General features: G+C 37.2%; 16 protein-coding genes and 1 pseudogene across 21 annotated transcripts; 10 read left to right on the top strand and 7 right to left on the bottom strand.

The window, feature by feature from the left end:
- The first annotated feature begins 3,450 nt into the window (after positions 1 to 3,450).
- Positions 3,451 to 14,305, top strand: LOC103325189 (ABC transporter C family member 12). The gene is made up of 28 exons (XM_008227333.3): positions 3,451 to 3,749; positions 3,864 to 4,351; positions 4,592 to 4,764; positions 4,871 to 4,910; positions 5,340 to 5,496; positions 5,640 to 5,754; positions 5,844 to 5,924; positions 6,081 to 6,105; positions 6,289 to 6,345; positions 6,760 to 6,825; positions 7,059 to 7,133; positions 7,301 to 7,408; positions 7,578 to 7,712; positions 8,745 to 8,851; positions 8,946 to 9,039; positions 9,248 to 9,415; positions 9,588 to 9,728; positions 9,953 to 10,153; positions 10,268 to 10,366; positions 10,460 to 10,612; positions 10,784 to 11,169; positions 11,309 to 11,489; positions 11,572 to 11,895; positions 11,986 to 12,742; positions 12,828 to 12,949; positions 13,066 to 13,311; positions 13,469 to 13,898; positions 13,993 to 14,305. The coding sequence occupies exons 2-28, from the start codon at positions 4,022 to 4,024 to the stop codon at positions 14,076 to 14,078; spliced, it is 4,857 nt and encodes a 1,618-aa protein (XP_008225555.2). The 5' UTR covers positions 3,451 to 3,749; positions 3,864 to 4,021; the 3' UTR covers positions 14,079 to 14,305.
- Positions 14,306 to 15,895: 1,590 nt separating this feature from the next.
- Positions 15,896 to 20,487, bottom strand: LOC103325190 (benzoyl-CoA reductase subunit C, putative (DUF630 and DUF632)). Of its 2 annotated transcripts, XM_089049014.1 has the most exons (6): positions 19,958 to 20,437; positions 18,861 to 19,673; positions 18,260 to 18,444; positions 17,704 to 17,927; positions 16,824 to 17,151; positions 15,896 to 16,574 (listed from the first exon to the last, which is right to left on the bottom strand). In XM_089049014.1, exons 2-6 carry the CDS (start codon positions 19,642 to 19,644, stop codon positions 16,128 to 16,130), a joined length of 1,968 nt encoding a protein of 655 aa, XP_088905140.1. In that variant the 5' UTR covers positions 19,645 to 19,673; positions 19,958 to 20,437; the 3' UTR covers positions 15,896 to 16,127. The 2 variants fall into 2 exon arrangements, with proteins under 2 accessions (XP_088905140.1, XP_088905139.1); XM_089049013.1 differs by having other exon boundaries at positions 18,861 to 20,487.
- A 4,521-nt stretch (positions 20,488 to 25,008) lies between these two features.
- On the top strand, positions 25,009 to 29,216 carry LOC103325191 (Phototropic-responsive NPH3 family protein). Its single transcript, XM_008227337.2, has 4 exons — positions 25,009 to 25,939; positions 26,635 to 26,704; positions 26,827 to 28,062; positions 28,431 to 29,216. Exons 1-4 carry the CDS (start codon positions 25,881 to 25,883, stop codon positions 28,977 to 28,979), a joined length of 1,914 nt encoding a protein of 637 aa, XP_008225559.1. The 5' UTR covers positions 25,009 to 25,880; the 3' UTR covers positions 28,980 to 29,216.
- A 729-nt stretch (positions 29,217 to 29,945) lies between these two features.
- CCC1 (cation-chloride co-transporter 1) lies at positions 29,946 to 41,559 on the top strand. Its single transcript, XM_008227338.2, has 13 exons — positions 29,946 to 30,401; positions 31,945 to 32,094; positions 32,405 to 32,483; positions 32,829 to 32,920; positions 33,782 to 33,896; positions 34,303 to 34,403; positions 34,576 to 34,637; positions 35,842 to 36,060; positions 37,428 to 37,542; positions 38,463 to 38,657; positions 39,066 to 39,466; positions 40,008 to 40,169; positions 40,396 to 41,559. Exons 1-13 carry the CDS (start codon positions 30,229 to 30,231, stop codon positions 41,484 to 41,486), a joined length of 2,955 nt encoding a protein of 984 aa, XP_008225560.1. The 5' UTR covers positions 29,946 to 30,228; the 3' UTR covers positions 41,487 to 41,559.
- A 1,901-nt stretch (positions 41,560 to 43,460) lies between these two features.
- AAT1 (amino acid transporter 1) lies at positions 43,461 to 48,720 on the top strand. The gene is made up of 3 exons (XM_008227339.3): positions 43,461 to 43,712; positions 43,814 to 44,241; positions 46,930 to 48,720. Exons 2-3 carry the CDS (start codon positions 43,815 to 43,817, stop codon positions 48,366 to 48,368), a joined length of 1,866 nt encoding a protein of 621 aa, XP_008225561.1. The 5' UTR covers positions 43,461 to 43,712; position 43,814; the 3' UTR covers positions 48,369 to 48,720.
- Positions 48,721 to 48,836: 116 nt separating this feature from the next.
- LOC103325249 (cationic amino acid transporter 1 pseudogene) lies at positions 48,837 to 53,225 on the top strand (annotated as a pseudogene). Its single transcript, XR_016125474.1, has 2 exons — positions 48,837 to 49,060; positions 51,226 to 53,225. The product of XR_016125474.1 is annotated as a cationic amino acid transporter 1 pseudogene (transcript).
- Positions 53,226 to 53,836: 611 nt separating this feature from the next.
- Positions 53,837 to 72,012, bottom strand: AIR9 (Outer arm dynein light chain 1 protein). 4 transcript variants are annotated; one of them, XM_089049015.1, is made up of 39 exons: positions 71,649 to 71,730; positions 71,379 to 71,486; positions 70,345 to 71,207; positions 69,198 to 69,269; positions 68,976 to 69,041; positions 68,735 to 68,806; positions 68,576 to 68,641; positions 68,378 to 68,440; positions 68,230 to 68,295; positions 67,936 to 68,035; positions 67,600 to 67,701; positions 66,577 to 66,809; positions 66,363 to 66,477; positions 65,677 to 65,797; positions 65,073 to 65,248; positions 64,488 to 64,623; positions 64,152 to 64,252; positions 64,001 to 64,048; positions 63,576 to 63,760; positions 63,357 to 63,474; positions 62,813 to 62,940; positions 62,039 to 62,207; positions 61,681 to 61,799; positions 61,305 to 61,473; positions 60,989 to 61,073; positions 60,794 to 60,867; positions 60,594 to 60,713; positions 59,649 to 59,844; positions 59,433 to 59,554; positions 59,027 to 59,234; positions 58,001 to 58,074; positions 57,659 to 57,797; positions 56,961 to 57,142; positions 56,483 to 56,638; positions 56,022 to 56,153; positions 55,237 to 55,295; positions 55,121 to 55,153; positions 54,886 to 55,017; positions 53,837 to 54,277 (listed from the first exon to the last, which is right to left on the bottom strand). In XM_089049015.1, the coding sequence occupies exons 3-39, from the start codon at positions 71,185 to 71,187 to the stop codon at positions 54,101 to 54,103; spliced, it is 5,157 nt and encodes a 1,718-aa protein (XP_088905141.1). In that variant the 5' UTR covers positions 71,188 to 71,207; positions 71,379 to 71,486; positions 71,649 to 71,730; the 3' UTR covers positions 53,837 to 54,100. The 4 variants fall into 4 exon arrangements, with proteins under 4 accessions (XP_088905141.1, XP_008225584.2, XP_088905142.1 ...); XM_008227362.2 differs by lacking the exon at positions 71,379 to 71,486 and having other exon boundaries at positions 71,649 to 72,012; XM_089049016.1 differs by lacking the exon at positions 71,649 to 71,730 and having other exon boundaries at positions 71,349 to 71,486.
- Positions 72,013 to 73,698: 1,686 nt separating this feature from the next.
- Positions 73,699 to 76,162, top strand: ACD11 (Glycolipid transfer protein (GLTP) family protein). The gene is made up of 4 exons (XM_008227364.3): positions 73,699 to 74,025; positions 74,136 to 74,308; positions 75,077 to 75,222; positions 75,865 to 76,162. Exons 1-4 carry the CDS (start codon positions 73,843 to 73,845, stop codon positions 75,969 to 75,971), a joined length of 609 nt encoding a protein of 202 aa, XP_008225586.2. The 5' UTR covers positions 73,699 to 73,842; the 3' UTR covers positions 75,972 to 76,162.
- Positions 76,163 to 77,044: 882 nt separating this feature from the next.
- CPSF30 (cleavage and polyadenylation specificity factor 30) lies at positions 77,045 to 83,333 on the top strand. Its single transcript, XM_089049018.1, has 7 exons — positions 77,045 to 78,052; positions 78,421 to 78,804; positions 79,545 to 79,707; positions 79,835 to 79,945; positions 80,624 to 80,692; positions 81,886 to 81,972; positions 82,163 to 83,333. The coding sequence occupies exons 1-7, from the start codon at positions 77,667 to 77,669 to the stop codon at positions 83,048 to 83,050; spliced, it is 2,088 nt and encodes a 695-aa protein (XP_088905144.1). The 5' UTR covers positions 77,045 to 77,666; the 3' UTR covers positions 83,051 to 83,333.
- Positions 83,334 to 85,344: 2,011 nt separating this feature from the next.
- On the top strand, positions 85,345 to 89,641 carry LOC103325221 (U3 snoRNP-associated protein-like EMB2271). The gene is made up of 7 exons (XM_008227365.2): positions 85,345 to 85,880; positions 86,252 to 86,594; positions 87,452 to 87,676; positions 88,008 to 88,236; positions 88,492 to 88,670; positions 88,766 to 88,831; positions 89,211 to 89,641. The coding sequence occupies exons 1-7, from the start codon at positions 85,450 to 85,452 to the stop codon at positions 89,307 to 89,309; spliced, it is 1,572 nt and encodes a 523-aa protein (XP_008225587.2). The 5' UTR covers positions 85,345 to 85,449; the 3' UTR covers positions 89,310 to 89,641.
- A 398-nt stretch (positions 89,642 to 90,039) lies between these two features.
- LOC103325222 (SIT4 phosphatase-associated family protein) lies at positions 90,040 to 99,317 on the bottom strand. The gene is made up of 19 exons (XM_008227366.3): positions 98,778 to 99,317; positions 97,734 to 97,837; positions 96,948 to 97,034; positions 96,783 to 96,858; positions 96,606 to 96,680; positions 96,352 to 96,405; positions 95,586 to 95,645; positions 95,216 to 95,332; positions 94,749 to 94,843; positions 94,454 to 94,656; positions 94,170 to 94,267; positions 93,879 to 93,982; positions 93,635 to 93,800; positions 93,389 to 93,511; positions 92,827 to 92,909; positions 92,405 to 92,546; positions 92,269 to 92,298; positions 91,649 to 91,719; positions 90,040 to 91,121 (listed from the first exon to the last, which is right to left on the bottom strand). Exons 1-19 carry the CDS (start codon positions 98,814 to 98,816, stop codon positions 90,521 to 90,523), a joined length of 2,328 nt encoding a protein of 775 aa, XP_008225588.2. The 5' UTR covers positions 98,817 to 99,317; the 3' UTR covers positions 90,040 to 90,520.
- A 1,093-nt stretch (positions 99,318 to 100,410) lies between these two features.
- On the top strand, positions 100,411 to 104,519 carry DRT111 (D111/G-patch domain-containing protein). The gene is made up of 2 exons (XM_008227369.3): positions 100,411 to 101,574; positions 103,955 to 104,519. Exons 1-2 carry the CDS (start codon positions 100,717 to 100,719, stop codon positions 104,249 to 104,251), a joined length of 1,155 nt encoding a protein of 384 aa, XP_008225591.1. The 5' UTR covers positions 100,411 to 100,716; the 3' UTR covers positions 104,252 to 104,519.
- A 63-nt stretch (positions 104,520 to 104,582) lies between these two features.
- LOC148918506 (uncharacterized) lies at positions 104,583 to 105,849 on the bottom strand. The gene is made up of 2 exons (XM_089049019.1): positions 105,219 to 105,849; positions 104,583 to 105,107 (listed from the first exon to the last, which is right to left on the bottom strand). Exons 1-2 carry the CDS (start codon positions 105,441 to 105,443, stop codon positions 104,808 to 104,810), a joined length of 525 nt encoding a protein of 174 aa, XP_088905145.1. The 5' UTR covers positions 105,444 to 105,849; the 3' UTR covers positions 104,583 to 104,807.
- A 156-nt stretch (positions 105,850 to 106,005) lies between these two features.
- Positions 106,006 to 108,573, bottom strand: LOC103325224 (kxDL motif protein). Its single transcript, XM_008227368.2, is given in 4 exon segments — positions 106,006 to 106,293; positions 106,296 to 106,348; positions 107,185 to 107,337; positions 108,412 to 108,573. Coding segments are annotated over 4 exon segments (369 nt in total). The 5' UTR covers positions 108,528 to 108,573; the 3' UTR covers positions 106,006 to 106,246.
- A 4,312-nt stretch (positions 108,574 to 112,885) lies between these two features.
- LOC103325227 (homeobox-leucine zipper protein ATHB-14-like) lies at positions 112,886 to 119,690 on the bottom strand. Its single transcript, XM_089047985.1, is given in 20 exon segments — positions 112,886 to 113,198; positions 113,201 to 113,318; positions 113,468 to 113,617; positions 113,722 to 113,833; positions 114,054 to 114,379; positions 114,473 to 114,607; positions 114,725 to 114,805; positions 114,912 to 115,100; positions 115,262 to 115,451; positions 115,650 to 115,756; positions 115,843 to 115,917; positions 115,996 to 116,151; positions 116,550 to 116,637; positions 116,751 to 116,860; positions 116,978 to 117,073; positions 117,185 to 117,275; positions 117,364 to 117,479; positions 117,680 to 117,839; positions 119,332 to 119,458; positions 119,461 to 119,690. Coding segments are annotated over 20 exon segments (2,826 nt in total). The 5' UTR covers positions 119,552 to 119,690; the 3' UTR covers positions 112,886 to 112,890.
- Positions 119,691 to 126,058: 6,368 nt separating this feature from the next.
- Positions 126,059 to 131,676, bottom strand: NF-YA7 (nuclear factor Y, subunit A7). Its single transcript, XM_008227371.3, has 6 exons — positions 131,514 to 131,676; positions 130,113 to 130,178; positions 129,182 to 129,309; positions 127,144 to 127,245; positions 126,857 to 127,021; positions 126,059 to 126,761 (listed from the first exon to the last, which is right to left on the bottom strand). Exons 2-6 carry the CDS (start codon positions 130,138 to 130,140, stop codon positions 126,576 to 126,578), a joined length of 609 nt encoding a protein of 202 aa, XP_008225593.1. The 5' UTR covers positions 130,141 to 130,178; positions 131,514 to 131,676; the 3' UTR covers positions 126,059 to 126,575.
- Positions 131,677 to 133,413: 1,737 nt separating this feature from the next.
- Positions 133,414 to 136,956, top strand: RFNR2 (root FNR 2). The gene is made up of 5 exons (XM_008227373.3): positions 133,414 to 133,665; positions 133,828 to 133,884; positions 134,670 to 135,002; positions 135,268 to 135,487; positions 136,290 to 136,956. Exons 1-5 carry the CDS (start codon positions 133,642 to 133,644, stop codon positions 136,787 to 136,789), a joined length of 1,134 nt encoding a protein of 377 aa, XP_008225595.2. The 5' UTR covers positions 133,414 to 133,641; the 3' UTR covers positions 136,790 to 136,956.
- The last annotated feature ends 1,793 nt before the right edge of the window (positions 136,957 to 138,749 follow it).

A 138,749-nucleotide genomic window follows, 5' to 3' on the forward strand; every position in this document is an offset into this window, starting at 1 on the left:
GTTAACAATGTTGGAACAGAATGTATAATTGACTATAGTGATCAATTCATAATTTATTCGGTAATTATTTTGAGATATAACAAATATGCTCTGGTAGAATACATGTTGTGCTCATCTGAATTTGTGTCTGAAACATCTGAGAATCGCGCCCATAACCATGACAAACGTACATACTTATAATTGTATTAGTGCAATTGTTCAGTAGCCTCTTCATCAATCACTCCTAAGTAATTAACTAACAACTCGAAATTTGTGTTGCTATCATCTTTAAGCGGAGCAACTGCTGCACCAGACACAGGAATGCCTAAAATATATGACACATCATCCAATGTGATGGTCATCTCACCAAAAGGCATGTGAAAGGTGTTCGTTTCGGGATGCCATCTCTCAACGAAGATAGATACAACAATCTTATCTGCATTCCGATAAGAACACTTAATAAGTTGCTCTAATCCAGACATTTGAATGTACCTTTTGAATATACCATTATTTGCTCTAATCCAGACAGCTGCATTCCGATACCACCAATTCCACTCATGAAAGGTAAATGGCTTCGACATGCACTTAAAGGGCTCACGTTCCTAGTTAAATACCAAAAAAAATATTTAGGTTAATTACCATGAACCAAACTTATATTTTGCCTTCTATTGTTACAGCAAAACAACTTACTTGGTTATTCCAAATTGCAGATGCTATGTGAGTTTTAAAACTCGTAAGTAAAGATGGATAAATGAGACCTACTCGAGATGGCTTAGTAGGCTCGGCATCTACCTCAACATTACTATAATGAGTAGCAGCTACATCTTCAACATCTACGTCAACATTACTATCATGAGTAAAAACTACATCTTCAACCTCTGTAGTATCCTCAAAGTGGTTTGGGGGACCATGCTGGGGCTGGTTCTCTTGAAGGGCTAACCTCGCCGCTCTATGTCTCCTCGTTGAGGCTATGGGGCGTTGTCAATCAGGTCGAGATGATGAAGCCTCAATAGTACCTCTGCAAGTTCTCTTCATATCTAAAAAAAAATTATTAAGTACGAACTAAGTAACGAATTCGATAGATGATCATTGAAACAAGAAACAAATTCAATAGACTACCACTGAAAAACGGAAACAAATTCGGTAGACTACCACTAAAAAATGGAAACACATTTGGTGTACAACCACAAACAGAAACAAATTTGGTGGACTACCACTGAAATAAGGTAACGATTTCAGTGGTAACCCACCGAAAGTAACATCTATTTTCTTAAAAACCATGTTCAAATTCGGTGGACTACCACTGTAACAAAGCAACGATTTTGGTGGTAACTCACTGAAAGTAACATCTATTTTCGTAAAACCAGGTTTGAACAATACATCCACAAAGTTGAAATAAAAATTGAAATCAAACCTTGGCTTTTCAAAATTGGAATCAAACATTGGCTTAATCAACACTCATAAACATAAATATTGAAATCAAAATTGAAATCAACCCATGGCTTTTTGGAGGATTTTGAGGTTAGATGGGTTTGTGATGGGGCTGAGATACGGTTGTGATGGGGGCGAGATCGCCTAGCTACGATGGGGTGAGATGATTGGGATGGGGGTGTGCGATGGCTCTATTTCAAATGGGAGAAGGTGTGAGATTGGGGTTGGGGTTTGCGATGAAGTCTGTTGCAAATCAGATAGGGTGTGTGATGGGGTGCGTTTGAAACGCCAAAGGGTTTGCGAAGGGGTATGTCTGCAAGATGAAGGAGTTTTCGATGGGGTGGGGTTTGATATGATATGAGATTTACACAAGTAAGTAATCTAGTTTATGAGGGTAATTTAGGAAGAAAAATGGGGTGTAGTGAGAAATTTTAAATTTTACTAAAATTTTGTGAGGTGTAAAGAGAATATGGGGTGCAAAGGGCAAATTTTGGAGTGCAAATAAAATCACCCAATTTAAAATCCTTGAACGTAGTGAGCTGTCAATGCTAAGCATGCACGAGCTTAACTGCTAAGGAATTTTGTTGTATTATTATAAGGAAATTATGATGCCAAAAATTTTAGGAGGATTTTCGAGTGAGCTTTAACAATTTTTATTATTATATACAAACGATGGTCTAAATTAGACTAAATTAATCTAATCTACGGGGAGAGGGATTCGAACTTGGGTGCAAAAGAATGAATTTACTCTTCCAACCAGGGATGGATCCATAATAGGGTCAAACGACCCTATGGACTCCATGAAAACAAGCTAGAAGGTCCTTTTTACCTGAATATGTGACCCCATGAATGGACTGAAGGAAAGGGTTGTTGGTGTGAGGAAGAAGAAGCTGCCCAGCGTGGTTCTTTTAAAAAAAAAAACATGTGGCTAAAATGGTGTCGTTTTGGCCCATGTTATGTTTTTAAATGAGTAGGCCAAAACGACGTCGTTTGGCCCTAGGTCTTTGAAAAAAAAAAGTTTCAACACCCTCCACCCAACCAAAACCCCATTCTTTTCTCCTCAACCTCGATCCGCAATCTCTACTCCCAAACCTTTAACCTATAAACCCCACCCTAACACCACCCCCAAACAAAAAAACCTTCAAAAAAAATTTAAACTTTTACACTATGACCCTATGAGATACGATTTCTGGGTCCGTCAACCAACTAATCTAACCATGTATGCATAAGTGGTTTAACTGAACAAACCTTTGGGTTCGGCTAAAATCACCTTAATATTTATATGGATTTTAAATGATTTAGCTTTTAATTAAAAAAATAAGACTATTTTTCTGTTACATTAGATTAGAAGGAATTGCACCGTTGACCTGTTACTCTATCTTCCCTCACGAATTGGACAAATCCTAAAAATTCCATGTATTTAAGATGACTACGCAAAACGTAATATTATGAATTTAAAAAGACAGAGTACGACGAATCATATTTTGAAGTTGACATTTTTTTTCTTCAAAGTTGGGTTGGGCTTCCCGAAATTTTTAAAAAATTACTTATTACCCCAAATAAGTAATGCCAAATGGTTATTTAGAACCGATTGTTAATTAAAGAGCTTCTATTGATTGAGTTGAGTGCAAGATAACTTTTTGGGTCCACATGACAAAAGTCTTTCAGTTTACCCCCAATACCCAAGTGAGCCAAAAATAAAAAGTCTACTCATGCCCCGTGACTACAACACTTCGTCATCATATTCATATAAAAGTAAGCTCTGTGAATTATATCAAATAAATAATATGTGGTTCCAAATATCTTGTGTATATTATATGTTTACGGTCAGAGAGGCGATACCTTGTTATGTTTTTTATTTCATTTATAATGCTCCCCATTATTTAAAAAAATTCTCACATTGTCACTTTGTTCGGTTTGCTAATCTCTTTCATTCATCTCATTTTCATGTCGTTTTCCAAATGAATGGGATGGTCTTCGTAAGCCGTGACGTGTGCAATGCCCAATGAGTCTTCTCCCAGTAGAACTGGACTGCAATACTCTCGTTTGACAAGTGTCCCTCTCATATCACTCTCAGATTCTATTTGTGTTTTTTTTTGGTTCTTGTTTGCTGCTTTCACTGTTGCTCTTGCTACTGTTTGTGTATATCTGGATACCATGGACTATATGGAGTGTTGGGTTTGGACGTTTGCCCGTTTGAGCATTGAAAAGACCAAGTTTTAACTACCTTCTTGTGCATTTTTCTGGGTTCTCTTTAGATGGTTCATATATAGCAGACACATGCAAGTCAAACTGTCATAAACTTCTAAATTTCATTTTCTCTGCAACTGAACGAAAGGGTGATAGTTTTCTTCTTTTTCTTTTGTCACTTTCTCTTTGTTTATCCGTTCTGCATACAAAGTTTTGGCCTTTAATCTATTTATTCTTATAAGTTGGCCTTGTTCTTATTGCAGGAAGTGTTTTATGTGGGGAAGTTGAGACCTTGTTGTGTAACACCTAAGAAATTTTAGATTGAGTAAGAACAGAACTCAGTGATTGTATCAAGATGAGTTTTTGAGTTTATAATGTGCCTTCAGTAGAATATCTGTGGGAGTGAAATTGAATACCAGATATGGGTTTTAAGCCAATAGACTGGTATTGTCAACCAGAAGCTAATGGGGTGTGGGCCAAAGCAGTCAATGCTTTTGGCCCATATACACCTTGTGCAATTGACTCCCTAGTCATCTGCATTTCTCACTTAGTTCTTTTGTGCCTGTGCTGCTATCGAATATGGATGATAAAGATGAATTTCAAATCCCGGAGGTTTCGATTAAGGTCAAATTACTATAATTACATATTGGCTTTGCTGGCTGGATACTTCACTGCTGAGCCCATACTGAGGTTGCTGATGGAAATATCCATTTTTAACCTGAATAGAAAAACTTGCTTTGCTCCTTTTGAGGTGGACTCTCTCTCTCTCTCTCTCTCTCTCTCTCTCTCTCTCATTTTTTGTGTGGATGTTTTGTGCCACTTTTGATATGCCTTATTGATGAGAAATTTGTCTTTCAAAATGTAAGCATGAACGCACAAGATAGTCTGTAATTAAAAGCTTTCATTGTTGCTAATTATTATAACAACTCATTCTATTCTATTGTAAATTATTACATAACATAAAGCTTACCCATAAACTAACCTCTTGCAGATGACTTCTTCAGTCATTGAGGCTCTTGCTTGGTGCTCCATGCTAATTATGATTGGCTTGGAAACTAGGATATATATCCGGGAATTCCGGTGGTATGTAAGGTTTGGAGTCATTTATGTCTTGGTAGGAGATGCAGTGGTTCTGAATCTTGTTCTTTCAGTGACAGTCAGCAGGTTAGTTTTTCTCCCATTCACTTACTAGATACTTTATTTGCCACAAGTGTGATCTCATTACATAACAATTTTTGGTTTTGTTTTTGTTTTTATTTCACTCTTGCAGAGGTGCTCTGTACCTGTATGTAAGCACTCTCTGTTGCCAGGTTTGTCCCAAGTCCCAAACTAATTATAGTTTCTTCATTTTATTGCTCCAACAAAATTTGTTGGTTCTATAAACTCTGTATCCTTTTTCACGTCTTTGCCATCTCCCAATTATATAATTTTATGGTCTCCAAGTTAAGGCTGAGATAAGCCTTTCTGTCCAAATATTTGATGGCTGACAAGCCTCTAGACTAGCTAGGTCATTGCTAGACATTGTTGAGTAACCAGTTTCTCATTTATTTGTCCAAGACATTTTAATTTTAATTTTTCAGGTTATACTTATACCAAAGTTAGACGTCCAAGGCTATAGTTACAATATAATAATACATACATCAATCCTATGAGGAGATTTTATATCTTAGTTTGCTGTTTTCCAGTCATTCCGTATCATGTCGATTACATTTTGGTCTGTGGTTCTTGTTCTGATGTAGGTGTTGTTTGGAATTCTACTTCTTGTTTATATTCCTAATTTGGAACCTTATCCGGGTTACATTGCTCTGCAATCCGAGTCTCTTGATAACATTGAATATGAAGCACTGCCTGGAGAAGAGCAAATTTGCCCAGAAAGACATGTTAATATATTTTCCAGTAAGTAATTCTTGAACTTAGAATAATTCATGCATAGTTTTATAACTTTGGTTTGGGGTCTTCAAATTTTTTTTTAATTAATGGTACGGTGGATATTTTATGTTCTCTAAAACTACATACTAATTTCATGCGCATCTCTGTAGGAATATATTTTGGATGGATGACTCCACTCATGCAGCTAGGGTACAGAAAACCCATCACTGAAAAAGATGTTTGGAAGTTGGACACACGGGATCAGACTGAGACATTAATTAAAAAGTCCACTTCATGTTGCCTCCATTTCAGTTGCTTGTACATGATTTTGTGTGTCCACTGCACAACATGGATAACAGTTTTAAGTTTTTCAGGTTCCAGAAATGCTGGGTTATAGAATCTCAAAGGCCCAAACCATGGCTTCTAAGAGCATTGAATTGTAGCCTTGGAAGAAGGTAATAGTTGAACTACCATTTTCATAGTTTGGTGCTTAAATTTTTGAATAAGTTCTCAGCAGTGCATTAGTTAGGTAGATATAACATCCTATAATTCAAAAAATTCTAATTTTATTTTCATCATATATGAACTGATTTTGTTGAGATGTTATGTAGGTTCTGGTGGGGAGGCTTTTTCAAGGTAATGAACTTACCCAGTTTATAAAGTCCAAAGGCAAAATATTTGTTGAAAATAGTTTATCTGCCTGTAAAATTTTGTTTAATACATGTGCAAGTTTGCTTGTGGGTGCGAATTGTCAGACGCAATCTTGATTGTTTGATGACTCACAAGAAGTTTACTAAAATTACCTTGAACATCTTGTAGATTGGCAATGATCTTTCTCAGTTTGCAGGTCCAGTTTTATTGAATCATCTCTTGCAGGTCAGTTTCTTTCTTGCTAAAGCCTCATTAGTATTGGTAGAAGTTTCTACCAACTAAAGACTATTATATCAAAAGCTGTTCATGGAAATTGTCTTTGAGTCTATGAAGTTTCAACACTTCTCATGCTTTTTAATTCCTTCAAGAATTTGTAAAATCTTATAGCTAGAGAAGTTTATATCCACACTGTACGAACTCTGAGTTTAACAACCAACCATTGTCTATAACGTATGGTCCAAAGAATCAAGAAAATATAGAAGAAAGAACTGTATCCCACCTGATTTCTGAGATTTCAAGTCAGTATTCGTAATGGTAATCAAGTATGACTGACTTAAGCAATTGAATGAACGTACTTTGCAAAGCATATTATTTGTGTTTCAGCGTGAGAGTTTGTAATTGTCTTGTTATGGCATGCAGGCAATGCAACGAGGTGACCCAGCTTGGATTGGTTGCATATACGCCTTCTCAATTTTCACTGGTGTGGTATGGATTCTATCATGTGTTTTCTCCTGCAACGTGATTTGATCGTCGTTCCTGCATATGTTAAACATAATTACATCAAATATGTTTCTATGTGCATTATGAAAAGCTCAGCTAGAAGTTACACCAGGAACTTCTTGTGACTGGTTGAAATGAAATTTATGGAAAATAACAACTGATAATATTGCAAAGATAGATTGTGAATTATATTGACAAGTTTATTCATCTTTGTCCAGTCACTTGGTGTGCTCTCTGAAGCTCAGTATTTCCAGAATGTTATGCGGGTTGGTTTTAGGCTGAGATCAACTCTGGTAAAGCTCTTCATCTATGTTAACAACCTAATGCTGTGTTGTTTTTTTTTTATTTTCTATAAATCTCATTCAACCTCCAATTCATTTTGGTCAGTTTGAATTCCCAACTCAGTTTCCTGTTTTGTGATTCCTGAAAAGTTGGTTGCTTTTATTTTCCTCGTTTGTAGGTAGCTGCTATATTTCGTAAATCTATAAGACTAACTCATGAGGGTCGTAAGAAGTTCCCAACTGGCAAGATAACAAACATGATGTCAACAGATGCTAATGCCCTTCAGGTATGCTCTAGAGATCAAGTAGATTGGGTATCATCATACATTAAGAGATACTACTATGTACAGTTTTATTGTTGTCTTGTTTTCCATTAAATGAAAATGCCATCTCTAATTCTTTGAAGTGCTGTCATTTGATTGAATTATAAATAATATGGTCTTTCTCATGATTTAGCAAATATGTCAACAACTTCACGGACTGTGGTCAGCTCCTTTTCGTATCACTGTAGCCATGGTTCTTCTTTACCAGCAATTAGGTGTTGCATCACTTATTGGGTCAATGATGCTAATTCTCATGATCCCCATACAGGTCAGGACTTGGTTCTTTCTCTACTAAAAGTCTCTGTATATTGCCATTTTGCTTGGAAGGTTAAGCTTAGGCTATCATGTTCTTACTGAAAAGAAAAACCATTAACATTGCCCGCTTTCATGCATTTGCATTTATTTCCCTCTTAATCTTCTTTTTTTGGTCGAATTTTTCGTAGTTATCTTTATCCTGGATTTGTGGATACAGTGTTCTGAACTCAGAAAAGCTTAACAATCTGGGTATTTCAGCTGCTAGAATGCTTTCTTGGCAATTTAGTACATCCAATATCACATCAAATTCCTTGTCATTAAGGTGGAACTTGTGGATAAACATATGGGTAGAAAGTTGTGAAAGGATTTGGTTGCACGATATTTCAAAGCAACATCATACATTCAGATTAGTGAATTTCATTTCCATCATTAGACTGTTAGATTCCTAAATGCATGTTTAGATCTTACACACAATCTGTAATACGTATAAAGATGTGACGACATACCTGGAGCCATCTTCCTTGAATACACAGCTTCTGAATTCATCCTATCTGTAGCAACAGTAATCCCAGCAAGAACATGAACAGCTCAAGACTTCTGCTCTCTCTTAGAATCTGTTTCAGCTCTCTCTTTATAATGAGAATAGGTTTAGAGAACATGTCTGATCAGAGCAGGGCCTTTAGCTTATATAGGACTAGGTCAAGTCGTCTCTACTCATCACCGAGGGCCGACTTGACTTATCTTTCAAGCTCACTTAATCGGTTCACGCAAAAAGGAAACAAAATAGGACTCCTTAATTAGGCTCCTAAACTCTTCCTTATTTCACAAGGTTTTGGGCCTCAAGGCATATCTTAATTAAACTCTTATCAAACCTAATATGACTTAATATCTAGTGCACCGATCTAAATAGGAAAACATAACATAGACTCCTTACATAGATTTAAGGTGCCCTAATACCATATCTTCTTCTGCTGTTTGATTTATTGATAAGGATTTTGGTTGTTCTGTATAATGACTCATTTGTTATAAATTCTCTTGTGAAAAGACAATCGTGATCAGCAAAATGCGAAAACTGACAAAGGATGGACTACAGCAGACTGACAAGAGAGTTGGCCTCACGAATGAAATTTTGGCAGCCATGGACACTGTGAAGTATGATTTAATTCGATTACAGCTGCCAGTCATTTCTAGATAGAACACCACTGACAGTAATTGTTCTGACATTACTGAAAATAAAATGTTTCAGATGTTATGCCTGGGAGACAAGTTTCCAACAACGAGTTCAAATTATACGGAATGATGAACTATCAAGGTTCCGTAAAGCGTATTTACTATCTGCTGTAAGGCACAACACGTGATCCTGACAATTATTTTCTACCTATTTTTCAAGACCAGTTTGTTAAATTTATAATTTGTGTAGATTTTTTTGTTTGCATATGGATAAGAAACTGTTCATTCCTTGATAGATTTGATATAAATAATATATGATAGCACATTTTCTGTGGACTACCTTGGAGTTTCTCTGACCAGTTGCCTCTATTTTTGCAGTTTAACAGTTTTATACTGAACAGCATCCCAGTTGTTGTGACACTAACATCATTTGGGATGTTCACTTTTCTTGGCGGTGATTTGACACCTGCAAGGGCATTCACATCGCTTTCTCTCTTTGCAGTGCTACGGTTTCCTTTAAATATGCTGCCTAACTTATTAAGTCAGGTAGCATTAGTTTCTTATCAGTTCACTTATCTGTCATCTTGCATTTGGCTTAACACCTTTACCTGTGTTATCTCATCTACAACATGGAGATTATGTTTCATCCGTACTTAACGAAATTTTACCTAGTTACTCCTTGTCTTTGTTAGTTTCTAACTCTGCTCTAATTTAACAGGTTGTAAATGCAAATGTATCCTTACAGCGTTTGGAGGAACTATTTTTAACTGAGGAAAGAATTCTAGTGCCGAACCAGCCTCTTGAACCAGGGCTCCCAGCCATCTCAATTAAGGATGGTTACTTTTCATGGGATTCAAAGGTCAATGCTTGACAATAATGACTTTTTTATTTTAGAAATATATAGTTCATTCTTAGTTACATAGTCTTTTCATAGACCCGCACAATGACACTTAATTATGTGGAAATTTTGCAAGAAAGTAGTTACATAGAAATTCCAGGAACTTTTCTTATGTACTTGATGATGCTAGTTGCATGTTGAGTATCAAACATGCTGAACAACACCCCTCTCCTTTCTTTTTGCAGGCAGAGAAGCCCACCTTATCAAACATCAACTTAGATATACTGGTTGGAAGCTTAGTGGCAGTTGTTGGCGGCACTGGAGAAGGGAAGACGTCACTTGTATCAGCCATGCTTGGAGAGCTGCCTCCCAGAGCAAATTCTGGTGTTGTAATCAGGGGGACTGTTGCTTATGTTCCCCAAGTTTCATGGATTTTCAATGCTACTGTGAGTCGAAGCATCTCTTCTTTGAATCCCTGCAATGTTCAATCTTGGCTTTCTAGCCAATTCAAAGCCATCTCCCCTATGTGCACTTTCTGAGTTTTCAAAGTTTTCTTCTAGGTACGCGAAAATGTTTTATTTGGATCTAAATTCGAGCCTGCAAGATATTGGAAGGCTATTGATTTAACTGAGTTACAGCATGATCTAGACATACTTCCAGTAAGTGAATTTATGAAGTTTTAGCTTTGAAATTGGTGATCATTACACTTTGTAAAGATTTCAGTTAGTTAACCACTACACTAAATGTTGCAGGGTCGAGATCTAACAGAGATTGGCGAAAGAGGGGTCAATATTAGTGGTGGTCAAAAGCAAAGAGTCTCAATGGCTAGGGCTGTATATTCTAATTCAGATGTTTACATATTTGACGACCCATTAAGTGCTCTAGATGCTCATGTTGCTAAACAGGTATTATTCTTTTAAGCAGGCAAGCCAAAGGGACCCTGTGCTCTCTTTTTCTAATTTATGTTTGCCATGCAGCTTGGATGTTCTATTCTTTTAGTTTCCAATTCTTATTAGCTCGCCCTCTTCAATCTCCAAGTGTGATCTCTCTGAAGCCTAATATGTTACCACCTCCAGGTTTTCAACCGCTGTATCAAGGAAGAGTTGCAAGGGAAAACTAGGGTGCTGGTCACAAATCAGCTACATTTTCTTCCTCAAGTGGATCAAATTATTCTAGTCTGTGATGGTACGATTAAAGAGGTGGGAACCTTTAAGGAGCTGTCTAAAAGCAGTAAGCTGTTCCAGAAACTAATGGAAAATGCAGGGAAAATGGAAGAACATGTAGAAGAAAAAGAAGATAGCAAAAATGATTACCATGAAAGCTCAACACCTGCTTCCAATGGGGTGTTGAATGACTTGCCAAACGACGTAAGCTACGCAAAGAAAGGGAAAGGAGCAAAATCTGTACTCATTAAACAAGAGGAACGGGAAACAGGTGTTGTCAGTTGGAATATTTTACTGAGGTAATAAACTACGTTATCTTTAAAGATTCACACTTCAAATAAGTCTTGAATTCTTTTAATTCTCTTTTTGACAATACACATTTCCAGGTCCATAATGAATAGATGCATTTTTATTGGTTCTTTTTATTCCTTTTGGCAGGTACAAAAATGCATTAGGAGGCCTATGGGTGGTCATGGTTCTATTTGCTTGTTATATATTAACAGAAGTTCTTCGAGTTTCTAGTAGCACATGGCTAAGTGTTTGGACAGCTAAAAGCACCTCAAAGAGTTATAAACCTGGATTCTACATTCTTGTATATGGAATTCTGTCATTTGGCCAGGTGTGTCAAGAGTTGCCTCATAATTCTCCATTTCCACTTGTTCTTGATTTTGAAGACATTTATCCACATTTTCTTGATTCAGGTAATTGTGACACTGACCAACTCTTTTTGGTTAATCACTTCAAGCCTTCGGGCAGCCAGAAGATTGCATGATGCCCTGCTAAATGCTATACTAATAGCTCCAATGGTATTCTTCCACACTACTCCAACTGGACGGATAATCAATAGGTTTGCGAAAGATCTGGGCGATATAGATCGCATGGTAGCAAATGTTATGAACATGTTTCTGGGTCAAGTCTGGCAGCTCCTTTCAACTTTTGTGCTCATAGGCATTGTGAGCACAATATCCCTCTGGGCCATAATGCCACTTCTAATTTTATTTTATGCAGCCTACCTCTTTTATCAGGTACGTTTGGGTGCAGACAATTTTCCTGTTGTGTATTTTCCTGATATATTATTAGGCATAAAGATCTTATTTATCGTAAGCCTTTTACAGAGCACATCCCGTGAAGTGAAGCGCTTGGATTCGATTACCAGGTCTCCTGTTTATGCACAATTTGGAGAAGCATTAAATGGTTTATCATCCATTCGTGCATACAAAGCATATGATCGGATGGCCAGCATCAGTGGGAGGTCCATGGATAATAATATCAGATTCACCCTTGTGAATATCAGTTCAAATCGCTGGCTCACTATAAGGTTAGAAACACTGGGAGGCGTGATGATTTGGTTGATAGCAACCTTTGCTGTCATGCAGAATGCAAGAGCAGAAGACCGAGTAGCATTTGCATCCACAATGGGTCTACTTCTCACTTATACTTTAAATATCACAAATTTGTTGAGTGGTGTTCTTAGACAAGCAAGCAGGGCTGAAAACAGTTTGAATGCTGTTGAGCGTGTTGGTTCATATATAGAGCTGCCTTCTGAAGCTCCAGCTGTAATTGAAAGCAACCGTCCCCAACATGGGTGGCCATCAGCAGGATCGATCAAGTTTGAGGACGTTGTCCTGCGCTATAGGCCGGGACTTCCACCAGTACTGCATGGATTATCTTTTACAGTTTCTGCAAGTGAGAAGCTGGGAATCGTCGGAAGAACTGGTGCAGGGAAATCTAGCATGATTAATGCATTGTTTAGGATAGTAGAAATAGAAAAAGGAAGAATCTTGATAGACAGTTGTGATGTTTCTAAGTTTGGACTGACGGATTTGCGAAAAGTTCTTAGTATCATACCCCAGTCACCTGTTCTTTTTTCAGGTATGCACTTATTCAACCTATATGTATATTTTATGAATCTTTCTAACTATGGCATGCATCATTCTAATTATTCTGTCTTGTCTAGGAACGGTGCGGTTTAATCTTGATCCTTTCAATGAGCATAATGATGCTGACCTTTGGGAAGCTCTAGAGAGGGCACATCTGAAGGATGTCATTAGGAGGAATTCTTTGGGTCTGGATGCTGAGGTATAAGTATCTGTCAAGTTGGAGCTGCTTGAATTGAGAAATTGTAACAAACTGCTTTTAGCTCATTTCCTTGACAACTTTCTCATTAAGTTACGATTTGTCTTTATTGCATCAAGGTTTCTGAGGGAGGGGAGAACTTTAGTGTTGGACAGAGGCAACTAATAAGTCTTTCTAGAGCACTGCTGCGGAGATCAAAGATTCTTGTTCTTGATGAAGCAACTGCGGCTGTTGATGTTCGAACTGATGCTCTTATCCAGAAAACCATCCGTGAAGAATTCAAGTCATGCACCATGCTCATTATTGCTCACAGATTAAATACCATTATTGACTCTGATCAAATCCTTGTTCTCGATGCTGGTCAGGTATGCCCTCATTTTAATGCAAGGAGAAATTTTGTATGAGTGTCACGTACATTTTGGGAGAGGAAGGTTGTATATAACGGGATCATACAACAATTTTTACCTCTGATTTCAAGCCAAAAACTATCAACTCATAACTTTTAACCTCTCATTTTTTCAGGTCCTAGAACATGATTCCCCAGAAAAGCTACTATCGAATGAAGAGAGTGCCTTCTCCAAGATGGTCAAGAGTACAGGACCTGCTAATGCTCAGTATTTGTGTGGCCTGGTATTTGGAGGTAAACAGAATAAGGTCGTTAGGGACCAAACTGAGCCAGTGGTTGGCCAGACCCATAGGAGTTGGTTGACCTCTTCTCGCTGGGCTGCGGCTGCCCAATTTGCATTAGCTGCTAGTCTCACTGCTTCACAGAAGGATCTTCAAAGATCTGATATTGAAGACAAGAACAATATCCTCATGAAAACAAAGGATGCAGTTATAACACTGCAGGGAGTTTTGGAAGGGAAGCATGATAAAGAGATAGACAACACACTGAATCAACACCATATACCAAGACAAGGGTGGTGGTCAGCTTTCTTCAGAATAGTTGAAGGTAAACTAATTACAGGGAAAGAAAACAGAAAACTTCAAATTTCACTCATCCCTTTGTCTATTTTTCTTATCAAATATGGTTTTTTAAATTTCAGGTATGGCTGTGATGGGCAGGCTTGCTCACAACAGGCTTCACCCATTAGAAAATGATTTTGAAGACAAGGCCATAGATTGGAGTTGAATACGAAACCAGAGAACAAGAACTGTTTGATACTTGGAATTTCCTCTCACTGAAGGGGAGAGGAATTAACTGTGTAGGTGTTTGTCCAAATTGCAACACAATTATCGGCTCTGCTTATAGCTGCAATTCACACAAGTCATGATTATCAACGTTAATCTTATTTTTTATTTTAAAAAAAAAGAGTCATTTCTTTGGTGCCAAGCTATCGAATGAATCATTGTTGAGTTTCTCTTTTCTTCACTTGCAATGAGATTTCAGTCTACCCACTATTAAGAGGCGTAAGAAACAACTTAAATAATGATCAATATCACTCATCCTTCTTTAAAGCGTATAGCCGGACGATTATACTGTCTAAATATATCCGAATATTCAAATCGTATAGCCGGGCGGCTATATAAAGTGTAAATATTTTCGAATATTTAAATCGTAGAACCAAACGGCTATTAAATCGTATAACCCTGCGGATATATTGTGTAAATATTTTCGCACACTTAAATAGCATAGCAGGGCGGCTATGCTGTGTAAATAGTATCGCCGCACGGCTGTACTCTTAAAATATATTTTGGAATATTTAAATATTATAGCCGCGCGGCTATACTGCGTTAATATTTTGGAATATTTAAATCTTATATCCGTTCGGCTGTACTCTGTAACAGAGGATTGAGTAAAGACTCTTTCCGATGGTCATCGACAAGACTGTCAGTAAGTTGGATCCACCTGGAAAGTTTCTAACATACTCTTGTTGCGGTTTCTAGTTGAATTGCAGCTTGGCGGTGGTAGTTGGTACTCAAGTCCATCTTTATATCAGTAAGAATATTCAACTGCTGGGAAACAAAATGTTGAACTTGGCGACATTCATGCATCGTTGTCCACATGTGCAAAAGCCTGCAAGAGAGTCATGCAAAAGCCTGAGGATACAAATACAGGAGGACATGTTTCGGGACATTCCATTAAACGCTCTGGAAGGCCGGTTGAGAATTCTATGTTTAAGGTAAGGCAAGGCAACCTGTAAATGTCTTCGAATATTCAAATCGTATAGCCGCACGGCTGTACTGTATAAATATATTCCAATACTTAAATAGTACAGCCGGTCGGCTATACGGTGTAAATATTTTCGAATATTTAAATTTTATAGCCGCACGGCTGTACACTGCAAATAGTATAGCCGGGCTGTACGCTGTAAATGTTTTCGAATATTCAAATAGTATAGCCGCCGCTCGGCTGTACACTGTAAATGTTTTTTATATATAGCCGCGCGGCTGTACGCTGTAAATGTCTTTAAATATTTTTTATTTTTTCGAATATACCTATTTTAATATTTGTAATTAAGAAATATCTTAACTTTATTTAATTACTTTAATTAGTAATTATATTTCAATTATTATTTATTTAGTGAATAATTAGCATTTAAATATTTAAATTAATTTCATAAATTACTCAATATATAGTAATTAATTATTTTATATTATTTTGTGCACTGTTTTTAAAAAAAATTCATACAAATTAGTTGGGATTTCCTCTCAATGAAGGGGAGAGGAATTAATTGGATAGGTGTTTGTCCAAATTGCAACATAATTATCATCTCCGCTTATAGCTGCAACTCACACAAGTCATGATTATCAACGTTAATCTTATATTTTTGAAAGAAAAAAAAAAGTCATTTCTTTGGTGCCAAGTTATGGAATGAATCATTGTTGAGTTTCTCTTTTCTTTCACTTGCAATGAGATTTCAGTCTACCCACTATTTAATATCCTGCTGCTGAGAAATTATTATTCTTGAATATCTGTTTGGCTGCTTTTATTCAAATGCTCCAGAAGACACAGCAATCAAGGACAGAACTTCATTCCGATGTGGTTTAGAAACGTCCTGTTACCCCGCCTCAATTTCCTTGGGACAGAAAGGGCAATATAACGGCATCTTTGAAAAGCAATTAAGATCTGCCAATCTAACAAAATCTTCAGCATTCTAATGTTAACATCTTCAACTACCCTGATAACTCAGGAAGATTCATATTTCATCTCCATATTTTCAAGGCAACAGCGTTAATTCTATGAGGTTGACAATGTAGCATCAGAATCATCGGCTGGTTTAACGACGCCACAAACAGCCTCAATGGCTTCAACATAGAGACTAGAAAATGTCATTAACGCTTGGAATACATTGGGAAGGCTTCTTTTTAGGTTTTCCAGTGTCAGGGACTTGCTAACCCGGACTGAGTTAAGAAATTTGGCCTTCTCACTGTCCACTTCCTTTTTTAAGTCTTCAGTTTTGTCTCGCTTAAGTGACAAAGGATGCTTAGGGCCTAAACTGGAGTACTCATCTCCCTCGGTGACACTCCCCTCCATCTTTTTCTCCATCTCAGCCAATGAATATAACTCCTTTTGCAGTCTTTTCTCAAGTTTTTCATATTTTTTCTGCACATTGTGCTCCTCTACTTGCTGCACGCGAATTGAGCAGATTGCTAATTGAAGGCTCTTAATGGCTTCTGCTGCCTCCTGTAAGCACAACAAAGCATAAAAAAATGTGTATCAAACCACGAGTCCAGTCAACATAAAATGGTTGACTCCCACAATGAAATTCCATGACCAAACAAGTGATGTGAATGCGATGACAGCATATGAAATTATACATTCTGCTTTTAGTGACCTCTAGCTCATAGACTAGAGCATGAAGAATTTTCCTTTCAGGAATATTAATTGTCATGAAAATCAGTGAGAGCCAACAGAAGGTTATACCAGAAATACCTTATGTTGTAATCGTTCAAAAGCAAGATTCCATTGTTCACACATGCAACGAACAGAAGATGAGTAAAGACTCTTTCGATGGTCATCAACAAGACTGTCAGTACGTTGGATCCACTTGGAAAGTGTTCTAACATACTCTTGTTGAGATTTTACGACTTCGCAGAACCAGTTGTACCAGCAAGAAACCTCGGTTTCCAGTTGAATTGCAGCTTGGCGGTGGTAGTTGGTACTCAAGTCCATCTTTATATCAGTAAGAATATTCAACTGCTGGGAAACAAAATGTTGAACTTGGTGACATTCATGCATCGTTCTCCACATGTGCAAAAGCCTGCAAGAGAGTCATGCAAAAGCCTGAGGATACAAATACAGGAGGACATGTTTCGCCACATTCCATTAAAAGCTCTAGAAGGCCGGTTGAGAATTCTATGTTTAAGGTAAGGCAAGGCAGCCTTATTATGAAGACAAATCCAGTGGGACTAAATCAAGGTTTTCTTAGAGTAAAGGGGTGCTTGTGGATTAAAAAAATTATGGTTCCAGGTATTTGCTACTTGGTACCAACTAGAAAGATTACTAAACACCCCATTATACACAAAAATGTCAGATTGAAAAATTGTAGAGAGGTACTAATGATATTGAGTCTTAGATATAGAGCCATAAAATATCTCGAGTCTCTGGTAACTACATTGAAGGAGATGGATGAGAAAGGGGAAAAATGGTATCCATCATCCTGAAGAACAAGTTTCAGTGAGTCACCAAAAGAAAAAAATTGCATTCTACTATCCTATATACTTTAAAACTAAGAGAATAGCATCCAAATTATTTTTTCTATAACAAGAAAAAAATTGTGGCTATTATACTACATGATTAATGTCACCAATACCCGGAAGTTAGTGTGACCAACTGAGGATACAGCTCATCATCTATGAGCTTCACTAAAGAAGAACAAGTGGTGCTGATTGAGTGCTGAAGACGTAAGATGTCTGACTCCAAACTCTCAACGCTTAACCGAGTTTTCTCAGTCTTGGTCCAGTCATGGTTTTCATCCTCTTGTTTTTGCAGTAACTTGGATTTCTTATCATGCTCTAATTTGGTAAACTCTTCCTCCTGCATAATAGAATGATTAAATTCATCAGAAACTCCGAGCAAAATGAGAGAGAGAGAGAGAGAGAGAGAGAGAGAGAGAGAGAGAGGATTGAAGGAAAATGTTACAAAGATAACCAGAAAATAGTTATAAACTTATAATCAGAAAATCAGTCAATGTGTCATTACCTACATGGGATGGCACATCTTAAACACTACAGTTCAATTCAACACGTGCACACAAGATAGATTGCAGTCATCTAGCATGATGTCATTTCAACTAATCAAAAAACACATTATGAACTTTTACATATGCTGATTTTACTGAATACAATACGTTCAATTAGTATTTTTACCTTAACTTCTTTGTAAAGTTTCTTTTCCTCATCATATAATTTTTGAAGTGTAATGCAATGAGCTCCTGGCCTGCATGGTTCACTTGGACCACTAGACTCAACTGCATCTCTTGGAAACTGAAGTGACCTAGAAGACCAACTCCATGACAATGCACTAAAGACCTTTGTGGAATTACCCCTCTTCCCTGTAAATCATACAGCAAAACAATTACGCGGAGGAACTTAATAAGCAAAACATCCAGTAAATACAAGCACACAGACAGGGAGAATGCATCAACACAGATAAGCTGCACAAACAAAGTTTTGTAGAGAAGTAATACATCTGAAGGATATTAGGAGCCGATCTATCAGACAGGAAGTAGTGCATAACTTTAAAAATATACCCTTTAGTATAATTCTTCTTGATAGGGAGAATTTTGATTTGAATGCGATTTGTATTTTTTAGTTAGAAGTTTTATGAACTTCTTCCATCCTACTTGTACTTTCTCCAACTTTGTTATAAATTTTGCGTTTCTATCAAAAGAAAAATTATCAAGAAATATAAATGTAAAGGAGACAACATCTAAGAGAATCCAAATGCATAAATAGAGCTAGTATTTACTTTTGCTTTCACTCGTACTGTGAGGCAGAGAAGTATTCCCTCTTTTGATGTCCATAAGAACAGCAATTTCCTTTAAACCATCTGATGGTTTGAGAAAATATTCATCTATCACCTTAGCTATACCCTCCAAGGTCTTCTTGCTTCTCCGTAGTACCATGGCCATGTCTGAAGTGTCCTTAGTATACAACTTCATCGTTGATGAATTATCCCCAACGGAATCTGCGAGCTGCGGTTTCTTAGGCGGAGAATTTACAACATTTGAAGCAGTTTCCTCTTCATGTTCGTCTTCCTCAAAATCCGTCTTAGTCTCTGCCCAGTTTTCCTCCTCAAGTGGTTCCGCTGTTTCATTATGTTTCAGATGCTGTGGTGAAGAAGAGTCAAAAAGGTACCAAGATTCCCATGACGAGCTCGGGCCTGGAGGAGGTGGTGGAGTACTGATATCATCCTCTGTAATCTCTATGCTTTCCTCTAGACCAATTTCTTCTCTGTTATCCAATTTTCTCAAATCAGGGCTATAAGGAGGTGGTGGTGGAGGGGAAGGAGGCAAAGGGGGAGGAGGGGAAGCTGGCAATGCCAAGCCATATGGAGTAGTATCAAGCTCTAATGTCTCGGACTCTGTAAATTGTCTAAGTGTTGCTCCAGTATTCCTCAATGCTCTCAAATAATCCAACTGGGCATCTGCAAATGCTCCTCTAAACCGAACCAACTGTTTCATTAGCTTCTTTCTCTCCTTGCAAACTCGCACCCTCTCTTCCTTATCAATCCTCGATGCAACACAACCCATTTTCCCAAATTTCCAACAACTTCTTCTGCCTAATGACTGACAAGATAGTAAGAACCAGAGACAATAGACCCAAATGCAAGCTCAGTTTTGAATACTGTTATACTAGAAAAACGAGTAAACTCATAATGCACATCCACTTTTCAGTTATCATTCAAGCCTAGAGAGTCAGATGATCACCATATTAAGAAATCCAATTTTGACAGCTTCCATTTCTAGTCACGAAAGAAAACCCCAACTTTTTCCAAATCTTTCATAAATCATAAGCCCTCATAAGCTGTAGAAGTAACAAGAAAAAAAAAACTTAAACAGGTACCTTTTCTCAGTGAACTTTCAAGCACAGATAAAATTCTCCTCGTCACCGTGAATTCAAAGTTTTTACACTACATGCCCAAATATCAATCCCACCACCTCACCTACAAATCCTGAATCTGCTATCCTCATTCATTATGCATCCCCACTTCTAATGCTTCAAAGGCCCTAAAGAAGACAAAAATAGCAGTAACTAAAGTAACCCACTTCAAAGATCTCCATATCCCACAGACAAATGGAGCTGGAGTGAATAGAAAAATAAAAAGATAAGGGTTTTACAGCAGAGTTCCAGAGATGTTTTTTTCCCTGGGAAGCAGTTCAGAGATGATTTTAAAAATGCAGACTTTCATAAATAAAAAAATTAAACAATTAAAAATGAAAAGCAAAGACAAGATAACAAGGGGTCTGACATGGAAACTTTCAGAGACAGAGACACAGAGATGTGTGTGTGTGTGTGAGAGAGAGAGAGAGAGAGAGAGAGAGAGAGAGCAGTGCTTTGCTTTGCCCATCGAAAACGACCAAGCTAAACGACAAGCAGTGCTATTACTAGTACCAGGGATTTGGGTTTTCAAAACGTCAACACAGAAAGTAGAATCTTCTCCAAGCAAAAAGCTTCATGACAGAGAACCCCACACAAATGTGTTGCCTTTTCCATGCTTTTTCAGATGGAGACCATCAAAAAACATAGAGAGAGAAACAAAGAAAAAGCAAAGAGCCAAGCGAAGCATCCAAGGCCAAGAAGGCGCATTTTAGTACAACCGCATTATAATAATGCTTGCTTAACCAAGAAGCAATTCATGCATGACAGCCATGCCTCTCAGCTCTCCTCTCTTTGGGCCACTCCGCTGCTTTCACTGTTGCAGAGATGTGCAAAAGGACTGAGAGAGTACAGTGGTTACCCTGGGCTCATCTTAGCATGGAGGGGCCCACATGGTTGGCGTGAAGTGTTAGGGTGCCCATTTCAGCAAGCAGAGCAGGAGAGAAACTCAGAGATAAATGCGAGGTGGCTTGGTTGGTCACTGCAAAGTTCAAAAGGCAACTACAATTTTTCCAGTTTTCTGCAGAGTGGCAATTTCACTGTTTTCTTTTTTGCTTTCCTATTTAAAAAGCGCTTTTCTGACCACTAATTTGGCCTACAGGTCACAGTTCTGCTGTTGGCTTTTGCCAACTTTCTTCTTCTCCTAATTTTATAAGTTGCACTAACCTATTAATGTAACTAGCGAAAAAGTGCACCAACTTTTTTTTTCTTAGGTATTAAGAAATATTATCTAACTATGTTACTATGTTTTATGTGATGAATGAAAATAATATAATTGTTTTCTTAATGATGTTATGAGATTCAAAAGAAATTCTTTGATTCGGTAGTCAGACCAGATCAGTTATCCGTCAATTCTCACAACTAAGCTTAGCGAGGTCTTTTTATACGGTGGTCTCATCCTGCCCCACGTAGTCCCATCCAACTAGAACACCAATACAAAATAGCCCCGCTTGGTTGTGAGGATGGGTAGACGGTTGACGGGGCCTGGCGGCCGGATCAAAAAAATTCTCCACATAAGAGGGTCCTACATGGGTTTCAATATCTCATTTCACAGGGTAAGAAGAGAGATGAGAAAATTAGGGGAAAGAAAAAGGTTTGAGTTTTGTACATACTTTATAAAAGCTTTCAAGTTGCGAATTGCCTAAATGAACTAGATTTTTGCTTCACATAAGCAGAAAGTAACTCATTCTTTCAATACTTAGGAGCAAATAATCCTTGGGAGACAAATTGTTGGTGCAAGGAAACGTCCTGGATCATACACAATCTCACTTTCCTTTAAGAAGATTTCTTTATTGGAGAAAGCCCCCTATTTATTCCATTTACTCCCATACCAACAACAGGAACTGATTTGGTTCAATACAACATCATCCATACAATCTGAATCTAGCAAGGATGTTGCTGTAAATCAGAAATCATTGCCTATTTCATTCACCATATCCTTGCTTGCTTATGTTAATGTGTTGGCCTATAAGTAAGGAAAAAAGTAAGGCCACCTTCACCCATTTTGTTCATAGATATATGATGAAAAATTGGTGTTGTATCGATGAAGATAGAAGAGCCACCACTAATGTTTTCTTTCTAAACGGATAGCATGACTTGAGAAAGTTTTCTTTGGGCCTGAAACCCTTTTATGTACATATTTATATTTAGCCCGTATACACCACCACACGTTGGACCAGTTATGCGGTTTAGAGTCATTTTATAATGAGGTTCTTATATATGACATTTAAGTGATGTCATATCTTTTAATCGTTAGATTAGGCAAATCAATTTGATTCAACGACTAACCAATTTGATCCAACGGTTAAAAAATAGAATCTCACCTAAAGGTCATATATAAGACCCTCACTATAGAATTCTTGATGCAGTTAATTTAGATCCATATACACCTTATATAAGTTAATTACTAAACTTAAACTAGCACCAAGCTGCATGATTAATTTCTGAATAGTTAATCTTGCTATTGTACCAATTTGAGTTTGAATTTGTGGTAGTTGTCTCCACTTGTTTCGAGGAAGTCTCGCTCCACTCACATGAATATAAGAATGATATATATACGTGATGAATTTGATATATAATTATAGTTTACCCATTTTAGTGTGTATTTTTTGTTGTAAATGTGTTATCTGATCCGTCTGTAAAACTATCTTCTGTGGTATCCTTTGCTTATTAGCTTTTGAACTTACACAACTAGGTTGTGCATGCGTGCTGACGGCTGAGTTTATGTTCTTATCTAACTGGTTTTTAATATTAATTTTTTCTATGGTGTCATTATGTTCTTTTATTAAGTGATACATGCATAAATAAAGGTCATCTGAACGTCTCTCCCACGCTGCGCAAAACTTGCAATATAGAAAGATCATGTGTTCCAATAAAGCTTTTCATATTGCTTTGAATTTTGAACCAAGCCCACAGGGTAAAATACTTCACATGTACGTTTATGTGCAATCCCTAAGTTTTTTAAATACTATTTTAAATGGTTTACTTAATTTGGAATTTTAATTAAAAATTTAGATTTATAATTTTATCATTGTCCCACGAGAATTTATTTGCATAACAAGAAATAGGTTACAATAGAATTACTTCAAAAAAAATATATGAGATTTACTTTTTTTTAATTAAAGAAAATATATGGACTAGTCCTCCAGCGGGCGAGCATTTTCTGAGAATGTTTGTATTAACAAAAAGCATTTTACGATATTTTAAATATTTCACCATTCTTGGCTTATCTTCCTTCCTCCCAGTATCTGTTGATTAACTTGATTTCAAATTTTTTATTTGGAATTTTTTTAAGAAAATATTTTTCACTTGTTTAACTTTCTTAATTTGATTAATACTATAGATTTCTAATGCAAAACTTTCGGATGTGAAACTCCTTAATAAGATTTGTTCAGTACAATCAACATGTGTATTGAAGTATATTTTTGTTGCTGAACGAACACATGTATTGAAGTATTTGGTTGAAGTGCAGAAGTGTAAGCAGGGTTCACTGGCTTTTCAACAAACAAAATTTTCTGAAAAAAAAAATCCAAAGAAACAATTTGAAATCAAGTGAGTCAACAAACCTAAGAAGTTGGTTCTGAAAGGCTTGGTTATGCCTACAACGGGACAGAGAAACAGTGAGATTGAAGGGAACGAGGAGGAGAAGATTGTTGGGATTGGGAGGGAAGGAAGACAAGCCTTGAAGGTGTGTTCCTTTTCTTCTTTTCTATTTTTTGCAAATTCAAAATAGTTATTTGAGTAAAACAAGAGCATGACTTAGGGTTAAGACTACTAACAATATTAGCCGTTAGATTAATCCAATGGTTTTTATTTAAAATGTCATTACACGTCCTTATGTGAGCGGGATTGCTCTCACCAATATAAATGCCCCCATAGTCTGGCTCAATCAAAAGGTAGACGACAATTCACATAAACTTTAGCCTACCTCTTAAGTTTCATACACTGACTTATAATTTTTTCACTCCACACATAGTTTTTGAATTATAGTGTGCTTATTTATTTGCTTGTATTATTTACAAAAGTTATTTTTGAGAGTTATTTGCTTCAGATGTGATGGCGCTTAAATCTCAAGCTTTGGATTCGTGTTTAGTGGTGGAGGATACTAAGCCTTTATTGTCACGTGTCACTAGAGTATTTGTTACCCACGTTCGACGCACAGCTAACAGAGTCCGTCACACAACTAACGAAGTACGACACACAATTAACGAAGTGGCTCATGGACTTGGTAGATTTGTATTACGTATTGGGTAGTGTTGTTGCGTGGAAGTTCCTAGATGTATTTGTGATGTACTACTAATGGAGGAGTTTGACTGTTATGATTAGTAGGTTTTTCGACTACTAAAGGAGACGAGTGCACTCTATCCGAGCAATATTCTTCCTCCTACTTGTAGTTGAGATGGTAGACTATTTAACTTAGATTGACGACTCAGCCCTAATGTAGAGAGATGTTCACCTAATCTTGTAAGTTTGAGTCGGTTATTTTTTTTTTGTATTTCTAAGTCCTCTTTCAAACAAATTATTATTGCATTTTCCTTATATATAAAAATTTCCATATACCTTAGTTTTCTAATTATTATTGCATTATTCATTTATCCCCAAAAACTACCTTTTATATACTCGATATTCCAAAAAATGCCTTTCAATCCTCATAAAGACGGACCTTATAGAGCATCATATATCCCCGTCAATACAGGATCGGTCCCAATTAATTCGTGCATGCGACAAGAAATTGACTAAATTGACCATCTTTCTAATCACCCAATCAATTTCTAGTTTTCATTTTATTCTCTCCAAAGAGTCAATCTTACTTACTAATTTAATTATTAATTTCATATGGGTCTAAGTAACGCACCCACATGGCCTCGCTGGAGAAAAAACAGGCAGATGTTGCTTCTAAAACTAAATAAAGAACTAATCTTTAAATAATCACACAAGATTATCCCTCTGCTAGTCAAATTAAAACCCTACTTGTTTTCTAAGATTCTCCTAAACCAAGTTCTAGAAAGGCAATGAGTGTGTCCCAAGCCAGAGGACCCCACATGTCTTTGTGAGGCGGGTGGTCTCCGTGTCTCTGAGAGCTGCGGCCTTTAATAATAGCCATGTTGGGGGTTTCAATTTGAAGCGTCTGGCTGTCTTTTTGGCAAATGGGTCTTGCATATATCATGGTTTTGTAGACAGTGTTTTACGTCACGTACTCAGTGGGGGGGCTTTTACTTTAATGGGTGTCAGTGGTTTTGGTCCCTTGTGTCTCAAATGGGTTTCAAATTTGGAAATTTCTTGGTGGTTTTTAGGGCAGAGAAAACAATAGCACATAATTTTGTGGTTTTCTGGGGCAGCAAATTGGAGGGGTTGACCTAAATTTTCTGTCTGAATTAGAAATTCTGTGTTTTTATTGCTGGTGGGGTTTCGGGTTCAGATTTGGGTCTTTTTTTTTGGAGGTGGGTGTGCTGTAGTGGAGTGGTTTTAGGGGTATTTCTAAGGGTTCTCAACTGGGTTTGTGAAAGGAATTCTTCTGTTACATCTACTGGGTAGATTTGGGTCAGTTTTGGCAGAAAATTCAGTGGGTTTGTGCAAATTTTGGGTTTCACAGGCTGTAAAGGAAGCCACATTGTGGTGCTGTTTCAACGTTCTAAGAGACTTGGTTTGAGAATTCTGGGTTTGGTTCTTTCTGGCTGATTTTGGCTTCACAGTGGTGCTTAAGGGAGACAGCTTATTGGGTTTCTGCTTCTGCTTATGAAACTGCCCTGATTTGGGCAGTTACTTTTACTTTGCTTTGAGGGATTTGATAGTGTCTGAATTGAGTTTTCAGTGGGATTCTGGGTTTGTTTAGCTTTAGCTCTCTTGGAAAATTGTTCTTCAAGTTCTATACTGCTTTCACTGGGAGGAAATGGCTTGCATGAAATTGGGATCTAAAACTGATGCCTTCCATAGACAAGGACAGGCCTGGTATGCTTTCTGACATCTGTAATTTCATATTCTTTATGATTTCTATATACGCTGTGGATTCTATTAATGTATTTATCATAATTATAATTGTTAAATTATTTATTTATTTGCGTCCTTTAAATTCAGTCTGCAAACTTGGATTTGTATGGCAAGTAAAAAAATTTATGTAGCCTTTTAGTTGGGAGTTATTTTAGGGAATTTTTTTCCAGTCTGGTACATGATACAGAAGAGCTGTTACCTTCAAATTAGTTTTTTTTCCCCATTGGTCTGTTGCAATAGGATAGCTTGAACTTAGGCGGTGGATACAAACATTTCTACTGCTTTGTTTTTCTTCTTGCTTAGCACACTTTGTCCCTCATCAAAATCTTTATGACGCATGAACAAATAACATTTCTGGGGTGGTTGTTTGGTTATATTTTCAGTTATATGTTACTTCATTTCATAAAGAATTGTTGCATGTTCCGGATATGCTCTTTGGGCTATTAAGACCTTCTAGTTTTCTGTTCCTGCACAGTACATGGCTGATTGTACATTCTGTGTAGGTTGCCTTGGGTAAAAGGATTTTGCATGTTTTGGAACCTCATAATTATGATTTGCTGGGTTTATTTAATTTGATTATCGATGCACTATATCACTTCCTTTATTCTTTCTTATTTGTAGACTGACATTATACATACATCTTGGAACGATTGTAGGTTCTGCACCACTGGGCTTCCTAGTGACATTGTTGTTGAAGTTGGAGAGATGTCATTCCATCTTCATAAGGTAAGCTTTCATGTTCCAAAGTTTTGTCTACGTTTGAGTGAATCATAATCTGGTATCAACCCCATTATGCATGTTTTAAAATTTAAAGGTTATTCTCACATTTCAATTGCCGTTTGATGCAGTTTCCTTTGCTCTCAAGAAGTGGGATTATGGAAAGATTGATTTCCGAAGCATCTGAAGGAGAAGAAGAATGTGTCATAAACATCCCTGATATTCCTGGTGGGGCAAAAACATTTGAGTTAGTAGCCAAGTTCTGCTACGGGGTGAAATTTGAGCTTACTGCCTCAAATGTTGTATACCTTCGATGTGCTGCTGAGCATCTTGAAATGACTGAGGAATATGGGGAGGACAACTTAATCACACAAACTGAAGCCTTTCTCAATCAAGTAGTCCTTCGAAATTGGAAAGACTCTTTAAAAGCACTTCAGACTTGCGATGACATTCTCCCTCATGCTGAAGAACTCAACATTACAAAAAGGTGTATCGAGTCACTAGCCACAAAAGCATCTACGGATCCTAATCTGTTTGGATGGCCTGTCAAGGAGCATGGAGGCCCCATGCAAAGTCCTGGTGGGAGTGTCCTGTGGAATGGGATAAGTACAGGGGCTAGACCAAAGAAATCAAGTTCAGACTGGTGGTATGAGGATGTTTCAACCTTGAGCTTGCCTCTCTATCAGAGGCTAATTTCGGTCATGGAATCTCGTGGCATTAAACAAGAGATTATTGCAGGCTCAATCACTTTTTATGCCAAAAAGTACCTTCCTGGGCTGAACCGGCGTCAAGGCACTAGTGACTCTAGTACTCGACTTGCACCAGTGTCCTTGGGGTCCCCACCATCAGAAGAAGACCAGAAGCTCTTACTTGAAGAGGTGGATCGGTTACTTCCATTTCAGAAGCGCGTAGTCCCAACCAAATTATTGTTTGGTCTACTTCGAACAGCCATGATTCTTCGAGCCAACCCTTCTTGCATATCTAATTTTGAGAAAAGGATTGGTATGCAACTTGATCAAGCTACTTTGGAAGATCTTTTGATGCCCAACTTCTCTTATTCCATGGAGACTCTATACAACGTTGACTGCGTGCAACGAATTCTAGATCACTTCCTTGCCATGGATCAAATTACAGGCGGGGGGGTGTCTCCATCTTCAATGGATGATGGCCAACTGATTGGGTCACCAGCAGGCCCTTCACTGACCCCAATAACAATGGTAGCCAAGCTCATTGATGGATACCTTGCAGAGGTTGCCCCTGATGTTAACTTGAAGCTCCCTAAGTTTCAAGCTCTTGCTGCTGCTGTTCCTGAATATGCTAGACCCTTGGATGATGGTCTTTATCGTGCTATAGATATTTATTTGAAGGTAATAAGCATGAATTATTCATGAATTTTTTTTTCATTACAAGATCATTGATTTGGCAGTTGATCCATCATACCATATAAAAGCCACATCTTGTCCTAGAAATTTTATTTCTCTCAATCCCAATGTTTCTACTTTCAACTGGATTGGGTCATATTACAATTTGAACACAGCCCGGCAAAGTGCATGAATTTATCAATTGGTCTTTGGCTTGGTATCCTGATTTTAGGTGGCTTTGAGTGATCCACCCCCAACCCTCCCAAACCTGATACAAAGTTGTGATAGTTAGCCAAATGAATGTTAATGAATTTTATATTGCTCACGCCTGTAACTTTTTGGGCTCATTGTTTTCTATTGTCTATAACCTGCAGTCGCACCCATGGTTGGCAGAGTCCGACAGGGAACAGCTCTGCCGGTTGATGGACTGCCAGAAGCTTTCCTTGGAAGCTTGCACTCATGCTGCACAGAATGAAAGGCTACCCCTGAGAATAGTTGTTCAAGTACTCTTCTTCGAGCAGCTTCAGCTTAGGACTTCAATTGCTGGTTGCTTTCTGGTTTCAGAAAATCTCGATGGATCAAGACATTTAAGAAGTGGGTTTACCGGGTCTAACGAGGGGGGCTGGGCCACGACTGTGAGGGAGAATCAGGTTTTGAAGGTTGGGATGGATAATATGAGGATGCGGGTATCTGAGCTCGAGAAGGAGTGTTCAAATATGAGACAAGAGATTGAGAAGTTAGGTCGTGTAAAAGGTTCTAGCACATGGGGAAATGTATCAAAGAAATTTGGGTTCAAGATAAAGTCCCAGATGTGCAGTGCTCAAGAGGGATCCGTTACCAATCAGCATAATGGGAATGAGAAAGTTGAGAAGTTAAAGGAGAGGCATGGAAAGCTTAAGAAAGACTCTGTTAAAGATGAATAAAGCCTTTTGGTTTTTCCTTCTCTCTCTCCTCTAGTTTTGAAGTTCTTTCTGTGGTTAGCTCAATTTCTTTGATTTCAGTTCAGAAACTAAGTCCCGCTTCTGCTTCTTTGTGCTAATACCTGTTTACTCTTGCTGTATTGTTATCGTCGTAATCATGTTTAGCAGAGATGGAAAACGAAGCTACCTTGTAATTTGTTTATTGTAACAATAGCAAAGGTCTCTGTTTCTCTTTGTGCAGTCTTCTCTCTTGTCTCCAAATTTTTTAAGCCCCTCAATTATGATATAAACCTTGGCCTCTGTTTGTGCTTTAATGTTCTTGGGGTGTTTACTTCTTCTTCTTTGTTATATTCTTCATGAAAATTTCGAACTCTTTTCTTGCAACAATCCTTGTCCTCTTTAGTTTGTATGTTCAAAAATAATTTTTGTTCTTTCCTTTCAGATCTTAGCTATTCAAATATGAAATTGGTTACATTGTCCTCATACCAAGATTCAAGAACAAATATAAATCATATTTTGACTTTTGTTTTTATTTTTCATATATAATTTTGACTTTTCACTTGTAAATATAAAGTGTCAAAACTACCCTCATCACTTTACACAATTCTGAAAAAAAAATAATTTAAAAAGCAGGCGTGGGTTTGACCAGTTGGCTAGGTAATGAACTCGTCTTTTTGCACTCAAGTTCAAATTCCCTTTTGAATTCCCATCCCAACTAGCCAAGATTCGAATTCCCCTCCCTCTAGATTAGATTAATTTATAGTAGTTTTACTATCGCTTGTATTAAAAGGAAAAGAAATTTTTGAAAAACTTTATGACATTAACTAACATAAAACGAAAATGCCTTAAAAGAAAAAAGAAAAAAAAGAAAGAAAAAAGAAGAAACAGAAAACAAATAAGGTTAAAATCCAACAAGAGCATTTACAGAAGCCATCGTTTAAAAGGCGCGTGTTGTGCTGTCAAAAATTTGACGTCGTCCTTGCTCGTTTCTTTTCTCCTCCTTTTCTCATTTGGGCTCAACTCAAAACGAAAACCCGATTTGGTCTCCAGTTTTCTTCAATTCAAAGACGCCTCTTTTCCTTTGCGTTTTTCTTGAATAATACTATTCTTAATTTCTAGAAAGATATATAATTCAAGCCTTTTCTTTCCTGCCCAGATCTTTGAGGCGCACGGATCCAAATCCAATTCGATAAGAATTGGATAGTTTTCCTATCAGATCGATCCAAACCCAAACAGGAGGAAAAGGAGAGAAATGGACAATGCCGACGTTGAAGCTGGTGGAGAAGACGAGTTCCATGGCAAGAGCGGTCGCAAGTATCGCCCGGTTGTCGACGACGATCGCGCCGTGCTCGAGATGTCATCCATGGATCCTTCCTCTTCTTCTTCTTCTTCGTCTGCTCTTCCTGTTCACCAAGCTTCCCTCAAGTATGCTTTCCACTATCACCATTCCCTCTCTCTCTCTCTCTCTCTCTCTCTCTCTCTCTCTCTCTCTCTCGCTCTCTACATATATATGTGTGTGAGAAATGGAGGATTTTGAATGGTGTTTAAGAATGAATTAAGCGTTCTGTGAATTCTTGTGGAAAATGAGTTAAACCCACAAGTGCAATATTAAAAAAAAATGGTGTTAAGTGAATTCAGCTGTTTAAGTAATGAGAAATCTTAGATTCTTGGATTCTGAAAACAATTTTAACTAAGGCTCTGCCCAAGTGACATGTATGTACTGATCACGTAAGTTAGTTCCAAGTGGCATGCAATACTAATCATCATCTTCTTGAGTCATTTCTCAGAATTGAAACTTTCGAATGAACTTGAATGATTGCGAATTCTCAGATTTGTTGTCCTGTAGCAATATTGGGTCGGTTCGATAAAAGATCTTACTTGGGTCATGCTTTAGGGAATTTTGATGTAATTCCTTCATATATTTATAGAAAAATGCTACTGCATACTGATCAAGGTTTTGGGTCATTAAGATGATTCAAAAGGTTGGTGTACCCGTTAAGTGCAAGTTTTTGCTTGGTTGGTGGCTCGTGAAAAGTCAATACTTGCTTCAAAAAGGAAGTTGATTTATATGAGTCTATGTCTGTTTATATCTCTACAGTGGTGCTTTTGTGCAAAGCGGATTAGGAGAGTGCTCATCCTATTCTTTGTATTCTCCATTTAGAACGCAAATTTTGGTTAGGCTGTTGTAACTGTTAAGGGTGGCTTACTTTACTGTAGGAATTGATGTTCCTTGCTGGTGGAAGTTACTTGGGTACTGGGGCCAAAGAAAGCTGATTATCATTTGGCATTGTGGGGTGTTGGTTTCTATGTAGATTGTTTGGTTGGAAATAAATAAGAGGTCATTTGATCTTCAGGTGGAGGACCATGGGAGAATAAATTAGATTTTAGATTTCCCTTTGGTCATCTTTGTCAAAGCATTTCATGGCTATTCCTTTCATCTAAATTGGGAGGAGTTTTGAGTTGAATGCAATCTCATTTTTGTATGAGCTGACTGAAGCGTTTATTTTGATGAACATCTTGTCCATCCTTTTTAGTAGCATTCTTTCTTTCTCTTATAATGAAAATCATGTTTCCTACCAAAAAAAAAAAAAATGTTAAAGGGGTGCACATGCATTTTTCATTTATACATCTCTTCCTATTGGTTCAGAGGAATATATTCTCTATCTCTATACACATGATGCTGTTCAAAATACAAGAAAACATTGGAAATAATACTTGGTTTGGCTGATCATTAATCCATGAAGTGTTTTTCCTTCTTCGTGGGTTTCATAATAATGCCTTGAAATTAAAAATCCGAGTTTTCCGTATCAATATTTTTTTGTTAGCTATAAAAAGACTTGTAAATTGATATTCATTTTCAGGTAATTTTGGTTTATTTTATACCTATCTGTTAGAAAAAAGCTAACATATATAAGTTTATTTATTCTTGCTTATAATATTTGTTATGTCTATTGGCGTACCATGGCAGGAGAATAAAAGTGGGCACCCAGGAAAACATGGGTTCTGATGCAAAAGAAGGGCACCCTCCTACTCATGTGGAAGCCAATGGGCCCCAGAGAGAATCCAAATTGGAACTGTTTGGTTTTGATTCTCTCGTCAACATTCTTGGTCTTAAGAGGTATGTTCTGTTGTGAGATCGTTTAAGAATGGGAAAAACAAACGAACTCAAGAAACCAAAATAAAATAAAATAATATTAATGTCATTCGGCAAACGAGTGCATCAACTCTCCTTAATATATAATCTGTGTTGCCTATCTAATCTCTTTCTGATTAAGGGTGTAAAGATGAGAGAATTTTTGGCACTTTTTCTCCCAGTATGTTTGATTTTGGAGAATTTTCTTAATACGAAAGTCATTCACTAATGTTTGGTATCAATTTTTTTTTTTTTTTCCGACTGGCTGGTATTGATTTGTTTTTTGCTGCTCCAGTATGACAGATGAGCAAAGTGCAGCACCATCTAGTCCTAGAGATGGTGAAAATATTTCTATCACCCAGGGGCGACCGAAGGTAAGTTGACAATCCTGCTCTCTTGCATAAGTTCCTCCCTTGTCTTGTTGCTTGTTTGAGCATTAATTTTTAAATAAGGTGTGGATTAAGAAACCTTAAGGGTGCTGGCTTAGATGCATGGCTACCTGTTGTCATATGGTCATCCCCCTTAACTTTGTGTTATCATTTCATATTAGTTGGTCTAATAAAAGTCTCGTTTCACATAAAAACCATTATTTTATAGCTTTAAAGTGGGTAATTTCATAAATTATATTTCAAATTGTTCTGATTTCTTGAAATTTAAAACTGCACTTTCTTCAATTTCTGATCCTTCTCTGTATCTATTGATGGGTATTTACCATGCAGCCTACTGGTCTCAAATTGGGAACACTGATGGGTGTATTCGTCCCATGCTTGCAAAATATACTAGGAATCATCTACTATATTCGATTTTCTTGGTAATTCATATGCAACTTTTGTATTATATTTCAATTTGTTTGCAAGATGCATGAACAATTATATATTTGAGGTAGATTTGGATGTTAGATGCTGATCTTGTGTATGAAGGGTGCAGTGCAGCTGAAATTTCTTTTGAATTGCAATAAAATTTTCTAAATATATCATGTATAGATGTGCTATCAAAATTATATTTTGGTGCACTTCTGTTTTGCTTTGGAAACACCCTAGTGCTATTCTGGTGGAATTGTCTTAGTTTCCGGAAAAAGGAATAACTTTCTGTGTTCATTTCAAAGCTTGTTAAAAGTTTGATATGAAGTGGCCGTGGAAAAGTGATGGACTGATGTAGATCCGATTGAGCTTGAAGGAAGTTGTTATTAACTGTTTAGTGATAGAGAACCTCCATAATGTACGTGTATGTGAATTGGGAGTTGGAATGGTCTCAGTTGTCATATATGCTAGTGACGCACATCAGATATCAAGGCACAACTGCTCTTGTGATTTACAAGCCCTATTGGCACCCACTACGGCACCAGATTTTTTCGGAAGTGGGGTTTTCTTGCTTTGGCTGCATGTAAAAATACTTTTCTGTCCTGCAAAAGCTGTAAAAACAGTTTTCTGTCCTGCATGTTTGTCCCTCTTTCTAGAAAAGATACTAAAAATTAAGTAATAATGATCAGATTTGTTTGGCATGCAATTTCTCAGTTCTATTACGCCTACTATAGAGTTTTAGAAATGATTAAATTCATGATGTTGCCTTCCTTCTAGACCAATCATGTTCTTACAGATATCCTTCCTTTTCGTCTTTTTAAATTTTTTTGTAAGAGTTGCTGATATCCTTTCTTAATATATAAAAATGGCAGGATTGTTGGTATGGCTGGTATAGCTGAGTCACTATTCTTGGTTTCATTCTGTGGCTTGTGTACTTTCCTGACTGCAATATCATTGAGTGCAATTGCAACCAATGGTGCTATGAAGGTACACATTATTTATATGATAAGACTCATGAGAAATTAGATAGAGAAGATTATAAGAATACCCCCAGCTTGTCATAAAATAACAAAGCAATCATTTTAGTTGACTCAACTGGATTATGATGTAATGGGATATACCATTTTGTATTGCTAAAATTTGGATTTAATTACAACAATTATTCCTACTTTCAAAGAATCGTTTCTTGGTATATTATTCTACAGATTATAGTGCAACTGCTCAAGATGTTAATGAACTGTGTTATATTCACATTATCGGGTAATGCATATTGAGTTATGGTTATTATTTTTGAGTACTCTGATACTGTGTTTTAGTAATTGCTTTATTTTTCATCAGATAGATTTGTGAAAGAAGAGATAATGAATTCTTTTTTGTTTCACTTTACTTCTAGGGTGGTGGACCGTACTATCTAATTGGTCGTGCCCTTGGTCCAGAAGTTGGAGTTAGCATTGGATTATGTTTCTTTCTAGGAAATGCTGTTGCTGGATCTCTGTGAGTGTACACTGTTAACTTAATTGCGATGACATAGTGATATGTATAGTTGAGGTCCATGAGGCAGAGAGAGTTGGGACTAGCATAAATTTTCTTTAATTTGGATTGCTTTATGTATGATGCTGATGGCTATTGAGTACTGAACTTAGGCTTTCATGTTCTTGTTGTCTAGTTATGTCTTGGGAGCTGTTGAAACATTCTTGAAAGCTGTGCCAGCTGCTGGGATTTTTAGAGGTAATGTAGCATTTTTCCAGTTCTCAATAATATAAAGATGGCTAAAATAGAAATTCTTGCATGGTTGATGGCAGATGGTAAATCAATACCTGTTTTTAGGGAAAGTTCCAGTGCTTGTAACATCTTATCCCTGGGATTGTTAGAAATTGAGCTCTATTTTCTGCGGATATTTTGTCCCCTTCTTTGTACTCATTATATTTTTATTAATAGAATTTGGTATCTTGCTTCATTATCTTTATAGCTGTGCATGTTTTGTAAAGATGCGATGTGAGTGATAATGGTGAAATATTTGTTACATTTCTATTTCACTTCGCAAATTTGGTGTGGGTTTATAATAGACATTGTTACTCTTTGTTGTCTGAGAAATTTTTGGGGTAGGGCAAGCAAGAGGCTATTAGTCTTTGATATTGTGGATTCTATTTGGAGTGCTTGGTTGAAGGTGTAGAAGAATTTTTGACAATAGGATAGAGGAGGTGGATTTTGTTTGGGACAGGATGAAAGCTTTTCTATGGGCATCTTTGTCTATGAATTTTAGAGATATGTGTTTTAGTATCATTCACTGTGATTGGCTTGAGCTCTGAGCTTATTTAATCTTACTGCTTGTGAGCTTTTGTACTAAGTTTTGCTCTTATGGACTTCTTTTCCGTCTTCTCTTATTTCCCTTCTGTGTTTTCTATGAATTTTTATACCAGTATCCACAACAATAAGAAAAATTTCATTCCAGTTGTGGATTGCATGGTTTTTTTATAAATGAAATTTAAACCTTAAATATTAAAAGAATCCAAACAGAAGTGGATGGCCAACAATTTGAGTAAAGTATGTTTATATGCTTTCTCAGCCTCTATAGCTAATTTTTATTTTTATAGTTTTAATCTTTTTGCTGAAAGCTAACTTTGTGTTACTCTGACCAATTTCCCCTCTCAAAACAGACAAACACACCACATGCACACATATGCATCATCTGATCCCATTTCTCTCCTCTTGTGTGTGGTTTACTGGTTCTTGGAGATGTGTTTAGTGAATCTATGCATTTGTGTGCGTTGTGGGAATTTACATGTGATTGAACAATATAACTTTTTTTTTCTTAATGGGAATTGGTATTAATAACCAAAGAATATTCATGTTAAAAAGAACAAAGAAAATTTTGTAATATTTAAATTGAGTGCATGTAATTTCTTATTCTTTTTTCATGTTGTCAATACAGAGACCACAAGAGTTAATGGAACGTCAGTTGCAATACAAAGTCCGAGTTCACATGACCTGCAAATCTATGGGATAGTTGTGACTATTATTTTATGCTTTATTGTGTTTGGTGGTGTGAAAATGATCAATCGGGTTGCACCTGCTTTCCTCATACCTGTTTTACTCTCACTGTTCTGCATATATATCGGGATTGCTTTGGCGAGGAAGAATTACCCTGTAGGTTAGTGAAGTTCTTTATAACTTTCTTTCAGGAAATGGCAATTATCAATATATATATGTATATATATATATATATATATGTGCTGTTCTATGTAATTTTCCTAAGATAATGATGTATGCAATTTTGAGGTAATAATATGTGTGATTGATTACATACGTACTGTAATGCTGTGTTGTGGTGCTGTCAGCTTGTTGTCTGAGAGCTCCTGTGGCCTTTCTGTAAGCCCAAGAAAAATTTCAGTGTGTTCTAATCTTTGTTATCTCTCTTTGGCCTTTAACTAAATTGAGAAGTAGTTCTACTAGTTACGTAATGCACATCATGGAAATAAATGGTGAGCTATATCCCCGTGTTCTGCCTGTGACAGGTGTCTATATTCTTATTGTTGTTGTTATTGTTAGTATTACTACTAGAATGCTAGGAATAATATCTATTTAGAATAATAATAACAACCACCATACTAAAACACAAACTTTATGAATAAAAAATAGAACAAAATGGTGGAAATTGTTAAGTGAACTTGGAGTTACCTGGGTAATCCCTAAGGGCTGTCTTCAGCTTCTTAGTATTAAACTGACGGTTTTGGGAAGGGGGAAGAGAGCTTAAACTTTATGGGACTGTCTTGTTCATGCTATGTTCTGGAATTTATGAGTGAAACGCAATGGCAGAATTTTTCAAGAGTATGATGGAGTGACTTATGAAGAACTCTGGAATAGAGTAAAATTTTGGGCCTCTCTTTGGGCTTCTGTCACCGAACATTTTAAGGATTACCATTATCCTATTATCTTGAGAGATATGAGAGCTGTCTTAAGATAAGTTTACTTAGATGCTTTTTCTAGCCTTTTTTAGGGTGGTGTAGCTTCAGTGGTTTTCTTCTTGTTTCTAGTTTCCTGCTTTTGATTAAGTAGTGTTTGCTCTTGTTGTTTAGTTGAGGACAGCTTGTCCTCTTGATTATCAATACAATCATTTCTATTCAAAAAAGAAAAAGAGAAAAAAAACAAAAAAAAAACAAAATACAAGTAAGTCAGTATGACAACCTCAACTACAGTCAATAATCAACACAGCACTACCCCATTCAAGAAGAATTACACTAAAAGGACTATCTCTAAAGGTTGATGCTTGGATCTAGTTGGGTACTGTTGTATTATTTTTTCTTCATTTGACTAGTGGTTAAAGGCTGCATGTCTGGACCAGTTTCTTGAAGATTAGCTGACTTTTGCATAGGTGTGCAGACCAGGTCAAGTCAACAATAGCAATATAGCAACCTGACTTTGTTAATTTTTGTTCCAACCAAATATTTGCCTTTTATACTTGTTGGCTTGTTTTCGGTGGGTTTAAATGGATAATATTTCTTGTATCGTTTGTTACAGATGGAGTCACGGGCTTGAGTTTGCACTCCTTCAAAGAAAACTGGAACTCAGATTATCAGAAGACCAATAACGCTGGAATTCCTGATCCTGATGGAAAAGTGTCCTGGAATTTCAAGTCAGTCATGGCATTAAACTTTCAAACTTTGGTAGTTTGTTACTTTGTTGCTGGTGTGAGTTAAACTTATAAATATGCGAATATCTGGTTTGTTATTATTATTGCAACTTTGTTGCTTGTGCGAATTAAACTTATAAATATGCAAATATCTGGATTTTATTTTTATTTTGGAGGACATCATTTTTAAATGATTGGTCTTATCAAAGTCAGTCTCTTTAAACTTATAAATATGAAAATATCTGGATTCTTATTATTGTTTTGGAGGACATCATTTTCAAATGACTGGTTTTGTCAATCTTAGTCTCTCTCTCTTGCCTTTTTGGTTACCCCGAATCTATGTATTTGCCACTGGTTGCTACAGGGCTGCAATCATAAGATGATACCGTTCTCTGTTCTGAACTACAATACTCGAACTAGGACTAAGCTTACCAAGAGCCTAGAAACCAAGCTCCAGCTTGGCTTATTATCATGTTTGTTTAGCTTGTTATGTTTACCTTTTTTTAAGGCAAAGGTTGGTACTCAGATATGATTTTTCCTTGTTACAGTAGAAAAGAATCAGAATTATTTTCTTATGGTCAAAATAAAAGATTTAGGTCAACTGATCACTGTCTCACTAACTACTTGGAATGAATTCTCTTTTTCAAATATATATAAATACATTTGAATTTTTCATTCGTCAAGTTGCCTCTTTGGACTTGCCTTTCTCCATTTCTCTTTCTGTAAATACGCACTCAGAATCATTTGCTACTGACCCCTTTTTTTGACTTGAAAGCATTTGTTTATTTCCTGAATTGTTAAAAGTGTGTCATGTTTAAAAACAAGCTATTCCTCCCAAGCATGAAGTCATTTTAGCTCTGGGTTTAGGGTGGAGATTACTTTTTCTATTGTTTTCTAACCATGCTGTTAATTTTTGTTTCCAGTGCAATGGTCGGCCTCTTTTTCCCTGCTGTGACAGGAATTATGGCAGGTTCAAATCGGTCAGCGTCGCTGAGAGATACTCAGCGTTCAATTCCTATTGGAACACTGGCTGCGACTCTTTCAACTACTGCAATGTATCTGGTCTCTGTGTTATTATTTGGAGCCCTTGCTAGCAGACAGAAGCTTTTGACTGATAGGTATGCATATATTGTAATAGTTGCCTCTCTTGGGGCGCTAACATATATTTCTATTTGTTCTTTCTCATTATGTTTATTTCAAAAATTCCCTTATGTTGTGTAATATTTTACATTGTCTCTGTTATTCATTTGTGTGCATCAATGAAACACTTGTGTCCAATTATGTGGAATCCAAGTCTTGGAACTATATATATATTTTTTTCTATATCCATCTTTTGCTCATCAATCTCTAGCTAGTTTGGGGCCTTATTTTGTGTATTATATAAATTGTGGTCAGATTGAGTTCCAAAAGTTTGAGTATCTGTTTAGGTAGTTATTTGCCTACCTACGTCTTAAACATAATCTTGCATTAGCAAATTAATGTACTTTCTTCATGGTTTCATTGCTGAAACTGGAGTTTCTGTGCAGGCTACTTACTGCTACAATAGCTTGGCCTTTCCCAGTATTCATTTACATTGGAATAATTCTATCAACCTTGGGTGCTGCTCTTCAAAGCCTGACTGGTGCCCCCCGTCTGCTTGCAGCAATAGCCAATGATGATATTTTACCTGTTCTTAACTACTTCAAGGTTTCAGATGGGAGTGAGCCTAACATCGCTACCTTATTTACCGCGCTCCTCTGTATCGGGTGTGTCGTAATTGGGAACCTGGATCTTATCACGCCAACTATAACTATGTTTTTCCTTCTGTGTTATGCGGGCGTGAACTTATCTTGCTTCCTTCTGGATCTTCTAGATGCTCCCAGCTGGCGTCCGCGGTGGAAATTTCACCACTGGAGCCTCTCTCTTCTTGGAGCCTTACTTTGTATAGGTATGCTTCCTCTTGTATTTATTTTGTACTTTGATTTCAACATTGTGCTTTTGCCCTCTATAGACAATTTTGTTAAGAAAGGCAGTGAAAATAGGTAGGAGAAGTCAGCTCCTGAAATGTAGGTACTAGTTTGTGCTTGAAAAGAATATTTGGAGAATGTGATTGAAAGCTGCTTTTATTACTTAAAGATTTTCAGCCTACCTAACTGTTGCAGTTGTCACAATGATGGATCCTATATACTTGTCACTGTTAGGATTGTTTAAATGATGGATCCTAAAGAAGAGAGTTTTGAGCATTTTAGGATGCTTCAATGGGACTCACATGTTACAGGGAAATGATAATTATGCCTTACAAAAAAAATTGATTTTATTTTGGGTTGGGGAAGAGGATTTCAGAATTGATGAATTTCATTGCACTTGCCAGTGACATGATTCTATTACTGCCATACTGGGGGTTGTTGTATTGATACATGCGTGTAAGCAGTTCAAGTTTGATTTCATTTGAAGATTATATTAACCTTCTGTGTTTTTTCTGCACGCAGTCATAATGTTCTTGATCTCCTGGTCATTCACTGTCGTGTCTCTAGCCCTGGCAAGCCTTATATATTATTATGTGAGCATCAAAGGAAAGGCTGGCGACTGGGGTGATGGTTTCAAGAGTGCATATTTCCAACTAGCTCTTCGCAGTCTTCGATCTCTAGGAGGTGCGTGTATCTGAAAATATTACACCATATAATACATAATGCTCTTTATTAGTGATTGAAAATGCTCCCCTTGAATATGCCCATAGTGTATGTGTGCTGTGGTGGCCGGGGGATAATAATATCCCTTTTCACTTCATTTTTCTTTTGAAGGAATTGCATGCTTGTGGTTTGTGCTTCTCTGCGAACATATTTAGCCTTTTCTTATAACTTTTCACTATGCATGCAGCAAACCAAGTGCACCCAAAGAATTGGTATCCCATCCCCCTGATATTCTGCCGGCCTTGGGGGAAGCTGCCAGAAAATGTACCTTGCCATCCCAAACTTGCTGACTTTGCCAACTGTATGAAGAAGAAGGGCAGGGGAATGTCCATCTTTTTTTCTATTCTAGATGGTGACTACCGTGAATGTGCTGAAGATGCCAAGGCTGCATGCAAGCAGCTTGCTACCTACCTTGACTACAAGAATTGTGAAGGTGTAGCTGAGATTGTTGTGGCCCCCAGTATGTCTGAAGGTTTCCGTGGCATTGTCCAGACAATGGGTCTTGGAAATCTGAAGCCAAACATTGTGGTGATGCGGTATCCCGAAATATGGCGTCGTGAAAACTTAACGGAAATTCCAGCCACCTTTGTTGAAATAATTAATGATTGCATTGTTGCAAACAAGGCAGTTGTTATTGTCAAGGGTCTTGACGAATGGCCCAATGAGTATCAGAGGCAGTATGGTACCATCGATTTGTATTGGATAGTGAGAGATGGTGGTCTCATGCTTCTACTCTCTCAACTCCTCCTCACCAAGGAAAGCTTTGAGAGTTGTAAAATCCAGGTTTTCTGCATTGCGGAAGAGGATACCGATGCAGAGGGGCTCAAGGCTGATGTAAAGAAGTTTCTGTATGATCTTCGGATGCATGCCGAAGTGATTGTTGTAACAATGAAATCGTGGGATGTGCAAGCGGACAGTGGGTCTCCTCAAGATGAATCTGTGGACGCGTTTTCTGGTGCTCAGCAGCGTATAGCTAATTACATGGCTGATATGAAGGCAGCATCAGAAAAACAGGGGACCCCACTGATGGCTGACGGGAAGCCGGTTGTCGTGGATGAACAGCAGGTGGAGAAGTTTCTTTACACTACTCTGAAGCTGAATTCAACAATACTCAGATACTCGAGAATGGCTGCGGTTGTTCTTGTGAGCTTACCTCCACCTCCGGCCAACCACCCGGCGTACTTCTACATGGAGTACATGGATTTGTTGGTGGAAAATGTGCCAAGACTGCTAATTGTGAGAGGATACCGTAAAGATGTTGTAACTCTATTCACATAGTATCAGTGGACTGCATCCTGGATGGTAATTGCCTCATTTTCGGTCATTGTTTATATTGTTATTTTTTCTTTAATCTCGTCCTCCTTTTTCTATTTTTACTTTTGTAGTTTAAACGTTACATTCATCTTTCTACCATCGTTCTTGGCTAGAGCAGCAACTTACTGGTTCCCGTAGTTTGTTCTCATAAAATTTTGAAATATAGCCCCTATAGGGATGTGAAATTTTCAGTCAGAAGTTACAATGCACGATCAAGAGTCTAATTTGTTTATTTCTTCTGCCCCTCCCTTATCTTAAACGTTAGCGCATAATTGCAAAGATGTGCTTTGCCCATCTCTGCTGCTGATCAATGTTGAAAACTTGGAAGTCAATACAATGACACTTTGGTTTTTCGACAGTCGGGTTACAAAGTCAGCGGCAATAGTTAGTAGTTACAATTTTGGTAACCTTGACTGAGTGGCCCATAGTTCTTTCGTAAAATAGCCGCTAATTGCAAAATGCCGAGTAATAATTATTGTGTAGTATTGAAATACAGCAATATTGTGGTACGTTCATATTATATAACGCTATTCTGTAGTATTGAAATACGGTCATATTGTGGTACATTCATATTATATAACACATTTACATTCATATTATATAACACATTCATATTATATAACACGTGAATTGGTTTTATTCTAGTACCGCACAATTAATTTGTTTTTTTTTATAAAAATTTACTGTATGGACAAGCTAAAATCCTATGCTTATATTTTGTATAATACTGTAAGAAAAAACGCAATAAAACAGAAAGGCATGATTCGTTTCTAAATTTACATAAATTGGTAAAGCCAAACGGGATAGCTTAGTACCGTTTGCGATGTAGTTTTCCTGGATAATTGTTCTTAACCACTTAAACGACAACTTCCTTTCGTTTTCGATTTTGATTGCCTCTTTTTCAATGTTTCCAACCCACCCATGCCTCTTGGTGCTTGGTTGTCAATGCAACAGCGAAGCATTATCCAATTCAGACCAAAAACCAAACCACAAACCGAAAAACAAACCACAAAATGTGGGACGACGTAGTAGTAGTGTGCTTTATCAGGTCAGCGCCTCAAATCAGGACCACGAGCTTTCGCACTTGTAATGTTTTTTACCTCCTAGAATTTAGCTTCCCACTACTTGCTCTTACCATGCATAACACCCTTTTTCTACATACTCAACTATGCATGTGCCTTGACTTTCGAACAAATCATAAAATCGCTAAACACAACAACACTCCTATCTGGCACAACTGTGTCATACTAATGAAAAACCTTAAGTTTAATTTGTCGTATATAATTATGTGTTTATCTCTTTCATCAAGTGATAAAGCACGAAATTGTAAACAACGGATAATAAATCCTTAGCCATCCTTTCTATTAGGATTAAAAACTGTCATACACATCAACAGTACGTAATAGGAATCGACATGAATGATAATTAAGCGCTAATTTACGTAGATTTTATTAGATTAAAAGTCGTCTTCATCATTGTGAATACAATCTGTGTGTGTCAAATAACTGTGTTTCACACTAATCCACATGGTATGAGTATGAACGCTGCCCACCTAATAAACTTTACACCAGCCGGATCTCACAGTATTCATCTTTAGTGGTGGCCCCCATATATTTTCCTTAATTAGGCGCTAATTAAAACACTTTCACACTAATAATACAGACGAAAAAAACGACGTTATTTGTGGAGGCTCACATTCGTGTGACAACTGGACAAACCCTTCTTCAAATAATGCAATCGTAGCCGTCCGGTTACGACATCTTGTCCAGCTTCGTAATTGCGTGAAATGATTAAATCTAGAAAATTAAATTAATTATATAAAAATGGCCATTTTAATTCTTTATATAATTGTTCCCATAATCAGATAAGCTAGAGACAAATACTAACGTCTGTGTTTACGAGAAGAGTGACCAGATCAACGGTTCAGAATCGTCTGAAATAATTACAAAGCAGTGGGCGTATATAACTGCTCGCTTGCTATGCTGGACCAAGTTTTCCCGCGTCAACCTCTCTCTCCATTTTCGTCTAAGTTCACTCTCTTTCTAGATCTCTCTCTAGAAAACTAATATTTTTGTGTGTGTATATATATATATACATATATGTAAGTCAAATTCGAACGTGCGTTCTGGATCTCCACAATTCAGCTATTTTCTCTTCTTCATTTTCTCGGCGACCAAACAGAAAATAAGGGTACTGATTGAAGCCTCTGAGTGAATCTTTTGTGATCTATTTATTTTCTTTAACGAATTAGATTGTTCTGAAAATTTGGATTTTGAATTTGATTAATACAGGATGGCGGCCAGCGGTACGGAGGCGAGCGGCGGAGGAGATGTGGGGCTACGGAGGAGAGGGTGCACTTACCGAAAGTACGATTTTCTCCCCGAGGAGTCGTTCCAGAGCTGGGGCAATTACGTAAAAGCGCTGAGCCAGACTCCGGGTCGGTTTAAGGACCGGGTCTTGACCCGGTCCTTGGACAGCACGGAGTTGGTGGAGATGAAGGCGCAGAGCCATAACGAGATGAAGAAGACGCTCAACTGGTGGGACCTCATCTGGTTCGGAATCGGCGCCGTCATAGGCGCCGGAATATTCGTGCTCACCGGCCTCGAGGCGAGGAATCACGCCGGCCCCGCCGTCGTCTTATCCTACGTCGTTTCTGGCGTCTCCGCCTTGCTTTCGGTTTTCTGTTACACCGAGTTCGCGGTCGAGATTCCGGTTGCAGGTACGTACGGCAACGCTAACAAAGCTTCATGAATAAACATGCAACGACTTTTTTTAATAATTTATTTAAATTTATTTTATTGAGATTCCGTTGATATTCGACTTTAATATTCTTTAATATTAAGAAGAGAAGTATTATTAGAATAAATTAATGACTTTAATTTTTTTTAATATTAAGAAGAGAAAGTATCTAAATTAGTCACGTTAGGAATGATTTACGTTAAGGAATCTTTTTCAATATTCTGAAAAACTTTCTAGGTGGGCGTCAGACAAGTCTAAAGTAAAATCGAATCATAGATGGATATTATAGAAAGTTGGAATTTATTTCTATTCTATAAGACTTTTATATATATATATATATACTGGGGCGGATCCGTAGCATCATATTTTTGACACAAGTTTTGACACAATTTTTAAGCCATTAAATTACTCCACTTTTAATGATTGAGATTAAACATGACATGAAAAAATAATATTTTTCTCTTTAATTAATATTTATACATTGGGATTAAAATTCTGACACCATATTAATTAAGAATTCATTCTCTCTCTTCTCATTAATTATCTTTAATTAATTAATTCTATCTCTTTCTTCTACAGAGAATTGACGCCTCTCTCTCTCTCTCTTCTCCAAACCAGCTTCTTAATTAATAAGGTTTTTTAGGTTTCATTTCATTTTCATTTTCCTCCCAAATTTCTTCCTTTCACTTTTTTTTATAATGTCTAAGAAGTGGAAGAACTGACTGTCATTTTCCTCCCAAATTTCTTCCATTCATCTCTCTCTTTCTTCACTTTAGTCACTCCATCATCATCATCCACACACTCCTGCATTCCTATTTTTCTCTTCAATCAGTAATCCTTCATAACCCACTCTTGGTATTGATCTCTCAGTTTTAATTTTAGTGAGGTATAATTATTGGAGAAATCTGAAAAATTTGTAAATGGTGGAGTTGAGAAATATTGGGTTGGCTTCGGTTTTGTGGGGGAACAATATACTTTTGGGGAATCTCTTCCTATTTTTTTCTTCAAATTTTATTATCTATTGGGCAGTTTTGGAAAATTTGGAAAGGTGAAGCTGAGAGAGAGCTTGGGTCCTGTCAGAGAACAGTGAAGGTGCGGTTTTGGGGAGAAAAATCGCACCATGTATTGATTTCTTCTCCAGATCTAAGGAATCTCTCATGTCATTCCATTATCATAAAGTATTATCATTTTTCACCTTTTCAGTTAAATATATTAAGCAAAAGAAAAAAAAAAGAGAAATCAATATATGATATGTGGGTGTTAAAGAAGTGACTGAAGAGGAAGTGATGAAACACCAGAAATAAAAGAAGAACAAAGTGTTTTTTTTTTGGGGACTGAAAGGGGAATGGGGGAGAGAGAGAGAGGAGGAAGAACATGGGTGAAAATACTTTGTAAAATTTTAATTGAAAAACAAATTGATTGTGTGGGCTGGTTGATTAAAGAGAAAAAGAGGAGTAAATGCAGGGTGTGTGGTGATGATGATGGTGGAGTAGTCATTGAAGATAGAGAGGGATGCGAAAGGTAGGAGAAAATAGGTTCATAATATTTTTTTAATATTTAAAATTGGAAGTAAAATTAGTTGCTAGCTGTGCCAGGAAAGTTTTTCTCCGAGAAGAGAGATTCCGTTTTCAATAAAAAAGGAAGGAGAGAGAAATTTATTTTATTTTATTTTATGAGAGAGAATAAAATTAATGATTGTTTATTTAAAATATTAAAACTATTTGCTATATTAGATTTAATCTCAACCATTAAAAGTAGAGTAATCTAATGACTCAAAAATTGTGTCAAAACTTGTGTCAAAAATATGGTGCCACAGATCCGCCCTATATATATTATATAAAATCTCGATCTCTTGGATTATAGGTGTTTAACAGATTTCTCATCACTCATATTAATATATTGAAGGATGTGGCGGACAGCTCATTATGTTGCTTGGCCAGCCTGTCCACGTATTAATATATTATTCATCGTTGATTCCGGATCTTCTGTTTATGGCCGGCAGATTTTAATGACATGATGACCTGGCAGTCTTTGATTCAAACTTGGGTTTTTTTCAATTCTTTTTTATGGTCAGAGATAAGAAAACCCAAGGTTTGAACTTTGACTTAAATATTGTGGGTTGAGACTTGTTTAGTCACATCAATAAGAGTGAATATGTGACCACCCTAATCAAAGAGTTTTTCTGGGTTGAACTTGAGAGTCTAGACTTTTCTATAGGCTGGTTCAATTTTGGAGGGAAAAAAATGTAGGGGTTGGATTTTAAATCACTCTCTAGGATCACACAATTAATGTATTATTATGGTTATGCAAATCTCCTTGCTCTAGTTTAAAACTCAAAATTCCATGAACAATTAAATTTATTCTTCACTTTCATTGTTCATTTTTATGTGTATGATATATGAGCTTTATTGAATTCAAGCACGCATGCCACATGCATTCATTGCCTTTGCAGCATTTCTTTAACTATGAACAGTTCATAGTAATAGTTATTGATCCTAGCTAATTATTTTGAAGAACTATGTATGCATATATATATATACTAATCTCTTATTTCCAAGGAACTAAGTAGTAATTTTGTTGACTTGAGTGGTTTACAAGTTAGGCCCCCTCCTAAGTAAATTCATTTCATGAAAAAGAGCAATTCATGTGACTGAATGTGGTTTTTCAGGTGGCTCATTTGCCTACCTAAGAGTAGAGCTTGGGGACTTTATGGCCTTCATTGCAGCAGGCAACATCCTCCTTGAATATGTCATAGGTGGTGCAGCTGTTGCTCGTTCCTGGACCTCCTACTTCGCCACTCTCTGCAACCACGACTCCAACGATTTTCGGATCGTTGCTCCTGGTTTGAGGGAGAACTACAAGTACCTCGACCCCATTGCTGTTGTTGTGATTATTGGTATATGCTTTCTCGCTGTCCTCAGCACAAAGGGCTCTTCTCGTCTCAACTACATTGCCTCAATTGTTCATGTCATTGTCATTCTCTTCATTATCATAGCCGGCCTCACCAAAGCCGACATCAAGAACTACGAGAAATTTGCCCCTTTTGGCCCCCGAGGCGTCTTCCAGGCATCAGCTGTTCTGTTTTTCGCCTATGTTGGATTTGATGCTGTTTCAACTATGGCTGAAGAAACCAAGAATCCTGGCAAGGACATCCCAATTGGCCTTGTTGGCTCAATGGTCATTACCACATTCGTTTATTGCTTGTTAGCAGTGACTTTATGCCTTATGCAGCCATATGGCAGTATCGATGAACAAGCTCCATTTTCAGTAGCGTTTGAAGCTGTTGGGATGGGATGGGCTAAGTACGTCGTTGCGGCGGGAGCTCTGAAAGGCATGACAAGTGTGTTGCTTGTTGGGGCGGTTGGCCAGGCTCGCTATCTCACTCACATTGCTAGAACTCATATGGTGCCTCCATGGTTTGCCCAAGTTGATGGCAAAACAGGCACCCCTGTCAATGCCACAGTCACCATGCTTACAGCCACTGCAGTCATTGCCTTCTTCTCAAGCCTTGACGTTCTGGCCAGTCTTCTCTCCATCTCCACATTGTTCATCTTCAGCCTTGTCGCGATTGCGCTTCTCGTTCGCCGCTACTATGTCAGCGGCGTCACCACTCAGGCCACCAGGAACAAGTTCATTGCCTGCCTTGTCCTCATAGTTGGTTCTTCAATTGCCACCGCTGTGTATTGGAGTAAAACAGATAAGTGGACTGCCTACGTGGTAACCGCGCCTCTTTGGTTCTTGGGTACGTTGGGGATTTGGATACTTGTCCCACAAGCAAGGAGCCCTAAGCTTTGGGGGGTGCCATTGGTGCCGTGGTTGCCATCTCTGTCAGTTGCCATCAATATTTTCCTACTTGGGTCAATCGATCGTGACTCATTCATAAGGTTTGCAGCGTGGACTTTGATCATCCTGGTTTACTACTTTTTCTTTGGATTGCATGCTTCTTACGACACAGCAAAGGACTCTCTAGCGAGGCGGTTGGAGGCCGGTACAAATCTCGAGTTGAAGAAGGCTGAAGCTGCAGAGGTTTATGCTCCCTCAACAGCAAGAGACTCCGAGTTAGACGGCAAAAGTGGCAGCAATACCTCTGCACATCCTGCTAGTTAAGAAAGTGTTTGTTGAATGTGTGAAAGAAATGTTTGTGTGTGATATTGCTGTTTGACAAGAAGGAAGAAGGAAGGGGTTGGTCCTAAAGATAGGAATATGTTTCTCCTTGACCTCTTTTGCTCGTTGAATCATATCAGTTATGGAGATGATTAGACTTATCTGTATTAGAGATGTGATTTACATGAATGGTGTTCATAAGTATGATTTATACATGTTTAAAATTGTTTCTTCACAGGTTTCTTTCTCCATGAACTTTTTCTTCCAAAGAACTAGAGAGAGACAGGGAGAGATTTGTTTCTTTTGTTTTCCTCCATTAAAATAAAAAAAAACTGAATACATAGATTTCATGTCATATTGTTTTTTTTACATGCAAGAATTTATCTTTATTTATATAGTAAGATTTTGTTACCAAGTAAATAAATAATTTGTATGCTAATTTGGAAGGCAAATATTATTTGATTTACCATGAAATAAATACCCATTGATTGACCAATTAATACAAATATGGTAAATAGTAAATGCAGAGAGTACAGCTAGCCTATCTCTTGCCTTTTCGATTTCTCCAATGTCTTCTTATTTCAACCAGGCAGATTGATTTCTGGGTTTTTTCTTCTTCTCTAACGCTCCTCAAATCAAACCTCATATTTGGTGTAACCTGCTCTTGCTGCCTACCCTAGCCTAGCCTCCAAAGGGTACGTTTTTATTTTTATTTTTCTGGTACAATTTTGAAGTTAATTATTTTAATGTTTCATCACTGCTCCAGAATCTAAATCTGGTTTTGCGTCCAACTGCATGCAAATCCAGAGCTTTTTCCTGCTCTATGTTTGAATCTAGGTCTAGTTGGTTTTCTTAGTTTTTGAGGTCTCAAGAGGGTGAAAATTTGGGAATTTCTACCAGTCAGCCTTTGAGGTAGATGAAAAGGAAGAAACTACTGCATGCAGTTTGATTTTCTTTCTTCCTCCTCTTCTTCTTCCTCTTCTCAATAAATAATATAACAGTAAACTGTGGAAATTGTCTGATGGCGTAAGTTTGTAGACTCTACATTTTGAGTTCAGTTCAAGAGAGTGGCTGTTTGGATTGGGAATGGCATAGTTAACGGTCAAAATTTGTAATCATGTATGCATAAATTTATACACAAGAAATGCAAAGACTATGATCTTAAGCCTTATATACTTAAATTTATTCTTGTTTTTTTCTCTCAGATCCCACACGTTGTTGTTGCTGAGGAGCATGTTGCCTTGTGTCTTTTTTTTTTTTTTTTTTTGTTGGTCGAAGTTGCCTTGCCCTTGTGTCTTTGTTTCTGTACTTTTTGCTCTTTTTTTACCCTGTGGCCTTGAATCTTTTAATTAAGATGCAGCCCCTTGTTCGTGATTGTCACGTTTGGGTTGTGGATTAACAATTTTGGTTATCCACTGTACATCTTATGATATTTTTTTAATAAAATATATTTCCCAACAAAAAAATAGAAAAGCCTTAGATATGAACACAACTATATAAATTATAATCGTCACATTGATGGATATAACTTGTTTTTATTTTTGGTTATGGAATTTTCTATTATCTGAGTTGGCAAATCCTTTATTATCATTATTATTGATACCATTACTTAATACTAGTACTTTTTTAATATACCAAGTTTGAGGGGAAGCAATCCTCGTTAAAATTCCAAGTATTTAAATAAAAGTTGTTTTGGTGGGTTCTCTATCCTGAGGATAGACAAACATACTGGGTTTTTTCTATGGTGGCTCTGTGCTTACATACTGTTGCAAGACATGGCTCTGAAACTTGATATTTCTCTCATGGGAGTAAAACAAAGTTTAACTCCCAATTAATTAATTTTCTATTTAAAAACATAGTAAGAAGAAATTGGGTTGTCAAATTTGAACGATTAGAGCCAATTCAACAACAATTCCCTCATCTAAAACACCTTTATTTTTTTCTTGGTCTTCAAAAAACATAATTTGTATATATACAAAAATGTGGAGAAAATGTCATGAGGATTATAATGTTGTTGGTGTAGGGCATATTTGTGTGAGTGTTTGGGGCATGATTATTCACATTTTATATAGATATTGACAAATCAAGTCCAAAGATGGGTGAGATTTTATGTTTCAACGAAGTTAATGTTATCCCAAAATAATTACGGAAAAGACATAGAAGATAAAATATTGGAGGAAACTAAAAAAACAGATACAATTTGGAATGTTTATTTCAAATGATTTCATTTGTATATATCATCATTTCAAATAGAAATCAGATAAAAGTTGAGAATGTTTATTTCAAATGATTTATTTGTATATATCATCAATTCAAATTCAATTCAGATACAATTTGGAATGTTTATTTCAATGATTCTAATTCCATTTCTCGTTTGGATAATTAATAGAATCTAATTCCAACTTTTTAATTCTTACTTTTGGCTAAACAGTTAACGGTTAACGGTTAATGAGGATTTAATCTTGTTAGTTGACTGATTCTATTTTAGCATTTGAGATCTTATTTGTTATCTCAGGACGGATCCGCTGTTCACCCAAACATCTCTCTTTGTTACGGTGGGAATTAACCCTGGAACCAAAAATGATGCGCTTATCCATTCCAATGTTTTAGCCTTTTTATTTGTCTTTAAAGATAATTAATTGATCAATAATATATTGCATATATATATATATACCTTCCTGGAAGGAAACATCCTTCTAAGTTTTGAGTTCTATTTATATTAATCTTTTTGTCTAGTTGTTATTACACTCAATTCAGTTTGAGGGCAGCAAAAATGGTGACTGTCACTGAAGAGACAACATCCTTCTAAGTTCTATTTACATTAATAATTTTGTCTAATTGTTATTACAAATCAATTCAGTTGCTAGGCAACAAAAATGGTGACTGGCATTGAAGCTGCTGGTGGTGGACAGGGCAATGGGATCGGGAAAAGAAGTTGCTTTTGCAGCAAGGAAGATTTTTTGCCAGAGGAGTCATTCAAGAGCTGGGTAAACTATGTTCATGCACTGGCCAACACAAAAACAAGGCTCACAGACCGTATCCTGGCACGGTCCATGGACCATCAGGAGCTCGAACAAATGCGTGCACGTAGCCACAATCAGATGAAGAAAACCCTCAATTGGTGGGATCTCATTTGGTTCGGCATTGGAGCAGTCATGGGGGCAGGAATTTTCGTGCTAACCGGTCAGGCAGCTAGGAACGATGCTGGCCCTGCAGTAGTAATCTCTTATTTCATATCAGGTGTTTCTGCACTACTATCAGTGCTGTGCTACACTGAGTTCTCAGTGGAACTCCCTGTGGCTGGAGGCTCATTTTCCTATCTTAGAGTAGAACTTGGTGATTTTGTGGCCTATATTGCTGCTGGAAACATCCTTTTTGAGTATGTAGTAGCAGGTGCTAGTGTGGCAAGGTCATGGACCTCATACTTTGCTACATTGTGCAATCACAATCCCAACGATTTTCGAATCAACGTGCCAGCCCTTGCCGACAACTTCAACCAATTAGACCCGATTGCCGTCGTTATCTCCATTTTGGTTTGCATCGGTGCAGCCTTGAGCATGAAGGCCTCGTCTAGATTCAATTCAGTTACAACTATCGTCCATCTGGTGGTTTTGGTTTTCATCTTCATTACCGGCATGACCAAGGCCAACCCTGCTAATTTCACCACAAACTTTTTACCATTTGGCTTCCGCGGTGTCTTGAAAGCTTCAGCGGTTCTCTTCTTTGCTTATGTAGGATTTGATGGTGTGGCAACCTTGGGGGAGGAGATCAAAAACCCTGGTAGAGATATCCCGATTGGGCTGATTGGCTCAATGTTGGTTACCATAACAACTTATTGCGTCCTTTCAGCTACGTTGTGCCTGATGCAGCCATACAGCCAAATTGATGCTGATGCCTCATTCACCATGGCCTTTCAAGCTGCTGGTATGAATTGGGCAAAGTACATTGTTGCCTTGGGAGCAATTAAAGGCATGACAACAGTCCTGCTAGCCAACCTCATCGCTCAAGCTCGGTATTTCACTCACATTGGGCGCACCCACATGGCACCACCAATCCTGGCATCCATCCACCCAAAAACTGGCACGCCTGTGAATGCCACGGTTATTATGACTGTTGCAAACTCCCTTGTTGCCCTCTTCACAAGCCTTGATGTCCTGGCAAACCTTCTTTCTATATCAACCCTGTTCATCTTTTCCCTTGTTTCCTTAGCACTGATCGTACGACGATACTACGTTACTGGCGAAACATCAACTTCTGACAGAAACAAACTCATTGGATTCTTGACACTAATTGTAGGATCATCGATTGCTACTGCTGTTTATTGGGTGCTTAGCCAGGGTTGGATTGGCTATGTCGTGACAGGCGTACTTTGGTTTGCTGCCACTTTAGGCTTGCAATTGACCCTCAAACAAGCAAAGAAACCTAAACTGTGGGGGGTGCCATTGGTTCCTTGGTTGCCATCAGCTAGCATTGCATTCAATGTTTTCATCTTGGGTTCTATTGATGTACCTTCATTCATAAGATTCGCAATTTGGACGTTAGCTTTGCTCGTCTACTATATATTCGTTGCGCTGCATGCTTCATATGATGCAGCAAGGGAGACTGATAGAGTAGAAGCTCAAGCTAGTCAAGCTAGTCAAGCAACCAACATGGAGGCTGGGACTAGCTAAACCACTGGAGTAGGCTGAGAATATGAGAGATGCGAGCAAAGCCATCCTCTTCTTGTATTGTTTCTGTACAGGTCCAGAACTCAATTCACTGTTCTTTTTTCATTCAGGGATATTGTACCCAAAGTTGAACATTGCAAGTCTCCATTGTTCATACCCATACTTGTTTTTTCCAGTTTACGCTCTGAATACGCTCGTTCTCAAAGAATATAGGGCAAATGCGTCTGGCAGTAGTTTTGTTGGATGTTTGCTAAATTTATATAAACCATTTCAACGTTCAAATTTGTTGCAATTAATAGTTTGGGGTTTCAAAGAATAGCAAGGGCAATCGTTTGGTAAATTTTAATATAAAATGCTGTGAATAATGACTAAAATAGACATGATGGTAGTGTTATGTCTGGCAGTAGTTTGGAGGTGGTGGTGGTGGATGTTTGCGCGGTGGTGGTGAATAAGGAGGAGGTGATGTTGGATATAAACGGTGGTTGTGGAGGTAGTAAATGTGGTGGTGCATTTCATTTGTTTAAAATGAATGATGATATTTTGAGAATTAAAAACATTAAATTTCAAATTTGTTGCAAGCTTTAAAATAATCGGGTTGTAACTTTAAAGTTAAGCAAGTTTTTGACCAAAAAAAGCAATCCCAAACGGGGCACCAACCACTTTTTACATCAGCTATCAGACAGCAGCAGGCATTTGCTTATGAGTGAAGTTCACAGTAAAGCTGCCCAGCCTTGACCTATGGGAGAACCAAAATACAAGCGAAACAATTCGGTATTTTATGCAATCAACCTAATAATATTAACCTTCTGAAAAAGGAAAACCAAATAATAATACTATCATTAATTGAATAATGTCGACATTATCATCGATGTTATAATATACAATAATTGTGACACTCGTAATCCCTTGACCACTGCACCTTTTTTTTCAGACATACACAGACATTGTAATCATGAATTAAGGAAGAAAAAAATGGGGGGAATAGAAAGAGAGATGGGATCACTTGCTCACTCAAAAACACTCAGATTGATAATAGACTACCATACTGGTGCAGGTTCACCTTACATATTATGTCTCTATTTTTAGGAGAGTATTGAGGGATGTACTATTGAATCTCTGAGCAAGGCCTCTGATCACAAGCACAATAACATCTCGAAGATGCCTCGACTGCACCATTAAGTCTACCTCATTCTCACTGTCCACTACGATTTTGAGACGATGCTGGTCATTTCGAAACAGCTCCACCTGTACACTCTCCACCTTTCAGTTTCCATTATAAAGGAATACAATGCAAAAAAGCAGGAGGGAAAACGAAAAGGAACCAAAAGAAGTAAAAAAAAGAGTGATAGATCGATCCCCCTCCAGAAATCCAGCCATCTAGCCAAATTATAGGTAGGGGAGAAATCTAAGTAGAATGGGACAATTTCTCCCAATACGTCAACTGTATAAGGAATCTGATTAACATGCCTATGTTCTGTAGAACTGAAGGTGAATGGTGAAAAAAGTTCATCCAAAAATACTCTTTTATTGCATTATTATATTCCGACAAAGAAAAAGTAAAACTGTCAAGTGGGGACTTTTGAAATAAGGAAACAACGTAATAAAATTCTAGATCTTTTTTATATTACAGATGTGGTCAACACCAACTGGAGCAGGATGAATCTGTAGATAAAAGATCAGCCCTATCCAAAATATTAAAATTGTCATATGATTATGATATAGAATTTCAACAATGTTATGCTACATTGTTGAAACAACAACATGTCCTGGGTGGTCAACATTCCAAACATCTAACAATTTGAAAAGCAAACTGGATTAGAAGCATGTATAGAAAGTTAGTAACAAAAACTTACATGAAACGGAGGCGCATAACTTCCACGAATTTCAGTGGTTGGGAAAGAAGTCTTAGAACCAGGCTTTACGACCTTGACTCTTTTTCTATTGACTTCAAGGATTCTTCTCTCGAGACTTCCCACTGCAGGAGCCTGCAATAAGAAAAATAACAAATAGTCAAACAATTAAATTTTTAAGCATTCTAACAGAGGGCAGATTAATTACAGATGTAGAAAGAGAATATTAAATGACAACCTTTTTCGTAGATTGGTCCTTGTCACACAATGTCTGTACCAAATACATTCAGTGTGGTTAGAAATGGTTTTCGCGACAAACAATTCTAAAATACTACATTAAAGACAATGCCAGACCTCAAACTTCACAGATCCAATATCAAGCTTCTGCTTCACTTCTTTAAGAACATCAGGCTCTGCATGACAATCAATGCAAAATTTATAAAGTTGGGTTCTTATAGATTTGAACACAACCTTCTCAGGCTAGAATTGGTAAGAAGATATCAGCCTCCCACATGCAAGAGCAGAAAAGCAGAGCAAGGAAAAATAATATTGGACAACATTAGAGGTAGAAAAAGTTTAAAACACTACTAATGAACTTGTGATGCATAAAAAGGGATAGTGAAATGTCTAAAGTTAGTCAAATTGTCCAAGGGTGTTTTCTAGTTCCCATAGAAGCAATAATTATGATCTAAAGGACTTAATGAGTAGTATGAAAAATATACAAGAGTAATTAAATGTTTCTAGAGACCTAAGAAGTGATCAAAGGAGCAGTTTAGGGGTCATTTATGTCTAGTATTAAGCTAGCAATAATGCTAGAGTCACCAAAGTTGATATGTTGGCCCGAATTTGAAGAAATGAAACACTGGCACATTACTTGGTTAAAAAATTTAGATGATAATTTTGGTGGGTGTAGCAGTACTCATTAATCTGGCCCCTGCTCTACTGTAAGAACAAGATTTTGGAAATAACATAGAAATGATTTCTCTTTTCCTGTGAAAGCTTTATTGCAACAACAATTCAAAGTCTATTTTAATTAAAAGTGATAAGAGATGGGTCCCAAAAAACACAGAGAGAGAGAGAGAGAGAGAGAGAGAGAGAGAGAGAGAGAGAGAGAGAGAGAGATGAGATTCTTAAATTACCAACTGCAATAGGCTCTGTTGATGCAGAAACAGGTTGCCCTTCAACACCATCCTCTCTTACTGGAGTGTAAATGGCAACAAGCCTATACCCTACATCGTCAACATTAGACTCATACATTCTCCCTACCTCCCCTGCAAGTAAAATTTTTCATTTAAGTATTGCACAGTGGAAAAATAAATCATATGATAATGTTATTCAGAAAGTTCCTATAAAGAATTAATATTATTCAGGAAATCAAAATATTAGCTAGCGTATTTACCATCACAAAGAAATGCTGTAAGCTGTAAGACTTGTTGAAAGGAAAAGTGAATCAGGTAACAAATACAGTATTATTATAAGTTTCTAAAGATATATTGTAAGCTACAAAGCCTCCTTGGAACTCTCAGGACAAGATGACACATCTTGTCACCAATGTGTACACCTAAGGTTATAAAAGAGAAACTCAATGACTTAACAATACCTGGTATAGAGATAAGATCAGGACTTCCAACCATTGATCTGAGCCACTGGATTCTACTTTTGCCTTCCTTCCCTCCACTATAATTGCCACGTACAGCATATAAGTTGGTGTGGAAACCCCTCCCTTCAATCTCCAGCTTATCTATTCTAGGGATCCCTACAGATACACAGAAATAAAATATATGGAAGGAATGAGGCTTCATAATACAGGAAATAACAATATTATTACATCCAACCATTCAGAAAGTGAATATGGTCAGAAGCAATAATATGGAGTCCAGGTCAATTTAACAACTTCCAAACGCTTCATATTTCAATTCATGAATAGATTGGCTTAAAAGCCCTTCTTATTAATCTCCAGTTTATATGCTTCAGGAACCCAGGAAAATCATCAAACTGAAGGACTAAACTAATGGATGGAAGAAACATAACTATGTTTAAAACCAAGAGTGTAGTCCTTGAGTTTGGAAAGGAAATACCTGGTAAAATAGGTCCAGTTTCAGCATATACAGGCTCAGTTGACCTTCCAAACACATCAGTCACAATGCATTCACATTTTAGACACCGTCCAACATCTTCTAGTCGCATCTTGTAGGAGCAAGAATGCTGAGCAGGTAATAGCTCAAAGGTTTTTTCATCTCCCACTTTTGAAGAAAAATACCTGCAGCATCCCTTTGTGTCATATAATGAACAAAATGAAATAGTAAGAGCTAATAAACTTGAAATAAGAATTTTAAAAAAAATCAGTAAATTGGATGCATGTTCAAGTTTAAAAGTTATATGACACTAGAAATCCTGGATGAGAACAGAAAGCTGCACGCCACTTGCAAATCAAAGGATTCAAAACTAGCCGTTTGATTACCAGAACAAAATGTTACCAGATCGTTGTAAAAAGTCGAATTCCCATTTAAGATAAGTCCTTATAAAGCAACAGATTCAGGGATGTCTCTTGAAAAACAAAAAACCAAAAAGGAATCAAATATCCAGCTGAAAGCCAAAAAGTCCAAATGATGCAAATGCAAATGTAATTTGTCATCATGTTTAACTTTTACAGCATGTATTTCTGAATCTTTTTTTGCAACTGAACAGAAATGAAATATTGAGCCCTTAAAAGTGATAGTACTGCAAAGATATTTGAATGCAATCGTGGTGTGGATTACTGAAAATTACACCATACCATTGATATCTGACATCTTTCTTGTACTTGTTCCACACAAGTTGTTGATTCTCACTCTCCGGGATCACTTCAACAACTGTAAGAACATCACCTTCGATTGCCTTTCCAGTGAGAGCAAGCATCTCTAGTCTTGGAAGCTCTGGAGGTTAATGCCATATCCAAATTCAATTTAAAATGGTTTTTTAATCTTTACCATGTAAGACAAATAACAAACCATATCCAGACCATAAATTTTTTCTTCCTTTCCAACACATGTCCAGAGTCCAGAAAACAGACGAAGGAAAAAATGCACGTCAACAAATACATATCGAAGGTCAGAAGCATTCAAAAGGGACTTTCTACCTGGAAGAATAATGTCAGTCGTCTCAGACAACCTCAGTTCTCCAACCACCGAATCTGAACGAACTGGTGTGTATCTATGAGATGCATATGGAAAAGTTTCTTAGGATATATATTTCTACATATTCATCCAAAAAACTCTACATGCATACGTATATATAACTAACAAAAAAGTAACTACTGAGTAATAGATTGGACATGCAAGTGTGTAGGAAAGTTTAAAACCCAATGATCAATAATTGAATGTGTTTCCTTCCCAAGGATGTGATAGGTATGGGAATGATTGTACAAAGCACTATAAAAAGTTATCAAAATCTGTGTTTCTTGCCCCATGTAAAGATTATGTAGGATGAAAAAGCAATGTAGACAAGATTGAAAACGAAGGTCTCCTAAACTTTTAAAAGTTTGAGATCCTTCCTAAACTTGTAAAAGTTTGAGAGTTTTGATGTTAAGAGAATCTTGCTAGTACTCACAATGAGTGATATGCCACACTTCATTAGTTGGTTCTGCATTTGGGTAGCATCCCTAAGATGCTTTTGACAAAGACGCCCAGAGAGAAGCCACAAAATCTAAATCTATCCCAAAACAAATCCACTTCCTTCACCTCATCGTAGAAACACCCATTGTTCCATTCCTCCACATTGTTATGATTTGTTTTTTTGTAGGAACATTGCAAGGAAGTTTTAACACCACTCTTTTACAAAATAAGATTTTCCTTTACTGTGTACAGGAAGTAATTTAATGTTAACAAATTTTTCTAATAAAGACAAACAAATAAAATGCAGCAGCTTTCAAGTAAATACTGGCAGAACACCAATACTTCTTTTGCTTAACTTTTTTCTTTTGTTAGGGGGAAGCAATTTCTGATGAAAAGTCTCAGCATTCTTACAAGAAAAAAAAAAAACCACTCCATAAACTATCTTCAAGTAGATGGTATTTTGCTTGACCCCATCTACTCCCCGGTCAAAAATAGTAAACAAGAAAAGACTACTTTGCATGACTCCAAAGGAAGCAAGACAGAACTTTTACCCAAACAATAAACGGCAGTTGTAGTCTGCATCAGTGACTTCATAAGTGTTAGAGTTGGCCCCATTAATAAGAACGATAGTTCCTTCATTAGTTTCTCTATACCAGCTAAACAGGCTTGATCCTTCATATCCACCAAAGTACTCTCCTTCTCCAGAATAAACACCAAGAGCCAACTCCTTCACTCGAACATTAGAAACCACAGGAAGAGCTGCAGCATTAATTCACTAAACATGTCAGATGTCAAAGAACAAGATAAAAAATCAAGTGATGTGTTTCTTTGATAGCAAAATGAAACAGATATATGAATGCCTTGGTATAACCTAGGCCAGAGGCCAACAGTATTAGATAGCAGATACAGAGAAAATGAACTTATGATTATGTAAATTAAGATTTAGAACTTAGTTACCTGGTGCAACTGGAAAGTTGCAAATTGCAACTAGTGCCTTTCCACATTTGCCATCAGAACGAGTGGGGAGCCAATATAAGGCCAAATAAGCCCCAACATCTTCAAGTACTGGCGTGTATGTTCTGCCATATTTGCAAACCATTCACATACATCCTTTCAAAAATGGAAAAACAGATTTTGAAACATGAGAAAACACATCCCAGCAACAGAACTTACAATGTTTTACCACATATAACAACATCTTCACATGCATTAGATATATCCTGCAATGCAGATCCATGCAGCTTATTCTTTGTTCTGTACCAAATATATTCTCCAACACCTTCCTCTCCACCAAAATATGTTTTTCTTGGGACTAAATTATCATCCTCGCAGCAATCAGGAATTTCAAGCTCCAGTCCTACAGGATCAGCTGTTGCAAGAAGCAAAAATTGCATTTGTCAAGTTTAAATAAGAATTCTAAAATGAAATGAAAACAAAAGAAATGGATACTGGTAAAATTATGGATGTGATTCAGTATATTATTGTACATTCCAAGGAAAATATCCAGACAAACAGCAAGCTACAGCATCAATTCTAAAAATGCTAAGCAGTTATAATATTACCCTGATGTTCATCAGTTGCTAGCATAGGACAGAATTGTAGAATTTTAAAAAGAACTACAATAGAAGCACAAAATTGATTCCTTATCTTATAAGAGAGAGAGAGAGAGAGAGAGTCTTTTATCTGTTCCAAAAGGTATCCCAATTGAGGCATATCTATTGATGAGGTTTTTGCGGGAATGCTTCATTATGGAAACTACCTGTGCTTTCTGCATTTTAATTCTGGCAAATATTGAACATGAAAAAGCATTTTTGGTTGGAAATGGAACTGGGTTAGCTTTGAATTATGTGACACTACTGTTGAATACAGTAAATACATTTTGATGGTAAAAATGAAAATGTTTTCAGTAACAAAACATAAACTTGCTTCTTTTCATGATTATTAAATTGCTCAAGAAGAATCTGCTTTCTATTGAAATCTTTTGACTTTCGATCATGTTGACACTGTTGAGAAATACTACTAGAATGAGATACATTACTCATCATCCTAAAAGATTTTAACAATTGATCGTCCAAACTGCATCAAAACTGCAGAATTCTTCATAATAAATTAACTAACCAGGAGCAACCACATCAGATTGTATTTTCTTTGGATTCCCTCTCATCCCATCTTTGCGCATAGGAGTGTAAACAAGTTCAATACATGTTCCCACATCATCAAGGGTCAAATCCAGAAAATCTGCCAAGAGAAAAGTACCATATAAATGTAATTTCCATGGATGTGAAATATGTCTCATCTAATTACTCTATAGAACTCACCCTCTGTACTCAATTTCTCCTTGACACCATTTCGTTTCACTCTAAACCATTCATGGGAGCAATTTCCTTTCTCGCTGAATGAAAAACAATGACATCCAGTGTGGGAACAGTCACAATACTAAAGTTCCACGTTTATTTAAAGAGAGAAGAAAATAATAATAACAATAAGAAAAATATATATAAAGGAAGTCTGACCCTCCACTATAAGAAGCAATAAAGCTCAAACGTTGCCCTTCTGTCACTGAACCAAGAAACTCCAAAGACCGACAAGTTGGGGGGCCTGCAATCCGAATTCAAAAATTAACACCATATCTATTTTATAATTTTATTCTGGAAAGATGAAAAGGCATTAATCAGCACCACAATGTACCTGTCAAGCTTATATGACTATATTATTTATTACTGGCAGCCCAGTACGCAAGTCAAAGTGGGAAAAGGGAAAAAAAGAACTAGAAACCTTCATTAGAATCCTACCATTATGAGTAAAGATTACAAGAAATAAACTCATTACCAGCTATTACAGGACCAATTTGTTCGGATAGAACAGTAGGACCACGAGCCCAGTCACTTCTGACAGGCTCACATGATACTGAGATAAAGAAATCAATATCATCAATTGAGAGCATGTATGAAGCAGTTGTTGCACCCCTAATTTCAGTTTGTGTTCCATCTGAAGTAGTCTGCCAATAATACATCACATTTCTTTAATCAAATATTGCATCTAAAGCAACCAAAGCAAATAAACTCATAGACAGTGGTTTTTCAAGGAATTGCGACATTCTAAGATAATGTAAATTACATGTACAAGGTTCTGTGAACCCAACCAGCATTTTGCAAATTGAGAAGAGAAGATATCTTACTAACAGCACAAAGTTGAATGAAATTACCCGAAACCAGTAGAAAACTGAATCTCCCTCTTCACCACCCCAATATTTTTTGTCAACACTAAGTGTAGTTCCTTCAGTGGCATTCCCAATGATTTGTAGAGAAAGCAATCTAGGGCTCCCTAATTATCAAGTAGCATGCTTCATAAGAATGACTTGACAACAAAATATATAAATAAGCATGCAGAGCTATCTATCATAGTTTGTACATCTCCACAACGAAAATTATATGGCATTTTGCACACATTCAATTGAAACCAACAGGAGATCATCATACAACGTATTTATTTTCCACTTGACAAAAACAAACATAAGCAATAATCACCACAACAAATGTCATGACACAAGAGAACAAAATTACCAGGGCGAACACGTTCCTGGCCCATGCATGTTCTTGGCTCACCCACAATCCCATCATCACGCACTGGGGTACATTGGAATGAAATGAATTTACCAATTGCATCTTTTGCAATACGATACTGAAGAATCCCGTTAACCTCAGGTATTAGAGATCCAGAGTCAGTTTCAACCTGTTGATTCCCAGGAAAACAACTAATTATAAGTCCTCCTTATATCACCTAGCATTCTGCTCAGCACTAAAACAAAGGTGACCTTCTTACATGCTATGGTATAAGAAAAAGGAGTTCAGGAAAAGATGGACAAGGTTTCATCTATGACTACAAAAGGTTACGCAGAAAATTACTAGAAAACCATTATAAACTAGTTCATAACTCGCGCCAATCAAGACTAATTAAAGTGATCCCTGAAATTCTTTGATGTTGATATCCACAAGGACATAAAACAACCTCTTCCTTTCCTATATGAAATCCATTTCCTCCCTCCTATCATTGAAGATTCTGTTATTTCTCGCTATCCAGAAATATGGGATACTAGTCTAGAATGTCTTTGTGTTACCAGTCCTAGAGAAGACAAAATATTATCTACATCTAACATTTTGGATATGTGTACTGGTACTGGAACCCAATGCAAAAAGTGTATATGCAACCTACTGTAATATATTCTCTCTCCTTTCTGGGTAAATAAATCAGTTCAAAATATGTAAGACAGTTATCAGGCCTCCAATGGATCAAGCATTACATCAGGTTTTCCATAAATTTGATAAAGGTGTATATACCTCATGAAGATACCAGCTATAAATACTTTTTCCTTCATGACCACCAATGTAACCATATGATGCCGTCAATATTTCACCTTCGGTGTAATCTCCAGTAATCGATAAGAAATTCAAGCTTGGAGGCAGAGCTGCAAGAAGCAGGATGAGAGTTAGTTATACACAAACAGAATTAGGGCTTCATTAATGGGCGGTGATAGTAAGTAACTTGCTTCTTATCAACATTGCAGCTGCTTCAAATCCAGACATTGAAATCAGCAACTGGGTTTGAAAAGTTTTATAAAACATGCATATTGATTTACTAAAATCTCTGTGAAAGTACAGTAAATTTCACAAAACCAAGGGCAGTTTTCACAAAGACAGTGAAAGGCCATAATTGTGGTAGAATGCCGTAGACATTTCGATGACAAGGAGAATGTTACACCTTCCACCACTCTTTATATATAGTGGTGCCAAAAAGCCTAAATATAGGCTGATATTTCAACTTATTGGCTGACATTTTAAATACTTTTATACACACAAACACATGCAAAGTAGATGTACTTACTCTCAACTGCTCTATCTGATACAACATATGCTGGTTCACCAGATTCTCCGTCTGGAGTCATGGGAGTAAATTTTGCAACAATGTAATACCCAACAGCTCCTAAGGGTATGCGAAACGCCTAAACAGAGGTACCATCAATGGACAATTTGCATCGCATATGAAAGCTTTCAATTTAAGGATTATTGAATTCATATGTTCAAAGAATATAGGATCGCAGACCTTTGCAATCTTGGATGTGCTCAACACTTGAAGACCTTTCTCACCATCCAAAATAGAAGAACTTGTTTTATACCACTGTACTCTGCTAGACCCTTCAGTTCCTCCGGTGACAGTACCAGTTGCAGTAATCTTACTGTTCTCCCTTAGATCACCAATTATCTTCAAATTTATTACCTTTGGAGGCGCTGGAATTGGGCAAAGAAAAAAATATTAAAACAACAGGAAGTCGGTAACAGCACACCAACATCATAAAACCAAATTAGACGCATGGTCCAACCATATGCATCACAACAGTAATCAACAATAATAAACAGCCAGAATACTTTCACAAGTAAAATGACAGTAACTTAAACAACGCTTGTTTTTTTTTTCTCAAGAACATAAACCAAATTTAGCTTTAAGATTGTTGACATTATTCAAAATACCTTGCTTCACCACATCAGACAGTATTGAAAGAGACTCCCCTTCGTGGCCTAAAAAAACAAGCACCAACATTTTGTTAAATGAAAATTCATTAGTAAGCCACATTGTTACTGCATAAAGAATGTTCCTAAAGAAAAGGTAATCGTATTTAACCTTCAAAATTAATAGGTATATACACAAAAGCCAAGCGATGGCCAACATCTTCCTTGGTCAAAGTATACTCAGATGTACCAGTTGATACCAAAACGAAGTCTCTGTCAAGGAAAGCCATTAGAAAAAACAAGGGGGTGGGAAGCTCAAGTGAGCAAATTAAGTTCAATATATCAGGAGAAAAGTACATATAGAAATAAATAAATAATAATAATAAGAGGGAAAAATTGAAAAAAGTATCTAGGGAACAAAATTAAGAGGAACCCAAATGGAGAAATACGATCAAAAACCAAATTAGGAAAGCATATTCATGGCGACATATGACTAAAGTATACTAACCCAGTGTCCCTATGCTCACATAACCATTCAAACTTGCTGGGACCCTCTCTTCCTCCAAAGTAATCACCAACTCCTCTGATGGTACTGCCTTCAACAACATCTCCAACAATGTGAACGTTATTGACCGATGGAGGGGCTGCCACCAATGAACATGAATAATTAATATCCTAACCATATTATTTTGGAACTAACAGAAAATGCAGTGAATAAAGGAGGGAGAAAACTGCCTCATTGAATCTATTATAAACCATGGAAACAAATGCTACAGTTTAGCTACATGATGGTCTAACTAAAACCTGAACCAGCTCTTATAAAAATAAAAAATTAAAAAACCTGCACTGGAGATGTTCAAACAAACATACACCAGATAAAGATTTAAGACACAGCAGCTCCAACACTAATTCCAACACACAGGATGGAAAAACAAATTGATATTAATTCATGTTTGTGTTTTTAAAAAAAAGGAAGCAAAAGCATAAGAAGTAACTTGTCCAATTAAGCAAGGCAATGTAATTGTATATTTGACATGGTCATACTGCAAAAGTTATGTACACTATCTTCACAAGAGTTGTATGACTTACGTACCTGATTTTACAAAATCGGTGTATTTATAATGAGGTTCTCCTTTGGCACCTTCTTCTGTCACTGGTGTGTACATAAAAACCAAACTTGAATCAATATCATCTATGGTCAGTCTGTACTCCTCATCTTCAGCTCCAGCAATAACCACAGGACTGCTGTTCCATTTTCTCCTCAACCAACTGAAAAATATGATGGATGTTTTTGTTATTTTATTTTCTTGTACAGGAAAAAGCATAATACATATACATGTACATATGCTAGACTACCATTTTACACCAAAAGCTTAAGGAATAGACCAACAATGCATATCAAGCTAAAACTCTCTTGATTTGCAGCCTCATCCTATATGTGGAGAGACAAACAGAGAAACATATTTGTGCAACCCTACCCTGCAGTATATAAAGTTAGAAAACAACTGGTGGGGTGGCAGATGAGAGGATAGGAACACAAGACCCCTTGAAAAAATAGCTCTAATACCATGTTAAAGTATCACTATACCGAAAATCTTAAACTACTTCGGAATTGGCCAAAAATGTATATCAAGCTATGGATATCCACAGTTTTCTATATATACATGTACATGAACCATTTCAAGAGGCAGTCTCACCTAGAAACACCTTTCCCTGGAGTGCCGCCGCACCAAGCTACCTCTGCATGGCCTTTAATAGTATTTCCCTCCACCAGATCTCCACGAACATCAAGGTTCACAACCTTGGGAATTCCACTTCCTGCGCAAGAGAATAATCATTAGAATGAAAATAGTTCCTTGCACCATATAAAACTATCCCAATAAGCAAGCATGCTTCAAGATGAATTTTTAACATGGAAATACAGTGGCAAAATATAGAATTTCTTTTGTATATTACACTATCCCCAATCTACACTACCCAGCAATATGTCAATGAAAGATACTAAGACAATGCATGCACTACGTAGTCAAGGTTATATGTTTCTCCTTTCAACTGTATACATCAATATCAAAATGTGACTGGAGTATACTTCTTTCTCACTTTGTTGGCAATCATGCTGTCCGCAAGGAATTATTTGTTAGACAGACTGCATAACGGCCACTATGTTTATAACTTATCTCCATATTCAAATGACATTATCTTCTCTCAATAGATGCACAATTTTATGCTTTCATGCAAATAAGTGAATCTGCAAAGACAAATTCCACAGTGTTCTACAGCTAACAGATGAGGATATTTCAGACTTACATCCTGGAAAAAAGTACAATAGGAGGAATTTATAAATTATGCTATTTATTTCCAATGAAAAAGATACAAAATTTACCTGGTGAAACTGGTGAAGATATAGCAAAAATAGAAGGGTACTCCATTTCTCCTAATACCGGACTACACTCCACTTTCAAAATTTTACCAATATCCTCATGCTTAGGCCAGTAGACCTATGTTCAAGGCATTATCAGCTCAAAATAAGATTCGAAGTAGAATCAATTGCCACTCGAAAGATCAAAAACATTGGACATACTGAAAGATTCAATTACCTCTCCTGTGGCATCAGGAATAATGGTGAAATTGGACGGAGTTCTTTCTCCTACAAACCATTGGTACTTTAAGATTAATTGTGGATCAACTCCCAAAGTGTTCTCTTGCACAAAAGTGAACTGGCAGCGACAAGTATCTTCTTCAAATGGCTTCTCAACAGAGGCCTCCTTGACAAGGAAGCCCGGAGGCAAATGATCCTTCCATTGCTCAACTAGAAAGCGAAAAGTTGAGTCTGTACAAGAGACACATTTAATACTTTTTCATTTTTTTTTTCGAGAAGAAACGAAATTTATTAAGCAAAGAACACGGAGGTGGATAAGGCAACCACAACCGAAGAACAACAACAACACAAAAAGAAACAAACAACACCAACCCCTCCCAAACTAACAGGGAGGAACAAGCCAATAAACCACTGAAACAACATACCCCCCAACCCTCAAATAACCACTGCTGCCATATCCCTCAAAATAGTAGAAAGAGAATAATCTATAATACTTTTTCATAGAAACATACTATCATTAGTATAAAGAACAATACAATACAGGAGACTTTACTGGTCTAACTAGAGTATCAACTACAACTGCAAAACAGGGCTAAACATAACATGACAGCAGCCAAACTGGAAACTAAAATACAGCAGCACTCCAATCATAAAATATAGCCTATAAAGAACTCTCCCAAAATACGTACTTCTCTTTAGACATACATACACACAGAACACTATAAGTTCATTCCAAGGGCAAATGCCAGCAGCTCATGAGTCGTGACTAACATTATTCATGCATTTGAATATACTATGATTTAATGAAGCATAATACATGATAAACCAACAGAATTCCAGTCCCCTTATCAAAAGCGACTCGTATATCCAAAAGCAATTATGAAAGACAGTAAGTTATCCATTCAAACCTTTTACTTCCAACAACAACTTATCCATTCAAAACAAAATAAACTCTGCACACAATTATTGTGCAGGAACTGAATTTGCAAAATAACAGAATAAAAGAAGTCAAAGTACACACCTGTTGCATGCTCTGGACGACAAAACTCCCAACCATCTCTAATGCACAAAGATGTGTGTGCAGGATAACGCTTTGCAATTGCTACCTCTTCTCGGGAAAGATCTGAAAAATATTCAAATAAACTTGTAAGAACACACTATAGTGATATAAAAATATTAAAGCAAGAACTAGAATACAAATAAAGGGTAAAAGCTCATATACATACCAAAGTATATATAAATACAATATATATACAGATACAGAGAGAGAGAGAGAGAGAGAGAGAAACATAAGAACAGAGAACAGGTGAACAAAGTTGAGATGCTGAAACCAAACCACAATTGTTCTACAAGATACCTCTATCATTGAACTTTTTTAAGGTAGGACCAACAAGCAAAATGGAAGCTGCTTCTAGATGAGGCATTTTAAGTATGGGATTCTCCTCCACTCGTAAATGCTGTGGCACAAGAAAATAAAGTACAACATGTGAGTTTACATCCCTGAGTCAGATAAATCCCTTTCCTGTGAATATGCGATGTAATCACACTGAATTTCACCCAGAAATCACCACAGCTAGTCTCTATGACATTAAATGTGCCAAGCCACACAAGACAACTTGGGGGGAAATGTCTAACGCATTTCAAAACTAACCTCAAGTACTGGTAAATACGGGAAACCCTTCAGCGTGGAAATTTTGTTTTTGCTGGCAGCTAATACCTGTTGGAAATCATAAGTACTTAATTCAAACACTGGGGACAGGGGAAAGAGCAACAAGTTGCATGGTACTAAAACAACAAACCTGTAGTCGAGGTTGGCTTGCCATCGTAAGGGACTTCAATTTATTTTGAGCAACAGAGAGAAACTATACAAGGAAAAAGAAACCAAAGATACATACTATATGTTAAGATTATTACCACTAAGACCAATCCAGGAAGTCAATATAAATAGCAAACTTCCATAGCACATCAGCAACAGAAAACTATTCACGAGGCCTTACCTCCAAATTAGGGAGCTGAGGGAGGCTTGCAAGTGACGTGATTTGATTTCCAGCAAGATAAAGTTGCTACACATGTTAAAAATTCAGAACCTTAACAAATGGATCTCTGTATTCTTTGATTTATAGAAACTCAAAGATTAATATACGTGAAACACAAACCTGTAAGACTTTGCAATTTTCAAGAGGTTCAAATCCAGGCCCTTTGAAATCATTGAAACTCAAATCAAGAACCTGAAAATAGAAGTACTATCAACCATTACAGAGCTAGTTATTTGCAAATCTGCAAACATGGTTTACATGCTTATCATGTGCATAATAATAAATAAATAACTTTGTAATTTAGTAGATTACTAAATATTCGAACATGTGGAAGGAAACCTTTTAAGTCTGATTAACAAACCTTTACTCGTGTCAGTATTTCAACTCCCTCCAACATAGACAAGAGATTGTCTCTGAGATAAACAAACTGCCAAGTAGGAGCATCATTTAAAGGAACAACTATAATCACTTAAAAGGAAAAACATTTAAGGAGACGAAAAAAGAATTTGACAAGGCATCTAGTTAGGTAGATGGCAAAACTCTCTTCAATAAACAGCAAATCATTCATAAGAAATCAGTTTACCTCTAAATTTGGTGACAAGTTCAACCCACTAGCCTTGAGACTGCGAACTCTGTGACCTCTAAGATCTAACCTCTGTTACAAAGAGTAATATGGGCAGTAATAAGTACAGAATGGAAGATATGATAATGTTTTACAAGTACTCATCTCCAACAGCATGGAGTAGACATGCAATCGAAAAAAAAAAAACACGATGATGATGATGGATACAAATCAAATAAGGTACCCAATGAAGTGCGTGTGAGAATGAAGAGGAATAACAGGCACACATACCACAAAGAGTCATGATAATAGATACAAATCAAATAAGGTACCCAATGAAGCGCATGTGAGAATGAAGAGGAATAACAGGCACACATACCACAAAGAGTCATGAGGACTATTCAATGCATAAGTTTTTATATCGTATCGTAATAGCAGGTCACCCATAATAACATTGTTGTGTTTAATAGGGTTTTCTCCAAATGCCTTTTCAAAGTCTATTCTATCATTTAGTCGCTTGTAATTTGCCTAGGACATCTCTGAGAACTTTATAATAACATTTAAAGATAAAGGACTTCCATATTCTATTTACTCTTTCTTATTTTGGAAGGATAAAATTGCATCTCTTCCACTTCAGATGTACAGATTGGTCTGTTTCCTTGGTCGTCAATTAGTTTCCCTTCGTAACCGCTCAATCTCTACGGACTTGGGAATTCATATAGGTCGTTTCCAGGAGACTATAACTTTTGAAACTAGAAAAACATATGACAAGCAAACATTTATCACACCTCAGTGGCAGCATGCAGATTGCAAAACACTGTTATTTACCAAAATCCTAATATATTTGGTTCATCTCTATGCTAATTTTTTTCATAAGAAACAAGAAATTTATTGAAGAGAGAAAGAGAAGTACAAAACAAGATGGACACAGAGTCCATTTGAATCAAACACCTAAAAACAGAGCGCACGCATTTCTGAAGACATAGATTACTATACACAATCAAATTGAGACTGACACGGTAAAAGAAATAGTAAATATGAAATAACTACTTGACAAAAGATATATAGCTGAAACATATCAGACTATGAATGACTACTTGCACCACTTCAAAGCCTTACAAGGTCAATAGAAAGATGACACAGTAAAAGAAATAGTAAGTATGCTTACCAGATCATCACCAGCTTTGATTTCCACCTTTGGAAGGACTATAAGCCGAGAATCCCGTCCTTCAGGAGTTGCTGCTTTCCTACGTCCAGATAAACTAGAACTTCTATCCAGAGAAGAAGACAAAGACCCGGATCTCAGTCCACTAGTAACTGTAGGAGATCGGGCTGATGAGGAAGAAACCTTTGAGACTGACTTCCTGACTCCACTGCTAGCACTACTGTCCAATGAAGACGTCACCCTTCTTGAAGATGAAGATGAAGATGAAACAGACAATGCTGGCTTGACAGAAGGTTTCCTGACAGTCTCTTGCTTAGTCACCTGAGACCCAGTTGATTTATTCAGACTCCGGTCTAATGGCGATCCTGGAACCGACTTTCTAACCTCTGAAATACTGGTTCGAGTTGAAGATTTAGTAGTGCCAGCTGAAGGCAATGAACTCCTCCTAAGTTCTGGGAGAGACCGCCTTACAGCGTCCGTGGTCTTTTTCACTGCACTTGGAGCAGCTGCAGCATTGTTTTGCTGTCTCGTGGTGGAGACTGCTGGCTTCTGAGGCAAACCTCCAGTGCTGTTTCGCCTTGCGACCGGAACTGAATTTGAACTCCGGGAAGACACAGTTACACTTGACTTGTTGGCACTCGAACTAGGATCCAAACCACTTTTGGGGTCTACTTTCTTTCTAACAGAACTAGTTGGAACCGAGACCTTTGATGTAACCGCAGCACCAGGTTTCACAGTTTTGGCAACTCTTTTTGCAGTTTCGGATGAACGAACAGAGGCCTGTTTCTCTGGCATTCCGGGCTTTTCAGCTGGGTCTTCGCCCGATTGCACTAAATTGTCCTCCATTTTAGTTCACCAACCGAAAGCTACATTCCAACAACAGTGAACAAAGCCGGGTAAGTTTTTCGAGCCGCTGTGTTTGGTTTCCAAGAAAATGCAGAGGAAAATGAAAAGAAAAATAGGAGAAAATGAAAGACTTCTGTAAACATTTACACCGTTTACTCAACTAAGCTCAAAGCCTCAGAGTCATTCCTCACCTCCAATTTTCACCAACTAACTAAAGGGTAATTCAACTAAAACTTCATATGACAAAACATTTCAGAAGCAAAACCTCTGCTCTTGTAAGTGAAAGATCATACTTGGATCTAGCACAAAATGCAGATTCTTAGCAAATACCCAAGCACCCAGTTCGACTGAAGCTGGGACAATGGACTTAGAAAAGAAACTCAAAGGACAAATTCAAACACACACACACACACACACATACAGACACAAATAAACACAGAGATAGAGAGAAAAATATTAACCTGGACAATGTCTCAGATCTGGGGTGTTACAAAACCAAAACCGAAACTGTAAAGCATTTCTAGGGTTCGATTATTTTGGCAGAAGCTCAGAGCAGGCTTCGAAGTGTCCGCTGCTTCGTGGCACCAAAAAAGCACCTAAAAAGCAATAGAGTGAGTGAGAGACTGCTCTTTGCTGAGCTAAGAAATGGAAAAGCTATTGGCTAAAGGCCAGGCCATGCCATGTGGGGGTTAAAATATGATGGAAAAAAGTTGTCTTCTAGAAAAAATTTGCAAATGTTAAAAAAAAATGGCGGAAACTGTAATGCATTCAAAACACTGTGCAGCTCCCTGCAGAGTTGAAAAGGTCAAATGGATCTTGGAAATTGGAAATGGAAATAGGTTAGTGAAAACTAAGTACAGTCTGCTTTGGATAAATTATTCTGTGCTTTTCCTTTAAGCTTCTTACCAAAACCACAGAAGTGACAGAATTTACTAACCCACAAACATTCTTACCTCTTCTTTCCTTTTTGGTCTAGCATTCTTTATCTTCTCTTTCTTTCTTTTTTAATCTCCATCTCTGTAAATTGGAATTGTTCAAGACAGTGTAGCAGCATACTTATCTCAATACACGATTCAAGTTCAAAGTATGACAACATAGATATACAACTTAGTTATTATTTCATCAAATTATCTTAGCCTTATTTAATTAATTTAATTAGTAGTTATATTTTAATTATTATTTCTTTAGTGAATAATTAGTATTTAAATATTTAAATTAATTTCATCAATTACTCAATATTTTTTAAAATATTGTACAAAATTAGTTTTTTAGTTTAATATTGTAATTAAGTAATATCTTAGTATTATTTAATTACTTTAATTAGTAATTATGTTTTATTTATTATTTATTTAGTGAATCATTAGTATTTAAATATTTTAATTAATTCATAAATTACGTCATAAATAGTAAATAATTATATTTCATTATCTCAAATAACTTTTGGACTTCAAAATTATTGAAAAATAGTTTCAATCATTTAAAAATCCTAGAAAATTATTTTAGTATTCCAAACTCTAAATCCAAGTAAAACACCCTAACTTCCAAACTTTTCCAACATTGTTCCAAAACCGTTCACAAAGCCTCGAACCTACCACTAAATCTAGTTTCTTTAGGTTTTTTATCCAGCTTCTTTTATTTAATATATGTAATTAAGTAGTATTTTAGTTTTTTTTTAATACTAATGAAAATAATTAAATAACGCTAAGATATTATTTAATTTCAAAAAGGAAAAAAAATTATTAACCTAAAGAAACACCTGTCTCCGACAAAATTTCGTGGCATAGGTCTATGCTAGAGAAAATCTGTCGGATTAGACTTCTCACAACAAAGTTTTGCTGGCTATGTCTATGCTGATGAATTTCATCGGGAGAGGTCTAATCCGGCAAATTTTTGCCGGTATATTTCTATGCCAACGATTATTCATTGGAATAGGTTTTTTTAAAAAATATAAAAAAATTAGTTTATTTAATTAAGTAATACCTTAGACTTTTTTTAATTGCTTTAATTTGTAATTATATTTTAATTATTATTTATTTAGTGAATATTTAGTGTTCAAATATTTAACTAATTTCATGAATTGCTTAATAAATAGTAATTAATTATTTTAAATTATTCGTGTGCACTTTGTTTTTTTTTTTTTAAAACAAAATTAGTTTGTTTAGTTTAGTATTTCAGGTTTGGAAGGTAAAATTCATTTTTAGAATACTAAAATAATTCTATAGGTTTTTAAATCACTGAATTTTTTTTAAAATAATTTCATAGATTAAAAATAATTTTAAAGTCCACACAATTATTAAATATAATTAACTACTATTTATTAATTAATATATGAAATTAATTACAATATTAAAATACTAATTATTCACTAATTAAAGTAATTAAATAAGGCTAAAATATTAAACTAAACAAAAAATAATAAATCATCATTATGGGCCGACGTGACATATTTGATGGTAAAGTTGTAAAAATGAGATATTATTTCTTGTCGGAGCTGGATGATACACGTATCCAAACAGCCCCAAATTTATTCAGTTGCGTCGTCGACACTGCGTTGATAATATTTGCTGCAAAGCAACGAACATTCCCGGCACAAAAAGCAAAAGACTTAACAGAGAAACTTTGACAGAGAGAGAAACAGGAGAGAGAGACTCTACAATGGCGAATGAGAAGCCTCTGAGGAAAATATCGCAGGCATTCAAAGAGCTCGAGGCAGCCGTAAACTCCCAAACAGCGGAAATCGAGGTCGCGCCGTTCTCCAGCGCGTGCTCTTTGGTGTCGCCTCTGTTCGGATGCTTGGGCATCGCCTTCAAGTTCGCCGAGATAGACTACGTCGCCAAGGTACGTAATTTCAATTTTCCATTTGGTTCCCTGGAAAATCAACGAAATGAACACGGATCAAAATCTGGAACTTTTCCGTTTGAATTTGATCGATTTCTGGATGGTAACAGGTCCATGATCTCGCGGAGGCATCGAAGTCAATCTCGACCTTACCGGTTTTGCTCGACCGCGATATCGAAGGGGATTCCGTGAGAAAAGCCGGTAGTCATTCGAGGAATTTGCTGAGAGTTAAGCGTGGGCTCGACATGGTTAGGGTACTCTTCGAGCAAATTATAGTCACCAAGTACGTATTTTCAACTACTATTTCTTTGCATTATAGTTGGACTGTTTGCTTGTTCATTTCCAATTTCATTGTATATGTATTGCATCGAAAAGAGAAGGTGCTGATTTCAAATGGTGAGCTTCATCTAAGGAAAACATGCATTCTAGTACAAAGTTTATTGGGATTATTTGCCCATGGAAAATGCTAAATGTATTTTAAGTTTCAGTCAAAAGTCACACTTTGCACCATAAAGTTTCATTTTGGTTCAATTCTGTGTATTTATACCCAAAACTTGTGCACATTGTACCACTGCAAGTCTGCAAATGTTAGTCATTCCTTCAATTTTTGCGTTAGATGAGACAGATTAGTGACCTGTGACCACTATTTAATCCAATGTAAGGGTAGAATTGAGATGAAAAATATATTCTCGCTCAAGCAGCTGCAGCGGTTGTACAGTCATACATGGATGCCTTCCCTTTACTGCATCTCGTTTGTTGTTTCTAGTTGTTTTAGGAGAGAATGTATTTTTCATTTATTTACTTCCCAGAAATTGGTTTAAATGGTGACCGTGTGGTGACTGATATATTTAATTAACATTGACATTAAACAGAGTTAGCATTGCTACAATGTAATAGGGTAGGCATAAATTGTCTACATTGAAATATCAATGACCAAAGTGAAATTTGCTCCAGCTAAGGGGTCGAAGTGAAATTTCCTACAAAATTATTTGGATGCCGAAGTTCCTATGATGTGGTTAAAGTATTAATATTTCTTTATTTTCGTTTGGAGGGGAAATTCCTTGAAGGATGCTGCTTCCAAGGCTTATGCACAGGTGTTTGCTCCCCACCATGGGTGGGTCATCCGGAAAGCTGTTGCTGCAGGGATGTATGCACTTCCTACTAAAGAACAACTATTACATAAACTCAATGAAGATGGTGAGTGAATCAAGAGAGTATTACATTTGTTTCTTATCTTATAAATCTCAACAAAGAATTTGGCTGCAATGAGAGTTAAATTTTGACATTTTGTACTACGATGAGGGCTGGAGCTGTGGTTTCATTTTTAAACCTATACACACCCCGTTTGACCTTTGATCAGTTTGAGTGGAGCTTTATTGAAATGTTTGAAAACTAAGGATTGGCTACTTACCTGGTTTTGACTTTGCTTGGTTTCCAATTTGATATCTGGTCTTGCTTCTACCTTCCCCATCAGTTTAGATAAAACTTTCAAAACTCAAGTCTTCCAAAATTATATCCAGTCTTTCTTCTACCATTCCTTTCATTTATAACTTTTAAATATCAAATTTTCCATAATTCACATTGTGTATCTGTGTCATTAAGATACTCTGATTTCAGATTATTTGAGTCTAGGGTTGAAATGTTCAGCACTCACTTAGTACCGGCTATATTTGTCACTTTGCCAATAGATTGTGGGATAGAAATTGGGAGGAAAAACCCTTGGATTGATTATGTTTGCCCCTTTCTTTTTTTCCTTTGTTTCAAAGAAACTTTTATTTTTATACTTATAAGTGACCAGTTGTATGAACTCCACATTTACTTTCACTTTGTTTATTTCAGAGAACTCAGCAAGCGTTCAAATGCAGAATTACATTGCTGCTTCGACGCCTCTAATTCTGTACATCGACAAACTCTTCCATTCAAGGAAATTGGGTGTAGATTGGTAAAGCAGGAATTGCATTGTAATTTATGGAGAATTGTAACTGAGATAATTTAATCAATTGGCGTTATATATACATTAGTAATTGATGTCATTGATTTATTAGAAAATACTGTTGTATATTGTGAAAAATTATTGATAAAGTGATGCAGGTTTGGATTCTCCAATGATCCAATATGCTCACAACTTTTTTCCTCTGGTGCTGGATTAGAGTTGAATTGTGCTTTGCTGAACCCTATTTTTTCTGTCTATTACTGTATCGAATAATTGCAACAAGTGAATGATCCATTTGATCAACATAAAGAGTTGGTAAACTAACTTATAAAATTTGGCTTGCTTTTCCAATTTGTGCGTTGTGTTGTGGTGATAATTTTACATAAACCAAAGTTTTCTGTTTATAAGTGTGTTCATAATTGCAACTTTAATCTGATCTACCAAAATACATTGATAAATCATAAACTTATATATATATATATATATATTTATTTATTTATTTATTTATTTATTTATATGAGTATAAAATAAATCCCTCGGAAAGCCTTGAAGACCAATTATTCCATCATATGAGTATAAAATAAAAATCGAAAATGAATTTAGGATTCCGAAAGAATATACTAAAAAAATCCCAAGCTCATTTTAAGAAAAAAAAAACAAATCAAATTGGGATTTTCAAATGAGAAGATGTGCACAAAAATGGATGGAAAAACCAACTCATTCCATCAAATAGAAACCTACATGGAGGAGAATGCAAAAAAGAACAAATGCACCAAGGTGTTGGACACTATGTTGACCTCACCTCCTTCTCAAGCAAATCCTACAAATCAAGGGATAACTCTTACTTGTCATACCCCACATCCCACCAAACAAGGGGTAGCTATGCCACCTCCTATACCTTCTCAATGCCCAAGACCCCAAATCAAGGGGAGCCATGCAAAAGTCCCAGCAATAAATCAAACTTAAAAGGGAAGTCACCACCTCCAAGCAAAGAGAGGATCATCTGCCATGGCTGGGAAGCTCTCAAAATATCTCCAAAGCTCACTCCTTTGTCTTACAAAGGCTCTCAAGCCTTTCTCTTTTCATGTACAATGTAAACCATACTCAAATACAAATACGAAGTTATAAACTAGAGTGGATGTAGCCTTATTATGGGTTAACTACTCAAACACTGTTATGTATGTGATTATGTCCAATCCGCTAGGTACAAATTCACCCGTTAACACAAAACCCTAAACGATTGCTCCCAGTAAGCTATCCCCAAAAAGAAAACAAGAGAAATTGCAATAATCGACAAAAAACCAAAAACAAAAAACAAAAAACACCATAACTTCAATCGCTAGCCCACCTAAATTCTGTTTGGTTGGGCCAGGCTGCTAGTTCCTTCTTTCGCTAAATGGCCTATGACAATTGAGAACCTAAACCCGGAGACCCGCCAAAATTTCTAGCCCGACCAGAACCGACCGCCCAAACCCTTTCTCTGCGCGTCTTCGTGTTCGCGCCCTTTGTTTGTTGCTGTGTCTCGTCGACTGTGAGAGCCACCTCTTTCAGCTCCCCTCATTCACTTCCTTCTTGTTCCTTCTTTAGTCAACCAAATCTCAAAACACACGTTTCGCATCTCTCTCTGTAAAACCCTAATGACATAAACAAAACCCCAATTCCCAATTCCCAAACTCCAAACCCCAAATCTACACACAAAGTTCACCAAATGGAAGACTCAGACGGAGACATCAACTTCGACTTCGAGGGGGGCCTCGACGCCACCGCAGCCGCGGGCCCCACAAACCCGGGTCCACCGTCTAATTCTCTGATGCAGTCCGACTCGGGCGTTGCGGCGGTGGACACCAACCCTGCAGCTGCGGCGCCACAACCCAACCACCCGAATCCCAACCGGTCGGGTGGGCGGAGCTACCGCCAAACGGTGTGCCGTCACTGGCTGCGTAGCCTTTGCATGAAGGGCGAGGCCTGTGGGTTCCTCCATCAATACGACAAGTCACGCATGCCTGTGTGCCGCTTCTTCAGGTTGTACGGCGAGTGCAGGGAGCAGGATTGCGTGTACAAGCACACCAACGAGGACATTAAAGAGTGTAATATGTATGTGTTTGTTCCTTTATGCCCGTTTCCGCGTTCATCTCTCTGTTTTTTAATTTGGTTGAATTTTATGGTTTTAATTTGGTGATTCTAATATGGAGATTAATGGGTAGGATTGAATATACTTGAATAGAATTGTGTGCTTTATTGTGATACGGATGAGGTCAATTGTGTTACAAATTGTTGTTATTGGTATTTGGACCCCCTGATTTGGTAGATTCAAGGTGCATAAGAGGAGGGTTGAAGGAAGAAAATTATCTGTAGTTGTTGTTTCTCCTCTGTATTATTTGAAAGTCTAGTTCCAGTGTGAAGAAACCATCAATGTGTGAATCAAGGGTGTATGTTCTTATGGAAGGATTTTGTCATTGCAGGTACAAGTTAGGGTTTTGTCCAAATGGTCCTGATTGCCGGTATAGACATGCAAAGCTGCCTGGACCTCCACCTCCTGTGGAAGAAGTCCTTCAGAAGATTCAGCATTTGAATTCTTATAATTACAACACCTCAAATAAATTTTATCAACAACGGAATGCTGGCTTTCCCCAACAAGCCGATAAGTATCAGTCTGCACAAGGCCCCAATTCCGTCTATCAAGGTGTGGTTGGAAAACCTTCAACAGGAGAGTCTGCTAATGTCCACCAGCAGCAACAGGTTCAACAAACCCAACAACAGGTTGGCCACACCCAGACACAAAATCTACCCAATGGCCTAGTCAATCAGGCAAATAGAAGTGCGCCTTTGCCTCAAGGAATATCTAGGTGTGTTCAGAGTCCCAAGGTTTTTTATTAGATGTGTAAATCAGTTTCTGTATTCTTTGTGGGCATTTTATCAAGATAAATTGTTTGATCAATACTTTCCCAAGAGAGTTCTGCCCACTGCGGTCAGCTGTAACTAGCTTTCTTTAAACCCGCATTAGTTAATTTTATAAATAATTACTCTGTACAAGTTGTATTTGACCATGTGATGTATTGGTTTTGCTTTTTCAATATGTAGTTTACTTCTCTTTATGATTTGTACACGGGAGGTTGCTATTTCCCATTAAGCTCTTGGGCTAATTTATTTTGTTTTGAAAGATGAATGATCTACTCTTCTATTGTTCTATTCTTCCACTCCACTCAGAAGAAGGAAAATATGTAGCAAGACTTACTTTTGTGGGTGCTATAGATGTAATAAGAAACAGCTGAAATTATTTTTTGTTACACATAAATTTCACACTCAGTATTGGCTTTTGGAGTTATGCTATAAGATGGCTGTATAGGTTCAAGGATTTTTATAAAAAAGTGCATGGGCAAACTGCTACTTGGAAATTTCCTTAATGCCCTACTATAATTATCATCTTTTCCGTGAAATTTTATTCTGTAGTAGACAATACTCAGTAGTCATATGATTCTTCCAAGGTGATAGAATAACTTTAGACTGTTCCTCTATCCATGTTTAATTAGTGCACCTGTTTTTATAAGATTGAATGTACTTATTTATTTGGAATATCAAACCTTAGGTATTTTATTGTTAAAAGTTGCAACCGTGAAAATTTGGAATTATCTGTACAACAAGGAGTGTGGGCAACTCAAAGGAGCAATGAGTCCAAACTTAATGAAGCTTTTGACTCTGCTGAAAATGTGATTTTAATTTTCTCAGTCAACCGGACTCGACATTTCCAGGTAGGATTGCAAATTAAATTCCAGTGTTTCTCGTAGCTTACTATTTTGTTCTTCTATCAAGTTATTTCAAATCCATGGTTTTAATCTACTGGAGGTGTTAGAATTAAAATCACCTATGCTTTGTTAGGGTTGTGCAAAGATGATGTCCAGAATTGGTGGGTCTGTTAGTGGAGGGAACTGGAAATATGCACATGGATCTGCGCATTATGGGAGAAATTTCTCTGTCAAATGGTTAAAGGTATTATTTTGTTGAACTTTTTATGGAAACTTTCTATGTGTTGATCTAGAATTTGCATCCCCTTTCTGATTATTTTTCTCTGCTGCAAATGATGGCGACTACAGGATCCCACAAAGTTTGTAGTTCTTAGTGTCTTCTATGTGTTACTATTATTGTTGTGGTTACTCTTATAGATTGGGTCATGGTGATGAGTATGGCTCTGTTTCTCATCTCCTTGTTGAGCTTATTGTTACAGACTAGAAAATTTACATTAATATTTCAAGATATTTGTTTGGGGACCAATATCAAAATAAATTATTAGTCCATCACATTAATAGAATACTTTGATTACGTGAGCCTATTTGGTTATAATCGACGATATCTTTTTTTCATTTGTTTGAGGCCTTGTATCTTAATAGTTACTATTTTTGTTTCTATTTCTTCCTATTGTTGGTTAGAATCAAGAGTCAAGTTGGCCGTACTTGTATTCGGCTTAAAATTATTTGGAGCTTTTAGTATTTGAATTCATAAGATTTGAACCTAACCCTCTCCTGTGTGTCACCTGAGCCAAGGTTCAGTTGGGACCGCTACTCCATCTGGAAACTGGGAGAAGCTAATAGAATAGAACAGCTGAAGTTTAAATCTAATAAGCAGTAAAATGATAAGATGTCATGACTAATTGCAGTTTTTCTTGTGCAGCTATGTGAACTGTCCTTCCACAAAACTCGTCATTTGAGGAACCCCTACAATGAGAACTTACCAGTAAAGGTACAATCTGGAGCTTTAAAACTATAGATCCACTCATGTAAACTCTGTTAGTTTTTGTGTGTTCTGTCTTGATTGATTGTGAAGTCACCCAATTATTATTTCTGTCAGGATTTTCAGCATGCATCAGTAGGCTGCAGGTTTGTCATGCTAATCCATGATTCAATCAGCCGAAAACATGATCTTACTATTTGTTTTTTGCTTTTCCTGAAATTTGGTTTTGCTTTCACCATCACCATCCTAGTATTGTTAATAACTGTGATGGTTATTGGACTATGACTTAAAACTTTGAAAGATGATCTTCAGAACCTTTCTGTATGTGGGTGGTAATGTGTTACTGATCATGCATGCCAAGGCCTTTTGGGCAAAATTACACCTTTCCCCTGTAGTAGTATTTTCTGGAGGGTGAGTCCACAAGTTGAATACCTGACGGGTGTATGAGTAGTTTTTTATTTTATTTTATAAAAGACATAATGTTTTTGATTAGATGAAAGTTACAATACAGGACTAGGAGTCCACTGAACAGTCTTGAGTACTAAGCTAAAACTAATAACAACAAACATCACATGCTGAACAGTTTTGTTCCTCCCTGTTAGTTTGGGAGGGATTGGTGCTGTTTGTTTCTCTCTGTGTTGTTTTTGTTTCTTCGGTTGTGGTTGCCTTTTCCACCTCTGTGTTCTTTTACGTAATAAATTTCGTTTCTTCTCAAAAAAAAAAAAAAAAAAAAACTGTAAATTAAAATGGCATAAATCACAGCAGCAACCCAGTCTCAGGGTGTGTGAATAAATTACGATGCAAGAATGTATATGTATATATGTATGGACATACTTTTGTATGTCTCTTTGTGGTTTGTGTGTGTGTTATGAACAAATTAGTTTGCATTACTTGAACCATACCATAGAATCCTGCCCAATGACACAGATTATGTTATGGGACCGTGCCTGGGCTAGGTGCTACAAAAATATACAAGTGTTGATGCATCATATAGAGCTTAAATGCAACTGTCTGATAGGACGCTATTTTAATAACTTCTAAACATGCCCAAGTTTTCTTAGCTGTTTCACCATGCTTTTTTACTTGCAATCATTATTATTCTGAACCTGTATGCTGGCTGATGTGATACTACTTTCTGTAGACGTATCTTAAGACAAATAAAATTAGCTTTTGAGCTTATTGTCATACTTGTACAATTGCAGATAAGTAGAGATTGTCAAGAGCTAGAGCCCTCCATTGGTGAGCAGTTGGCTTCCTTGCTTTATCTTGAGCCAGATAGTGAACTTATGGTATGTTTCAGGGTTTAGAAACAGAAATATTTACAGTGTGTTTATCAGTTTAGTAAGAGTCAATTTTACTCTAGTGCACGGGGGCAGCACAAAAATTGTTTTGGACTATTAAGTCTCCTTTCTTAAAAAAATATATTCAATGTCCACAACTTGATGAAACTGAATGTTGTATATCATTTCCTGTGTACAGGCAGTTTCAATTGCGGCAGAGTCAAAACGCGAAGAAGAAAAAGCAAAGGGAGTCAATCCGGAGAATGGTGGTGAGAACCCAGACATTGTCCCATTTGAGGACAATGAAGAGGAGGAAGAGGAAGAAAGTGACGATGAGGAAGAGAGCTTTGGTCCAGTTCCGGGGGTAGGAAATGAGGGCAGAGGAAGAGGCAGAGGAGGAATCATGTGGCCCCCTCACATGCCACTAGCAAGAGGTGGTAGACCTATGCCTGGGATGCAGGGTTTTCCCCCAGGAATGATGGGTGCTGATGCAATGCCCTATGGACCTGCACCTGACGGATTTGGTATGCCAAATCCTTTTGGTGTGGGCCCTCGTGGTTTCAATCCATATGGTCCCAGGTTTTCTGGTGATTTTACAGGGCCCACGCCTGGCATGATGTTTCGTGGGCGACCACAACAACCTGGATTTCCACCTGGTGGTTATGGGATGATGATGGGTCCTGGACGTGCACCATTTATGGGAGGCATGGGGGTTGGAGGTGCAAATCCAGGCCGGCCTGGTCGGCCAACTGGTATGTCTCCAATGTTTCCACCACCATCATCTCAAAACACTAACAGGATGCAGAAGAGAGATCCAAGGGGACCTTCCAATGATCGAAATGAGAGATATACTGCTGGCTCAGGCCAGGGGAAGGGTCAAGAGATTCCAGGTTCAGCTGGTGGACCAGATGATGAGGCACGTTATCAGCAAGCATCAAAGGCTTACCGGGAAGATCAGTACGGTGCTGGTAACAACTCTAGAAATGATGATAGTGAAAGTGAGGATGAGGCACCGAGGCGGTCAAGGCATGGAGAGGGAAAGAAGAAAGGGAGAGGCTCAGAAGGAGATGTTACCTCTGAGCACTAGCAGATGCTGCTAGTTCGGCAGTTTTAGTGATGCCACTAACGAGGGAACCTATTTTCCCCCTAATAGATCAAACAATCGATCCTCAATATTTGAATTCTTTTAGGTGCCGAGGGAAACTTAGAACTGCAACATTCTCTTCCCATTTTGTTTAAAATTTCCAATATGCTGCGACATTCTGTGATATTTTTGTAACTGTATCCTGTAAAAGGGGATGAATGGGTTGTGGAAATTCAGAACTAATTCCACATCATGTTATTCAATATACAGAGAGGATTTGTATCGATAGTGCTGTGTGATGAATATAAATGTCGTTTTTTATACAAGCTAAAATAGTCTAAACTATTAAAAAGAAAATCGCGAAAAACCTATTCTAAATTAATATAATCTATTTTTTGGGGATATAAATGCCGTTTTTAAATGGACTCTTGTCCGGTTATATTTTTGCACGTTTCATTTTTCTCCCTTGGTGTTTGTAGGGGCTTTGTTCTTCCGGCAGCTAAACGGGCTGAGCTGCCGTAAATGGCAAATGGATGAAATTGCCCCTTAAGCCTGAGTTTGAAGATCAAGTCCCAAGAATGCTTCGAAAGGACAAAGATGCCTTAGGAAACACCTTGGTTACCTTCACCAATGAAAATAACAGCAGTTTACAGATGATTTCTTGATGCTTACAGATAAATTTTCTAGCTTGACATGAGAGGCTTGTGACATGGAAACAAAATTAGCATGAGTTTAGCATCATAGAGGAAAATATGGCTTCGTAGGGAGAAAGGGGAGTGTTTAAGGTGAGGAAGAAGAGGTTTACAGGCTGATTTGGCTGAGAAGAGAGAAAGAAATAACAATGTTCTTCTAGCAGCTTGACGAAGCTTCGACATATGTGAAAGTGGTCTGCCAGAAGAGGAAAATGGAGAAGAAGGGTGAATAATGCACGAAATTGCTTGGTTTTTGCAGGTAAAAGAGAAAGCTTGCTCTCTAAATCTGAGTTGAGTTTTGTTGGGTAGAAGATGCCTCATTTTATAGCTTGTTGGAAACTATCCTTTCCCAAGAAACCTTAATGGTTTCTTCCCAACTTGGCCAAGCTTTTTCTTCCTTTCTCCTCTCATCCCTTGACTTTTCTATCTTGGTGAAATTTCCTCTATCTATTTGCACAAAATCAAGAATTTTGGGAGCTCAAGGCCCTTTCCCGCAGTTGTTTTAGTGGGAGACTTCCATTCCTAGCCATCTCTTCCTTTCTTTCTTTCCATTTTTCCATGGCCAGGTCTGATGGGGGAAGGAATTAGGGTATGTATGCTGGTTCGAAGAGTGCTTCTCTTCATGGCAGCTTGCATGTTAATATCTCTTGGTTCTTCGGGTGTTTTGTACTTGGAACTTGTTCCTTTCCAGCAATTCTGCATATGTGGACATCTCCTTGGCTTCTGTTTTTTTTCCAGCAAGGAGCTGAGGCTTTGGCTTCTTCTCTTTCTAATTGTATGGGCCTTCTAAGATAATAGGTTGGTTTGTCAAAATAAATAGGCTAACCTCAACAAGTGTTGGACTATTTTTGTTGAGGTGTTGGGCTAATTTAGTTAAGTTAATGAGCTATTTCCTTTTTATGCTCACTCATATGTTTGGGCCTAAGAAATGGGCTTGAGTCGAGGCTCCCAAGCAACCTAAGACTTCCATTTCTCGGCCCATTAATAGTCTTCATGTTGATTTATTATCATTCATACCACAACTTACTCAAGCAAGCCCGGGGTATTTGAGTGGCTTGGGGCCCACTTAAGCTTGTGGCGTGATTATGTGCTGAATAATAATTCATTGCTTGGCGTGTAGCATGTGTGAAAGCGCATATGATGAACTTTCGAGTGACCAAATCGGGTTTCTTCTCGGTAAGGTATTGCATTGGATCGAAAATTTATTTAGGCCAAAGCGTGGATTATTATTATTTTTTTTTAGCCTCAGCAGTGTTATTCTTTCAATTTCAGTCAACATTGAGAATAGAAATATCACTAAACTTATAGATAGTTGGTAGCATAATTCAACCGTTAGATCATGAAAATGGACAAGTGAATTGATGTTGTGATTGACCGTTAACATTTGGAAGAAGTTAATTGCCATCAAATTATTTGGTTAAGGTAGGCAGCAGTCAAGGGTAATTTTGGAAATTCAGAAAATGTAGAAGCCCAACTCACTAAACATTGGAAGCCCAGAAAAAAGAAACAGCTATTTGATGGGCTTGGAACAACAGAGTTCAAATCAATCAAATCCGGGTTAAAATGGGTATTTGTAACCAATGACCCGAAATTCTAACGCTAAAGAAGCTCTTCACCGTCTTCTTCGCCGCTTAAACCTTAAACCCTCCAAAAGTAAAACCCTAGCAACTGAAGTAGCAGCATTTGCCTCACATTCCGTACATTCCAACCATGAAGAACAAGAAAAAAGGAGGCTCAGCTCCCAAGGGACCTAAGGCAGCCAAAAAGAGCAAGACTTACTCTCTCAATGAAGACTCGTTTTTTAGCACTGAATCGAAGAAACGCCGAAAAATCGACCGTGATGAGATAGAGAGCGATTCAGACGACGACTATGGCGTCGTTGGATCGGATGGGGAGGGCGGTGGAGAGGAAGCTGAGGAGGCTGAGGCTATAGAAGAAACTGCAGATGAGAAGAGGAAGAGGATAGCGCAAGAGTACTTGGAGAAGGTTCGAGGATTAGCAAGGAGGGAGAAGGAAGATGAGGAGGATGAGAGTGATGAAGAAGGTGAGAAGGAAGGCGAGAGAGACTCGCTTGTTGCCAAGATTTTGCAGCAGCAGCAGCTCGAGGACAGTGGCCGAGTTCGCCGTGCCATTGCTTCTAGGTAATCAATTTCGTTCTTGTATTTTGTTTTTTGATTAGATTGTAGGTGGTGTTATTGTTTTGGAACTCGACCAATTTATAGTGGCATTTGATCGGTATTCAGATTCAAAGTTGTGAACTTTATAAACTCCCCTTTGGATTTAATGCTACTTTGATCAGATGCTGTCATCAGCTTTCTTGCTTAAGCTCTGACACCGTAAGCTTGATGGTAATATTGGGAAATTTATTTTTTTATTTATTTTTTTTAACGTAGAATGGAGCAACTGGATTTTGCTCCATAACTGGATAAGTGTATGCCCTCTAACGGATTGTTTTATAGTTTAATTTGTGGTAGCATATTTCTAATTGTCATGCTTAATCCTCTTATTTCAGGGTTCAAAAGCCTGAATCTACTGATGAATTTCGGATCTCAGTGAAGCATCGACAATCTGTTACTGCTGTGGCTCTGTCCGAGGATGACTTCAAGGGCTTCTCAGCTTCTAAGGATGGCACCATTCTTCATTGGGATGTAGATAGTGGGAAAAGTGAAAGGTATCTATGGCCCCGTGATGAAGTATTAAAGTCTCATGGGGTTAAGGATCCGCAAGGTCGAGCCACAAAGCATAGTAAACATGTGTTAGCTCTAGCAGTTAGCTCTGATGGTCGGTATTTGGCAAGTGGAGGCTTAGATCGCCATATTCATTTGTGGGATACTCGTACACAAGAGCATATTCAGGTAGATATGATTGGTCGGTTACGTTGTTAGTTATGGAATAGAATAATATATGAACATATATGAAATTGTTAGGAGGTTTTAGTTTAATAAAAGCACTTAAATTGATCAGGTTAGAGGAATGCAGGTGACCTCTCATGCTGTAAGGACAATTCACTAACAGTAAAAATCTCTATTGTATTGGCAAGGGCCTACCTGCAAATCATGTAAATGACCTGTTTTGTTTTTATTTTCTTTAAACAACAAGAGAAGTATGTTTTTTGCTTGATCCAACAGAAGTACATGCTTTTCTATTGGCAAAGCAGCGTTCTTTGTAAGCTGAGTCATCTGTCGATCTATTGGGATGCATTTCCAAGTTAAAGACACGGATTAGGTTTTATGTCTGATTTTCTGATTTATAGTTTAGAAAATATACAAATATATAAATAAACCCAATCCTAGACATGTATTTATAAAAAAACCCAAACACTATTTAAACATAGAAACAAAACACCCAAAATCAACAATTGTATATTTTTTGGGTATGTTTATCAATGGATTTTGAGTGTGTGTAATGATGGTTTTTGGGTGTGTTTATAAAGTGTTTTGGGTGTTGGGTTTTTTTATAATTTCAGCCCCCATTTTGGGTGTTTTAGTGAAACTCCCTAGAAAATATCCTAAAGAAAATACTAAAATGGCAGGCCTCGGGAAATATTGTTTCTCAACTTTAAGTCTTACAGTAAAATTTGTGATTTTCTGATTTTATCATGTACATACCCACTCTCCATCTTCTCTCTTCAAATTCTATTAGAAGCAACATTTGTGAATCTGGAAACAATGAGTTCTTGAGTTTCTTAATCAGCATTTGTGTTTTTTAACAGGCTTTTCCAGGTCATAGAGGCCCCGTTTCATGTTTAACTTTCAGGCAAGGGGCATCAGAACTTTTTTCTGGTTCATATGATCGAACAGTTAAGATATGGAACGTTGAAGATAGAGCTTACATAGATACATTATTTGGTCACCAAGGAGAAGTATTAAGTATTGATTGCCTACGAAAAGAACGGGTTTTGTCTGTTGGACACGATCGAAGCATGCAGTTATTTAAGGTAAGAAGTATATATTTATGTGTTTTGGGGAATGGTTGCAAAAGAAACTTAGTTCAAATGAAATCACGTGGACAGAAGCTACTATTTCTGATTATTCTTTCCCCAATGGTCCCATTTCTAGAAACACCAACCATCATAGGAACCTCTAGTTTCCTTTGGATCCCATTGATATTGGAGTACACATTGGCAACCTTTTTAGGATGGACTTGCTTGGATAGTTTCTTTTTTTCAGCAGTATGTTCTATGTTACTTTGGTGTTTTAAACCATGTGGTGTAGTTAGACTCAATTTGCTTTCCTTGTTCTTGACACCATTATCTATTCCCTTAATAGGTTCCAGAGGCATCACGTTTAGTATTCCGTGCCCCTGCATCTTCTTTGGAATGTTGTTGTTTTATTAGCAATGATGACTTCTTATCCGGCTCTGATGATGGAAGTGTTGAGCTTTGGAGCATGCTGCGAAAGAAGCCTGTTTGCATAGTTAAGAATGCTCATCCTTTTTTGGCTGCACGCAAAAATGTTGAACAGAAGGATGGTGATAGAATTCCGAATGGTCACATAGGTAAATTTAAATAATAATTTTTGCTGGCTTCAAGTTTACTCTGTGTACACTTTTCTTCCCAGTCAGTGAAAATATTTATTTGCTGTTTAGCTGGTTTATCCATCACGTTTGAATCAGCATAAAAAATTGTACCTTGGGAAAGGTAGATTAAAGCGTCCAGTTATCAATGTAATCTTGTTGCACATGTTTTTAACCTGCCTTGGGTTTCTGGTTGACTTGTGTTCTAATGGGATGGTATTGAATTCTGCTGCACAGAAAATGGTGACCACACTTCTCAAAGTTATGATTGTTCATCAACATATTCTTGGATCAGTTCAGTCACTGTTTGCAGAGGCAGTGACCTTGCTGCATCAGGAGCTGGTAATGGCTCTGTTCGTTTATGGGCTATTGAAAGTGAGAGCAAAGCCATGAAGCCCTTACACGACCTCCCATTGGTATGCCAAAGCAATGACTACAAAACCTTGTTTGCATCTTGTAAATCAAAAGTTAACAAGCTTTTTTCTACTCTTAATATTTTTGTGCCGTGCAGGTTGGATTTGTGAATTCTTTAGCTTTTGCAAAATCTGGAGGATTTCTAGTTGCGGGAGTTGGGAAGGTGACCTCTCTTTTCTTTTTTTTTCTTCTTCCTAATCTTCCTATATCATCTTGCCTTTTTCCTTCTCTTATTCCTTTCATTTTCTTTGACTGAAAGGATTGCTCAACTATAAGATTGAACTTTGAAAGTGCATATGAAAGTTTGGAATATAAATATTGCAGCAAAACCTTGGAAGGGCTTAAAATGTTTTTCTTAATGTATTTATATTTTTTTTCATGGGAAGGGCAGGGGTCGGGGTTTCTAGACTTTACTATTTTCATTACTAGGTTTCTAATCCTCCTGCATCTATTTTCTTGAATTGTGTTTCCATATTTATCCATATTGTTCACTTCATGAAAACAATGTCAGCTTCTAACATTGTCAATTACCTTTGCAACAGGAACCTCGACTAGGAAGGTGGGGACACATCTCATCTGCTCGGAATGGAATTGCAATCCATCCCCTTAAGCTTTCATCAGATGATACAGATAATTTTTAGCTCCCAATTTTGACAATCATACACTTGTGCATCTCCCAATTTTGACTACATTGAGTTGATAAGTCAGATGAAATGTTGTTCCTTCTGTTCAAAATTATATAGTTTAGCTTTACTTCCTTTTGTACTGTGACGTGGTGTGTACCTTTATATCTATTTCATCTGACAAGGAGGCAGCGCAACATTTTTCAATCTGAATTAGAATCCGAAATTCAATTGTAGAAAGTGATGTAAAATTGTTGAGACCTAAATTAGCAGCCTATGGCACATGCTTATCGAATGGCAAGTCTGGAAGGGCAATGTCAAATTGGTATTCTAAATATTTTTTTCAGCCATGGCTCCACTATTACTCATCTTTTCAATTTTTTTATTTTTTTATTTATTTTTTTGGGTAATATGAGCTCCATTTATTTTTTTAAACACAATAAAATAAAATGACATTTGGCATTCAAGGAAGTTCAAATTTTGTAAGTGTCGAATTGCCACATAGACCATTAAATTCAAATTTAACTGTTCTCTGTAAGCAAATAGGATCATTGGAAGCCAAATCTGACCCATGACTGAAATTAGAACATCCTTGGTAGAAGCAAGGGGTTTTCAACTTTAAGTAAATTCATGCTCTTCTGATTATGGCCTGAAATATTTATAAATAAAAACAATCGTCTGACGAATAATGCTGTGTTTTAAACTGAATATGAAGGGTATCTCAATTGTAAAGTTGGAAACGCCAATAAAAAGCATCAAACTCAATGAACTCATTTCCAAAATCAAATTTTCATATTCAGAGAATGGGAGGAAGAGGGAGTGGGAGAGGGCAACTATATATATTGACAGGTCCTTGCTAAAGATACATGCAGCATGTGAAAAAAAAAATCCAAATTCTGTAACACCTAGCTTTAGACAATTGATGAAACATAAAATTACTTGCTACGAGGTCCGCAAACACGAGAACCTGCCCTTCCCTTTTTCTCAATGTTTAAATGGATAGAGAGAGGGGAGAGGGGGTAGAGAGAGAGGACAGATCAATTTCTTACAGGTGGGGAAAAAATATCAGCCCTATTCAAAAACACTGACTTCTGAATTCGATGATGCGCGCAAGGCCCTTTAAATGCAGTTGCCTAGCCCAACCAACCAGTGTCTAGATTCAACTTCCCACCTGATCAATGTCGTCGAGTAATGAGTTAGCCCAGTTAACTGATCATTAAGAATTTACATTAGTTCCCTTCCTTGTCATCTTTATCACCTGCAGTCCCTTCCTGAGTGCTTTTCGTTCCTACATCCACTGCTGCAGTGTCAGAAGTGGTCGAACCAGAACTTGCATTCACATTACCCGACTCTGACGGGTCAGAAGGCTTTGAAGTTTCCTCAACTGATGATTCAGCTTTGGGACCAGTAACAATTTCATCATTGGTTATCAAAGGTTCAGAAGATGATGGAGAACATTTAGCTGCATCTGGAGATTCCGTTTGAAGCTCACCATTTGGTAGGGCATCAGATGGTTCCCCAGAGTCCGAAGTCTCCCTCCATTCAACCCACTCCGGTGGTTTGTCAGTTTCAGTGGATCCTAGTTCTGGTGAATTGTTGGGCACGCTAACTTCCGAATCTTCAGCATTTGTTCCTGGTTCTGTAGAAGATGTTGCTGTGTCAACTAAGTCATCATCTTCACCAACAATGACATCATCATCGCCACCACCATTGATTGCATTAGACTCCGCCGTATTAGGTGATGGAGAAGCAAGAGACCCAGTTGAACGATCTGTGGCAACCCTGTCATCCTCGAATGCAAACCAGTTGGAATTTGTAAACAGAGAACCGCTGCAATTAGAACAGTAACCATGTCAAGCAGTTGAAAGCAACAGATATTCAACGTGCAAAAAACCTTGATAAGCACAATAACACCACCAGTAAACGCCCAAAAAATCATTCAGAAGGGTAAGCTCTCTGTCACACAACCGGTGCAATAAGCTAAGGAAACAACATGGGAAGCCAATTATTTTCTTCAAATTTGGCATTATAAGCAAAAAACCAAGGGAAAAATATGGACCGTACAGAGAATTTTTAAATTAGTTCCCACTGTAATTGTAATTTAACCTTTAGTTCATATTGCACGTAGCATATAGACCTGGCCAGTAAATGAATTTTCATTGCATGTGATCGGTTATTCTTTGGCTGGACATACAGATGAAGGTGAAGGCAACCATAAAATCTCAATATTTCATAGGAGCCAACATGCATTGACTGACCTGTGTCAATGAAACTCCACAACACTACTGAAGCTTCCCACAAAAACCATCATACTACAAGATTGTTTTGACACATATCCAATATGTAGAATCACCTACCTTTCCTGGTCATCTCCCAAACGCAGTGAGGATATGACAACTTCAGCAGATTCATCATCAAAGTAGACATCCTGTGCCAAAATTATATTGTAAGGAATGTTTCGATTTACCAACAAAAGCATAAACTATATTGCAGCTTCTTAATACCGAAAATCCCACCACTTGATTGTAATTAGAATGAATAGAGAGAACAAGCGAAAGAGATCATGATGATGATGCAAAAGGAACTTGTTTTCCTATCAAATAAAATTATACAAGGACATCCAAATCATTTCACAAAAACTCACAACCAACTCAAGTGGCACCACTTTTATTTTTTTTTCTACTGAAAGCAAAAGAAACTAGGCCCTCCTTGGGAGTGTTTCCTCCTAAATTAAAATTCCATTCAGATGATTGCCAAGAAAGTAATGCTCATCAAATGCCAACACATCATACTTCCAAATCGAAAATTTTGCGAAGGCCAAAAGGCCTCTACAAAGCGCTTTTAGCAACTCAGTCCGTATGTGTTCAGAATATATTGCAATAACTAATGTTCCACTCAAGCAGAGGACTCATGCCTACAATATCACCAAGGAAAAAAACCCATGGAATTGAGTACAAATTGACAGTATATTTGATACCTCATCATCTCGTTCAAGTGAGCCATGGCCCTGAAAAACATGAAGAGAACAATTGCTGATCAGATGAACAATCATAAAAATAGGCACAAAGCCTTTAACCCTAATACAAAGCAAAACAAAAGATCTCAAGGGGTACCTCATCTAACTCATCGTTGCTGTAAATGCCATATCGAAAGGCCTGGCTTAAGTTATTAGCAAGGGCTGCAACATCATAATCCCTATCTTGGTAATCATCATCATCACTATCCCTATTTCGATCATGTAATGCTGTTGGACGCCTGTTATAATTGATTACAACACGGTTAAAAAGCCAAAACCATAAGATTGGTAGGACAGCAGAGAGTAAGAAAGGACAAAGGAAATCACACTGATAAACCAATATTGTCTCAGTGAGCTAAGAACAAACAAAGGTTTTACTAGAAAACAAACCACATGTTTTCATGTGTGGTATCCACTAAAAACTATATGTGATTGAGCTTTACTCAGAACATGCAATTGCAAATCAATAATAAATGTGAAAATGAAACCAACTACTTTTGCGAGGAGAAACAAACATACCCACAGGCCCACTGATAGACATTCTCCAATGCGTTACGCTTTGATAGGACATTTGTCTGCCAATCCGTCCACTCACTGTTTTCCTGCCAAGATAATTACAACTCTAAGAATGATGTTGCCAGTGAAAGCAGTAGGCTGCACCATACTTTTTGGTAGCATTATGTTTCTGCTATTCTGTAAAGATTAACTACATAACTCCATGCAAAAGTGACAACCAACAACAGAGATGGATAAATTAATTGAAATAGCACCTAAAAGGGGTTGTAGCATAAATGTAATCACTTTTCAACATCAAAACAGTGATAAACACTAAATAAAATTCCAAAAAACATATCAATTTTTTGATGATCAAGTAAAATATCATAGCAATGAGCCTTGGAGGCGCAACCCATGTACAGAGAAAACAGAAAATCACCAGAGGAAGAAAGGAAGTGGAAGGAGTCTGTGAACCTCTAAAACAACCATCTAAGACTGGGCTACAATCCATAACAGAATGCTTCACTTTTTTTCCGTAAACTTTAAAGAGCAACAAATATAAATATAAAGAAATAGAAATACAAACCTGCAGCTGCGCCTGAATCTCACTATTGTTATTCCCAAGCTGAACGAGTTTGTTGGATATACGTGTTAAATGTCCAATATTCCCTATTCTGGGTTGGGGTCTACCCTCAGCAGGGACAGTTGGCTGATTGAAAAACAAAACAAAATAATTTTAAATACCGTTTCAATAAACTAAGGTGGAAAAAAAAAAGGTACATAAATCATCTGGATGTAAGGTAATATTAATTTAAAATTCATGGAACACCACCTTGTCTGAATCAGCTGCTAATGTGAAATTCTTTTCTGCTTCAAGTATTTTGCCAACAAGATTACAGTCACGAAGAAGATGTTCGACAAGAGGAGCATTCTTGCTTTCCAAACATGATACTATTATGTTCTCTATGTGGTGATGTAGAAAGTTGTTATATGGGTACCTGGAATTGTAATAGAATCAGTGAATAATGCCTTGTATTAAATCATATTTTACCAAACATGAAAAATTGTGAACTTACTTAAAAAATAAGTCTAAAATTCTTTGTACAGCTCCAAGACGAATCAATTCCTTCTCGGCAGCTTCACTACCAACCGTAAGTAATACTGAAATGAACTCTACAACCTGAGAAGTACCAAGTTCAAGCATAAGAATAAAACTACAAAAATCTCTCTTAAGCACACAGTGATGATTGTAAGAACATGCAGACCAATTATAAAGAAAACCTTGTGGATAGATAGAGAAATTAAATAAAGCATTAAGAATGCAGTTCTTGAATTAGGGCAAGGAACATTCGAGAACAAGAATTCACCTTCAACCGATGTTTTCCGAGAGGCGGTTGTAACTTGCCATATGTAGTTAACAGTGTATTGTCCACCGATGAAACATCCAACAGCTTCAGCAAATCACCTAAAGATGGAAGCCAGATCAGTATTTAGTTTCGAGTGATAGAAGATTAATCACTTCTTCATGCAAAAGAAAAACTCTTCAAATTCCTATTGCCAGAAAAGAGGGGAAATAAACAGTAACACTCTATTCGGGCATTTGAACATGTAGGCATTAAACAAACGCAAGTTCTATAACAAATAACTTTACCTAGGCTCTCCAGCATGCCCACAACAGTCTCAGGATTAGCAGTAACTGTGGATCCATGAGTCATTTGACGTCCATACATATGATATGTTCCCAAAGTTAGCCTCCTAGGGTCTAACAAAGAGATGCATACCGACAATGAGTTAACAAGAGCAGACTTTGGCCGTGACTCCTCCAAAGCATGCCGAAACAATCTTCCTATAAAACTGCATAAAATATACAAATGAACTTTAACACAGAAGCTACAGCAGAAATGCATGTATAATTCAAGTCAATATGAGGATAAAACAAATGCTACCTTGGGCTGGAGATCTTAGAAGAAAGTCCAGGTGGAGCAAATCGTGTTATAGCACAAAGTGTCTCTGCTGCATTAGCATGCACTTCAGGAGAATCCTATAGAAATAATGCTGATAAGAATTTTCCCAGTAATGCTTAACGTTCTTAAAGCACAGCAAATAGACCATCTAGTATAGAAAAACATATATAAAAAAGGAACACATAAGCCATTTTTTCTCTTTTTCAGAACAGGCAATTTAAAATTGCACAGCCTTTTCTTTTTCTTTAGAGCAAAAAAGCTGCAGCAGCATCTTCCATTAACAAGGCAATAGCAAGTTCATGGTTATACAACCTTTTTCTCCAAAAACTTGACACAAACTCTCATTTCAAACATGATTAGGAAAAATAACAATAACAAATATAATAAAAGTAATCCCATAGGGTTGCATGGATATTCAATCTCACAAATATGTAAAATGAGTTACATACCGACGAGCTGAACTTGTCCACAATCATCTCTAGCACATCCGTATCTTGTATCCAGTGCATTGCCTCCGTATAGTTGGTATACATGTGTTCATCAGCACCAACCAGACGTATCAAAACCTGTACAACATATAAATTGAGTTTCAAGAAACACCTCGCCTAACTGAGAAAAGTCGATAAAAATCACACCAATTTTTAGGAGCCAACAAATATTTCTCTTAAAGTTAGGAGTAATAATCAAAAGCCATAGATGCTTCTTATTAAAAAAGATAAACAAACAAAAACTCACGACACTAATTACTGTTGTAAGAGCTGAAAAGAGCGAATTACAGAAACTCAATATAAAAAGGAACAAAGGTGAACTATAACCAACCTCCATGATGGATGTAATTCCAATCAGGTCAACTAGCTTCTTGACAATTCCTTGATGACCCTGGATGTGCAGTTAAGAAGAGTACATCAGCCAAAAAATACTCTAGAAAGCACATAACTTAACTCATGGAAAGCTAAAAGAGAGATCTCCTTCAAACAGAATCTTTAATGCAACAGTAAGTATATAGAGTTAAAATAAAAATATCAGAGTATACGTCATCATAAGTAAATGCATTCGATGAAAATATAGTCATATTTTAGCATTCAAGAAAACATATGCTACCAAACATCTACTAGTAATGAAATATTGCGCTTCATAAACAAAGCATTAGTGCAAATTAAATATTAAAACTAAATGATAACAAAGTAGAATATATGCCATCAAGTCAAAGCAGGCACACAGAGTTAATTTGAACATCCCAAACTCATAACCATCTACCACTTCCCCACACCTTAAAACGGGGACACATTAGGTTCAACCCAATTGAGGAGAACATGCTCATCAATCATGCATCTCACAGTTATAAAGACATGCACACCCAATAACAGAATTTACAAGCAACAGGCAGCACTTTTTGAATTTGCAATTCTTCTTACATAGGCACATATAATTTGAAATTTTCATTCTATTTCCCCTTTCAATCCAACAGAATGTGCATTTAAGACACCTACTGGGCCATGCCACCAAATAATAATAATAATAATAATAATTTAAGTTTAGCAAAAAGGATTTTCAAACAGAAACAAAAAAGAAATAATGGACTTACCTGAATATAGGTCAGGAAAGGAACTGCCTTGCGCAACAGCAGGCAAACAACAACCTAGGATGGACAAATTAGGAAATGTAAAAACCCAGGCAATATAATACTGACATTTTTTCACCCAATTTTTTATTTTTAAAGAAAAAAAAAGGGGGGGAAAAGAGGGGAAACCTCGAGTACACATATATAATCTTACATTAGTAAAATTACTTTCATGCCGAACTCTGAAGATAACATTTAGAAGTTCAATAAAACAATACCTTGCTGAAGTACCCAGCCAAGAGTGTGCTGTGGGAATTATTTGGTTCCAAAAAGGAGAACAACAAGTTCATCAACTGCCAAGAAGGACATAACCAAGTGAATCAATTGTTGAATTCTGTATATTTTTCGAACTATCAACCAGAGGCAGTGAAATTGAATAGTTAAGAGTGTCTAACCTCCTCATCTTCTACCAACGTTTTGAGTATGATATCAACTTCACAAGTAAAAATCTCACATGCAATAAAAGGAAATCTGTATACACAATAAATTAACAAGATCAATCACACAGATAGAGAAAAGCATCAATGCTAGTGTTTGCATGTATACTCAAGGCAACCTACTTGAAAGTTCGCCTCTTTTCAGCATCCTCAGGAGCTTCTTCAACAATGTATTGGATGAGCTGCTCAACCTGGGCTCTTTCTCGCAGACTGTAACACAGGGCAGCGCAAATAATCAAATGAAAAAACTGATCTTGAAAAATGAACAGGAGTCTCTCAGATTGTAACAAAAAAAAGGAGTTTTGCATATGCTCAAGCACATAAAGAACACAAGCAACTAATAACTGGAAAAAAAAAAAAATCTATAAAAGAAATATTCTGAAGACAAATTTATCTTTCCAGGCCTGGGAAAGGGCTTATGACAAAACTAAATCACTCATATACCCAATTGGATGGAAACAAAATTTTAAAGAATAAATACATTCCATCTACATCGAAAAAGAAAACAGAAGTGCACTTTCAACGTTAACATTTCAAACCACTGAGGCATGGAAATTAAGTAATTCACGCCAAAATCACAGATTGAAAGCCAAAGAATTGGCATCATGTCTGTCAACAGCAGTACCAGATATATAAACCCAAAATCATTAGAAATCATTTTAAAAACAACTCTGAGAAGGAAATATTCAATTTCTGCTTTCATCTTTAAACCCACTGACCTGTTGCCACATCCGCACATAAGAATACATAACATCATTTTGGACAATTATATGACAAGCAGCCCTCCCCAAAAGACGCTAAGCATAAAAATAGTACCTCACTCAACGAAGCACAATGAATAAGCAAATAGTCGACAAAAGGAACTAAAGGTAAAAGATAGAGGCAGTGTGGAAATGGAAGGAGCATTACAAATTGATTAGACGGCCATTGAGAGATTTGCATTCTTGAATAATTTCATCTTCATCAAGAAGCTCTTCCAACGTGAAATTGTCCTTGTCCAAAATTGTCTCCACCTGAAACATAAATAAAATTAGTACCCAAAAAAAAAATTTGCCTAAAAACAAACAGCAAAGGACTAGCCTTCCATATTAGTGAAAGCTGTTTGTATCATCCACCTGAAATAAGTCAATAGTAAACTAACAACAAGCTTGGGTGACAGCTGGAGATCATCTCCAGCCCTCTAGAGAAGAGAATAATACTGGTGCAATTCAGAGCAGATACAACTGATGCTTCAAGAGGTCTTAAGCTACATTTATTCAAGTCCTACTTTTGCAACTCACACTTCCAAAAAAAAATCCCATTAGCAACTGTTAAAAGTGAAACATGTTATACCCAGAGCATGCAAAAAATACTAAATACAACATACACTTCAAGGACCCTTTAGGCCTGCCTATAATCATGTCCTAATTTTAAAAACCTCACTTCCAAAACCACCATCCATAAATGGTTAAAGTCTCTAAAGTGGGCACCATGGAGGTTTTTAAAAGGCCTCTAAACCTCACGCAATCCTCAATCCCCCCCAGTAAAATTAAATTGCAGATTATATATTGTCCTATTCCACACTTAATGGCAACTGCTGCATAATGACATATTAGAGAGTTTGTACTATTAAAATAATCGGTTATCACTAAATCACTGATCCAAATTTCGGATCCAATACATTCTTGAAGAATTGACACCTAGAAAACTTCCTGTGAAATTCAATGGCCAATCCCCCTGGAGTTGGGACACAAGTGACACAACAAAACAATACCTCCTGAGATCCAACATTCCAACCTTGTAATTCTGATCCCACATTATCTCACCGATATTCAATCCAAACAGAGAATTAAGAGAAATCAATAAAACCTTCCCAATATTCAATCCAAATATGTTAAAAAGAATCCCATACTATGCCACACACCCAATGGCAAAAACAAGAGAAAACAAAAGAAACGCCGTCGTATAACTCACCGGAGACGCAGTGGACAATCCCGCCATACGCCAAAACATGGTGAATTGAGGAGCGAAAAGGGCCTCCGCTAGCCGAACTGAAGTTGGATCTGCGAAACCCCGAGAAACAAACCCTAACGCCCCGTCACAAAATCCCCAACCGAGGATTCACCAATCGCCGAACCGCCGGAGACACCCAAATGATCCAAGCATTCGCTACGAAACCCTAAAAATTGGAAGACGCGGATTCGATTGGATCTATATCGAGGGCCACAGAGAGATAGAAGAAGAACCCAAGGGCCTGCAATCGCGGGCGGGGGTGTGAGAGAGTGTATATTGGAGATGAAATGGAATTATAGAAGGGTTGAATTATTATATGGCTTCGACTCGAATATAATTTTTTCTTTTCTTCGTGTTTTTATATATATACTATGGTTTTGTTTTTGTTTTTTGGGTTTCAAAAAAGTCTACCAATTTGTTTGGATAGCTATTCGAAGTTTGTGATAGCCTGGAAGGATTTGTATATTATAATGTTTGTTTTGTTGGGTTAAGATTTGGGCATGGAAAATATGTCATTCTTTTGCTCTGTTTTTGTTGCTCTCCTTTAAAGTTGGAGGCTTGTTGTCCACTTGCTTTGGGATTATTTATTGATTTAGTTTTGGTTTTGGTTTATTTTTTCTTTGTTTTTATTAATGATTTGAGTAAGATGATACAGACAATAACTTAAAGATTCTATCCCGATTAATTCAACTTCTTGTTGTGTTTAGTTGTTGAAGAAAATTTATCGATATTGGACATCATAGTGGCTTTGTACTTGTTTTGTTCTTCTTATCAATAAAATATTATCACCCATTATAAAAAAAGAAAAAAATATAGATATTTAATTAATAATTTCAATTCTTAATGTTTGCATTAACTAAGGGCATTTTATGATATTTTGAATATTTTACCATTCTCTGCCTTTTGCTCTGCCTTTTGCTTTATATATGTAGATGATCGATTGAATGTGTATAACACAAATTTAGAATTCTTTTGTAATGCTAATTATTGAAGTTTTTGGCAGTTTGTGTGTGTGGAGCTTCATGATTGAAGGTATCACTCATATTGTTTTAACTTTTTGTTTCTTTGCCCAAAAAAAAAATTGTTTCTTTACTACTATTGATATTTCAAGCTTAACTCTTAATTTGGTCACTTTGTGGGGATAATTGGTCTCTTTAAAATGAGAGTGTTTGTCTCTACATGCCCAAAGTGTTTTATGTTTGATATAGTTGGGTTTTTAATCAGCACAAGGACTTTGTTATTATTATTATTTTAAAGAATTGAGAGTAGGAAAATTGAGTCATTAATAAGGAGATTTGAACAACGCCATAATATTACTTGGTGTGTGTTACACTATTACATGGAATTATAAATTCACGTTTTATATAAATGGGCTACATTATTAATATTTCATAGATCTAATATATAATTCTGTGGATTCGTAACACCAGTGTTGTCAATTTAATGATATAATCATCACACAAGAATTTCTAATGTTTAAGGATAAGTCTCGTCTGATGTAGATTTTGGGCCCTTATAATGTAATACTTCGTTTTTTGGGCCTTCGGCCCCAATAATACTCAAAAGGGAAAGAAAAAACAACGTTTTTGTAACCAATAACTTCACTGGTTCTATGCTGAAGACGGGAAGCAGAGTCAATTGCTGCACAAACTGCACCCGCCATTCATTGTTGGCACGCGCTTCTTTCAATTGTTCGCTCCACAATTCGAATCAATCTCTAATCAAGCTAACAATCCGAACCCTAAAACCCTAATCCCACTGGTTTCCACCAAAACCCCTTTCACATTATCTACCAATTCCCTACCAGATCCCCAAATTCACATAAATCCTTAAGCTTTTAATTCTCTCTAGGGTTTTCAGAGCTCTGTAACTGCAATAAAAGAAGTGAGTACTCGTCAAAATGCTGGGTGGGTTGTACGGAGACCTCCCTCCACCGTCTTCGGCGGAGGAAGAGAAACCCAGCAACACCACGGTGTGGTCGAGCAGCACCAAAATGGCGCCGCAGACTCTCCGAAAACCCGCATCCGTTTTCGCTCCGCCGCAGACGATTCTCAAGTCCCAAAACAAGCCCAAGCCGTCGAATTTAGCCCAGCCCAAAATTACAGCATCACCGGTAATTGCAACGTCGGTGATACAAAATGACATGGTGCATACTGCCCTGGTGGGGGTCACGTCGACGGTGCTAGAGGAGTATGATCCGGCGAGGCCCAATGACTACGAGGAGTACAAGAGGGAGAGGAAGAAGAAGGCAGTGGAGGCTGAGATGAGGCGAGAACTCGATAGGAGGCGGCAAGAGGAGGAGGAGAAGGAGAGGAGAGAGAGGGAGGAGAGAGAAAGAGAAAGGGAAAGGGAGAGGGATTTTGGAGATTCAAGGTTGAACATTTCGGGTGAGGAAGCCTGGAGGAGGCGTGCGGCTATGAGCGGCGGGGCAGTTCCAGCAATGCCGGCAATTCCAAGGTCTCCGTCTCCTCCGAATAATGGAGATGGTTTTACCATTGGGAAGTCGGAGAGTGGCGGGTTGGGGTTAGGGGCTGGAGGCCAAATGACCGCGGCGCAGAGAATGATGGCGAAGATGGGGTGGAAGCAGGGGCAAGGGCTTGGGAAGCAGGAGCAGGGGATCACTACTCCCTTGATGGCCAAGAAAACGGATAGGAGAGCCGGGGTGATTGTGAATGCCAGTGAAACAAAGCCGGAGAAGAAGGCGAAGAGTGTCAGCCTTAATGGACCACCCACCAGGGTTTTGCTGCTTAGAAACATGGTATGTGTGTGCTTGACTTTCTCATGCTTATTGATGCTTTATGCATGCAAATGCACAATAGTGTGGTGTATATATACTATTTGAAAGTTCAGCCATTCCATTTTGTTCTTTAGAGGGATGATGATACAGAATGTGATTTCTAATCATTTGAAATTCAAGGTGGATCTCATAAGATCCTTTTTTAAGAAGTGCTACTTAGAGGAGATTGAAATGGTTCAATTATTTGTGATACTCTGAGCATGTCCTATTCTATGCTTTTTATAACCTTCGGTTGCATTAGTGTTATATTAGGTTGAACATGTCAAGTCTTGCTGTTTCTTATTTGACTATCCATTAGCCTGGAACAGGACGATCATCCAAGGAGTATAAATAAAAACTAAGTTGAAAGGGTTGTTCATATTTCAATGGGATCAGTGTTATGTTCATTGTTATTTTTACAAAGTCACCATCTTTATTTGAGCAAGTTGTAAAATGGATGGCGTAAGAAATGGCTATTTTTTTCTTTCTGTTTGTTTGGTCTGAATGGCCCTTTTTTTCTTTGATATGAATAAAAAAGTTCTGTTTTTGGAACACAAGATGTCTGGTTGTTGTGTCACGCAAACATTTCTTTTATACCTTGACTTTGATAGATCATGATTTTGAGACAATTTCAATTAATTCTATGCAGTTTCTTGTTGTAAATGTCTTTTCTTTATCACAAAACTCAGACGTAATTTTCATGCTATGTGTTATGTAGTGCTTGCCGCCTTCTACCTGTGTTGTGAATGTATTGTTTAGGAGGTTCATTTAGAGTGCTACAGTCGGCTAACATCTTGTTGATTGTTTTTCCTAGTTGAGCTTCCTGGTTTCTGCAGTAGGACTAAATAATTAATAGTTTCCAGGAGAGTTGGCTAACACATTGTTTATTGCTTTCTTCAGCCTGCCCTCCCTTTTTTTCTCTTTTGTTTTCTCCAAATGCCCTCTGATTTTGCTTGCAGAACTGTTTCTTCCATATCTATTTTGTGGCATGCTTTAATAAGCATAAACCATGACTTGGAAAATATGTATAGCTAATTGCTGGATTGAGAAACTATCCAATCGAATTAGCTTTTGGCCCTTGGGAGATAAATTTGACCATTAAAACAGATAAATTTACTGCTTAGACATAGCCACAAATTGATGGCCTCATGGGATAGGATGTCACGTTAGAATAATTTCCATTTGATAAGTTTCATGGACTTGAGGCATTGCATTTAGAAACAGTTAACTGGGTGGAAGACAATGTGAAATGATGCATTGCTTAGGGCATTGATTTAGAGTCTTAGACCAAAGGTTTGTATGGGCAATCAAAATGACATGGTAGATTGTAAGGGTTTTGCTTCTGTAAGACATGGATAGTTGTGATTTGTTTGTAAGATTAATGAATGAGGCTTCATTGGAAGCATGAAAGATGGTCCATATTGTTCTTCACTGAATAATAAATAAGCATGTTTCTTGAAACGAAGAACAGAACAATATATAAGAATTTCTTAGGGAGACTTCTAAGAAAATACTTTAAGGCTAATGAAGCCTGATTTTGTTCAAAGGGTCTTTATGAAAATGTGCTTGTATCTAATACATAATACACAATATTTTCATAATTTTCACATAGAATTTTATGCTTAAAAAATATTAGCTAATATACTACTTAGTTTTACATAGAAAACATTTGCTGTTTACCTTGAAGCTCTTCAGGCCTTCAATAGACTGATTTGAGTGCATTATTGAGGTAACTTAGTAGACTACCAGGTTTAAGTCTATAAACTCTACAGGGGTTGCATTTCTTTCCTGTATATCTTGCCCGTGTATTCTACGTATCATTGTTCAAGGGGTTGATGGTTTGTGAAACGGCATAACATAGCACGGTAGTTAGAAGTAATGCTATAACCCTGTTAATCTTTTCCATTTAAACGAAGCCATAAGTCCTCTTAGGTCTTTTATCATCTGGCATGGCTTGAAATTGTCTTAAAGGTTCTACTCATTGTGGTGCTCGGGCTTTTGTACCTAAGCCCAATTTTCTTATCTGTATTATTAATCTTTTCACAATGTAAGGCCTAGTCTCACCTTAACTTTAATCTCAACTACTGAAATCGGTTTAGTACTTATATGTTTCGATCTTTGGGAAGCTAATGAAAGTATTGAAGGAACTTTACCTATGTTTTTTTGTAATGAAAATGTCACAATAGGAAAGGCAGTGGATTAGTGAACACAAACTTAACTAGTGACTATTTAACATGAAGAAAGAGTCGGTTTTCTTCAAGTTAATTCTATGACCGATATTATTATATTGATTTCGTGTTCATATCAAGCCTAGGTTTGGTTTTGTAACACATATTCAAGCTGATGTGCTTTATTGTTGAAGGTGGGCCCTGGCGAGGTGGATGATGAGTTAGAAGATGAGGTAGCATCAGAGTGTGCAAAGTATGGGACAGTGACCCGGGTGCTTATATTTGAGATAACGGAGCCAAATTTCCCGGTGGATGAGGCAGTCAGAATCTTTGTGCAGTTTGAGAGGTCTGAAGAAACGACTAAGGCATTGGTTGACCTTGACGGTCGATACTTTGGAGGTAGGGTGGTTCGCGCCTCGTTCTATGACGAGGAGAGGTTTGGCAACAACGAGCTGGCTCCAATGCCAGGAGAAATTCCCGGGTTCACTTGAATCACATTGGGCATCAAATGCAAGTTGATTTTCCCACATTTGTAGAGTTTACCGAGAAAGATAAGGGAGAGATGAGGTTGGGATGATTTCGCATTGCCATTCGAGTTGCTAGCTAGTAATATAGCAGGTAATAGTGGGCATTCAAACTTGGGAGTAGCTTTACTTTTTGTGGTCGGGTGGGTGAAGTTGATGTAACTGCGACGGTAAACAACTGTAACAAACATACAGTAGTTGCAAAGTCTTGTAAAATGTTGTTGCTTGCTTCCAATTTCCTGTGGCTTCAGGTTTTTGATTGTTTTACACAAAATAAATTACTTTATTTTCGTATTCGTAGGGTGGAACAAAATCTGATTGCACAAAATGGGGTTTTTCACCGCAGCATACAACTACATAACCGCACACCTCACACACCCCCTCGTTTAAGTTTTCCATTATATATTCTATTTCTGATTAACTATTGTAATATATTATTAATATATAAGAGAGCCTGCTGCGATTGAACGGTGAGGGTGGCGGTGGGAGGGGCAAAACGGGAAATAAAGAAGAGAGTTTTGTTCTAAGGGCAGTGGGAGGGGGAGGTGATGTTGGAAGCCCTGGCTTCATGCAGCTGGTGGTTGTGGAGCCCACCTTCGTACACGTACATAGCCGAGTAAACGCTCACACTGTTGTTGTTGGTGGCTGTGGTGCCGCTGGTCTTGTTATTGTTGAAGGCAGGCAGTCTGCTTGAAGTTGGAGAGGCTGTGGTCGAACTCTCACAGCAGCCCATCCCCATGCTACTGCTCGGCGTTGCTGCTGCTGCTGCCGACGTGGCGCTGGCTTTGGGGACCCCACCGCAGACCGAACAGCAATTCGAAACCTTCCCTCCACAAACAACAACCAAGTGAATAGAATAAAACAAAATGTGTGTTTGGTTGGTGAGAAAATGCAGGAAAGAAACGGAAAGGAAAGAGGGAGGTGGCGTGCGTACATTGGGGGAGCGGCGGCGGTAGGTGGTGCCGTCAGGTTCGACGAGCCAGCCGGCCTCGGAGGCGAGATGGCGGAGGACCTCGTTGATGTCGGCGCGGGAGGAGAGACGGTAGCCGCCGTGCTTGCGGAGGCCGTGGAAGATTTTGGTGGTGATGGCCCTCCTCTGCCTCTCCCTCATCTTCGTCTTCTCTTTCTCGCTCTCGCTCCTCCCATGTGTTCCCGCCATTTCCTTCACTTCCTGATGCTCTCTTTGTCTCTGTCTCTCTCTCAAATCCCAATCAATTGTTAATAATGATGAAAGTTAAAAGTGTGAGCTTGGTTCTTGAGAGTGTTCTGTAGAATGCTGGAGTAGTTGAGGAGCATCGGACGGTACGGGTAAACAGAGCCACGCAGGTTGGATTGGACGGCTGGGATGATTCTGCGATCTGCATGCGCTCTGTGTTTTATCTCTTTCTGCATGACACCGTGACATGTGTGAGAAAGATAGAGAGAGTTGAGAGTTACAAATGCATGTTTCGGCTTCACGCACATAGAGAGGGCAGAGGGGGTATTGTTCTCACGCGCTTCTGAGGCAGTTCCATAAGAACGCGACATGGCGGGCCCCGGGGCGGGGGTAGCGGCTCAGCATATATAGCTCAGGAACACACAAGAGACTCAGACGGAGCCAAGCAAACCATAAACCAGCAGGGGCGAAGAAGCTGTTTTTTTTTTTCCTTCAACTTTTGTAATAAATTTATATATATAAAAAAGTAAGACATGCATAATACAGAGCAAAACTAGTAGTAGAATGTAGCAAGGACACATCATGTTTCCTGAAATTTAAAATTAAATAATACTTACAAGGTTAGAAGGTCGAAATTGTGACTATATGCATATATCCATATACTTGTCGGGTTAAAAAAAGAAAGAAAAAGAAGCTCTGTAAGCTAGAACAAATGGAAAGATAATTTCTGGAGATCTAACACATCGGCTGCTGACACACTTAATCTCGGAACACTTCCATTAGCAAAGTGTGACGTAGTCTCGGTGCTACCGCGGCATTTCAAGGTCCGGTCTCTGGTCGAGTACTTCTTGTTTGAGTCATCGGAAAATGCATCTGGATAGGTAGCCAAAATTCTGGACTTCATGCTCCTGTTATCAATATTGTCAAAATGTATCGCAGAATATAACAAGAACTCAACTACATATGATATTAGCATAAAACGTGCACTTCCTGATCATCACTATAGTTACGACACGCATCAACTGGAAGTTAAGGCATCCCAACTTGAAAGTCAGTCTCTGATGGATAAATTTATAGAAATGGTGTAAGCTTTCAAGTTATCAAGTTGGTTTAGCAAAAACCAGTTGTCACACATTGATTACTATCGTCTATCTAGTGCGGTTTCTATCTAGTGGAATGATTCTCGTATATGCACCTGAATGGCAAATATGACAAACAATAATTGGCTACATGCATAGATATTCAAAGCTTATCCATGATATCTGAATCAAAGAACAGAAGTACGAAATATTTAGCTTATCCTAGATAGTGAACACGAATCTGAACATTTGACCACACCAATAATGTCAAACAAACCACAGACGAACTCGCTAGGACCAACACCGACCCATTTTGGACTACAGGGCTCAGCCTGGATTGTTCTTTTCCTATGTGTGACTTTGATCTTTCTTGAAAAGAAATTATCTTAAATTTCTCAAGTGAACTGCAGAAAGCAGGAGTGACAAATACATCCCCTTGAACATGTACTACATATAGATTACTACAATGTAAACAATTCTTTTTATTAGCGTGAACTTTGTAAATACCACTATAAATTGATACAAGTGCATAAAAAAAAATCTTCAGATCAATTACAATCCAACGACCCCGAAGCAACAACAGTGTAGTAAGATAGCAATGACAAAAAAATTCAGTCAGCACTTCAAATAATCAAAACAGAACTAAAAGAAAGCAATTATCATACCTCAACTTCTGAAATATGTATTCAAGATCAGACTTCATAGACCTTAATAGGCGTGTGTGTCTAGAGAAATCTCCAGCAACCTCAGCAAAGCAGTTCTCTGAAAACTCATTAAAATGTGACAGGACTGCATTGCCATCTTGCAATCTCCCCAATCTGCACTTGAGAAAGGGCAAAATGTATAGCAGAAAATAAATACAGAAATCAAATGCCAGGCAAGTAAGTAACCAATGACAACAACGACCACCACTTCAATATCCGTTCAGTATAAGTTTCAAGAAGAACTCTGCTTATTTTCATTTACTTTTACATTTTTCTTTTCGATATTCTAAGAAGTTACAGGTAAATGTAAGCTGATGTATCTGCCCTAGTTCAACTGCACTCCTCAATCAAGATGTGTAAAATCTTAATGAAGAATTATACGCAGAATTTTGCAATAAACATTAGCTTTTACTACCTTTGCACCATAGGTCAACCTCAGAATTGAGGCATTTAAGGTCACATTTAGATTTAACACAAACAGGTAGCTAGAAAAACCAAAATTTCCTGACTTCTTATGTCAACTGTATCCCCACCGAAATTTCCATACACTTCATTGCATTGTAATCTGTTATCATTTTTCACAGAGATCCTCAAGAGCAAAACAGATGCAAAATTCAACCTTTGAGTGTTCAGCTTTTATATCATCTAACATTACACCAAACTAAAACAATGTATTGAAAGAAAATACATGCCTAGCATCAATAGATGGCTGAGTGATATATTTTTTTTCTCCCCATTAAACAGTAAATAGAACAATTCCCATGATTTTATTTCCTTCTCAGTAAAATAAAATCTTAGAAACGGCTATTCCAAACCACCAATGTTCGAAAAATCACTAGGCAGTAGGCAGGCGGCAGGCAGGGGCCTAGAGGAGTAATCGAGGCCTAGGCGGGCACCTAGGCTTTTCTTTAAAAAAGGACCCGACCCGCCGAGGCCGCCTAGGCAGATTTTTCGAACACTGCAAACCACAGATGCTAATCAAGTTTCTTCCTTTCTCTTATAACTCTTCAACAGCATTTCACAGAAACCCAATTGAGCAACAGAACAGAACGGAAACTAGAATCAAACATAACAAAATTTCTTCATTCAACAACCCATTAAATTGAAAATAAATAAATAACAGTAAACAAGAATTAAAAATTGCTCAGTCAGCGGAGAGAGAGAGAGAGAGAGAGAGAGAGAGAATACATGAGGTGCTGCAATTGTTTGAGTGAATCCAAGTCCTGAGCATCAACCAGTGTTTTGAATTCATTTGATACCTGTTCTGATGCTTCCCTTGTCGCTTCCTTCCCCGTCTGCTCCATAACCTTCTACTCTTTTCCCACTCTCCTTCTCATCAATGGGGGTGGAAGAGCGAGAGAGAGAGATTTTGGGCTCATGCAACTGCTAGCCCATCTGGGTAACTAGGCCTTATTTTTTGTCTTTGGTTTGAGAAGACAGTCCACACAAAAGTGAGCCCATGGAGTCCCATTTAAGTCGAGCAACCCAACTAACAAGCAATTTGGGTTGAACCTTTAAGGTTTTAGGGGTTGGCAGACAAGACCTTTGCCTTGGGTCTTTTTTGGAGAAAGTCCAAGGATTGTGGGCGGATCAATATTTTTTAATTTTTTTTTTTATTTATATCTAAAAAAAGCAAGATAATGTGGCTCTTTTAATACTATTGATCTAATATGCACGATTATATTTTGGTGTGTTAACTAAATTATTCTCTCAAATGGTCCATCAACTCTTTATTATCCGGTAAATTCGTCACACCGTCTAATTTTCTGTTAAATTTAATCACGTGAGAGCACATGCTTATTTTTTAGAGTAAATATAACTTTTCATAATAAATAAATAAAAAGAAGTAAAAATTTGACTTTAGAAAATTTCTTTTGAACCCAACTCACTCATAAGACTTGAAAAAAATATTTTAAACTGACAGTAATAAGGACCAGCACTTGAAAGAAGAGACATTTGTAAAAGTTAATGAAGTCTAAGGACTGATGTTCATAATCTCCAATTAATCACCCAAAAAAATAGCTTACATGCAGTCTTAATGCATAGTATGAACCCCAAAATTCAGACTTGTTGGTCCAACACTAAACCCTAGAAAATTTGTGGACAAACAAACAAACAGTCATGAATTCTACACCAGATATTTCCCAAAACCCACTCTGCAAAACCTCAACCATCCACAATATATCCCATTCTTCTTCCAACAAACAAAAGAATTAACAAAACACAAAAACCCACCCATCATCATAACCCCTTCTGCACTGAATATATCTTCCACCAAAACAGCAAACTCACACTCCCCTAAAAACCCTAATCCTCCAAAACCCATTTCAAAAAAACAAGAAAGCTCCAAGTCCAAGCTCCCCCACCCCACCAGTCAAAGTTTCAAACCACACCCTAATAACCAGTAATTAAAACACTCTGAAAATAGATCAGGCCATGATTGTCTATACCAACCCTACTAAATCTTAAAGAGCCTGCAGATTAGATTAGATTAAGATCTCTGTAATTTCTTCCACAGTCAAACAAGCAAACCGCAGTAAACCTAGCTAGGAGTGTGTACCATTAATAAAATGAAAACCCTAGAGCTATAGCTAGGGTTTTTGGAAAAGCCAGAGATCTTTGCACTTTAATATTTCTGCGTCTTGCACTGATCTTTTTTGTTGTTGGGAGAAACCAACAGTGCCATAAAAAGGATTCAAAGGGCACGCTTATGTTGAAAGTCTGAATCTACCCACCTGAAAATAAAATAAAAAAGGCTCAATATTTTAATTATAAAAAAACAAAAACAAAATAAGCATGAGATTATAGTAATTGGCAAAAGTGGAAAGCAGGAGTGGGTGTCTCCATGCGGGAACAGTTGCTTTATTTTACTCTGCACCAAAAGATAGAGAGATCATATCATAAATAGCACCATTAATTAATGTTTACCTGTAATGGATTTAAATAGAGTTCGTCAAATTTTTCTATGATAAATACGCAAAATTTATAGCACGAGACTCGAAATAAACACAGTGCCTTTCGCACTCAGCTTTAAAACGCCTCGAATTTCAAACGCTGAAAAGGTTAAAGAGGAACCAGGGGGAGAGAAGGGGGCAGGGCCCCCCCTCGACCCATCTAACTGTTTCTTTAACATGATCATTCATGCATGCATGCATGTGCATGTTGCAACATCATGATGTATGTGCATATCTGACATCATCATGCACCATTGTCACTATCAGTACCACGCATGATATCTGTTTATATGTATTTTGTATGATGGTCATACCTACATGTTATATATAATTCAAAAAATATCTTATTTTTTGACAAATTGATATTCTAACTACTCTAATACAAGAAGGGAAATGAACTCGAACACACTACCTCAGCTGATTGATCTAACTAACGCTTTATATTACACATGTACGGATACAGCAACACGATAACACGAAAAAACGACAAGTCTCAAAAAACTAGAACACGGCAAATTTTATTCACTACTTAGTGTTAGTTTGGTTGCATGAAACTTTGATATATTAGTTTATGACTACATAACCCATATGTCGATTATATTTTCTTTTAAAATCAATATATTAGGTGAGATATCCGTTGGCTATTTATGGGTAGATTGTCAAATTAAAGTTCATTTTGTTGTGCAGTTGTTGGGCAAGCAAAGATTGCTGTAATAATACAAAAAAGCAGCGTATGAAAAGACGTTGATGGACATGACATGAGGCCAAATTTCCAATCCGCTTAAAAGGAGACAAAGAAACCAGAAGGCCAAGTCTACATTTTATGTCAATGGTCAAATCAAAGCCTTGTAATTGGAAGCAGCTTTACGGTACCAGGCTGCCAGGCAAAAGCACCAAAACACGTAGATAAAAAATATTAAGCAGATTTGAGGTCACACAGTAGAGTAGGTGGTCCAGCAGTAGCATAGCATAGCCTATTGGCATATGCCAGCAGCGCATATATATATATATATATATGGCTATCGGGCATGTAATTATAAGCATAGCAGACCAGGGCAGAAAGAGCAGTGACGAGCAGAGGAGGAAGGGCATGGCATGGGGTTGGGCTAAGGGCACGTCTTTTAATTGAAAACCCTATGTGGCTGGCTGGCTCGTCAGACTTGATGGTGACGTGGCTGCTGTTGAATATGGGAAATGTGTCGTCTCCTTTTTCCTTGACTAACTATTATGTAAACTTATGTGGTGTGCCCATTGAGAGACTGAGATTCTTTCTGGCCCTACCCCAACAGAAATAACGATTCTTGCTAAAGTCCCCCTCTTTCAAACTATGGTGTTACACAAAAAATATGAGTTCCATCAGTTGATTAGTAAGATAATTTGTTAATTCTATTGCACTCGAGTTTGATCCCTACGTTAGAGTAGTGTACAATGGTTGTGTCAAAAAAAGAAAACTACAGTGTTAGATGGGACTCGGGACTCTGAACAATTTGAAAAAAGAAAATGAATCAGAATTTTTTAATTTAATGAGTAAATAATTGTGAATCTGACAACGCAGTATGTACTGAGGCTATAGTTCTTGATTTGATTACACATGTTTGGATAATTCAATTCAAAATGAATGCAAACTTTGCTAGTGCACTTCCACCAGTCTCAGTACGGCTGGTTACTAGTTGGTGCTTGCTAAATACCAACCATGCATGAATATTTTTTTAAATGGATTTTGAGATTTGATCTCATGCAGCAAAGAGTCAGAGAGGAGGGCTGGGACCAGTGACTTCACCATGCCACGTGGTACGGCCATCATGACATACTTGCTGACCCTGCACCACCACGCCAAACCAGGATCACAAAACACAGAATCCATCAGGTGACGTGTGCGCGCGCCTGGTTTTCTTGCAAGCATTTCAAATATATCTACCATGAAACGTAAATCTCTCTGAACAATGTCATAAACCAGATGGGTAGTTAGAGACTTGACATAAAGGAAATGTGCCAAAGAAGAAAATTTTGCAAGCATTTTCTTTTGTTAACTGAAAAAATGACAACAAAGAAAAAGATGTTCTCCATGTGGTTTTTTTTTAAAAAAAAAAATTTAGATTGACATTAGCTAATATAATCTAACTTTTCTGTACCAGTTTAGATGTTTATTTAGTTTGAGTTAAAGATCAGTCTGATTTGCAAGCTCATCAGTATCTTTATTTTCATTTTTCAGTTTCTTGGCTGTCTCCATATCATTATGATTCTGAAGGTTCATAGATTTTGCAGGTTCTTCATTTATTTTAGACAGATGTGCTGCAAGATATATATTATTATTATTATTGCAAGCTGATTTTATAGCCTTGCAGTTTGTAATAGCATACCATGGGCAAGGATCTTCTCTCCCTCTTGCCCTGGCATTGAATTGCCTTAAAGAAATTTTTGTCCTCCTACTAATGTAGAGGACCAGTTTGTGGTTAAAAAGCCTTGTAGAGGACCAGTTTGTGAACTGGTGTTTTAATTGCAATTTAAAAAACATACAAGTGTTTCAGATTCAGTTCTAACATTTGCACCAAGTGAGTTGAAAAAGTACCTTATTTTCTCTAATTTCATATACAGAAAGTTTTAAGTCTCTCAAAATTTTCAAGAGTACTGACTTTTATTTATTTATAATGAACTACCATTCTTTAGAAACAAACCCAGTAATGAATATGATTTTGCTACTTTTGCAATGCTTTTAAGGGTTGCATGATGTGATTATGACCAAACTTAGGACAACCCAACGTGAGTTGGATGAAATTTCAACTAAATGCAGAAACCATTCTGTCATGTTGAAGTAGACAACATAACCATAACCATACAGATATATCCATTCAGCCAAAATATAAACATGCATCCTGAGTCTCCATGAGCTCCTGCTATTGGCTACTGTGACTTCGAAATGTCTAAACGTGCTCTTTATAGCAACTACATAACTTAACAGATAGCTAAGGTGTTTTTGTGAATCTATTATCCCCATCACACAAAGGACCAGCTCATGAACATGAATGCCAGGCAGTGATTCGAATCATCGTCATTAACAACTTTCCATGCAACAGCTTGATCATAGGACACTGGCCTACCCATGCTGGAGGCACATAATCCTGCTGGCAGATACGCGAACCCCTAAAATTTGGAAAAAAAATCAGAAAACCTTTGTTAGAAACCTTATAAGAACAAAACAGTTCCACCTTCGCAAACCAGGCTGAGATTTTTTTTTTTAATCCTCTTCTGAACCCACCAAATCAAATAGTTTAATCTACAGGTATAGTTACCTGCTGCATGATTTTGGAGAACTCCGAGCAGAGAATTTTCCGTCCAGCTTCATCTAGAATCTTGTCAAGCATGATATCCTGGAGGGCCACAAGAGTAGTTTCAAGCATGTCAAGTCCAGCCTGGTTTGCAAAGGTGAACACTGGAGATGCCTGCAATTAAATTTTCAACAAACATGTTGGCAACAGAACAAAGCACGTACTTTCTTAAGCTAAAATTTAAGAGACAAAAGGGATAAAAGTAGAGAAGTAATTACATTCGTTTTCACAGAGCAGCACATGATTGCATCTGAATGGTGCCAAAGTTGCTTCAAAACAGCATCCCCAGATGGGGAGTCGACTCGAAAGAGCTCTGCTCCAGTGTGGATCCTAAAGAAGGGTTTATATTGTTAGCTCATAATGCAAGTAGTCCGCTGAAACACAAGTGTTTGCTTCACTAATTCATAACCATCTATTGGCCTACTTTTGGCATGTACAATAGAACTGCCTCCTTTGGTGTACGAGACAAGATATAAAATACAAGGCAGAGATGAAACTCCAATAAGTGAACAAAAAATAAAAAACACAAAAGTTCAGAGATTTGTCACACCTGTAGCTTCTGCAAATCCATCGTGCCAAAGTATGAGCCTCAGGAGATCCAGGAAGGGGTTTTGGTACCATTTGGGAGCTGAGCCGGGAAGGGGCAATAGCCATAGCTACCCTTTGAACAGAGCTTACAACACTACGCACATACTGTCGAGCCATAGCAGCCACATTGTCTCGCAAGTGGTTCTCAAAGGTGAATTGGAAGGCAATGGTTAGCACAGACCTAAGGTTGTAACTATTGCCATCAGCCTCATTAACAGGACGAGAACCACTCGGTCCTACTTCAAGCGTAGAGGCCAAATCCAATGTGCGATTTGCAGTAGGTCCATCCTGCAATAAAGAAACAACAGATATCAGATATGACCACTATAGATGGATACACGAAATACTGTGATGTTAGTGAGATTAGAGACGTCACGCAACTGTTTTGGGATCCAATGGTATGACATGAAAACCAGATGGTAACAGAGGAGCATCATCAGCAAACGATTCATCAATAGGTGCAAAGACAAGCTGAGCACAGGAACCCACTGCATTTTCATCAACTCCACTGCACAACTGCCACGGTATATTTTTAGGAAAATTATGTTAAAAAGAAAAGTTCATGCTGATGAAAAAGAAATGAAAATATTAAATAAAGGAATCCATTCAATGTGCGACAGTCTGTTCACTAACCTGTAATAAGTACATATCCCGCGCCAAAGCAACATCCTCAGGAGAGAAAGCATGACCCTCTAGGCGAACTACCTCTAGAAACTACATAAGAATAAATGGCAGAAATTTACTAGTACATTCATATTTAAAACAATGGTAAATATGCAGTACTGAAAAATCAGTTTAGAGAGCACAACAAAGTCATTACCTCCTCATTCTCCACAGTTTGTGCAAGAGGTAAGATAACCTGGCTGCTCGGGAAGCCGCCTGGCCTTGCACAAGGAACCGCATATGGGCTAGCTTTAAGACATGCAGCAGAGTATGCATCAACCCCATAATCAGCCCACTCTGAGCGATGCTCCCTCAGAAAACGAACAAGCAAAGCCGGGGGAACACTCTGCATACCCAGATGAAGGTCATCAGTCAATGATGCAAACGAGATAAGTTAGAAGTCCATGCAATGTTCATATCTATCTAGTCCAAAATAATTCAGAAAAATGAGGAAAAATATATAAAACTATACAAGAACTAAGCCATATATAAATTTAGTTACTAAACCTGCAACAGCATTGATGCCTTAGCACACAGCACCCCTCCTCCAAAAGTGGGGAAAATTGATGCGTTATACTGGGAACCAAGAAACTTGTTTGGAGATGAGTTAATGGTAATTGTCACATCCTCCACACCGTCACTACCCATAAGTGACCAACCGTCATCCGCAAAACCATTGACAGCATCGTTAAACCCTCTGAAACCCAATTCCAGCATATGAAGAAACATGTTAATCCAACCGTAATACATATCCACTTAAGATTGCCACAATCCTAAACAAGTGAGCCAAAGAAAGAAAAAAGCTATGCACGGCACAGGCAAATCAAAACTTTCAACAATAGCTAAAGTTTACACATCCAAGCTCTCTTGATACCCGAGATATTGGAGGGCATACCTGCAGAGTCTCTGACAAAATGTCCTCAGAACAGCAGGCTGGCGACCTCCACCGTACTGAATTTCTCCACTAGTCTCTTGAGCTATCTGTCGTATATGTCGCAGGGCCTACGAAATAAAGTTACAAAGATAAGTTGTGAATGAAAGGAGGAATATACTTAAATGTATAATTACATGCGTCTAGTAGTTCTTACAGAAATAGTCATTTTCTGAGCAAGGATTTTGGATGATTCATAAAGGGACCTGAGAACTTCAGGAACGCTCCAGGCCTAAGACATCAAAGGCAATTAATAAGCCAAATGAATAACTAAAGAGTTGGATAAGAAATGGTAATGATATATTCTCACATCTAGATCAACATGATCAACAATGTTTATAATGGAACCACCACCCTCACAAGGTCGGATAAGATAGCCACTAGGAAGCATCTCAGCTCTTACAAAACTTGCAGATGGAGGCCCCGTTGGGCCACCAGTAGAAGAAGTTAACGACCTCTCACATACCTGTAAATGTAATTTTGAGATGGTAAGACAACATAATTATATGAAGAAATATGTAGGTTTTGAAGGGGGCGCTGGCATCAACTTGTGCTTATAGAAGTTAATTGGCACACATTCAAGCTTAAGCTCAAACATTTTCATTAAATGAACAAACATATCAATGTGTTCAGTAATCATTTCTGTAATGAAACAAAGGTAAAAAAGCAAACTTTACAGTTCCACTCACTTTCTGCAATTGCTAATGAAGAAATATATTTCATCTCCAAAGAAATTAAATTCTTTATAAAATGCTCATTTGGACATGACATCCTAGTGTACATTAAATGCTAAAAACCTCCTTATCAAATGCAGAGATAGTAAGTCAAATCTTAGGATATAAAAGGCGTCACTTATTGAATTACCACAAGACTGCCATCTTCCAAACTTGTAGTATATCTCAGTGTCCAAAAGTCACGTGCCGCAGCCAATGTTGTGGGTGCATAAGTCTGGTTGAGAAGAAATTTTAGAAATTAAGAAAATAAAACAACATATATTAGGTGCTAAAAGAACTTCATGCCTGGATACATAGTCACAAAGTACCAATTCACTAAAACAACGAACCTGCATACGTGAGCTCAATTGTCCCACCATTTCCAGCAGGGATTAGACTTAATACATCAAGGCAACGGCAATCCCGAAACCATGATGTACGATCTTTGAGGATTTCAGCGACCTTTAATGGAAGTCAACATACATTTTAGACCGGGGCAAATGAAAAGCACAAACACTATTTCTCAAGGCCTAAACATTATACAAGAAGTGGGGAGGAGGTGACATGAAGATAATGTACCTTTGTGGGCTCTAGGCTCACAAGACCGCAAGCTCGTGCTGCTACCCCACTGCAGTTGCGGGAAACAGCGACGATTCCAATAGAATCCGGACCAGGCTACAAGTAGTTGCTAGGAGAGTTTAATTTCAAAGTGGTCCAGTGGATATAAATGTACCAGAGAGTATAAAATATAAACACATGTACACTAATTGTTTCAAAAGAATCTACCTTCATCCCAATCATCTGGACCCAGTCGACAGCAGTTCCGGTAGCCTTAGAAAGGAACTCTGCCAAGGTCTCCTCCGCTATTGCAAGAAGACTGACAAGAAAAATATACTGTAAGCTAGTTTACTTCATCACAACCTAAATATCTTCAAGTAATTGTTGTAAGGACGCTAATTACTTACCCAGCTGGGTTGTTAGCATCCCTTTGCGGATGCTGAGGTGTTGGGTTTTGCTGTTGTTGGTGCTGACCACTCATGACCACAGACTCGCAGCTATTGTCTGTGGTCGTTCCAGATGCCTACATACAACAATAAAAAGAATTTATAATATGTATGACCCCATAAACTAAGTTCTTAAAAAGTATTATTTCTTGGAGAGGCAGATAATCACCACAAAAGAAATTGCCAAATAAAATCATGGAATACAATGATATAACGAACATAAATGTAAAAGCATGGTTCCCATGGACAAGGCGATTATAAAGGTTGCGGGAATTACACTATGCAGCTGCTGTCGCATAAATCCATTCTCATACACCAAATGAGAGACCTGCTTCTGTAGGCGGTCATTTTCTTCCATTAACAGCTTATTCATCGCAGTCAGCTTTCTATTCACTGTCTGGAGTCGAGAAGATTCCTTCCTCTGCTTCTCCCGGCATCTATGTAAGTACGCAAAAACAAGCAAAAATCAAGTTTTAGAGAATGGTTTGCCAGTTTATGACTCAACAAGTCTTAATAGGAAAATATGTCAACCGTTGTAAGGCATCCATTGTGTGTATAAAATAGGGTTACAAAAGCAGCTTCATAACAAGCAAAACGGAATAATATGCAACATAAAATAGGCAGTTCTACATTCTGAAAAAATACTCATTTGAAAACATAACTTGTGTGAGAAGGCAAAATAGAATTGTTTCAATCCATAAATTACATTAACCACCCAAAGTTTAGCATATAGAAACTTTAGAGTGCCCCACATTTTTATGATCAAAATTTAAGAATACATTCCTCTAAGCTAAAGTGTAAAAGCATAACGTAACTCAGCCAGAACATCCATTTTAGTCTATGTAATAAAACAGTGAATGAGAATTATGGCATAAAAAAATAAAAAGTTGTCGCTTGGCTCAAAAGAATAACGAGGAGAAGATTATTAACGAGTTGTTTACTAAATTGTCTTCAGAAAGATACGACAAAACTGAAAAGAAGAGAAAAACATAAACCCAAAAAACAATGAAGCGTAGAAAGAACCACAACATAATAAAAGAATGCAGGAAAGTGGAGATGTCATTATCCTTCATTAAAAGTCCAAACGACTCAAAAGAGTATTTACAATTTACATTCACCTTTCTGCAAAGATGGATATGAAAATCCAAGGAACCACATGAAAGTTTCACTTTTTACAATTGCTGTCGTTTTCTTTTATTTAATCGCAAAATAAAGGCACACATAAGAAGATCGTCATTTATCTAAAAACAAACAAAATACGTCCACCAAATAAATATAAATGAGAGAGAGAGAGAGAAATAAAAAACACAGAGAGAAAAAAATATATTGACATTATACTTGAAAAAATATACTGACATTATAAATGCGTATCCATGAACCCTTTTGCCTTGGATAAACAAAAAAAAAGTATAAGAGGAAAAGATAGAAGCTTACGACTTGCAGACCAGAGGAAAACAAACACAAATCAACTAAAAAGGATAAACTTTTCTCCATTAAAGATAAGAAACTCTGCTTTTCCAAAGAGGGAAAACGGTTAAAGAAGCATTTCTAAACAAGCCCACATTTTCTTTTCAAATCTATACCACAAATAACGAAAACAATTTGTGATTAAGAAAAGCCCATGACTTTACACAAACAATGTGAACAAATATGAGATCCACCTTTCAAACAAAAATGGAGAAACCAGAGCACGAGAAAGAGGGATAAAAGATAGAAAACAGAGCAAGGCAGAGAAGAATGAGCTTATTTTTCATCCAATATGAGTTCACAAAGAAAATGGCCATTATCAGAATCTAAAAGACCATTTTCCCAATTCCTAAAGATTTTAAATAGTACGCAAAGAAACTAAAAAGAGAGCAAGAGAGAGATTGATTTTTGTGGATCAAAACTCTCTCCATTGAACCCAAATGCTTTTCATTCTGTTTTTACCTGCGGTTTTGGAACCAGACTTTGATCTGCTTAGGCTCAATGTTAGAGAGAATAGGGCACTCTCTAATCAGCTGCTGCCTTCTCAAAGAGCTAGGCTTTGGGCATTCGGAGTAGACTCTCTCCAGGCCTCAACCTGCTCTGGCGTGTACCTCACATACTTGCTTGAATCCATTTGCTTGCTACTACTTCCTGGTGAATCTCTGTTCATAACAAGTGCCATATGCGCACAAAACACAGAACCACCTCACACGAAAGCTAAAGGGTAAAAAGAAAAGAAGAGAAAAACCCCCAATGAAAAATCTCCAAAGAGACAAGAAACAAGTCACAACAAAGACGACCCAGGTAGTGTTTTATAGTGTGCTAATAAATAAAGCTCTGGCCTTGAGCTCACTGTTTTGGCAGAGCAACAACAAAAAATGGGGAATATAAGTTCAGAAAGATGGTTGCTTTGGCTGTTTTGGCTGTTGTTGGTCTAGCTGTTCTTCGTCTTCTTCTTCTTGGGTGGTGTTGTAGTTGTTGTTAGTGCAGGGCAGGCTCTCTCCGCCAAGAGAGCCTCCTCTCTCCTTCATCAGATGGCTGTATCTGCTCTCACTCTCTCTCTCCCCCTCCCTCTCTCTCTGTGACTCTGCTTCTCTTCCTCTCAAAAACTCAATAACCCAAGTTGGAAAAAGTCCCTTGTTAGCTCAACACAACAGTGTTTAAGAGGTGTCCTTGTTTGTGGTTTGGGCTCCAATCTCGAGGATTTTCCTCTAGAGAGAATGAATTTCTGTTTTTTGTTAAATTAAAAAAGAGAAAAAGAAAAACCCACAGAGAGATAGACAGGCCAGGAGAGAGAATGTGTGTGCTTCTTTGTTTGTGGGTTTGTATGTGACAGAGAAAGCAAGTAGAAGAAAACAAACAGCCAATGGCAAATGAAAGGGCAGGTGGCTAATCTATTGCTCTCTCTCTTTATATTTTTTGTATTTTCTTTCTTGGTATTTTCTCAAAAAATTACAATATAAAAATGCAATCTTTCCTCTTTTTCTCTTATTCCCTCTATAACTGTGTGTGATGTGAACATTTGAAAACGAAAGAAAAAATAGGAAAAGAATAAATTAAATGAGAAGGCAAAGCAGCAGAGGGAGCTATGTGCTGCTAAGTCTGCTGCTGACTGCTGATATGATATGATCCGAGCCTGCAGGCAGGCCGTGGGTGGGAGAGACCCAAAGCCTGCTGCCCACTGATGAGAGAGAGATAGAAAGAGAGAGACGTTTTTTCAGATCTAGTTAACGTGTGTGATTTGATACCAATTCTATGCTTAATATTATAATTATATAATCTTAAACATCTATTCAAATTCTACTTAATCAACAAACTAAATTATTGAAAATAAAAAAATATATGTTAATATGTTATCTTATTATTAATGTTGCAATAAATGGTAAATGAATTTCTGCATGTTTTTGCATGGGATGCATGTATGTATGCTTATTTGTATGCCATATATGGATGCATAATGTATGATGATGTATGTATGGGTGAGGGATGGATGAGAGAGAAACTGTGGACAGTGTGGGGGGAAGCGTGAAGGCAGAGCAAATGGACAAAAGTACTGTAACGCTCTGCAGTCCCGGGTATTTGGTTCTTTTGCTACTTGGGTGGGTTTTGACCGGAGCTTGGAAGACTAGGCTTGGGCTTTGATTAAGAGCTGAAGTTGGACATAGGCCCAATTCCAAGGTTTTGGAAGTTTTCTCCCATCCCCTTGTAGCTGAATTGGGTAACTCCGACAAACTTTTGAGTTTGATAATAACATCACGTGATAGTGTTACGAGTATTAATTGAGCTGTTACCTAAGTGACATTGTATTATCGGATATCCATTACTATTAGTAATGCTTTTAAAGGATGCAACAAAGAAAATGAAGAATAACTTTTCTGGAGTACGAATAACCCACACTCTTCGAAGAAAAGGACATGTTTCAATAATACCACCCCACCAACAAAGATAGACATACAACACAAAATCCAGGGAAATATATATATCAGGAATGAAACTTTGAATTGATTTGTCTCCATTCTTTCTTATCCTTATCTTATAGACTTGCTACCTATAAACCTTTGATGGGCTAGTTGTGTGATGCAAGCCAAATATCTGGATATTTTAAAACAAAATAGTTTTGGATTTTGTTGTTGTTGGTGGTACTGGTAGAAAAAAGTGGAAAATGTACTGTTAAGACAACGGGGTAAAAAACTCACGGAATGGACATAATGGGGGGTAATTGAAAGGGTTGAAACTAGAAAGGGTTGGAATGGACGTAAACAATGTCCATGTCACTATATTTGTTTGTATTACAAGTGGGGTTTGCTGACCTTGAATTTGTTCACGATAAACTAAACCTTGTTAGTGGGGCGGTAAGGATATTAAGTTTGTTTTTAGTATATATTTGTGTCATAGTTATGATCAGTGTTTGTGGTCGGATTTAAATTAGTCTCACTCTTAAATTATAATTAAATCAAACTAATAACAATTTGATTCGATTCAAGATTACGCTTTATAGTGTTGAAACCAAACGAAATTGTGAACTCATGTAAACACTTGAATTTTAAGCTTCAATAATGATGTCAATGCATGTAACAAATCAAAGCATCTAGTATGCTTTAACATTAAATATATCTAGAAGTGGCAAGGCTTCACATCACATGCATGCAAGAACAAGGACTAGCTATTGATATAGATTAATTATTTATAAGCCTTCTGGTCTGATGATGTAACCTCTATTTGTCATATAATTTTCAAGTGTCAAGTTTCATCATTAAATTTAGACCAACTTGTCTATGCTTATCGTAGTCTACAATGGCCAATTAGGCATATGACAAAAAAGTAGTAAAACTTTGAGTCTCTCATCACATTAGAGCTACGTGAAGAGCAGCACATAGATTATTGGCTTAAACAATCAAAGGTTTTCCCACCATATAAAACCTAATTAGCGCACTTTAGTTTTTATTTTTAATTTTTAATTTTTATACAAGCGATATTTTATTTTAAATTAATCTAAACTACGAGGAAGGAGATTCGAACTCGAGTGCAGAGTGGGAAGCACGTTTATTATAGCCAACTAATTCCATGTTTGCTTAGCCTAATTTAGCTTTAAATATATGACTTGGGGTGTGAAGCAATTCAAACTTTCAAAGCTTGAAAATCTAAACCGTAATAAGATTAACTTTTGTGGTGAAGGTCGACCAGCACCAACCACACGCCTTTTGGTGACAATTGATAATGTTTCCCACATCCATCTCTTCACTCACAAGAATCCAAGAGAGAGAGAAAGAGGAAAAAAAGAGAGAGATGATGGATGAGAAAAGCAATTGACTTTTAGATTTCACAGGTTGACATTTTACATAAAGGGTTCATATCTTGAAAGCATCCAAAGCTTGCAGACACTCCTTCAAATTAAGTTCCTCTCTCTCTCTCTCTCTCTCTCTCTCTCTCTCACATATATAGTGATATAGAAATATGTATATATGTATATATATAATTAATGGGCTTATGATGGAGTTCTAACAGGAGTCAATGGCTACACAGACTCAGTTGGTGTCTTCTTGTCTCCCTGGCTATATGATCATGTGGAGGCCTTTGCTTCTCCCCTTTTTCTTTTAATTATCTTTCCTTTTCCTTTTTTCGGAAGGGAGAAGGGAAGGAGCACACAATTAACAAGGCTAGGGTTTGGGACAGAGAAACCCCACAGTTGGGGTCATGAGGTCCACTGAGCCATGTTCCAGGCCATATCACCTTGCGTGATTTTGCAAAATCAACACAATTAAAGGTGGAGGTCCCTTTCCAGCCCCATCCAAGGGACCCAAAAGTTTTTTTTCTTTTTCTTTTCTTTTGGGTGGAGGGGAGGATGACCCCATTTTGTCATGCACCAAAAGAGTGTTATAGACTCACAACCAATACCCCACCCCCATTCCTCCTTTGCTTGCATTTTACATCTCTCTCTCTCTCTCTCTCTCTCTCTCTCTCTCTCTCTCTCTCTCTCTCTCTCTCTCTCTCTCTCTCTCTCTCTCGTTTGGGTGAGGTGTTCTTTGGGGTCCATGCATGAAAAGAGGTGTAAAGAGGTAAGCAAGGATAGAGAGGAGGAACCCAACTTGATAGGATGCTCATGTGAGGGAAAATCTTATTATGTTTGCTACTAATTATGGCACCAATATCATATAAATGTTCTTCTTTATGTATATACTTGCTATGATTAGGAGTGGTATTAAAGTATGTCAATTTATTTTTGTCAAAACCTTAGAAAAAGGAGAGATAAAGAAAGGGCTTCATGAGATGAGAGTGAGAGTGAGAGTGAGAGAGACTCTGCATATTAATGGCATTTATGATCAGCTGCCAACATGACAAAATGATCACCATGGGCTCTTTATATTCTTATGTCACCTTGTGGAGATTTTCAGAAGGTTCTTAATTGATTAATTTGGAGCAATAAACCTTGCTCAAGCTTTTATTCATCTATGGACAAATCATAACTAAAAGGCCAAATAAAGGAAAGAATTGCCCAATCTGATTATTCATAGAAATTGATGTGTGGCTTATGATCAAGCAATCTAGCTAGATTTGGTGTAACTTTGCTTCATAGGAACTCTCATGTCAATTGCAATTTACAAATTTAATATACAACTTATCCCCCACTATCAAGGCCAAATGCAAAATATAGAGACGTATTAGCTACATTGAATTGATGTATGCTAAGTCATGATTAGTAATGTTAACAGACTTTAATTACCTTTTCAATGACAAGCTGCCTACTGTCCTTTATTGCCTTCTTCCTGATTTTACTTTCCACCAAGCATTAATAGAATGAAAAATGTCATGCGTTTCCCAATGAAATGATGAAACTTGAACTAGTGTGGTTTTATGATCAAAATTTAAGCAGTTTGAACTTTGATGGAAATAATATGTGTGGGAGCAAATAATCTCATGTTAATAATCCAACGCCACGTATGCAATAAGTTATTGTCTAGACCAAATTACCCCTAATAAAAGGGCTGTGAAAATCAAAGTACATCCCATTCTCATTAATGTGATGAGGGGGTGACGTAACGATTCTCATGCACACTGTGGAAAAAGTTCAACGTGGCCTATTAAACGTCTCGGGCCTCGCCAGCCACAAAACCCAAACATGGGCCAAGAAGCTACGTGGCCCTGAGTCCATAGAGTACGTTCAAATAGGACGAGTCGTTCTATGGTGAGGGATGCCATATATGGACTATAGATGTGAAGTTCCATGTTAGCCACATGATTCATCTGAATAGTAACTTCACTTAAGTTCAATGAAATGATCATGTGGCTAATATGAAGGTTCATATGAGAGGTCCATATATGGCACCTTCACAATAGAATTTTGCCAAATAGGACTAATCCTTAGGCAACCTGCCTCTAAAATGGATGAACATTGATCCCCAACATATCCCTAATTACAGCAACATCAATAATCTAAAAGATCATGACAACACATTTTGAGAAATCTCTCACACGTCCCAAGTCAAACGGCTAATTGACTGGACGTGTGATATAACGAGCAATGACTCCCCCAATAAATGCCATACGCAACTTTTTACAGCAATAAACCAACCACCAATGAGTCATATAAAACTTGATCACAACTGCAAGAAGGAGATAATGTTTCATTACAACTAAGAAACCCTAATTCTTTTTGTCTGAAATTGACTTAAGCATTTGAGACTCTTTCGCTCACACCAAATCGGTGTGTACCCCTATTCATGATATTTTATTTTAAGGAGCTCTTTTTTAAAACCAATAGGGTTTTGACATTGTCAAATTCCAGCAACATTGACAAAGTTTCAACCAAAAAACAAATTAATTGACACGTGCCAAAACCACATTGGTGGTAAGGAGGAGCTACTCCTCAATTTTAAGCAACCAAACTTTTTACTATTTTATTTATATTACCTTGAACCTAAATTTATATGTAATACCAATACATGTACATATGCACTATTTTATAACTTGGTACACATCACTACAAATGTGTACATCCCAATTGCTAAGAATAGTATATATGAATCAAATACAATTGGTTCACATCGGACAAGTGGCTATATATATATATATTAAATTTATATATTTTCCTAAAAAGCGTCAAGAATTTCAGAAAATAAATAAATAAATAACATTTGTGCAATTAAAGTGGTTAAGTTAAAAACAATATCAGTGCAAATAGTAATTAAAAAAAAAGTGAAAAAAAATCAACAAAAACAATCCAAATTCCATTAATCCTATTTACTAGTTGTCCATACCCAACAAACCAAAACTAAAACTTTTTTATAATGAGGTGAAAAAATGATGCAGTCCAAAAGAGACAAATCCAGTCCAAACAACGTTAGAAAGACAACAATCGAAATGATTTCATGGTAGAAAACATTGGGAATCAGATTATCTGGAACAAAACAAGGCAATAGTGATGCGTTGAATGTAGAGAAGAAGATGTCTTTCACAGTGATGCGTTGAATGTAGTGAAGAAGATGTCTTTCCTTTGATGAAGAGATAATTGCCACAAATCATCTTGTTTGTTTGAACTTTGAATGACCCATTTACACTTGGCTTGCTCAACTACTTTTTCATCTCTTTATTTTATTTTTTATATTATCGTCTTTCCCAATTTCCCCCAAGCTAATAAAAATAAATTCACTATATTGATAATTACCCCAAAAACAAAAAAACAAAAACAAAGAAACTGCTGGTTGATAATTACCCAATTTCATTAACCATTAAACTTATTGTCTCAGTTGACAACAAACGAATAAAACTACTACTACATAAACAGCAGCCAACCTAATCTTTTGCCAATCTATTGAAACATTACCAAACCAAACAACAAGAGCTCTAAACTTTGTCAGACAAGTTTCCAACCTTACAACAGGTATAAATGCAAACTTAAACCACACAGCAAACTTAACCATCACTCTCCTGGGATAAAAAGAAGAAGAAGCAAAGGGTTGAAATGAAACCCATTCGGGAGACGGTTATATCACTGCACTTCAATAAGACTGCCTACTTTGTCTTTTGCAGCCCCCCTACAAGCCTACTACTGAAGAACCTATACATGCTATTGCTAATGAGCTTCAAGTCACAGTGAAGCACTACCGAGACTAGCAAGGCTGGTATTGGGGACCTCCATTCCCTGGCAGTTGTTGAAGGATAGATACTTCATGTGGCCCCTTGAGCACGTTGCAATTGCTTCTGAGTAATCAGGATGTTCCATCTGAGGAAGCAAGCTCACTTTTATCAGAGTTTAAATTGATATTTGGCTGGGATTTGTCGCCTGATGACATTTCATCCTGCTGGTTGTCATTTTTCTTTGCATTAAGAAATCGACCCCCACATCCTCTAGCTCTTCTCAGTGCATGCTGGTGTCGAGATTCATGCAAGTATGGCTGCAAGAATAGTTTGAAGTGACAATGAATAAATGAAGCCTCAAGCAGCATCTCATTGAACATGAGATGCAAGGATTTGCAATCCACAATATTACCTTTCGAGACTTAAGAGCTTTATTTTCCGATTCTGCTTTAGCACGAGATTGCCGACGTCGCAAGATGCCATGATATTGTTTTGCGTTTACAAACACCGGTTCCTCAACTGCATCTGATGGCAATGGAACTCCTGCTTGCTGGATTCCCATTAACTGAAGATGGACCTGAAATGAGGACACAGTAATAACCACAAATTTCATGCTCATAAGCAATATGTAGTCTCAACGCTCAATATTAGAAGTACCATTATCAAGAAATTATATCTAAAACAAGGCGGAAGAAATACCGTTGGTTGCCCCCCATAGGGCTGTGGAGGATATGGTTGTGTGTCATAGGGAGCAAAGATGCTTCTGTAGTAAGGGTCTGGATAAGGGTAAGCTGCTGGTGCCTTCAATTAGACACACGAAGGATAATGTATCAAAATTCTAAACTTAAATTAGATGCCTTTTTAAAGCATTTACATTAAAAATTGCAAAACAACTACATGAAAATTAGCTTGAGAAGCAGAAACTTCCAATGATACTAAACATTCTTATTCTATAATGTTTTTTAAACAATACCAACAATTTCACTGATACTATGTTTGGAAGGAAGGTTGCAAGAGCAAGCAGATGGTAATTCATAAAGGAAGGATAAAGGAAGAGAAGGAGATTTTTACTTCCTCTTGTTTGGTAAAAGGGATGGAAAGGATGAAGAGAAGTGTAAACATAAACTTTTACAATTATACCTCGTATTCAAATTTAGTTGCTTGGGGACAAAAATGAAACTCTCACTTCTACTAGAGATTAAAACCCAAACTAAATCTACCTAAGGATATTCATGGGTCAATTTGAAACTATTCCTCCCATCCATCTCCATCCCCACAAAACATAGTTTAAAATCTCTCTATGTATAGAAGATAAGATTTAGGAGAGCCCACCACATATAAGCTGTCTAAATACCTTGGAAAGTACATCACATAGTTGTCTCCCAAAGAAAATGCATCTTAAAACCTCAAATTAAGAAGAGTTTAAAACACGCATGGATCTTTTATTTTAGGTATAGCTTGAAAAACTCTATAATATTGTCTAGTTATCAGAAATCATCTTACAATCTTTAGAGCCCTTATTTCCTAATGCAATCAAGGTTTGTTAGTTGTGGGTTCGTTAAATAAATAACACTCTTTATATGGGGGTAAACCTCCTTATTTCCCCTTGTATGGGGGTTTGTTAGTTGTAGGGTTCATTACATAAATAATAATCTTTAGATGGTGGTATCGTCTCCCTCCCTCCACCCACCCAAAAAAAAAAAAAAAGCCACACATGAATGCCCTTTTCTGATACAGGCCTAAATAGTGCTGCTACCACCACCACTAGTTAGACCTGTATTAAGGATCTCTTGTAGCCATCACTAAGAACACCTGCTATAAGGAAATACATTGTCTCTAGCCACAAACCATGAGAAACAGAACCATCACAACCAACTTATTCAGCTTCATCACCAGCGGCAGTTCTTGTTACTCTCAAAATGCAGGCAACACAACTCAACACTAACAAAAGTGATGCCTTCTACCACTACTAACTCTTAATTACTTAATCATCCACCTAGGGAAACTTCTGATATTAGCCACCATAATTACTACCACCAATGCTATGTAACACTAGATGCACCTACACCAGTTATAGTTTCATATAAGTATCCCCCATACAACTTACTGTTCACATAGCACATGCATATATTTTCAGTTCCAATTTTGCACTGAATGTTCATAATTATTACCCATTATGCTGATAAGGGATCATAACAGGATGATATCGGTAATTTAGTCCTCTGATTCCACCAATTTCTTTACAAATTATCTAATGTTTTTTTATTTACTCAGTTTTGGATGCATGTCTTGAAGGTTGAATCTACTTTCCTTGCAACCATACGCACAATTTCTTTGGGAGCATGCACTTGCACATTTCTTCACTACACAGTTACCCAAGTTAACAAAACAAGCATCTCATCTTTAATAAAGTGCCTACTTCAGAAAACATTAAAATCAAAATAATTGTAAATTACTTGATGAACTGAGTAAATGGTACCACACATAAGCTTCAACACATTCTAAGTATTGACATACAAACATGATATATGAGATCACAAACATATACAGGTCAGCAACTACATATACACATGATATAAATAAGTATATATATGGCACCTAAGAAGTCACAAACTTGATGACACAATAGTGGAATTGACAATAATAAAGTGGAAACTTCCTCTCTTTTTTTTAAAAGGAGAAATTTGCAAGAAAAGAAAACATCAACTGTAGATAAGTTTAAGGTTGAAGATGTTACCACTGCATGTCCTGTTCCAACCTGTGGAGGGGCTGCATACTGAATATTTGGGGTTGGAATTCCAGGATGAGAAATACCAATTGCAGGCAAGGAAGAATGACTTTGCTGGTCATCAGATTCACTATTATCTGCAAAAGCAAAATTTCAAAGTAGATAAGAATGCGTTCAAGAAATGGTTGTACTACTCAAGTGAAGAAAGGAAAAAACAGAAACCATGATGCCACTTCACAAAAGGAAAACAAAAGCCAAAATCAATAAATCAATAAAATAACAAAGAATTAAAGCTTTGAAGTTCAGTGCTATAAAACCATAAATATGAGGGAAAAGTGTAGTAAATCCTACATCACCGCATTGATCATATGTAGCACAGGAGCAATATCAGAAGGATTTAACCAGAACATAATAAAACAGCATTACCAGACAGCCTTAAAGCCAACTAAAACAACCAAGGAAATTATTTTTTTCACAAGGTAGAGGCTTCCTGAGGATCCACATCAAATGAAAAAGAAAATGGGCAATTAGTGAGATGGTAAATTATGTAAACCATAAATCAAAATCAGGAACGACCAAGGAAGTCAAGGGTTGGATCTGACATGGATCTTGCTAAAACCAAATCAAGACTTCAACCTAAGCCCATGCTCGGTCTTAGGTATTACAAAGGTAACAGATGTTAATCTCCCTGCAAAAGTTATTGGTTTGTAGAACAATCCACCAACAGAAAAGGAAAGAACCCTTACTTAAACTAGTTTATTATAAAATCTACACCATTATTATATCAAAGACGCAAAAGCACCAAACAAAAAGCAATTCAGTTTCTTGCCACATTAACTATCCCTGCTCAATTATATGCCAGAAACATAAGTCTTATCCATTTACAGTAACTCTGAAACCAACTGAATATTTAAAGTATTTTGGAAGGAAAGAAAATTACCAGAACGATCATGCACAGAAGAAGTCATGAGGATGTCTTAAGTGGAGAGTCCAAAACAATATGTAGCTGCAAAACAAAAATCATCCAGATCAATGTCATACAGAAAATAACATGCTGCTAGAACCAAGTAAGAAACAAAAAGAAAACAGATCATAGGATGAATTTTTTTCATAAGTTTTATTTAAAAATAAGAAAGTACATTTTAGGATGAAATTAGAATCGTTCAGTAACTAATATCTTTTTCTTTTTCATTTTTTAATAAGAAACAAATGCTTTACTGAGTTGAAAGTCTATTAGTTTAAAAAATAAAGTCCATCTGTGAGAAAGTTTGACCGCCTAGACAAAGCTAATTTTAGAGATGTTCTTCGTACTAAATTCAGATTGTGTTGCTGCAGTTAGTTGAATTTTGGTAGCTTGATGTTGGTAGATAGCAGCTTCTTGTAATTTACAAAGAAGCCCAAAACCTCACTAATAAGATCATAGTATAACTGCAAATATTTGACAACCGTGCAAAACAGAAGGGACAATCAGGAGAGGGGAACTGATATTGCAGAAACATATCAGCAAAATGAAAGAATAAGGATACAATCAAAGTAACGTGATGGTGCTCGCAATATCGCTTTCAAGTATGAGCTACTAATTTCCTTGGTTACAGGTTCCATTCTCCAGCATTATTGAGATAAAATGGTTGGTAGTGGGCCTTTTCCTATTTTGAACCATGAAGCAACAGGGCATACATACATAAATAGATAAATAATTTTCTTTTTAAAGGTGGTTCAGTGAACGAGACTTTGCCTCCTTCAAGAGCAGAGTCCGAGGGCGATTGGATGTACAAACCCTTACCCCCATTGCAGAAGGTTGTTTCACATTTCGAATATGTGACCACCTGATCACAATGGAGCAACCTTACCATTGTGTCAAGGCTCGAAATATACAGATAAATAGATCATTGTTAAACAAGATTTCCATCTAATCTAGGGTCTAGCCACAGCTGCAGATGTGTACAAAATAATTCCATGAATGGCCAGCAACAACTAATTTAGCTCATAAAAGATAATCATGGTCTCCTGAATACTCCTTAAAGATTGACTCAGAGTGTAAAAAGAAAGAAGAAAGTGAACCCAACTACTCTCAATACCATCAACCCAACTAATATTATAGTTCATCTGCATGCCCAGTTTTCATAAAATTAAATTAATAAACTTTATTAAACCCAAAAATTCAGCTCTTAATTTACTCTTCAAATACCTACATAATTAGCTCAAAACTCAGAAAATTGACCCAATCATCTAACATAAACCAATTCACCGAAACAAAATAATAACAATTGAAGAATTATCATAATTTGGTCGGGCAAACCAATTGCAAAGCGAAGCTAGGGTTTAGAATTTGGAAAGTTACCTCTTTTGGTTGGCTGCGTTTCTTGTTCCTACTAAATTTAGTAAAATTCTTTCTGTGCAGGATTTGAAATGGCGTCTGACGGAAATTAGAATTCCTCTATCACCATATTATTACCTGAACTGCATGCCTATTTTCAACCATACACATCCTTCATTTTTATTTTATTTTTTATTTTTTATTTTTTGGGGAGGCTTTTAATCGGTTAAGTGTCGACTAGAATCTGCAGGGGTGAAGAAATCTGAGCCGTTGGATTCAGTGACTGTTTCGGGCAGTGGAATGTGCTGCCCTGGAGATAATCTGGACCAGGAATTATGTGGGGCCTACGCGGTGAGCGGGCGGGATTGAAAGCGACCGCCGAGCTTGATTTCTGTCCAGCAGCGCACCCGCACGTGGGGTCCACGGCTGAATATGATTAGGCTCTGCTGCTACTTTTCTCAAGTCAAGCCAAAAGAAAAAACACAGAGTACACAAAAATAGTAACAACAGACTATACCGTATATGAAGGGCAAGGACCCTATAAATAATTTAATTATTAATTTTCCTATTTAGTATTTTAATATTACTCTTTAGGTTTTTTTTTTTAGGAATACTATTTAGTATTTAGTATTTGACTATTAACGTGCAGTTAACAAATGATCTGATAAGTCCTCCCTTTGTATTTGAGTTTGAATCCCCCTACCAATTCCCGTAGATTAAATTAAGAACATTTACTCTTGCATCCCAGATTCAATTCTCCTTCCTCCCTCAGTATCGTTTGGATAAAAAATAAAATAAAAAAGCTAAGCCAAATTATTGTGGGATGGTTCAAACGGTACGGATGAGTTTGATTTGGTCGGGTTGAACGACGTTTTGCCCTCACTTACAAGCTTGTGCTGAAAAATGGCACGAGCCCAATGGTCTTAGGTTACATACGTGCATATTTTGGGCCAATATTTTGGACCATTCCACCACTTCTACTCAACTCTCCCTTCCCTCTCAGCCCAACTCATGTACCCAACCAACGTATCAGCTCTCTCTCTCTCTAATTAAATAGTAGAGCCGAGCGGCTATACGATTTGAATATCTAAATAGTATAGCCGCGCGGCTCTACTATTTAATTATATACAACTATGTTCAAAGCGTATAGACGCAGGGCTATACTGTTTAAATATATTCGATTTAAACAGTATCGCCGCGCGGTTATATGTTCAATGGTATAGCCGCACGGCTATATATTTGAATATTTAAATCGTATAGCCGAATGGCTCAACTATTTAATTATATTAAAATATGTTCAAACAGTATAGCCGCCCGGCTGCACGTCTTAAATATATTTAAATATTTAAATAGTATAGCTGTGCGGCTATACGAAAAATCCCAAAGATGTCAATTATATCCTAAAGTACTGATCATAAATTGAAAAAAAAAAGCTTTCTTAACGCAATTCATTTACGAAATTCCGTTTAAAAAACAACAATGATAAATAGGATGTTGTACATATAAATAGAAATTATTTACTTTTTTTGCTAGTAAAGAATAATTTATATTTGTCAGATACTATATGTGCATGATCTATGGTCTTGAATCTAATCCATCAACATCGATATTCTATTGATGTTACCTAAATTATATCAATACTACATTTTATTAATTACAATAATATCAAAACATTATTGATGACATATTGATAGTGCCATGTAGTTGATAAAAAATAAAAACTGAAAATAAAATCCAATGGTCCAAATGAAAATTCAAGGACTTCTTAATAATAATAAAAATTAAAAAATTCAAGGACTAAAGTGGGACAAACAAAAAGTTGGGGGGTAATGTTGAAATTAACCCCAGACTAAAACAAAATGACCATATGCCACCCTGCCACCTTCTCGATATAAAAAACATATTCTAGAGAATTAATTATTTCGACTCGTCAGGTAGACAAGGCGAGCATCGCAGTGAGAGAGAGAGAGAGAGAGAGTCCGAGGAGCCAAAGGCAAAAGCAAAACTCGACCTTTGGGACACTCGGAAGGATAACTTTACACACCATTTTTGCCTCCAACAACTCTTCCTCTGCATGATCTTAGTCCCCTACCCCCTATATTAAGTCCCTCGCGTCACCTAAAGCCCTCTCATACCATCCTTTGATCCAATCATGTCTCATTTGGCTATCTCTCAGGTATGCCCCCATTTCAGATTCGGGTACTTTGTTTGTTTCCCGAGAAAACGGAGGGAAAAGAATGAGGCTTTCAGTCATTTTATGCTTACCCAGTTGCCAAATAGAAGATATTTGATTAATTCTGCTGTTCTTGTTATTGGGTTATAATGATTTTGCTTGCAGGTTTCACTTACTGCTCCTGTTGGAAGCGATTTTTCTATCAGAAGATCAGTGTTCAAGGTGCGCCTTTCCTTTGTTGGGGTGTTATTAATTTCGCATATTCGTGTTTGTTTTTTAATTGGACACAAGATTGAGGGCTTGTTTGGTTACTGTCGTTATAAACTATGTGGCTTTAGAGTCTTGAGGATTTTCAAATATGTTGTAAAATGAGAAGGTTCCGAGATTCTCCTTTTCATGTAGTTATAGTGGGGGATTAGCTATTGTGATCTTGATACCATTTCTTGGGTTCTTAGCTCGACCTTAGAAGCACTTGTTAGCTTTAGATTTTGCAGATTGCAGACTTTACGTGTCTTCAGGGATGGAGCTTCTGGAAAAAAATTGCTTGTTTCATTTTTGTAATTTCCCCTTTTTTTCTTAGGATTTTATAATCTTAATGGCATTGTAACATTAATCCTTTAGTTTTAAAGGTACAACCAATTGAAGCAATTAAAGTTAAATGTGATGGTGATGCTCTACTGGTGTCGCTGTTAGAAGCTGTTATCGATAATGATTGTCGATAGTTGTAACTTTGAAAGTTGTGTATTAATTTGATTTAATTATTTGTAAGTGCGTTGATTAATGATTGTTGTAGGGAGATGCTTGCAATGGTAGTAAATAGAACTTTTGTCACATATCTTGCTATGCTTATTTCATCTGATTAAGTTTAGAGTACTGCTCCTGTGACTAAAATTTTGTGGTCTTAATAGATAGTATGAGTTTAGCTGATAATAGAGTATAAATTTAAACTGCTTTGTGTTTCTTCAGTCAATAATTTCTCATTAAAATTGCTTGTAATTTTGCTGCAGGCACAAAGCATAAACTTTAATGATAAATCTTGGGCACCTCTTTTACCTTTGGACTTGAAAACAAAGAATGGGGGGCTGAGAAATCAGCGGATAGTATGCATGTCAGTGCAACAAGCAAGTGTTCCTAAAGTTGCTGTATCTCCTCTACAACTTGAAGATGCTAATGAGCCCCCATTAAATACATACAAGCCTAAGGAACCTTATACTGCAACCATTCGTTCTGTTGAGAGGATTGTAGGCCCAAAGGCTCCTGGAGAGACCTGCCATATTGTAATCGATCATGATGGTAATGTTCCCTACTGGGAAGGGCAAAGTTATGGTGTAATTCCTCCTGTAAGTAACTCGTTCCATAAAATTTATGTCTTCATCTAGTTGAAAGGGTTTTGACCTATACAATTCTTCGTAGCAGCTGTGATTTGAAAATTGAGAGGATCATGATATAATTGTTTTCAACCTCATTTGATGTTGGGTCTCATCTCTTCGCTTTAGTAGCCACCTAATTTTAATTTTTAAACCAATTTACTGGCATGCTAGTAATTGAATCTTCACACTAAATTTCTCCATTTGAGTGCCTTATTGTTATTTATTTGCATAACAGGGTGAAAACCCAAAGAAACCTGGGGCTCCACAAAATGTTCGTCTTTACTCAATTGCATCCTCAAGGTATGGAGACTATTTTGATGGCAAGACAACCAGTTTGTGTGTCCGCCGTGCTGTCTATTACGACCCTAAGACAGGAAAGGAGGATCCTTCCAAGAATGGTGTGTGCAGCAATTTTTTGTGCAACTCCAAACCAGGAGATAAAATTAAGATCACAGGTAAGAGCCTACTGTTTAAAGATCAATGGGGTTTTGCTTTTCAATTAAAATAGTCTGCGCGAAAAGCCTGTGGCTCATGGCCAGGTTGGGCTATATTTTGATCTTAAAGGTCTCAGCCTGGCCAAGGCAGTGGCTCGTGCAGTTCGGCCCTTCTAGTAGAATGGTTGTGCTTAAGCCTCACTTTTGGGTTGGCCTGTTCTCCTAGGTCATTTGGTCTCCCCAGCCTGTTCTTAACTTTTGTTATTTCCCAAATGAATGCCTTCTTCCAACATATATGAGTTTGTATGGCCCTTTAGTAGGTATAAATAAATTCTATATATTCTTTTTATTCCCCCTCTTTTTAGGGTTGGTGGTTGCTAGCTTAGACATCATATTTGGCTTGATTGATTGGATTTTTCTATAAGTTGTTAAATTTAACGATGCTGGTTATTTTCATCCAAACTTGGCACTTGAGATGATCAACAACGCACACACAGAAGAAAAAAAATTGTTCTTGCTGTTAGTTAAACTAATCAAGTTAAATATATTGTTAGGAACTCCAAATTTAAGTGTTCCTTCCGTAATAGTAATTGTATTGCTCACAATGTATTTACACTGGCCATCATTGTTTTCTTCTGTCTTTCAGTTGCAAACTATGGCCTCTTAAATTAGTTCATCCGATGATCAATATTATTTGCTTTCAGAGAGAATTAATAAACCTATTTAGTCCATTCTTTTCATTTGATGGATTTGACACTGTTACTGGTAGTTAAGATGCACTCCTTGTCTATAGTAAATTGAACTATAAATAATAATATGGCAGGGCCTGCTGGCAAGATCATGCTTTTGCCTGAAGACAACCCAAATGCCACCCACATTATGATTGCCACCGGCACTGGTGTCGCACCATACAGAGGTTACCTTCGTCGCATGTTCATGGAATCTGTTCCCAAATTCAAGTTTGGCGGCCTTGCATGGCTATTCCTTGGTGTGGCCAATACTGATAGTCTCCTCTATGATGAAGAGTTCACCAAGTATCTCAAGGACTACCCTGATAATTTCCGGTACAACATAGCGCTAAGTAGAGAACATAAGAACAATAGAGGAGGGAAGATGTATGTTCAGGATAAAATTGAAGAGTACAGTGATGAGATCTTCAAGCTCTTGGATGATGGAGCCCACATATATTTCTGTGGGCTCAGGGGAATGATGCCTGGGATTCAAGAAACCTTGAAGAGGGTTGCCGATGGAAGAGGGGAGAACTGGGAGGAGAAGCTTTCACAACTGAAAAAGAACAAGCAATGGCATGTGGAAGTCTATTGATATGGCATGAAGCCTACCATGTTAGGTAAATTTTCTTTTGGTTAGCCAATCATCAGCTTTTACGTAAGGAACTTTTGAGTTAGCAATAGCATTGATATGTATCAGCAAACAAAGAGACAAGCCCATCTTCGTTTGGTTGAACCAATTTGAGAAACCCTTTGATTGTTGATTGATGTTTCATCTTTTGCCTCCATTTAGCTTTTTATTTATTAATATTTTTCAATGTAATAACCAGAAAATTCAAAATTCTGGTGAATTTGTTCAACCGATTTTATTATGAATTGCAAGCACACTGTTTTACCTATAATTGACAACCTGTTTTAAACAATTAATGAATGTTCAAATAAAGATCATAGCTTGATAGCAACCAAGCTATGTAATCAATTCAAGTCCCAGTAAAAACTGAAATAGAGCAGAAACAATGATAAGCATGATCTGTGGAGAAGTAGGGCAAATGCAGAGAAATCTAAACCAAGAAGAAAAACTTCAAATATTTAATATTTTTTCAATTTTAGTATATGTAAATTGATAATCAATATTTAATTATAATTTACATGCCTATATGCAACAACCCGCGAATAACATTTGGCATTAGGTGGTTCTTGTTTGGAAGTGGCCACAGCTTGGATTGATGTTTTATTTTAATTTATTATTTTATAAAAATGGTTCTTTTGTTCCAACTCAGCTTTTGATTGCATTGAGGTTTGCTATTTAATTAACTTTGGAAAAGGAGAGGGTATAAACCCATAATATCCACCTTCTAAAGGCATTCTCAAATGTCCACTTGATTCTAATATGGTGGTTGCGTACTTATTCTTAGAGTAATTTTCCAAAAACATTCGAATCATCTTTTCATTTCTTTTTCTCTTGTTTATAGGATGTTTTCTATTGATAGAGGCGATAACATACTAGACTCGCACACACTAAACGGATGCTAGGACTCGAACTCTGAATCTTTCTTGGGAAAACATTTGTTCCAAACCACTACAGTAATGGGTTATTTACAAATGACATTTTCTTAATAATTTTATTAAAAAGTAGTATAATAGTGATTGATGATCTATACTGATATGTATGTAATTTATTCTTGTCTATTAAGACTTTAATCTTTTGACTATAGTGATTGATGATGTACACATTATCTTTAACAGTGTAATCCATTGGTTGATGCCTTGCAAATTGCCCAAGTTTGTGTTGCCGCATTAAGTGAATGGGTCATCATCCCTGTGTTGCAGCCTAGAAAAGGCTGATTACAAGCCATGTTACCATCTAACATTACTAGTGAGGTCTCAATTCAATACTTGACTTATATAACTTAATTTTGATATCTAAATTATCGCATGCTAATCACATGATCAATTATTGTTGAAAGATTTTTTGTATAGAACGGTTGAATAAGAGATTTTCTCAATAAATGAAAACAAGGAGAGGAAATTGAACGTGAAATCACTTATAATATTGAGATGAAAGTATCAATAGATTAATAACTAGTTGATTTCACATATAGCTTTTAAGAGTAATGCTACACTTACCACATTTTTATTTCACATTTCTATATCACATGATGTGGCATGTCCCTATCATATGATACGTCAATTAAATCAATGAAGTGTATTTTAATAAATAAAGTTTAATTAACAGTTTGTTTTTAAAGTGTTAATAAATCATAAAAGAAAAGAAAATGATGAGGATGTTCACCTCATCTGTCACATAAGGTAGTATGGAAATATAGTATACAAATGTGATAAAAGTAGCATTATTCCGCTTTTATCCAACACTTGGTTATTACCAGTTACAATTCTTGTACACAATATAGGATGCATATTTTAGTTATGAGAAGGGTCTCAAATCTTTTATGCTGCTCATATTGAAAATGTAGACAAAAGAGATGCAGCATGTACTGTGCATTTGAGTGTGCCAACCGTCATCTAAATATAAAGTAATAAATTATGTCAACATA

The sequence above is a fragment of the Prunus mume genome, linkage group LG3 (assembly GCF_029339155.1).
Source record: "Prunus mume cultivar Tortuosa linkage group LG3, ASM2933915v1, whole genome shotgun sequence".
NCBI lineage: Eukaryota > Viridiplantae > Streptophyta > Magnoliopsida > Rosales > Rosaceae > Prunus > Prunus mume.

What these genes read in the sequence shown, in the direction of transcription:
- LOC148918506 (XM_089049019.1), bottom strand. Translation starts at nt 105,443, where the DNA reads ATGGCGGGAACACATGGGAGGAGCGAGAGCGAGAAAGAGAAGACGAAG. An exon ending in ACCGCCGCCGCTCCCCCAAT is followed by an intron (nt 105,108 to 105,218) that starts GTACGCACGCCA and finishes TGTGGAGGGAAG; the next exon opens with GTTTCGAATTGCTGTTCGGT.
- RFNR2 (XM_008227373.3), top strand. Translation starts at nt 133,642, where the DNA reads ATGTCTCATTTGGCTATCTCTCAG. An exon ending in CTCATTTGGCTATCTCTCAG is followed by an intron (nt 133,666 to 133,827) that starts GTATGCCCCCAT and finishes TTTTGCTTGCAG; the next exon opens with GTTTCACTTACTGCTCCTGT. An exon ending in TCAGAAGATCAGTGTTCAAG is followed by an intron (nt 133,885 to 134,669) that starts GTGCGCCTTTCC and finishes ATTTTGCTGCAG; the next exon opens with GCACAAAGCATAAACTTTAA.
- CCC1 (XM_008227338.2), top strand. Translation starts at nt 30,229, where the DNA reads ATGGACAATGCCGACGTTGAAGCTGGTGGAGAAGACGAGTTCCATGGC. An exon ending in CAACCAATGGTGCTATGAAG is followed by an intron (nt 33,897 to 34,302) that starts GTACACATTATT and finishes CTTTACTTCTAG; the next exon opens with GGTGGTGGACCGTACTATCT. An exon ending in GAGGAAGAATTACCCTGTAG is followed by an intron (nt 36,061 to 37,427) that starts GTTAGTGAAGTT and finishes CGTTTGTTACAG; the next exon opens with ATGGAGTCACGGGCTTGAGT.
- LOC103325222 (XM_008227366.3), bottom strand. Translation starts at nt 98,816, where the DNA reads ATGTTTTGGCGTATGGCGGGATTGTCCACTGCGTCTCCG. An exon ending in GGGCATGCTGGAGAGCCTAG is followed by an intron (nt 94,268 to 94,453) that starts GTAAAGTTATTT and finishes TTCCATCTTTAG; the next exon opens with GTGATTTGCTGAAGCTGTTG. An exon ending in CACTTGAACGAGATGATGAG is followed by an intron (nt 91,720 to 92,268) that starts GTATCAAATATA and finishes ATTTTGGCACAG; the next exon opens with GATGTCTACTTTGATGATGA.
- LOC103325221 (XM_008227365.2), top strand. Translation starts at nt 85,450, where the DNA reads ATGAAGAACAAGAAAAAAGGAGGCTCAGCTCCCAAGGGACCTAAGGCA. An exon ending in CGCCGTGCCATTGCTTCTAG is followed by an intron (nt 85,881 to 86,251) that starts GTAATCAATTTC and finishes CTCTTATTTCAG; the next exon opens with GGTTCAAAAGCCTGAATCTA. An exon ending in TAGTTGCGGGAGTTGGGAAG is followed by an intron (nt 88,832 to 89,210) that starts GTGACCTCTCTT and finishes CCTTTGCAACAG; the next exon opens with GAACCTCGACTAGGAAGGTG.
- LOC103325189 (XM_008227333.3), top strand. Translation starts at nt 4,022, where the DNA reads ATGGGTTTTAAGCCAATAGACTGGTATTGTCAACCAGAAGCTAATGGG. An exon ending in ACATGTTAATATATTTTCCA is followed by an intron (nt 5,497 to 5,639) that starts GTAAGTAATTCT and finishes GCATCTCTGTAG; the next exon opens with GAATATATTTTGGATGGATG. An exon ending in TTTCTTCAGAATAGTTGAAG is followed by an intron (nt 13,899 to 13,992) that starts GTAAACTAATTA and finishes TTTAAATTTCAG; the next exon opens with GTATGGCTGTGATGGGCAGG.
- AIR9 (XM_008227362.2), bottom strand. Translation starts at nt 71,187, where the DNA reads ATGGAGGACAATTTAGTGCAATCGGGCGAAGACCCAGCTGAAAAGCCC. An exon ending in TGTGAGCATAGGGACACTGG is followed by an intron (nt 64,253 to 64,487) that starts GTTAGTATACTT and finishes TTTCCTTGACAG; the next exon opens with AGACTTCGTTTTGGTATCAA. An exon ending in GACTGACATTATTCTTCCAG is followed by an intron (nt 57,798 to 58,000) that starts GTAGAAAGTCCC and finishes ATTAACCTCCAG; the next exon opens with AGCTTCCAAGACTAGAGATG.
- LOC103325191 (XM_008227337.2), top strand. Translation starts at nt 25,881, where the DNA reads ATGGCTTGCATGAAATTGGGATCTAAAACTGATGCCTTCCATAGACAA. An exon ending in CATAGACAAGGACAGGCCTG is followed by an intron (nt 25,940 to 26,634) that starts GTATGCTTTCTG and finishes GAACGATTGTAG; the next exon opens with GTTCTGCACCACTGGGCTTC. An exon ending in CTATAGATATTTATTTGAAG is followed by an intron (nt 28,063 to 28,430) that starts GTAATAAGCATG and finishes TATAACCTGCAG; the next exon opens with TCGCACCCATGGTTGGCAGA.
- ACD11 (XM_008227364.3), top strand. Translation starts at nt 73,843, where the DNA reads ATGGCGAATGAGAAGCCTCTGAGGAAAATATCGCAGGCATTCAAAGAG. An exon ending in AGATAGACTACGTCGCCAAG is followed by an intron (nt 74,026 to 74,135) that starts GTACGTAATTTC and finishes GGATGGTAACAG; the next exon opens with GTCCATGATCTCGCGGAGGC. An exon ending in GAGCAAATTATAGTCACCAA is followed by an intron (nt 74,309 to 75,076) that starts GTACGTATTTTC and finishes TTTCGTTTGGAG; the next exon opens with GGGAAATTCCTTGAAGGATG.
- CPSF30 (XM_089049018.1), top strand. Translation starts at nt 77,667, where the DNA reads ATGGAAGACTCAGACGGAGACATCAACTTCGACTTCGAGGGGGGCCTC. An exon ending in TCTCTGTCAAATGGTTAAAG is followed by an intron (nt 79,946 to 80,623) that starts GTATTATTTTGT and finishes TTTCTTGTGCAG; the next exon opens with CTATGTGAACTGTCCTTCCA. An exon ending in ATGAGAACTTACCAGTAAAG is followed by an intron (nt 80,693 to 81,885) that starts GTACAATCTGGA and finishes GTACAATTGCAG; the next exon opens with ATAAGTAGAGATTGTCAAGA.
- AAT1 (XM_008227339.3), top strand. Translation starts at nt 43,815, where the DNA reads ATGGCGGCCAGCGGTACGGAGGCGAGCGGCGGAGGAGATGTGGGGCTA. An exon ending in GGTCGAGATTCCGGTTGCAG is followed by an intron (nt 44,242 to 46,929) that starts GTACGTACGGCA and finishes GTGGTTTTTCAG; the next exon opens with GTGGCTCATTTGCCTACCTA.
- LOC103325190 (XM_089049013.1), bottom strand. Translation starts at nt 19,644, where the DNA reads ATGGGTTGTGTTGCATCGAGGATTGATAAGGAAGAGAGGGTGCGAGTT. An exon ending in AACTTTACAAAGAAGTTAAG is followed by an intron (nt 17,928 to 18,259) that starts GTAAAAATACTA and finishes TCTATTATGCAG; the next exon opens with GAGGAAGAGTTTACCAAATT. An exon ending in TTGAACGATTACAACATAAG is followed by an intron (nt 16,575 to 16,823) that starts GTATTTCTGGTA and finishes TTGTGCTTACAG; the next exon opens with GAGGCAGCAGAAGCCATTAA.
- DRT111 (XM_008227369.3), top strand. Translation starts at nt 100,717, where the DNA reads ATGCTGGGTGGGTTGTACGGAGACCTCCCTCCACCGTCTTCGGCGGAG. An exon ending in TTTTGCTGCTTAGAAACATG is followed by an intron (nt 101,575 to 103,954) that starts GTATGTGTGTGC and finishes TTATTGTTGAAG; the next exon opens with GTGGGCCCTGGCGAGGTGGA.
- NF-YA7 (XM_008227371.3), bottom strand. Translation starts at nt 130,140, where the DNA reads ATGACTTCTTCTGTGCATGATCGTTCTG. An exon ending in TTGGAACAGGACATGCAGTG is followed by an intron (nt 127,246 to 129,181) that starts GTAACATCTTCA and finishes GTCTAATTGAAG; the next exon opens with GCACCAGCAGCTTACCCTTA. An exon ending in AAGCTCTTAAGTCTCGAAAG is followed by an intron (nt 126,762 to 126,856) that starts GTAATATTGTGG and finishes CTATTCTTGCAG; the next exon opens with CCATACTTGCATGAATCTCG.